The sequence below is a fragment of the Mastigoproctus giganteus genome, chromosome 3 (assembly GCF_048544385.1).
Source record: "Mastigoproctus giganteus isolate SK-2022 chromosome 3, ASM4854438v1, whole genome shotgun sequence".
NCBI classification, from domain to species: domain Eukaryota; kingdom Metazoa; phylum Arthropoda; class Arachnida; order Uropygi; family Thelyphonidae; genus Mastigoproctus; species Mastigoproctus giganteus.
Genome location: NC_143577.1, coordinates 238,945,545 through 239,089,723, shown reverse-complemented (window position 1 = coordinate 239,089,723; position 144,179 = coordinate 238,945,545). Strand labels below are relative to the sequence as shown.

Genomic DNA, 144,179 nt, shown 5'->3' with positions numbered 1-144,179 from the left:
ACTCATACTACCACATTTACACATCCTTTGTGTTTGTATTTCTCTCTCTCTCCTTTAAGTTAAGTTTACAGTTTCTTTGTCTGGACTGCCCCTTGAAAATTAAATGTAAATATAATTCTGGGAATGTGCACAGTCTTATGTATTTTTTTGTTGGTTCACTGAAAATTACATCTAAAAATGACTATTATGCAATTGGAAATTGTATAGGTTATGTATAATGATATATTTAACTTTGAATATATATATATATATATATATATTTTTTTTTTGTGTTTTCACCATTCATTCCATAGAATTTAAAGCAAAGATTTTACTTTCAGTAGAAATATATTAGCATTGTGTGGTTAGTCAATGATAGGAATTTGTGCTGTGAATTGTGTGCATTCTAAATCTTGTTAGTTTGTAAAATTTGAATTACTTATGAAAATTACCAGCATTCGTCATCACCTTAATACTTTAGATATTATGGAAATAAATTGTATTCAAACATAGCCATTTTTAACTACAATTTATTTCAACAATATCTGAAGTATTAAGATGATAATGACCACTGTTAATTTGCATAAGCACTAAGACGCATTTAGGGCTAAAGCACTTAAAAGCACGTAAAATATTGAAAACTAATGAGATCCAAAACTTTTTAATATTTTGAAATCATCATTAAATTTATGAATGTTTTTAATATAATTATGAATTCAAAATATTCAAAAATTCATCATAGAAACATTTAAAACAAAGATTTTATTTTAACTATGACACATTGATATTATGACACTATTTGCAGAGATCCCCTTGAATTATACTCTAAATTCAAACAAAACAAAAAAAAAGTGTTCTTTTTTAATGCTAAAGTGAGTACAGATATTTTTATAAATATCTGTAAATCAGTAAATTTGGAATTCTTTCAATAAGTTATCAAAAAAACTTTCTTATATTAAAAAAGTTAGTTTTTATCCTATTTAGAAAAAATCCTTCTAAAATTTTATAAAAAAAGGCAAATTTCAAAGAAATTAAAGTAATTTAAACACTGAAATTGTTTCTTCTAGAAACACTTTCATTGTTTAAACTTCTGCTGTTGTACATGTTCCTAGTGGCAAATCATGGAAAATTCTTTCATAGAATTATATAATGATAAATGATATGTAATATGAATTCACATTTCTCTGCATTCAAAATTGATATTGCAGTTAGCATTCTATGTGATTGTGATCCTTCTTTGAGAATATATTCCACTGTCAGAAAATAAAGCTATAATCCAGAGCTATAATAAGCTGTGAGGTAAAATATAAAATCCCTTGTCCTAAATGATATCCTCATTTAAATAAAAATCATCCATAGTTCCAAGTGATTATGCTGAATGAAGATCAACCAGCTTATTTTCTTAAAAAGAAGATATATTCTTGGATATTTTAATAACTTAAAATTTCAGAAGGAAAAAATACAAGCAAGCAAGCAAGTAACAAAACTAAATTTATTTTTAAAATTTGAACTTAAAATAGTCATTATGTGAACTTAAAATAGTCAACATTCACAGTGAAATGACAGCATTTCACTGTAAATGTTTAATAAAATTTGGAAAACCTACACTTAATAATTTGAAATACAATTTCTATATATTATGATTCCTCTCTTGGGATCTTTGTCAGAGACTAAGCAGCAGAATTAACTGTACTGGATGCACTTACATAGTTATAATCAAATCCTACAACTCCCTAACAAAGGAGAATAAAAAATGTTTTGTGCTAGATATGTACATTGATTGGATTCTGAATTTGATAAGCTGAAGTCTGGAACACATTGTTCTGCAGAAGGGAGAGATCGAATGTTTCTAGCCCTGGTGGGTGGGTGGTTGGTGCTGACATCATCATTACCCTGCTGCCACTTGTATGGGCAAGTCTCAAAGCTCTTCTGAGAATGGAATGCATCAGTCCTGCTGATGTCATTGGGTCTTTGGTGATTTCTTCTTGAACTTTTTTCCCCTGGACTAGTTCTTATAAGATCTGATCCCGTGTGGACTTAACTTTACCTACCTTGCTCTTGTAACTAACTTTATTTTGATTAGACTGGATGTCTTTCACCTCCTGTTTCTTTGGTGTGATTTTGTCTCTACCTGTGCTGGTGCCCTCAGCATATCTTTGCTGTGGGCACTGGATTTTTTGTTTCCTTAATCCCTTCATCTTCATAGGGCAGTTGGATTTTGCAGGTAGTGGATTTCTTTGGCTCCCATGCATGTCATTTTCCCCTTGTCCCTGGCTCTGGAGGTAAGGGGTCCCCCAAGAAGTTTTTTTACTTAGACAGTTGTGTAGTGGCTCATCTCCTCACGGCAGTGACAGAAACCAGGAATCGTCATTCTTTGCTGCTCTCCATGCAAAATGGTCAAACAACAGAACCGACATATATTTGCATCATCATACATGATTGGTTTCGCAGAGTTACTTCAATGCAAAGCTACAATGCGGCTGTGAGTTAGCACTCAGGAACCACTATAACAGAGACACATCGTCATCACATACATAAATACATCACATCATCGGGTAAGCTCTCTGTGGAACTTAGTCAGCATGATACATTGCCATCTTCCACTCAGTTGGAGAGATCTGAATTTGATTCTTGTCAGTGATTGGAGGTATTTCTAAAGCCCTCTTCAGCTGAGGTTGTCATTAGCCAGTCTGCAGAACATGTAAATTGGTGTGTGAGTATATGATACAGGTTTAAGTGGCAAGTGTAGTACCCATTGAAATTTGAATTTGATATCATTGGGCTGGTCTGTGTTAATGTTGCCAGATCTCATCCCTGTCTAGGTTAGTCTGTTAGGTTCAAAACCAGAATTGTAGAGCAAGGGTATGTAAGGTCTCCTAGAGATCCTATCCCACCCCTATTCCTGTTTATGTTGAAGTCTGGGCTATATTATATGTCCCTGGCATTTTATTCCATCAGAGAAAATCACCAATTTAATCATATACTGCCTTGCTATAGATCCAGAAGGAGAGATTTTAAAGCATGACCATAACTCAGTTTCCAATATATATAGGAATAGGGGAAGACCACTAACCTCCTCCAAAATCACCCATTCCCCAACGTCAAATGCAGGGTTGGACCTGCACTATTCAATCGCATTTCCAGACCAATAAGGTCACTAAGCATATTAAACTCATTAAGAAAATTTATCAGACATTTGCATCAGAATATTTATCAAACATTTTAAAAATTAATCTTTGCAACTAAAGTTTAGTTATGTACAACCTAGTGTTCCAAATATATGGTAGATAGACTGAATTATAACCTTAAAAAAATGCATTAGAATTCTCCACTCAAAAATTGAGTAATTGTCAAGAAACTGCCAATTGCTCCTATTTGTTTTGATCACAATGTTTTTGCACATCAAATTTCCAGGGACTTTTTGATCATTTTATTTCATTTGTGTTCATGTTTCTAAATGAAAATCTTTAATAAGTTGTAGTTTTCAGTCTTAATTGTACTTTTTTTTTCTTCTTATCCATACTATATAGAGACTTGCTTCATATAACTTGGGTTACTCTAACTGTGATGGATATTATATATATATATTTTTTTACATTTGCAAAATGCAAATTCAGAAGTTTATAGTAATTACATCTATATATCTTAAATTTGCCTTTGGCACATTTCTGTATCTTAATCAGTAGTATTGTGTGCCTCTGGATGAAAAATTTTATAAAGTGCAAATCATGTTGGTGATTTGCAGAAAGTTGTCTAATTGTTTTCACTCCCATTGGAATTCTCTGCATAATTTTTCCTAAGGAAATTCTTAGTTTTCATTCTACAAAACATCTTTCAAACACATCATTTGCAAGCATAATATACAAGACATATCATTGCATGAATAACCTTTGTGGAAACCTCAAGATCCCAAGTTACCCTTCAGCACAATAGCAGAAGAAACTATTTTGTTACATTTGAAGTAGTTGGTGGTACATAAAATATCAGAGAGAGAGTTTAATATAAAACTGTTTAATAAGGTATTGTATAATTTTACTACACTCAGGTAAAATCTGTTTAGTTTCTATTTAAATTTCAACTTAAAATGCAAATTTTTTATTATGTATCTTGTTTATAAATGCATCTAAATCAGTAAAAAAGGGAAAAAATAACAAAGTAATAGCCTTTCCTGTCTGTAGAAAAACAAGATTAATAAACAAATTAAATTAATCTCATATTCAAATATTAAACTTAAGAAAAAGAATATTTATCAGAGTTTAAAATTTTTATAATTTTTAATACATTGGATTGATGTAATATTTAACTCATATGCTATGACTTCATTAAATAATTTTCAACAAGCTCCTAATTTTTAACCTTAACTTAATAATTAAAATTTACAGCTTTAATGTGGTGGAAGGTATGTGGGCATTTCCACTGATGTGTTTGTGCAATAAAAGTTTCAACATTATAACGGTTTATCATGCAACCTCTTTTTATTACATTGGATTGGCATAATATTTAATGCATATACTGTGACTATTAAGTAATTTTTGACCAGATGCTTAATTTTACTAATTTCTGAATCAAATTAACCATTTAGCAAACAGCAGCATATTATGAACTGTAAAGTTCTTGTCGCATTTCATGTGATTTTGTTAAGTTTTGTGTATTGTTAAATTTGATATCAGATTTATCTGTTCTTTATTGATATATTTGAATATGGCACTATATGAATTTTCAGTTAAGTTTCAACTCATATGCTCCTTCAGGTTAGTTCTTCTTATTCCCCCCCCCCACTCATCCTCAATAAACATTCTTTTAAACCTAGATCATTGTTTTAATTTATACAAAACCATAATATTCTCGGTTTTAGATTACTAGTATGACACCACAGTGCTCAACTGTCAAATGATCTCTTTATATTGAATTTATGAGATTGTATGTATTTAAAACAAAAATTTATGGATATGAATAATTTTTGATGGCATGTATTTAATATGGAAGAAATCAATTTTTGCATGCTCATTGCAATGTAATTAAAAGTAATCCACATTCATCTCTCACATTAGATAGATATATTATTTATGTGAAAGCAGCTGTTTTGAAGTTTATATTTATTTCTTCGACTTGACAAAAACAGGTGCCAGATCTTTTATCTGAACACTGTTTGTGTATTTAAGCGATTCACATCATTTTTTATTTAAATTAAATTCACCTACCATTGAAATTCATATTTTTGTCAGCTCTTTATGAACACGAATGATATATAATATGATCTGTAAATTGTGCTGTTTATTTTTAAGCAGATATGTGAATATATATATTAAATGTTTATATATATATATATATATATATTGTCATCTATGAATAAAGTTTTTAATAAAGTTTTTAATATTCCAAAATGTTACATTATGTGGAGTCTTTATTTGAATTATATCTCAGCTCACACTTTTTTCCTGCTTGTGCAACTTGCTCTCTCTTTTTCTCTTGCTCATTCTTGCTTTCTTTCTCTATTTTCAATAAAAATAGACATTTATCACTAAAATATAAAAATAATCGATTATTACTTAGAAATAGGTTGTTTGTTGTTTTCTTATTGGGAATGAATTAAGATATGAAGATGAATTGCTTCCGGTAGATGAACATTTGCATTAGCCATTCCCTCAAAAATGTTATGGTGAAAGTTAGTTATTTTAAATATGGTTTATAATGAGCAATATGGAGATGGGGGAACCTCTGGTGCTGTCGGACAACTAACACTAGCTGTAGGGAAAATGTGTGGTAATAAATTTGAGATTTATTCTGTAAATTGGGCTCCAAATGTGTTAATTTAATTTTATCATTTTTACAAACTTGTTTAATTTTAATTACATATCTTGTATAATATACTATTTATTATTAAATTTTTGATATAGCTTATGTTTTTATAGTACTCATCTCTTAATCTGTATGGTTAAAGATGTGGAATTCAAGTAAAGGGAAATGAATTAAGATTTTTAATTAAAGTTAAAGAATGCCCTAAAGGAAAAAAAGAAGTGCACAACTCTTTTCCTAGGTTGTCATACACAAAGGGTCTTGACGTGAGACTTTTGAAAACATCATCAGTTGGTTATGTCGTGAACTTTTTTTTTATAGTGAACTCAACTCTCAGGGTGCATTGCTGAACCACGTGTGGGGATTTAATAGGTGTTAGATGTCATATTGGCGAAAGGTTTGTTGGTAATTTTGTATTCAGAATCTTGTGAATTTTTCCCTAACTATTCAGTAGATAAGGCTTCATTTGTATTAATATAACTAGAGCTTAGTTTAATTAAGGTTATTACTGAATCTATTTTAGGGGTATGGTTATGAGATTATGAATGTTGGCTGAGCTCTGTTGCAGAATAGTTTGACCGAAGGCTTTTACTATGATAATAAGCTCTGGTATTTGTTGTTCTGGTTGTAAGGGTTGTGTTCCACACCCCTCAAATAGATTCAACAATAACCTTAATTAAACTAAGCTCTAGTTGTAAATTAATACAATACAATAGACTTTGACTAGTATCTGTCGTTGGTCTCAGTTTGTTCTCATGACTTTTTTTTTTTACTTTTAACTGACTTTTTCTTTAAGAAACTAGTTTTTCGTTCTACCAAACGTACAAGCCAAGCATAGAATTGCACAATTTTCAGACATGTTTATACTCCAGCATGACCACCAGGTCACAATAAATCAATCAATACAAATGTTAATTGTATTTAGCAGTCATGAGCTTGAACCCCTGTCCACTCAAAGAGCAAGTGCTACTGCACTCTCGCCCCTGACCACCAGGCTATATCAGGCCATGATATATTTTATTTTAATTATTGTAATAGTCCCTTGGGCATGACCCACATCAACGTGTATTTTGTCTGTAGAAATCTGTGTTTACGAGCTGATTTGCATGTGGTGTTGGTTAAAAAACCCAGGATATCTCACTGTGGGGGGGGGGGTTTAACCCCTACTCCCTCTGCCTGAAATTAGCTAAATGCAACCTTGATTGAAGAGGATTTTAGAAATTCTCCAGTCAAGTGGAACTTGAACCTGGATCTCTGTAGACAAGTGCCAAAATTACTAAGTTATCACAGAGGACTCAGACATGGTATACTGTTGTCTCGAGCCCTTAGTTGCCTCAGCACATTCTAAGAACAAGCTACCCAACTTTCTGCTTTTGCAGATCGTTGTAAACATTTAGTTTTAATTATAGGCATGTTTATTGCAAGACGACTTGTATGCTTTGAAAAGTGCAGCATATGTTAAAGTCTCTTGAAGTTTCTTTCTGTGTAAGTACATTTTAGACAAAGTTTACTGGATTAGAAAGGAAATGAAAATGTGGACTTTAAAACAAAATTTGAAATTATAAATGCCTGTGAGAATGCAAGCAAAAATAAAATTGTAGTAAGTATGACTTACTACAATTTTTTGCCCGATTTTGCTCATCACTCATGGACGCGATTACGCCCAATTTTGCTCATCACTCATGGACGTTCGTGCCATGAGGGGACCTGATTGCGGATCTGATCACTACCTCATCCGATCTACAACTTACTACATTGGGGTAGCCGATGCGCCAGCACTGGGGACCCAGGGTACTGGTGTAAAGTGGACCACTGGCCATAGCAATAAGCTTACTACGCCGAAAAGGGCAATTAACATTGGCGAATGGAATGTTCAAACGGGGCACCACGTTGGACAAAAGGAAATCATTGCCCAAGAACTACTTAGGTGCTAGGTATCAATCACGGCATTATCCGAATTAAGGCTCACCAGGTCTGGAACGATGATCATCCAACCACCAGCACCTAACGAAGCGGTTATGCTATTCTACTCTGGTGGTGAGAAACGAGAGGCAGGAGTGGGCTGTATGGTCGATGTTCAGGCCACCACTAGTGTGATCGCTTTCCAACCAATATCGGACCGCCTGGCAGTCCTTACTGTCAAGGGCACCATCAAGACCCATATTATCTCCGCCTATGCACCAACTGAGACTAGCCTGGACCCGACCATGAATGACTTCTACAACCAGCTCCAACATACGCTGGATTCAATTCCACAGACAGAAGTGATCACCCTCGCAGGGGACTTTAATGCCCACATTGGCGTGGACAGATCTGGTTGGGAAACAACAATGGGCAAGTTTGGCCATGGGAAGATCAATGACAATGGACTACGTTTGTTGTCCTTTGCCGCATCTAACAACCTGATCATCGGAAACAGTCAGTTCCAGCACCCTCAAAAACATCAACTTACATGGCGAAATCCATCTGGCAAGGACTCGGCAATCCTGGACTACATTCTGATCAACGCCTGATTTCGCTCATCACTCATGGACGTTCGTGCCATGAGGGGACCTGATTGCGGATCTGATCACTACCTCATCCGGGCTAAGGTGCAGCTCAAATTACGGCATGCAAAAAGGTCATCTCGGTCAGCCAAGCTGGACTGGAGGCAGCTAATGAATACTGCCAACAAAGGGGCATATCAGATCGCCCTATCCAACCCCTTCGAGATGCTAGCCGTGCCCGAGGATATAAATAAAGAAGAAAAGCAGATCTCTGATGCCATCCTGGAATGTGCCAAGCCCCTATGTCCACCTGCCCGACGTCGAACGCAACCATGGATATCAGACGAGTGCCTCGACCTCGTGGACAAACGGAAACAGGCAAAGTTCGAAGACTTTGAACGGTACCGGCAGCTAAACCGAGAAGTCCGACAGAGGATGACAGCGGAAAGAGAAGCATACTGGAATCAAGTGGCGGCATCCAAGAACGAGTACCGCACTCTCTATCGCACCCTCAGATGTCTGAGTGGAAAGACCAAATTGACTAGTGACAACATCAAGAATGCTGATGGGACCTTCGTGCGATCACCGTCCGAACGCTTGCAACGGTGGAGTGAATTCTTCAAAGCATTGTATAATCACGACCCATCTCAGGGACCGCCAGAAGCCGCACTATCGATTGATCCCCTTGAAGTCTCCATGGTCGATGTTGAGCCTACAGTAGAAGAAGTGAAAGCAGCCATACAATCCCTAAAGAATGGCAGGGCACCAGGAGTGGACCAAGTCACCACAGAAGCGATCAAAGCTGGGGGAGATGTACTGCTTCGCCGACTACACTCACTGCTCAAAACCATCTGGTGCACTGAACAAATTCCGCTAACATGGAGGAAAGCCATTATCGTACCGATCCACAAGAAAGGTGATAACCGGGATTGCAAGAACTACCGTGGCATCAGCCTCCTTTCCATCATCAGAAAGGTCTTTATGAAGATCATCCAGTCAAGGCTGCAAAAACATCATGAGCAAACCAGTCGAGAAGAACAGGCGGGATTTAGACCCGGGCGCGGATGCTGTGATCAAATCTTTGCCATCCGTCAGCTGATGGAGGAGAGGATCCGGTGTGGACAGCAAACCATCATTGTTTTCATTGACTTTAAGTCTGCTTTCGACTTCGACTGTGTCCATCGGCCTGCCTTATGGAAACTACTAGAGGTCGAACATGTACCTCGAAAAGTCATCACACTCCTCCAAACTGCATACAACGGTTTAACCAGCCAGGTGCGCATCCAGAATGATTTATCTGAGGAATTTACCATCGAAACTGGAGTCCGCCAAGGGGATGTAGCCTCCCCGTTGCTTTCAACATCATGGTCGACGCCATTATGAGGCAAGCATTCAGAAACAGACGGGGCATACAATATGACAAGGATCACTATGTGACTGACCTGATGTTTGCCGATGATAGTGCTATCTTTGCTGGTAACAACTCTGAAGCCACGGACATCCTCTACGACATTGCCCGCATTGCCCGGCCATACGGTTTGAAGATCAATGCTGATAAGACAAAGACCCTGACAACAGATGGGTCGCAAGCCACCATCTATCTCGAAGGCGTCCAGATCGAGCAAGTGCAGGACTTTAAATACCTTGGGTCGCTGGTCCAGGAGAAGAAAGTTGCATCCACCATGGAAATCCACAGCAGAATTGGACAGGCAGCCACTGCGTTCGCCTCGCTCAAATGGTGTCTGTGGAAGAGGACCAACATTTCCTCAAAGACTAAAATCCGACTCTTCCGGACTTTGATCCTGCCCATTCTCCTTTACAGATCAGAAACATGGATTTGTCTCAAGCTAGATTTAAACAAACTTGAGGTATACCAAATGCGATGCCTGCGGCAGATTTTGGGCATCTCACTTCGTGACCGCATCACTAATGATACCATCCGTGCCAGATGCCAACAGCAACCAACCATTGCCGACCAAATCCAGAAGCGAAGGCTTAGACGTATGTAGAATGGCCACGTATGTAGAATGGGCACGAACAGAATACCATCCACACTCCTTTGGAGACAACGACCCACCCAATGGAGCATCCAACGGACCGCGCCTAGGAAAACGTGGGCCAAGCAAGTGGAAAATGACTTGAAGAGCCGACGTCTCGACTGACGCCATGGCTCGTAAAGTATGGAAGAACATCACAGAGCAAGTCCGAAACCCTGAGGCACCTACAGCAGCATACTGGTTGCGTGGCCAACCGCCTCCCCCAGCTGCCAGCTAAGGACCAAGAAGAAGAAGAAGTAGTAGTAGTGTGACTTAACTTTATCATCCCTCTTCGCTCTACCTTAAGTATATAATTAAAAATGTTATTTTCAGTAACAGTTTTCTAGGAAAGAGGAAGAAATTTACAGGGTGCCTAGTCTGTTTTGGCACAGCCATTTGTGTTGAATATTTGTATCTTGCATACAAATATTGGATAGTGTTTGACTATGCTTAAATGTTTTTTGAATGTTCAATTGCACTTTTTTTTTCAATTGTTTGTTTGCTATTAATATTGTTAATAAAGGATAGAGATTTCTGCATTTTCTTGTGATTTCTAAGAATTTCTGCATTTTATTAACAAGTACTTTTTTCTGTCTTTTTTTTTTTCCAGCTGTCATTATAAAGGACATTCACAAGGAAAATTTGTGTGTGCCAAGATCTCCGGAAGTTATTAGCATTAGCATTAGCATTAGTAGAGGCATTTGATGCAAGAAAGCAAGCTTATGCAGCATCAGCCAAAAAAAAAAAAAAAACCCACTTCCACTTCACCCCTCTGTTCGTTCAAAATACCTGTCCAGCTGAGCCTTAAACTTATTTAGGCTATCAACCTCCACCACAAGGGATGGAAGTCTGTTCCACCAACCAACCACCCGCTGGCTAAAGGCAAATTTCCGCACGTCTATCCTACATCTGTCTTTCCTCAATTTGAATTTATGCCCTCTCAGGTGATTTTTCTGAGCTAGAGGAAGAATCCCATCAGCATTGAGCATGCTTAAACCATTCAAGGCTTTATACACCTCTATCAGATCACCTCGCTGGTGCCTAGTCTCCAGACACTGTAATTTGCAAAACTTAAGCCTTTCTTCGTAAGAGCACCCCTTTGTTCCATTCACTAATCTTGTTGCCCTTCTCTGTACTCGTTCCAGCAGCTCTACATCCTTCTTGAAATGAGGCCTCCAGACCTGTATACAGTACTCTAGGTGTGGCCTGACCATCGCCTTATACAATGGAATAATCACCTCCTTATCCCTGCTGGAAAAATTCCTGTATATCATTGACAATACTCCATGAGCTACTCTTGCAGCCCGTCTGCACTGCTCAGAGAACTTCATATCTGCCTGCACAACCACCCCCAAGTCCCTTTCATTCTCTACCACTGTCAGTGTAGTACCACAGAGTTGATACGTTGCTCTGGGGTTGCTGTTTCCCACGTGTAGTACTTTACATTTGTCAATGTTAAACTTCATTTGCCACCTGCTCAACCTTTCCAGATCCTGTTGCAGCAGCATAGTGTCCTTGACAACCCTGCCAACCTTTGTATCGTCTGCAAACTTGGACATTAAGCCCGATATACCATCATCAATATCATTTATAAATACAGAAAACAATAATGGACCCAACACTGAGCCCTGAGGGACTCCACTAATAACATCAGTCCACGATGAGCAGTGTCCATTGATTACCACTCTCTGTCTTCTCCCCCTCAACCACCCCTTTATCCATAGCAGCAATTTGCCTCCAATGTCACACTGCTCCAATTTGTGTAGCAGTCTTCCATGTGCAACAGTATCAAAAGCCTTTCTAAGTTCCAAGTATATAATACCAAAGCTATTCCCTGCATCCAGTTCTTTTGTGACTGCATCATAGTATCCAATCAAGTTGGTCAGGCAAGACTTCCCCTTAACAAAACCATGCTGTGTCTGAGCTATAACTGAAGTCTTGTCTAAATGATCTTGTCTAAATTATTGACTTAAAAGAGCTATAGAAGCAACAGACCTTTGCAAAGGTTTATAAAGAAGAATCATCATGGAAGCACCTGTACTAAATAAAAGGTTTAAGTCTGGAAATATGGTCTTGAGGAGAATTTTCAAAAAAACTCCATAGCTTGGGCAAGCTTCTGCTTCCAGTTTAAGTAACTCCAGCCAGTGAAATGCACTTACTGAAGTTATGCAAAGACCATGGAATAGGTTTAACTGTGGGTGGTATGAAATCTGGTCATTCTACTGCAATCATATCTTACACCTTTATTGTTAGTAACCATGGGTTACTAACATATCTCCCTTATGGGAAACTATCACAGGTATGACAAATGCTTAGCATTAGAATTGATTGCCAGATATGAACTAATGTGTGCAGGGGTCAAATTTTGCCACCCAGACTTCACAATATTACTAGTGCTGTGGCACTAAGCAAAATATTGTGGAAGCCAAACTGGTCAATGCCATATTTTGACTATACAGCAAGTTTCTGGATTTACCAGCTGTTTTCCACTATGTATGAAAATTCAATTGCTTTAAATTTTTTCAATAAGGCCACAAGGAATCAGTATATTGTTTCTGAATTTCATTAATTCTGTGGATTTCATGTTTTCTGGCATGAAAAACCTAATTTGGGGAGGGAAGGAGAGGAACCATACAACTCTTGCTAGGAGCAGGGCTGGTCTTCTGTTTTAGGGGGTCTGGTTGCAATAATTAATGTTGAAGCTCACCAGGATTGATGGGATGATCTCTTTTGTTTTAATTTGGGAGACTTTTCAGTTTCAATTGGTGTGTTATGTGCATTGCACCCACTTCACTTCCCCTGGCTATCAAACAGACTAACTCACATTTAAAAAAAAAAAAAAAAAAAATCTTAGAAGTTCCATTGAGCAACAACTGAAACCAGAGCCTTTTTACAGTGGAAGGAGTGATTATAACTCCCCTTGTGGGTAGCACAGCTGGTATAATCACTATCTTCCCCACACTGGGTGGAAAAGACCTGAGTTTGAATCCCATTGATGATGATGAGGAATTTTTAGGACTTTTTCACAAAGTGGCTCAGGTAGTAAGTCTCAGGCACAGGTAGCATAGTTTTTCTCCCAGAAACTCTTTTCATCCAGAAAACAGCAAATCAGCCATACAACATGCAATTTAGACAGCACAATATGGCCTAAGTTGCTGATGCACCCACAACCAAGCAATTGATCATAGCTGCTGTGCTTGCCGTGAGGGGGGGGGGCTATGTCTTTTTAAGTCACAACAGGCTAATGGTGAGCCTGATCTTCCTTACATTTTAAGCATACAGCTTCAAAACAGGTTAATAAGAGAAAAAAAAAAAAAAAAGTCTATTCATACACCAAACTATTGGCAGTACTTGAGTGTCTGTTAAATAATCTTTCCCACAGTAACTGGAAGGAATCCAAATTGTGGTGTGGGATGGGAGATTGAGCTTCATAAAGGAGCTGGGTATAACTCTGCCATGTAGCCTATCCAATTTCTCTCTCCATATTTTATCTGAATGAATTTTGATTAGTTAATCTAATAAAAACTATCTTATTTGCAAAAGGGAAACCTTCAACTTCCTAATTTACTCGACAAATATTTATACTGTCATAACCTCTGGCATTTTTTTTTATGAACAACAACCCATCTTTTCACCTTTGGTGGGTCAATATTTAACTTTCAGAAATGTGTCTACGATTAAAGTTCATTTCTGTCTAAAATACTTGTTTTGTTAAGAGACTTAACTGTCACTTCTTGCCCACATCTCATCTGATGCATTCTAATTACTTCTCCTACAATCTCATTTTAACCTTTGACTCAAAACATCTGCCACATTCTATTAAATTTGTTTGCTCTTTTTATCAGTCTCACAATTATAGATTTGCAGTTGGTCCATGGGCCTGTGCGCTGTTAAGACTGATACATATAGCCACCCTTAGTATTAAGATGTCTCCCATTTCACTAAATGTACAAACATTTAGTGAAATTCATTCAGTTGCTGGTAAAAAAAGAAAAAAAAATCTGCAGATAGTCAGTTTCATTTGCCTGAAACTAGCATTCATTCACTACAATTTTTGAAAACCCTAAGCTATTGAAATGCAGTGGATGGGGAGAAGAGATTGGAATGGTAAACTTCTTTGCAGCATCTCCCAATATATTTTTGACAGGGTCTGTTGCATGTACACAATCAACACAAAGGAGTTTGATTCCCCTGAGAATTTACATGCTTATTCATAGTGTCTACTGAAACATTGTACTTTCTACACCCTTACAACCCAATAGTTATAATTTCTCTCTTTCTGCACTGTAAAAATGGCTTATGTTCAAATCCCATCAATTTATAGACACACAGTGTGGAAATTAAAAAAAAAACTATTAGGGTCATCTGGAAAGGTATTTCATCTACCCATGTGTATTGTCTGTAAATTGTATGCATTCCCTGGTCAATTTGCCTGCTTTGCTGGACGAAAAACCCCAGGTTCCGGGGGCAAAACCTTGCTATCCACGCCTGAGACTGCAGAAATTGGAAATGGTGTATAGTGTTAATTGTAATGCACTCTGGGGGTTTCCCTGTCAAGCAGTGTGATTAGTACAAACTCTGTAAATGCCAGATTTATGTAGATTGTAGGCTAGCGAATGTTTGTGTAGTGTTAGTGTGGACTTGTTGTCTTATGTACGGTGGCACCTAAACATTCAACTCCCCCATGGTAAACTGATGAGTACAGAACTGCAAAATGGCCAAATATGTCTGAAGTGTGTGTCTTGTTTTGTTGCATCTGACTGCTTAGCTACTAGGCAGCAGCGATCACCAGGATGGCTGCTCCTTAGGACCCATCCACATCACGAGGAGGTGGGCCACAACAATACATGTACTGTCAAATGAAAGTGGCAAGGTATCCCACATCCCCTGGAGATAAAAACAATTCCAGTGGATGCCAGCAGATCCCATACCACTGGGAGCCCAAATCAGTGGTACCAGCAAAAAAGGGGAAAAAATAAAAGTAATAAATACAAACAGTTAAAAAAAAATTAAGATCAAATTGGCAAAAAAGAGTAAATAATTAAAAGTAATAAAGTAAAGGTATACAAAAATTACGCCACCAGGAATAATGAATTCATCGGTCTTCATGTAGCCTAGTCAGGGGGTGGCAATTAGCAGTCTAGTTGTTGGAGAAATTAGAAGGAAAAGCCTGGTGGCCGTTGTTCTGTAATAAAAATTTCAGGTAAAGTTGGCCAGGACAACACCTGGCAAAACAGAAGACTCAGTCATTGATGCCAGAATCACATGAAGAAAAGAAAAACATATCAACGATGGAAGATTCTTTACTATGTAGGGTATAAACACGAACATTGATCAATAAGTTCTGTTTGGGATTGAGATTAAGTTGTAGGAACTTAGCATTCAATGATCTGTGACCTGATAGTAAGTATGGTGTGTAGAGATTGTGGAAGAACCATTTCTGTACGACATAACCCCTGGCTTAGTGTCGTGAAGGGTTTGTAAAGGTAAGGTACCTGCATGTACCTAGGAACCTTACAATAAAGATCATATTTATTAGAACAGATAAATGGAATGTCAGGTATAAACGACTTAGTAACAGTACCTTTAGTAGAACTGGATGGTGACTTGTCTACTACTTGGTGAAAACATTCCAGCATTTCTCTTTTTCTTTGGGTCAGTAGTTGAATAAACAGTAATATTTAGCAAGATAATAGGTATCCCTTTGCTAATATCATTGATGCCAGAATCACATGAAGAAAAGAAAAGAAAATCAACAAAATCAACAACAACAAAAGAAAAATCACATGAAGAAAAGAAAAGAAAATCAACAATGGAAGATTCTTTACTATGTAGGGTATAAACACGAACATTAGCAGCAGAGACCTTTATAAATAACATGGTCAGCAGGTAAAGTCTGCAATAGCTTGTAGTGGCGGTGTGGAGACTACTGCATGCTCATAGCAATGCCAAGAGAAAAGAACTTTGTAGACTTCCAGTTGGGATTTTACAGTAAGAAGTAGACGTAAAGTTATTCTTTTTAGAGAGATGCTGTAAGTGTGGCAAGAAGGCTAGATGGTCATCTAGGAGAACACTAAGGTATTTGTGTAAAGGAAGTGAATTTCTTTGATATATTACCACAAGGCCTAGCATAATTTAGTCTTCCCTTAAAGACCATTTTTGTTTTTGTTACTGAAACTGTGAGCTTGTTTTGAGTAGCCCACTCAGATGATTTGGAGAGAATATTGTTGGCAGAAGTTTCTAGATCCCTTCTGGGGACAAGAATGGATAACTCCTGAGTGTAACCTATTGTATTTATATTTGTCAGGCCATTGAGGAGAAGGCAATCATTTAGTACTAAGTTCCACACTAAGGGGGTACAAGAATAGACCCCTGGGGGCAGCCTCGAGTAATATGTCTGGATACAGATTGGTGTTTAGTTTGTATCAAGACAGAGCGATTACTAAAATAGTCCTTTATGTTAGTGTGGGTTGTATTGTCCATCTGGCCTCTTAGCCTAGAGGCCTGTGTTTTCACACAAAAACCTCTAATTTACCAGCCAGTGCCACAAGGAGGTGGGCCGAGCAGTAAAGAGTACAAGGGGTTTCCGAAAAGTAAGGCAACACATTTTTTTTTTCTTAATAATTGTGAAAGGGAATGAGATAAATTTGTAGTGGACAGATAGACCTGTTAATAACGTTCAAAAAGACTGCTAGTGCAGTGTTGCGGTACTGTCGCCTCACAGCAGATTCCAGTTGCAAAATGGCAGCCACCCTTGCGAGTGTAGTCCAAAACAGATGTTTGTGAAGTTATTCGGTGAATGTCACTTGAAATTCGCTTTTCAAGTGACATTCACCGTGAACTCATTGCTGTGCGTGTGTGACGAAAAGTTGTAAAAGAAACAGGTGTGTTTTTGTTGCAATGAATTTAAAACGGGCAGTGTTGACATTGAAGATCGACATCGGGCAGGCATTCATGGCCACGTTCTGGGATTGCCAAGGCGTTCTTTTGGTGGATTTATTGGCAAATGGAGGAACAATCAATGCACAGCTTTGCTGTGCAATGTTGGAAAAACAAAACCAGCATTCGATGCAAATGACCAGGACTCCTGACAAGTGGGGAGATTTTGCTGCACAACAACGCAACTCCACACACTGCCCACACCACTCGTGAGTGGTTGCACCGTAATCATTGGGAAACTGTCACACCCCTACAGCCCAGACTTATCGCCTACAGACTTCCATTTGTTTGGCCCTCTGAAAAAGCATCTTTCAGGAACATTTCACCACGGATGAGGAAGTTCGTCAGGCGGTGCGATGTTGGTTATTGTGTGTGGGCACGGACTTCTTCAGTACTGTTATTGATAAACTGATCCATCGTTGGGATAGGTGCATCGATAAAACTGGAGACTTTGTGGAGAAGTAGTGCATGTTCACTTATTTCTTGGTGTGTAATTTCATCTTCGTATTATTAATCATCATCAAGAGAAAATATATATACCATACTTTTTTGGAAACTCCTCGTATAAGCACCGGTGGGGCGAACCCTGTGGTAGCCAAGGCTGTAGACAGGAAATTGGAAATTGAGACAAGTGGTGGTACCACCATCTACCAGAAGTAAACATGAGATTAAAGAGTGATTGTTCCTCGAGTACTGCAGTCACGGTCGGTGGAAATTGCTGCCATTTCAGAATGTAATGTGAGGTGAACTACATGTCTGTGTTCTGGAGGGACCAATAAACAAAGAGCAAACATCAAGTTTTATGTTCTCGAGAGCCACGGAACAGCTTAAAACGATGGACAAATTTGTGTCTCGTGCATGCATGTCGAGTAGAATAACATTTCTCCGATGTAAGAGAATCACTGGAAGACGAACATCCAGTCCCAGCAAAAATGGTTCATATGCCAGAGTTGATTGAAAAGGTGCAAGAAATCATTACCTACTACCGATGTGCAAATGCTCTAAATAATTTCAGATCTATGCATTAATAAGGAAACATCCAACAAATAATAACAGGATTAGAAGAAAGCGAAAGTCTGTATGGCTTGTTCCACATTCATTAACAGATGGTTAATGACAGGCACATGAGTTTAACACTGCAGAGAAGTCATTTAAGCTGGTGAAATCAAACTCAGCTTTCTCATTTGGATTGTGCAGTTGACGAGAAGTGGTATTTTCAGTATGACTCCCAACGAAGCGACAAAGTACAGGGTGGAAATCGGCACACTCCCAAAGTCAAGAAAGGTCAAAAACCATGCTCATCACTTTTTATGATAGCAAGGGAATTTTTCATAGGGTTCGTACCCGCCCTCATGGGTAGTGCAGTTGGTAGAATCTCCATTCTCCCCACACCAGGTGGAAAAGACCCAAGTTCGAGTCTCGTCGATGTGACGAATTCTTACGGACCATTTTGACAACATGGTCAAAGTGGTCTCAGACGAGTGTAGCATGGTTTTTCTTCCTGGAAACGGGTTTTTTGTGTAGCAAACGGAAAATCGATCACAGAACACATGCAGTTGTTTGTTATTTGGTTTTTAGGAGCATTAGCAACTAAGGCCATATTGCTCCAGGAATATGCGGTGGTCATTCCCTGACCTTTCTGCATCCTCCGTATTTGGCGTTCATGGGCTCAAACCCCGGTCTAATCAAGAAGCGTGTGCGATGCACTGCTGCTCCTGCCCACCTGGCTATGGATGCGCCTCACACACAGTTTACAGACAACATACACAGCAATATGTCCTTAGTCGCTAATGTAACTGAAACGCTACTAAAACAAACAACAGTTCGTGCCCAATGGCCGAAGTTACTGAACCTACTGTCTGGACGTTTTGAAATATTCGTTGCAGAAATCTGTTGTGTGCAGCCTTGGTATGGAGAACACCACAGTTGGTTCCTCTTGCACACAAGCCACAAGGCTCTCAATAATAGCATAACTAGGGTTGGTGGCCCTTGAAAACTGTTCTTTTGGAATTTTTGCATTTTTAAACCATAAAAAGGTGTCCCCCAAATTTGGCGCCCAGGGTATGTGCCTCACCCTAGTTATGCAACTAGCTCTCATTGTTTGGAAGTTTTTGGCTAGCAAAAATTCTGCGCACCATCTCACCCACCATATTCACCAGACTTATCCTCGTGTGACTTCTTTTTGTTCCCTAAGCTCAAAGCACCACTGAACGGCTGTTATTTTGATGATGCCGACACCATTTAAAGAGTTGTGATGAGAACTTTGAACAGAATACTGGTCATGGCTTTCCACCAGTTATTCCAGTTGCTTCCTGATTGTTGGATTCAGTTTGTGGACATGAGAGAAAGTTACTTTGAATAAACCAAGGTTACTTTACTTATACATGGGGTCATTGTTTATTTATTTTTTCTGGCATCAGTATGGTTTTCAATTGCCGCACGTATATACGAATATCCAAATACTTGCAATTTTACAAGCATTTGTGAAAAAACAAATTCTTTATTTGCGAAATCTTCCCTGTGAAGTATAAATATTTTAGTTATTTAAAATCTTGCAGGCTAATGACTGATGACTGAAATCAATGGTAGGCATGCTAACGAGATTACCCTCACCTTATCGGTCAGTGATCGATGACTTAAAACCTCTCCGATATATGAATAAGTGTTTACGGTGAGTAAATTTATTGCAAAACATACAGGTAATGAATGTAGTACACGTTTTTGGTGTAGTAAATAAGAAATATACTACAAATAAAATATATCATAATTGTAATGTATACAGTTATCGAAATTTTCGTGCCAGTAAATGGAAGTGACATAGCCTAGTGGTCAGGCGCGCGGGTGCATAAGTACAGGTGCCTTGAGTGACCGGGATTCAAACCCGTGACTACTGAATACGGTGCTGTTTCTTGTATTCTGTCTATCTTGTGAACTCCTCTGACCGTTTGGTCGTCCCGGAGTATAAACAGAAAATTTATTATTTTATTTATTGTAGCCTAAATAATACGCTACAATCTGCTCATTATTATATGATTCTAAAATTATCTTCACATTATGTTGGTAAGCAAACTTTCCCATGATTCTAATCACAGGTGTATTGCTAAAAAAAAAAAAAAAAACATAGTACCGGAACGCTCGTTCTCCAGAAGATTATATGATCACGCTACAATGACTGTACAGTAACTGAATCAGACTCACGGTTCATAGAACAACCTGTTCTAGCGTTCAGCTCATGGCGAATCAAAATGCAGCGTTCGTACGCATCACAGTATATCTCATTCGCTGAATCTCTTTATCTAACACATTGTACTTTAGTAAGAAACGTTCAAGTTTCATTGCGAAATTTATATTTTTGTTCTTAAATAAAATTTTAAAGAAATCTATTAATTTTAACGATTGCTATTAATATATATTTTTAGTAGCAATGGGTAAAATAGATATTATTTCTCCCTCCCCTTTGATTATGCCATTGTTTCATAATATTAGGTGTATAAATTTAATGATTTTCTATTATGACGTTTAGAAAAAAATACTTTCTGGCCCGAATACACCACTGGTTCTACTCGTAATTATTGCAAATAGTATGACGTTGTACGATGTTATTTTATTTTTCTGATATATATATATATATATATATATATACAGTATATATATATATATACACAGGGTGTCTCAAAAATATACATGGCATAACTTCAGGAATGAGTTCCTCATATGTAGACAAAAATATTTTATATCAACATAGTTCCGGAAATGCATGGTTCCCGAGTTATTAACCGGAATGTCTTATCTCCCGCAGGTTATTTCCTTCATCACAAGGTACTAACAGAATCTGGTGGTTTTCCATTCTGATCATGTATTCAAATCAGGAGCAAGCGGATATGCACTTTATGTACGGTTTGGCGGACGGCAATGCTCTGGAGGCTCGTACTACGAAAGGTTCCCAGAACGAAGATGTCCAGACAGGAGAACGTTTGAAGGTATCCATCGCCGCCTTTGTGACCATGGGACCTTTACACCTCGTGCTGCCGACAGAGGATGACCAAGATCTACTACTCCTGAAGTAGAGGAGAAGATTTTGGATATTGTGCATACCACTTCTGCAATCAGCACACGCAGAATAGCAATGCAACTGGCTGTTCAACGTTCGACTATTTGGAGAGTGTTGCGAGAACACCAACTGTATCCTTTCCATCTGCAATGGGTACAGGTCTAGTGACCAGCAGATTACCCTGCGCGAGTAATGTACTACCAGTGGTTCTTGCAGCAGTGTGGTTCAACTCCTCACTTTCCTGCCTTAGTGATATTCACAAATGAAGCACAGTTCACACGAGACGGAATCCAATACTTTCACAATCAGCATGTATGGGCTGAGGAAAACCCACATGCAATTCTTCCATCACATCACCAACAGCGGTTCAGCCTCAACATCTGGGCTGGTGTTTTTGGTGATAAGTTATTTGGGCCCCATGTACTTCCAAACAAACTCACAGGGCAGGCGTACAAAACTTTATGGGAAACAACATGCATGATTTATTGGACGACACGCTACTGATCATTCGTCAAGAAGCACACTTCATGCACGATGACGCTCCCCCACATTTCAGCCACCTAGCCCGCAATTACCTGAATCGAAGGTTTCCTGGACGGTGCCTAGGTAGAGGTGGACCAACTGCCTGGCCTCCACACTCACTGATTTAAACCCACTAGATTTCTTCTTGTGGGCCATTTAATTCATTGGTGTATTCGACTCTGGTAGTTGATGTAGTCATTGGTGTATTCGACTCTGGTAGCTGATGTAGAAACTCTCCGCAACCGAATTGTGGCAGGTTGTGAGACAATACGAAACATACCAGGAATTTGGCATCGTCTTCGCGAGTCCATGAGACGTCGATGTGAGGCCTGTATTCAGGCAGAAGCTGGACATTTTGAACAATTACTATAAGGTGATGTGAACAGTTAAGTGTCAAAACTCGGAAACCACGCATTTCCGGAACTATGTTGTTATAAAATATTTTTATTGTCTAGTTATGAGGAACTCATTCCTGAAGTTATGCCGTGTATTTTTGAGACACCTTGTATATATATAGTACCGAGACCGACTAAATCTGCCCCAGGGGGCTTGATCTGGTGAGTATGGACTTGGCACATCCAAGGTCTTGAGCTGGATATCATCATTCTTCTTTTTCTTGTTGATTACCTTCTACTTCTCTCTCTCTCTCTCGGGGTAATTCAGAATTTTTTTTTTTTTTTAACTGGTGCAGTATTAGCCTCAGGCTTCCTTGCACCCTATAGCTAATAATAATAATAATAACTCAGCCACGTTGTGAAAAAAGGCCCATGAAAATTTTCGTTATAGGCGGGGCTCGAACCCACGTCCTTTCGCCCCACTGTGAGGACAACAGGGATCCTACCAACAGTACTACTTTAAAGTTAAATAATAAAATCCGACCAAAAATCTTTAAAACCATATCGGAAAATAGATTAAATTGGAACAGATTAATTAGTTTTGATCAGGAATTACTAAAAAGTATAACCTTTTTTTTTTTATGGGAATTGAGACACTTTTTGCTTGTAGTTCGAATATCAACCAGCTTTCTTCAGCAGAAAATGCATACACAGTTTTCTGGCCAAAAAAAAATAATAATAATAATTAATTTGCGCAATAAAAGTTTGTATTGGTTTATGCTCTTGACTTGGTATAAGAAAAATATCCATTGAGTTTAATCCATTTGTTTAGACAGTAATTCAACTGCTTGAAATGCTTTAATGTTTCATCTTGTGGCTGCTGATCATATTTTTTCCAAATACAATATAGTCGAATGCAGTGGCGAAACTACCATCCCGCTCACGAGGGGGGGGGGGGGATCATGTATATATTAAAAAAAAAAAACCTGTCACATTAGTGCCACTTAAGAACTAACACTGTTTATGCCCATGTGCATTATATGACCAGAAATTGTATGTGTTCTCGGGTAGATTTGTCTGTTTTGCTGGACCATTAACCCGAGTTTCCGGGCCGAAAAAATCTTGCTGTTTACACCTGAGACCGACTAAGTCAGCCATGAAGTGAAAAAAGAGAGTCCATAAAAGTTTTTATGTCATTGATGGAATGCAAGGATGGTGATTATAACCATTTATGCCACCGCGCAGACACTGTATTCTCTACATATGGTTTGGATTGATTGTTAAAGAGATCCGTTATACATGTATGCCTCCTTTATGTATTTCTATTTCCTTATCCATGGATTTTATCATAACATCCATGGCATTCTGGTTGTTTTATCTTTGGCCTTGTAAAGATGATGTTTAATTAACCATAAGTTGACAGGAGATAAACCATGCCACTCTCCTCTGAGACCGGCTAACTCAGCCACGTTGTGAAAATTGCTCTCGTCATCGACGGGACTCGAACTCACTTCTTAGAAGAAATGTTGGAAAACTAGAGAGTCTGCTGAGATAGTACTAGCAAGAGCACTTCAGTTGAATGGAATCATAGTGGTAGTAATGATTGAGTGGAGAATATAAAAGAATGTATCCCCAGAAAAAATTCTTCACACTGATGCTAAGTTATTTGGTGTTTGGCGATCATGACTTAGTCTTTGTTCCCCCCAGAAATTTGGGTTATTATGAAAAGAAAAATATAAAAATATGTCTTCTAACTTCTCAGCCAATGATGGAGTACTTCAGGGTTCTGTTGTTTCATGATACGAAGGACAATGGAATAGCTATTTCCTGAAATCTGCAACCTTTCTAATACTAGTAACAAAGATTCTTCATATTTTTCAGCCTTTAATCTATTCGATATTTCATTGTGATCAGCACTGAAAACATCATGTGACTATGAGATATATATTTTTTTAATTCATTGAAACAAATATTAATTCTTGGACTTTTTACAAGACGGAAATATCAAAGAAAAGTAGAACTCTGCATCAGTGCACTAGATGGCATTTTCTATTTAATAACTTCCATATGTGCAGTACGATCCCAACATCCAAGTTAATGACATGAGAAGATCACACATGTACAAACTGGCCAGATGTTGCTAGGACATGAAAAACATTTTATAAGAGGGGCCCCCGTTACTACAGCTCTGGCAAGATATTTTTTTGTGATTTAGAAACTGCAAATCTCATTCACTGTTTTTTCATCCAACAAAAAAAAAAAAAATTGTCGAAGAAGTCACCATAAAAATACTGTGATAGTTATTCTTGGTATAATAACTAAAGACCACAGTAGTTTCTTCATTTTTGTTAGGTAACCAGACTAAAAGATCTTCAAAAAACTGAATATCTTATTTACAAAGGTCATTTTTAGAAGTATCCTGCATCTGATCAGTACACGCTATAGAAAGTGAATAGAAATGACTTACCAACAACTTTCATCTACTCCTCCGTGCTGAGTTTAATTTCCACAATGGTAGACTCACTTCTCCCATCGGTGAGGAAGACAATCAATCACAGTGATGTAATCGACCATACTCAGAACACGTAACGATGCTCTGGTTCCCAAAGTACTTCCTTTATTTAGTATACCTGAACAAAAAAATAATCATATGGGGATATTTGGGAAGTGGGCAACATTTTCCACACCCACGGGGGGAGATTTGAGAAGAAGAACGTGTTCACAAGAAAGACTAAAACTATAACAAAAGTAAATCGCATTACTAGAAGGGTATAGCCGAAGACTACGCGCACAAGGCGGACCCTTGTGGGTACCACAGTTAGTATAATCATCATCTTCCCCACATTGGGTGGAAAAGACCTAAGTTAGAATCACACCAATGACGCGAGGAACTTTTATGGGTAGTTTTCACAATCTGGCTGAGTTAGTCAGTCTGAAGCGAGGGTATAAAGGTTTTTTCTCCCGGGTTTTTCTTCCAGTAAACCACAGAATACATGCAATTTACAGACATTATATAGGAGTAAAAGGGCCTAAGTTTCTGATGCATCCCTGCAACACTGAACCAATCAACTAGTTCCAGGCCAATAAACGCGTATTGGCCTTGAACTACACCAATAATTGAAAATAACTGAAATAATTTAATACAAATATTGTTTAAATTATTTCAAGTTTCTTTCGAAGTTTTAACTGCTTAATTTTTTCTTCTAAATATTTGAATTAGATTTCTGACACAGAAAGCCCTCACAGGTAGCAAAATTGAAATAATCATTGCCCTCTCCACATCGCGTGGAAGAAACTGGAATAAAAAAACTTCAATGACACGAGGAATTTTTATGGACTTTTTCGCAATGTGGCCGAGTTAATCGGTCTCAGGAAAAGACTGACTATTTTTGATCTCAAAATTTGTAGTTTTTTTGTTTAGTGAATAAGCATGTGCAATTTATCGCGCAAACTGGACTGAGTCCCTGATGTGACTTATATGAGGGTGTTAAAATATAAATGAAATATTTTTTATAATGTTCATTTAATGATAAATATATACACTGTGCTGCCACTTTATTAGGTACACCCCTGCTGTGCACCCAAATGGTTTGTCCTAGAACGTTGCAAGTCACATAACCACAATTGTAGATATAAATGCAGCAGAACAACCTTTCTAGTATCAGTTAAGCGTGTAAACCTTACCAAGAATGGGGAAAAGGAGTAATCTAACGGACTTCGAACGTGGCATGGTAGTAGGTGCAAGACGTGCTGGACAAAGCATCTCTGAAACGGCACTTCTCCTGAACTTTTCACGCACAAGAGTTTCAAGGGTGTATTGAAAATGGTGCAACGAACAGAAAACGTCCTCTCAACGGCACTCCTGTGGAAGAAAATGGCTTGTTCATGAGAGAGGTCAGAGGAGGATTGCTAGAATTGTGCGAGCAAACAGACGGGCCACAATGTCGCACATCACGTCAGAATACAACCTTGGTGCGCAGAACAAAATATCGCAACGGACCACTAGTCGCATTTTGTCGCGAATGGGCTACAACAGCCGACGGCTACATCGCACATCGCGTACCTTTGTTATCAATGAAGAACAAGAGAGCACGCCTCCTGTGGGCACAGCAACACCAGCACTGGACTATCGAGGATTGGAAAACAGTTGCTTGGTCTGACGAGTCGAAGTTCCTGGTGCATCATGTTGATGGAAGGCTCAGAATTTGGCGAAAACAACATGAATCCATGGACCCCCTCATGTCTGACGACTACTGTGCAAGGTGGTGGGGGTAGTGTTATGGTGTGAAGAATGTTTTTTGGCACACGTTGGATCCATTGATACCCATAGACTCATGTCTGAATGCCAAATCGTACCTAAACATCATTGCTGACCAAGTGCATCCGTTCATGTTGACAGTTTATTCTCAGTCAGATGGTTACTTCCAGCAGGATAATGCGCTGGTGCACAAAGCCCGAATCACTATGGAATGGTTCCAGGAACATGACAATAACTTTTCTTTGCTGCAGTGGCCCGCTCAGTCCCCTGGATCTCAATCATATTGAACATCTTTGGGATGAGCTAGAGAGGGGTGTTCGCTGCAGACCTACACCTTCGTCGAATCTCAAGGAACTGCGTGACACACTCATGTCTTCATGGTACTCCATTCCTGCACAGCGTTTTCAGCATCTTGCTCAACCCATGCCTAGACGAATTCAGGCTGTTTTGAAAGCTGAAGGAGGCTCAACACAACTAGGTAGGTGTACCTAATAAAGTGCCAGCACAGTGTATATGAATAATACAATAATACACATTGTTACGAACAGCATGGAAAAAAGTGGACAAAATCAGTTTCAGGGAGAAAAAACTACACTGAGACCACTCAGCCAAGTTGCGGTAAAAAAAAAAAAAAAAACATCCATAAAAAAATTACTCGCATCATTTATCAGATTCGAACTTACGCCTTTTCTGCCTGATGAAGGAGGAACTTGATTACCACCACTGTGTTACCCCACGAGGGTTATATATATAATGGAAGTTCATAATAGCGCCACATACAACGGGAGTTCAATCGCGCAAATTACAAGTTGGCGCTACCATGAAGGAAACCTCTAAAATTCTTTACGTATTTATTCCTCTACTTATTATTATTGATATTTAATAAACGAACATTGTTCGCGATAAATATTAGGCTACTGAATATGTCTTAAAATTTCCCAGAAGAAATATAAAAGTATATTCTACAGCTAAAAATCAGAAAAATCAGTCCTTATTTTATACCAGCAAGGCATTCGTGAATGGTACAATTGGAAAATACTCCTTGAAAATCGATTTTTAAAAGACCGCCACGATCACCAGACCTCACGAAATCTTTGCTTCTACTCGTTACTACGCAAACCGTACTGAAAAACTGAGAAATTTCATTTTTGGAAGCTGCTGAAACTAAAACCTAACTTAACTGTACTTAATTTAAGTTATGCGTGTGTTAAACGCCAAAGAAACTAAGGCTAAGAGGCGTCGGTATATTGTATCTGTAACTGCGTGTATTCTTCAGTCGGTTTGCTGGATGAAAAATCCGATTTTTTTCCCCGGGAAACCTCACATCCCTTGCCTGAGACTGACAAACTCAGCCACGGTTTAAAAAAAGAAAACCTTGCGTCATTGACTGGCTTCCAACTAGATTTCTTGGAAATAAGAACTTTTGAGATATGTTTATACTATAGGAGAATGGTTAATTAGTTTGTTCTGTACAATTAAAACCAACTGTATTTTTTTTATTTTCTTTTTGGTTATTTCTTCTGAAGGCTGTTTCTAAAATGGATCCAATCTAAGGGACGTTCAGGGGTTATCCTATAAACCCCAGCTTAAGCTGCTAGACCTCCTATTATTCAGCAATTACACCCGGGAGCATTCAACAGAAAGATGAAGCTATCTCCTGATGACAACCTTAAATTAACGGGCCTGTTCTTTGAAGGAAAAAAACGAGAGTTCCCAGAGATAACTCTACTGTCCTTGACCAAGACCAACAAACCTGGACTCGAACTGTCCCCGTTGCCCAAAGAGATAGCTCATTAATCCGTCCATGATTGATCATCACTAGAATGACATATCATTTCGCAACCAGAGTCAAAGTCCTTCCCGCCTACTCTTTATCACCACATGACACCCACGTCTAAAGAAGAGAATATATTGATTAATAAGTAAAGAAGACTCAAGAAGTTACATAAATATCATCGTGTTTATGCAATAGGTCTGATTTTAAGTCTGAAATAGGCATAATCTTTCATTCTACTTACTGAAAACAATTATGGAAGATACGACAAATATCTTCTTAATCTCTCTTTCTCTCTCTCTCCTAAGCATCTACATAATATTTATGTCTGCTTCGTTTTAATCAACAATTAGGAGTTTCATATCCGAGGCAAGAACCTTGTCTCGTCCAAAGATTCGGCCTCTTACCAGTAGCATCTGTTGCTAACACCCAAGTGATGTAGTTACAGCGTGAGAGTTTACATCCCTTGTCACTTGGGCTACAAAACGTGTAGCTTCTCGAATGTACAACTGTCACCAGCTTCAGACACCGGATACCACCCGCTAGTGGCATGATTGAGGGGACTGACTTTTGACCTTCACACATGTGTGCCGTGCTTGTCGGCTGCCATGCTAGTTAGAAAGATGGGAAGCGTATAAACAACACTTCTGCTTATATTCCTCATCCCTTTTTTACTGTTTCAACTGGTACTTGATTTTTTAATGGTCTTTCTGAGAAATAAATGATTTCTTTAAGCCTGAGGTGGGTAATGGTGCATGAAATAGGGGTGAACCCTTAGAAACCGTCCTGCATTACCATCCTAACGTCTGCAGTTAAGAGTACTGAACTCGCTAAGTTAGTCTTTTATGAGTTCTGTGGCTATTCAACCCGCGGTCATTGGCTTTTTGAACAAATGTGACTGCAGTGACGTCACTATTTATTCATACACGATTGCATAAGAAGAGGAATGCAGATAGAGTATTTCGAAAGTTATTGGCAAACTACAGAAGTGTGATTCATCATACTGCTTTTTCTACACTCACCGGCCAAAAAAATTATAAACTTTTATTCGATATCTAGTATACTAGAAAACGTTCGATAAATCATTGATAGACACCATGGGCCTTCTTTTCAACCTGTCTACGATGCTCAGAGAACTTCATGTCTGACCGTATCGTAACTCTCAAGTCCCTTTCTTCCACTACTGACTTTAGTTCAACTCCACCAAGTGTATAAGTTATTTAGGGGTTGCTGTTCTGCAGGTTTAAGACCTTGCATTTTGCTGCATTAAAGCATAGCTGCCACTTTTCTGACCATCCCTGAAGTCTATCTAGGTCACTCTGAAGAAGCTCTGCTTGGCGGTGATCATTAACTACTGTACCAATCCTACCAATCTTTACATCATCTGCAAATTGATACATCACGCCCTCTATCCCTTAATCGGTGTCATTTAAGAAAATCAAAAACAACAGTGGTCCCAATACTGATCCTTGAGGAATCCCACATCTTACATTAACCCAATCTCAGGAATAACCATCTATCAAAACCTTCTGCCTCCTGCCCTGAAGCCATCCTAATGCTATCCGTCTAAGGATTTTTCCTGTGATTCCAACCTGTTTCAGCTTATGTGGGACTGAGTCAAATGGTTTGCTGAAATCCATACAAACAATGTCAAAATTATTCCCTAAATCCAGCTCTTCAGTGATCCTGTCAAAATAGCTAGCCAGATTAGTTAAACATGATTTTCCCTTTACAAAACCACGCTGTGTATCCTCAGAATTCCATTTCTATCTAAATGATCCTGAATTTCACCCTTGATCATTTCCTCGATGATTTTCCCTACTACTGAAGTTAGACTGACCGGTCGGTAATTTCCCGCTACACTCTTAAAACCACCCTTATGTATTGGACATACATTGGCCCTTTTCCAATCCAATCACTCCTGAGATTAGTGATGCTCTCATAATTAACCTTAATTGTTCAATCGCACTGCTACCACTATGGCTTTCTTTGCCTGTCACTCTTTTACTTTTCTTGGCACCCCATTCTTCCCTTCTTCAGCACTCCCACCTACTTTAGGCCCACTCTCTGCAATCGCCTTCTCTGTCATCATCTTACCTGTTCTTCTTTATCCTATGTGTCTTACTCCTCTTTTTACGCCGTTTGTGCTCTTGTCCTGGCCAGCTTCATAAATGTCCCCCTTCTGTCCTGGTCCGGTTCATCGTGTCACGGTCAGACGCTGAGAGGTACCTTTCTCAGTGATCGCGCCTCCCAGCAACTTAGTGACCTGTTAAATAACACAAAACAACGTACCAACACATAACTTGCGATATCCAACACAACTCACGCTCATCTGGCTTTGCAGTCTTGATTTCACAGCGCCACTAAATCCAGTTTTGTGGCAAATCACTTCCACCGCATTACAAACACACTATGTCCACTAAATCTCTCCTTTTCACATACCATAAGCATCTTGCCTAGATTCATTCTTCTTGACTGCGTCTGTTCTGAGGTGCATTTTCTGTTTGTGGATGAGACCGACTAACTCAGCCACATTGTAAAAAAGGGCTATAAAATATCCTCACGTCATCTACAGAACTCAAACTCAGGTCTTTTTCCACCCGGTGTGGGGAGAACGGCGATTCTACCAACTTTGCTACCCAACAGGGCTGTGAAATTTGTGAATCTTCCCACCGTTTACCGCATTGAGAAGGGTGTCTCATACTTTTGATAGGTTGTATAGTTCCCAATGGTAACGGAAAAATTCGACAGGTTTTTGAAGCAAAAATAAATTCTCCGAGTTGAAACTATTGAGTCCTATACCTCAATGGTGTATGCTTTGGTCTCAGGCATCAAACTCAGAGTAAGGGGGATGGGAAAGGCTTAAAAAAAATTCAAATACAGCTCGAGCCTTCGAAATGCACCTTTGATAGGAAAGGTGTTTTTCGCAATTCAATCACAACGGTTGTTTCGTGTTGTCAAGGTTACGTAGGTACTCGTCCATACCACTTTGTGCGAGACACACACACACACACACACTCTTGACGGACCACTATAAAATGGGACACGATTTCCCTCGTTACGTCACGCTCCACTGCGTCCGATAGTTCACTGGCGTTTATGCCCAAGTACACGACGGGGTTTTCAGCTTCCGCTGAGGGAAGCTATACGCGCGTCAAGGTTAGGGAGAGTGCGTTATTTGGGGGCCGGAACACCTGTACCCAGATTATTTTGCTCGCTGGAAATCCTGTCCAGTCCGTTTCTTGAAAAATGACTTAATTCGGGAGAGTCTTCTTGGTATTAGTTCGCTATAAAGCCATTTTTCTCGTCTCTCTCTCCCTCTCTCTTTCCAAGCATTAGAATCCTTTCCTTGTCCTTATCCACTCCTTTGTGTTCAGCTTACCGAGTTCCGTGACTCAAAAGAAAGCTATGGAGTTCCATTGAGAGAGAGAGAGAGAGAGAGAGAGAGAGAAAGAGAAAAAAAATCTTCTTGGCTGTAGTTAAGTTTCTGTCCACGACACCCTGAATGAGTTGTCCAAGGACGCCTGGTTGGAGCATCCTGTAGGGCAGGTGTCATTACGGTGTTTCTTACATTTTACGCGTTGGGAGGGGAAGTAGCCGCCGAGAGCGAGGCCTTCAAAAGCTTATTAAAGACGAACGTGAAGTGTTCTCTCTTTCTCTCTCTCTTCACACGATCCTTCGTTCGTAAATTATAACTCTTTCCAAGTTGTTTTTAGCTTGTCTGTTTGTACGCTGTTTATTGCTTCCTTGAAGTCTTCTGTTTGTCTCTACCCGAAGCTTCCCGGTAGATCTGTTCTAACTGTTAATTCTCTCTCTCTCTCTCACTCACTTTATCCTTTTCTCTCTTAGGTTTCTCTTTCCTTCACACTCATTTTTCTTCATTTCACTCGCAGCCTTTTCATCCTATGAAGAGTACCGATTCCACCAGAAACATGTCAAAGGCTTCTCCCAAATGAATGTGATGCTATCGAAGTATGAGGGACGTTAGAAAACTTTGTGGCCCAGTAAGAACGGGTTTTTTTAGGAGTCTGATAACATGTTACTTTAATACAGTTCCCTTTGGAGTCAATGCACTTCTGCCACCGATGCTGCGATGCATTGATTCCAGTTGCGAAGAAAAATTTCTCTTGAGTCTCCAGGAATTCATCCACTCCTCTTGGAACTCAACCACTGCAGTACTGATGTCACTAATGGATGCTGTCCAGGTTTTTTTTTTTTTTTTTTCAAATTAGGAAATGAAAGTCAGATGGTGCTAAATCTGATGAACATGGGATGGTCCAAGATTTCAAATGCCCATTCATGCAGGGCAGCCAAAACAATGACAGACTTGTGGGCAGGCTCGATGTCTTGGTGAAACAAAACTCCTTTGCTGAATTTTCATCGACATTTGTCTTTGATGTTTTCACGCAAACGCCTCACAAGGTCTGCGTAATATGCCCTAGGTCTGTCTGGCTTTTCTGAATGTAATCCACTAACAAGACTCCATCAGCATTCCTAAAATCCGATGCCATCACCTTGCCAGCAGGAGTCGACTTGGCTTTCTTTGAAGGGGAGACAAGTTGTGTTTCCATTGTTTGGGATTGATCCTTTGTTTCTGGTTGAAAATGATGAATCCATGTTTCATCCAATGTCACAAACATTGTAAGGAAATTTGCTGGATCTACTTGAAAACCATGCAAATGTTCACATGACTTGGCAATTCTTCCGTGTATAAGATCTGCTGTCAACAGCTTCGGAACCCATCATCCTGACATTTTTTTCATAGCGAGAGCTTTTATTAGGTGGCACCAGCATTCAAATGAGATGCTCAAGATGCTGGCAATGTACCTAACTGTCACTTGTCAATCAATCACTCAACGTTTGAAAGTTGCAGGTCTTCCACAGCATGGTTCATCTTACAGGCTCTCCCTCCCTCGTTTAAATTCTGCTGCCCACTTCTTAACCATGGAACAGGAAGAGCATCCTCCTCCTCCAATGTCAAAACCATAATCCCATGAATTGCCTTTGGCGTTAGTCCTGTTTTACCAAATATTAGATGACTGTACGGTGACTGATTTTGTCCATCTTTCTCCATTCACGCCTTGACAGAATGAAACAGGACTTTAAAATTATAAATTACACAAAACGCTTGCCAATATCTTCATCCTTGAAAACGAGATCAAGTCTGATTGTAGTTAAACGTGCAAAATCCGAACTGAAGATGGATCTAAACTCTTAAAGGACAAATTTGGTAGTGTTCCAGTTTTTGTTTATTGTCTCCCAAGTTGAATTTGACTGATGGTCTTTTTAAGATGACGAATAAATCATGATTCTTGGATAAACAGTTCTTTTAATCATGCCATGCACTAATTGGTAGATATATTGGAAACTTTCCACGGAAAATTCGGTTAAAGTCATTAAACGCTCCAGAGATTCAACTGAATCTATACATGGAGTAAAATGATTTTACAATACATTCTTTGAAACTAATTCGGCACGTTCTCCCTTAAAATTCAGGGCCCTTTGACTGGAAAGAAAAAACAATGCAAATTCGTAAAAGATAATGTGGTCTTCGAATTATCAGGAAAGTTATTAGTTGATAACCGTAAGTTACCAGCTGCATTTTAAGTGCTGTTGACCTTCAGATGGATTTATTTCACTGATTTGAATAAGTAAGACTGAAAAGGGTCATCACGTAATTGAGTCTAAAATCTTCTATGCATCTGGCGTGCGAAAATAAATATAGAATATGTCTGCCATTTTAATACATCCGGGATATACTCATTAATATTCTTTGGCTATTGTAATAATCCAACTAACAAATATTCTGCCCACAATTCAGGTGACGGCCATCGAAAGAGGGAAGCAACTTGCCCTCGCTGAGATTTCAAATATTGCAGAGTGCAGAACGTATTATTACAGCATTGATAATATGAAAGCAAACTATTAACAGATACAGTATATACTGAGTAGTCACTTTAGTAGGTACACCTAACTAATAGAGAATAGGTCTCCCTCCCTTTAATGCTCAAAACAGCCTGAATTCTTTATGGATGGACTCAATGAGGTGTCGAAAAGATGCTAGATGGTCCTCGCTGACTCAACTGTTTCTCGCAGATATGGCAAATTTGATTTCTGCTGATCTCTAATCCAAAGAGCTCCTTCCGCATCATTCAAGGAGGCCACCAGAGCAGGCTGAATTCATTCTCGTTTTCCTGGAACCAGTCAGTACATTCTAGCAGTGTGACATGGCGTATTTTCCTATTGGAAGAATCCATTCACAGACGGAAACACTGCACTTATGAAGGGATGCATCTGGTTAGAAACAATTTCCAAATACCTTGTGGCATCCAAATGTAGCTCCACTGGTATCGAAGGGACAAATGTGTACCACGAAGCACTACCCACTAATGCCCACCGCCACTATCAGCATGCACTGTTGGCACTTGGTAGGATGGATCCATGGACACGTGCTGTTTTCGCAATTTTCTGACCTCTCCTCAGCGTGAAACAAGAATCAGGATTCGTCAGACTAGATAACGTACATCCAATCCACTGTCCGGTGCTGGTGTTCCTGAGCCCACTTAACGGTACCCTCTTGTTTTGTGCTGAGAAGTGGAACTTGAATCAGTCGTCGGCTGTAATATCCCATCCATGACAAGGTACAATGAGTTGTGCTTTCTGAACTACCTCTTTGATTACCACATGGACTGCAGGGTTTCTATTACCTTGTTGATCTCCGTTGACCTCTCACATCAACGATCTGTTCATGATCCACAGTTAGCTGGATGTAATTGGACAACTTTCATGGATTTAAATTATAGTAGTTTTATTGACTTATACTTTGGAGGTACAAATCCTTCTAGTACTGTTAGTTACTAAAAAAATTTAAGGTTACGTTTCGGTTACACTATGGAGCCCTTCTTCTGGCCAATAGGAGCGAAGAGATTCTCAGCTAATATATACCACAATCATGGTTCGAAGTGGACCGGAGCATATCGAAACGCCATACCATAGCTTCAAAATTTTCCATTCCGTCCTCTGACCACAAGACATCTCTGGTTATTTCTTCACAGTGTGTTGCCTCGGTATTGCACTGCTTCAAACAGCAATTTTCTGTTCCGATAAAAAGTGGGTTTTTTTAATTTAAGTAGTGCAATGCTAGGGCGACTCGTGAAGTTGGTATCACAAATATGAGCGAACTATTTCGTTTCTAGAAACACTTTTTCCCTAATAAAAGTATTGTTTTGTATTTGAATAAGTTAAGCCTAGGAGACGGACACTATAACTCTGTTTACGCTTTACCAAGGATGAATCTTTTTAATCGAGTTCTCTTCCTTCTTTCCCAAAACATTTCAAAAACATACTAATGTCATTTTAAATTCATAATTCCTTTCCCTCTCCAATTTCTGGCAACGTCTATACATTCAACGGATATCTTTTGATCCGATTACAAAACAATATATTAAAAAAAAATCTTTTTTTTCTAGTACAACAACAAAATTGGCCTTTGGTTTCTTGCCAAGTTGAATTCCTTTCATTTTGCTTTATAAACAGGTTTCCGTTATGGTGTGACTTACTTTCAGTAGATATGGCCCCATGACAAAATACTTGAAAGTAACGGCCTTCGACTAGTCCCAGTTGTGTGAAAAATATCTGGTGGACAATAGATCTAACATTGCCATCTGATTGACCTTTACATGCTGGTTTACTCTTTACAATGAGGGCTTTGTGGTTTTTCAGTGTCCCTCTGTATAAGAAAGTGATTATGAAAGACGCGAAAGTAATTATTAAAATTTCTGGGGGGTGGATAAAAGGAGGAAATCGTCACACTTAAAAGAAAAGTTGAAAGATTATATCACTGACAGCTGGAATTTTCTAAGTTATCGAAGAATTCATCTTCTGCGTACCTTTATTCTAAGAAATGAAAGTTTACTCCTTTCATTTATTCTTACTGGATGATCCCACTCTCCGATGTGGTAAATATTTTTGTGTTTATATTTCAGTTCAATAATTTCGAGTTAAATGGTTGTAACTGAATGAGTAAGTCAAAATACTAGAGTATTTTCTGTATTATTTTTATAAGAAATTAAACTTAAGTTAATTATCAATATCAATGAGTACTGTTTACTCAATGTGTGGTTAGTACCGTTGGTAGAATCGCCGTCCACCCCACACTGGGTTGAAAAGACTTGAGTTTGAGTCCCATCTATGACGTGAGGAATTTTTATGGGCCTTTTTCATAACGTGGCTGAATTATTCGGTCTCAGGCGAGGGCAGCATGGTTTTTTCCTCCCGGAAACGGGGGTTTTTCAATCCATGAAACTTGAAACATCTTTCTTGGTTTTTAAAGTTTAAAGAGGGCTGTTTGTCTGTTGAATCGCCCTAGACCAATGCGTCAATCGCTCGTGGTCGTGATTTGATCTGGAATGATTGACGTTTAATTGTCCTCGCAGTTGTGAAATTGTTATTTCTTATGGGCATGTCATTTAATTTTTTAATTCATGATTTCTTCCATTATCACTGGTAACGAATCGCGGGTGTATGGCTAAGGCCCAAAAACAAAGGCCCAGTCCTTTCTCAGTGGAAGACTCCGTTTTCAACAAGGTCTCAAAAAAAGATACTATCTCGTCCAAATTGTGAAAGGGTCCACCTCAATTCGTTTGCTACACAATGCGCTGTATGTACAACAGTTCAGTGCATAACAGTACGCTGCATGGGACAATTTGGTGAAAAACAATTGGTGGCTACGACCATTTGGTGTATGCGCGGCAATTCGGTGATCAACCAGGTAAAAAGTTCAGGAAACAAGAGAAATTTTGGCGATTTAGAAAGGAGGAATGCACAAATTTAGAAAAAAAAAGAAAAGAAAAGAAAAGAAAAGAAAAAAATATATTTGTATAAAAGGATTCAAGCCGATCCTTCTCATAGGCAGGTTGGAAAGTAAGTTAGTGCCTATTTCAGCATGACTTTGTTCGTATTGTAGCACCTCTAAGCCAGATAAGATTATTTATTATTTTTTAACGTATATTTTCAGTTGAATCCTATGCTTTTTACAGGAGCATTTAAGTGAATCCAGGTGAAAGGAATAGAGATGAAGATTAATACTTTGAAAGTTGTCCAGGGCGCTTTTCCATATAGGGGTCTTGGACTCCAATTCTGACCTTTGTACAATCTCCAAGCTTACCCGTCTACCCTTAACCCATCCATGGTACTAGCCAACCACTAACCTCTTTCAATAAAAAGTATAAGGCGGGTTGCAAACCCATCAGCAGAAGATGCATTTTACCCAATTAATGATCTTTACTTTTGGTCTCTGAAACAATTACCCCTTCCTCTCCAAGTGTGTTTCCTAAAAAATGAAACTTACAGAAATGAAAGTAAATTTGAATAAGGTTTATCTCAATCTTTAGATTGTCCGTGATGCACGCCCCATCAAAAATATAAAACATTAAGAAAGAGTATCGTGACTACTAAATTTGCCATTTACAGCGCGGCATGTTAAAAGTTGCATTTTCTGTCTTGCTTTGCCATACACCAAATTCTCTCAAAGTATTCATCAATTGTCGTAGCTACCAAATTGCCTCGTACACAGATCTTTTATGGCCGGATTGTCTTGCAACGAATTCCATTAGCAATTTCAAAGGACGCATTCCAAAATTTCAGATAGTTTGGAATCAGGGTAAAGAATGCCAAAGATTAATTCGAAGACGATCCATCTGAGTAGCCGGTATGCTGCATCATTTCCTAAATATTATCCCCCAGACTTCTTAATCGCACCATGTATTATATATGGTTGATGTCCTATCTAGCAACATCTAAAGTTTTTGGTGTTCCACAGCTTGATGATATCTCGAGTCTGGATTTCCCTAAATCTAGAGAAATAACATAAGCTTTAAAATTTCCAATCTTTCGCTTCAAAAACAGATCAAAATCGACATAGGACAGTCCGCAACGTGACAAAAAATCCAAGTTGGTAAAAGAAAAATGTCATTGGAATTTCTGGCATCTTTTCTTTATATAGTTTTAGCTCTTCCGGTTTTATCGTGTAAATTTGAGTTGATATCCTGTCCATTAAGTCATTATACACGGAATTTATCTAGAGTGGCATTCTGTTTATTCTGTGCTTCTTTGTCTGTCTTTCTGGCTTCATATCCTAAGAACTTTACACTTTATTTTCCACAAAGAGATACGCAGTGTGTGAATATGAGACTCCCAGATAAAACTTAAGTGCACATACATGATTTCCTTCTTTCTTCAGCTACTAGCTTATCACCTCTTCAGCCTAGAAACTGCTTCGTATTCCGTTATCTAGAACTTAGTATACAAATATACAAAGACTTAGAGTGAATGCTACAATAAAGATTTTATCATGAGCTGGTTCTGTGACGTCACAGAGGCAGGTGGTCCTGTTTAAAGCCACGGGCCATGTGGAGTAGTTTGGATGTAAAACAATCACCTAATTCATAGGTTTTTCCCTTCTACTTTTAAACTATGAATCTCTACTACAAACCATGGAAAAATTTGCCATGTTTCGGTGGGGGGAGTATATTTAGCACGTAGTACGCAGTTTTTCTCTCTATGAAATATTAATATCACTCCTCAACTGTCACCTCTATTATTTCTCTGTTCTCAAGGCCTAGCTCCACTGGACAAGCGACGCTATGCATTCTTATCTGGGACTACTTCATAAGCTAAAATAATTCGTGTTTTTTCTTGTTTCTTATCTATCCAATGTTTAACAAAACGAAAATCATAACTCTTTACTGACAGTGGTTTGTCGGGTATGATGGCATACTTCGGATAGTAATGATAACGTAATTGCTGGCAATCCCCTTTGTGTTGCGGTCGACGGAAACAAGGGGTTAAGCGGAGAGTGAGGCGCACAAAGAGATCAAAAAGAAATTTCCCTTTATTTTTTTGCAGTTGACTCCCACGTTACATGGAGAAGAGGATGGAGTCTGTCAGCAATAATCAGAACTCCACTTTATTGCCGGTTGTCCTTTGAAACACCAGCTATAAATTATCGGGATAAATAGCATCTAGCACTTGAAACTTGTATTCGATATAAACAGCAAATAAAAAAAAGTAACTTTTAGTTGCTGTTTTCGACCAGGCAATATTGATAACGGTTTTTTGATTTATTGGAGTGAAGGAATCTTGTTTTCCTTCTTTGTTTTCCAAGGATTAAGACTTGGGAAGCATTACGACTGTTAGAGCAATGGGATGGATGGAAAGAATATTGGGATGAAAAACAGCATAGGGGTAAGACGTGGATGTCGCAGACTCTATTGTAATCTTCTCATGAAAGTGAATGGGAATTGTGCAGAAATAGGCTGCGTGGCCACTTTACTGAGTACACTGACCCTTATAAATATTTTGGAAAAACAAAAACATACGTAGTGTAATCAATTAAATACGAACAATTTTAGCTAATTCTCAGACATGGCCTGCAGGAGAGAGGGTGAGGGAGTCGACCATGGAAGCCCTATACGACTATACAAAGGCCAGCAGACGAAAACCATACGCTGAAGTGCGGACGATACCTTAAAACCTGAAACAACTCAGAGAGAGAGAGAGAGAGAGAGAGAGAGAGAGAGAGAGAGATTGTTTCACCCAAAACCAAATGGAGGAGCCGACTGAAAAGCAAGACAAGTAAAGAATAAAATTTCAATATATTACTTTATATTTTTCTCTCCTTAGCATTTTCCTTTTCAGTTCAGGCTGTTTAATTACAACAAGATTGCAGGCAGAAGAAGCACCTTACAAGCATAATTCCTTTGCAATTTGCATCAAAATTTCATGATAGTTGAAATTATTACAAGTGAATCCAGCCCATTCCAGTGGCCTCCCTGATCATCAGACCTCAATCCAATTAAGCATCTGTGGGATGAGATGGAACAAGCTCTTCCGAGTAGAGACCTGCAATCATTCAATTTGCCACAACTGTGGAGCAGCATAACCTTGTTGACTCCATGCTACGAAGAATCCAAAGTGTCTCTGAGGAATAAAGGGGATCTAACTCGTTATTAGGTGGTATATCTAATAAGGTGACCACTCAGTGTAGAAATGCCGATTACGCAGTATATTATGCACTTAGACATATAATACACCAATGCCTCGTGGCTTTAATTGCCTTGGAGCAAATTTTAAACAATCTCGGCGCTCTCAGTAATATTTAGACATTAATGATCGTGAATAAAAAAAATAATTGAGAAAGTAACTGTTGGCCAGGCATGGAGCGGAGATGGGGGAAACCCCTGGTGCCGTTTGACACTAAACACACACAAAACACACTGGCCAGGCATGGCGCCTTCCACAAAACACTATGTTGGACAGGTATTAGTCTAAGTGACGAACAGCATTGATTACTGGCATTAAGCAAAAAACCTGAATGACGTAACAACATATTTACTTAAATAAATATTGCTACAGACATGTCTAGAATTTGATTAGTACACTCTGGAAAGTTACTTTTGGTTTTCGTCCAAGTTTAAGAAAACCTTTAGGGTAATTAAAATTTTCAGTACTTAAACTGGCTTTCCGTTTTCTTAAAATAGCGAAATAGGTCTTATTACTGGCATGGGATTTAAAATAAGGTCCAGGGTGTTTTTAGATAAAATTCTAGGTCTTCCAATTTAATTGAAATTGGAAGACCTATGAATGATCATAATTGAACAATTATATTGAGAAAATATCCCAAAAACAAATCTTTTCAAAAGAGAGCATGTATCAATACCTGGGCCTTATAAGATCTTCTTGGTTTATACTCTAGCTGCACTGTCACATAATTATTTTTAATAATATATTTAAAACCAGTAGTTTCCGGTTTGTTTATGTCAAAAATATGTTTATAGTAAAGAGATGAAACATTACTGTAGACTTTTGTATGTTATTATGCTGCATAATAACACACAAAACATTTACAATGCTTATCTGTTACTACGAATATTAACAGAAAACGTACTAGCTTAAAACACTTCCCACATTCATATAAACCAAAGAATACACTGCTACATTTAAAAAAGTGGAAGCCCACAACATACTCTCTAAACTACATACTAAGAAGAAGAAACCAATCAAAAGAAGAAGACGATCAAAACGCTCCTGACACTTATCGATCAATATACGTACTTCTTACAGGATCAATGGTGACCTCCATTAAAAAATCATAACGAGAAACCAACAAAGGTCAGTTCGTAAAATTTGGACGCTCTCCCATCAACATGATTTATCCGAATCCACTACCTTCGAAGACGCTGATAAACTCGAGGGAGGTGAAGCACGTGTCAGACCACAAGTTTGGACCAAGTGATATTGGCACGTCTGGAATCGATTATAAGAGACTGCAACGGTTGGAAGAAACCAATCTTGCAAAAAATTAATCAATATTTGTTGGCTTGCTCATCATATTAAATGGCTGAATGTTACACAACTGCCACTTTTCTGTTGTCTTTGAAGACCCAAATTACCTTCGCCAAGATGACTTTATTCATGTTGACAATAGTTTGAATTCTATTGACCGTATGTCATCACACCAGCTTATCACAAGAACATCGAAGTTGATTTTCTGAATCCAAATAATGTGATTCTTGATGAATCCTTGACGAGAAAGTAACATCTCAATAATCCTTGCATTGTGCAGGAGCGGCGCATCAATTAGATGATCTGAGCTGTTACTCTAAAACTTTTATAGTAACATCAGCAGCTGTTACTATAAAACTTTTCACAATTGGAAATGGATCATTCGCAGGTTAAAGTATAAATATGATATACTGAATTCAGTATATCATACCACAGTATATTATACAAGTAATTCCAGTAATTATACCATATATACAGTATCAGTAATTATACCAGTATAAGTATCAGTAATTCCAGTAATTATACCAGTATATACAGTATCAGTAATTCCAGTAATTATACCAGTATATACAGTATCAGTAATTCAGTATATCATACCTTTATACCAAACAGCAATTGTAAAAAGATTGTTTTCATGGACGATAATGCCCTGATGATAAAATGGATCCAGCAAATCTTAACCTCCTGACACCGGCCGGATTGAGGTATTCTTGGGCAGACTTATTGTTGCAGCTTACACACTTCCTCTAAAGTTTAAACAGTTGAAAGAATCCTTCAATGGAACACCCCAGGATCCTGAACATCCCGATGGTTTGATGAGGTGCGAATTTTTTCTAATAGTGGTAGTAGGTAATTTTCATTATTAATTCATTGTTTTGCTGCCAGTTGATTCTGCAGTAAATTGTAAACGAGCCTGTTGTAATGTGTGATAAATATATTTTGATACAGAACTGGGTCAAAACATTCCCCAATTATTTTCAATAATGAACTATATAAAGAAGAAATCGTAACATTAATTACAATGTAAAAAGTGAAAACTTAAAAGACGGATGCGTTCTCTGCAGCCCTCGTGGGTAGCACAGTTGATAAGATCGCTATCCTCCCGAACACTGGGTGGGAAAGACCTGAGTTCGATGATGCGAGGAATTTTTATGGATTTTTTTCACAACGTGGTTGAGTTAATCGTTGTCAGGCGAGATAACAAGGTTTTTCTCCCAGAAATTCGGGTTTTTTGTTCAGCAAGCAAAAATCAACCACAGAACACACGCAATTTATAGACAGTATATACGGAACAATATGGCTTTAGTCGCTGATGTTCCTAAAACCCAACTACAACAAAAATATTTTCTACAAGTATTCTATATTGTGTTTTGGGGGAAGAAAACTGAAACATTGTGTTTGTGAACAGGTCAAAAAGTTCCAATTGAAACTGTTGTTGTAGAAGACTGTCAATGCCCTCGTCCCAAATAATGAACTTTAGGTGTCGGTAAGTTTTCCTGTTTTGATCGCTATAAAAATAATAATAAATAAATAATGATTTACATTTGTTAAAAAATTTGAACACTAAAATAACTTCACTGATTATGTGTGCGCGCTCTTGAGAGAGTAAGAGACTTCCCTTAATATTCCCCAAATATAATAAATTTATTTGCAGGTCTCTTGCGTATCTGTACCAGTTCTCGCTAACGTGCACCTTTAACACTGACATCATTCATTATCTATCGCAGGAAAAGTCCTGCTCTAATTCTGTTATTAGATTGACAATACTAGGCTATTTCCTGCTCTCCTGATCACGTAACTTCAACAAGAAACGTAAAAGATGTATTAGGTCAGCTTACCATCTGACAGATACGTGTTCATTTACATAACATCATTCTGAACTCCATGCAAAAATGGATCAAGTTCAAAAATTTCCTGCATTTATTTTCAGCAACTTTTAAGATTTCATATATAAATTATGTCTTATTTTTTATTTTATTTGTTCATTTATTTATGTCAAATACGCCAACTTCCTTAAATTAAATTAAAAAAGACGTTTACAATTAAATTATCCAAGAAAATAAATTACTTTGAATTTATCCAAAAAAATAAATTGCTTAAATTGGGCGAAAATTTCTAAAACTTTGTGTACTTCCTCCAATGAACACATGTTGCATAGGCGGAGCTATAAAACTTGCGCTTTAACTCATTGCGCAAGTGCGTGACGTAACATGCAGGTAGTTGGCTCTCTGAACGCGACTAGCAGACGATGAGTTCACCACTTCGGTGCCAGTGATTTTAAAGCTTGAAGTCCATCGAAATTTTCACTTCGGATTGGAACCAAATTAACAGATTCATGTTTGGGAAAATAATCTTTATTGATTTAGGTTAATAATCGAGAAATAAGATAAGAAGCTCGCTAAAGAGATTGTTCAAAAATAGTGAAGTGATAAATTTTGGAAACTTATGAGTTGTGAAAGCATCTGAAGTTCGTTGTCCAAAGTAGAAATGATTTGCGTGATGAAAGTCTTAAGTTTTGTATTTACAATTGTAGTTGTATTAATACTGGAAAATGAAGGTAAGCGGTTAATTATTAATTAATTTTTAATTTTATTTGTGTGCTGATAGTTTTATTTATTATTTATATCCTCCGTTAGTGAGTATTATGAAGGAAAAATTCATACAGCATTTTTATTGATAATTATTTTAATGTTAATTTAGTTAATTAATTTTGATTCGATGCCATATTAATTAATAATAATTAAATATTTATACATATGTATATCTTCTTTGATCACTTTTACGAAGTAATTATGCATTTTAGTGACTTTAACGTATATAGTATTGGTAATAATAATAATGCCATCAAGATCTAGAAACAATTTGTAGTTTATTTATTTATTTATTATATTATTATTTTATTTTTTTCCAAAAGCAGCTACGGTTAAATTTTGGCAATCGAGCGACCAAAGAATTAATTGATATGTTACGGGCAGGGTTCGGAATCCAGGGCATTGTATAGAATGCCTAGAAAAGTATAAAATAAACATTTGTAAATGCCCTATGATGATTGTATGTAATTGAATCAAAGTTCCCCGATATAAAGTCATATAGGGGAAATATTATCCCCCCCCCTTATCTTGCTGTAAGTAAATCGGAAGGGATATGAAGTGACAACTGAATTGAATCAATTTTCGATTTTTATAGAGGAGAATATGAGGGAAATACTATCCCCTATCGCTGTTAAAGTAAATATAGGTTAGAGGGGGGTCACAATATGGATAGAATATGAGAATTATACCATATGTAGTAGTAACGAGGGATCGAACCACCGTTACTCAAAGTAGGTGTACTTTTATACCCTCGCGACTGACCACTTGGCTACCGAGGCCTTATGGGGAGCGAGGTATCAGCATCCCCCCCCCTGGTATGCCCACGTATAAAATAAATTTTCTGTTTTTATACTCGGGGACGACCAAAGGAATTCACATCAAAGGAAATACGGTCAAAGGAATTCACAAAATCGAAAGAATACAAGAAACCGTATTTAGCAGTCACGAGCTTGAACCCCTGTCACTCAAAGCCCATGTACTTATGTACCCCCCCTCGCGCCTGACCCTACGGATCCCTAAAAGTCGTGAACTGTGATTCACTTAGATAATAGTATCAGTTATGTACGTGAATCAGTTCTTTTATACATACAAGGTTCCCGATATTTTCATATAAGTGAATTTTATACAAGATGTGGGGAGGGGGAAAAGTGTTTGGAGTCTAACGGCACCAGGGGTTCCCCATTCTCCGTATTGTGTACTCTGAGAGGTAATATTTTCTCCGTATTCCCTTGGGAACTATCGGGAACTGTGATTCACTTAATAGTACCAGTTATGTACGTGAATCAGTTCCTTACTTTTATACAAGGTTCCCGATTCTTTTTAATATATAAGTTCCCGACTTTTATACAAGATTTGGGGAGGAGTAATATTTCCTCCTTATGCCCTTGGGAACTATCGGGAACTATATAAAAAAACTTTATTTCATTCTTCCGGGTATTTTATACAATGCCTGGATTCTACAAGTTGTCTGTAATAGATACGTCATATAATAAATTTATTTGCAGTTATATCACAATATATTAAGCAAATACTTAAAATTAAAAATTAACTTAAGTATTAATTATTTAATGATTATTGATTATTATTAAATAATTTTTATTTATCGAGTAATTAATAACCATTAGCTAATTATCGAGCAACCTCGCCAGTCAGTTACTTCGCAGCATATAAAACAGTATTTATTAGCTTGGCGGCCATATCAAATAACTTTAGGACTGGATTTGGCCGGAAGTTTAAGAAAAAGCCATTTTTCACTGACGTCAATTACCTTCATTAGCGTAGTGCTGGTCCTTAGTATTATACATAAGTAATAAGAAATGATATGCAAGATCTTGGAATGTGGCAGCCACAACAGCCCATTAGTTTTTCTAATAACGGCAATTCCATGTCGGTGTATTATTATAATTATAATTATGGCCTGCCACAAATTCTTTAAAATACGTTTCATGGCGATTTTGCATTCTGAAAGCGAAAAAATTCGTTATTATGCGCTAATCGGAAAACTTGAAAAGGGTAATAAGCAAAATTATGCATTTTATTTTTTTAGAAGGTTTGCGCGAATGTTTGTATGCTTGTAGATGCGGCGAAGAGATTAGTAAGAAGGGAGAGTATTTCCCGAGAAAGTCCTGCGTATAATTTTACGTAGTTGATGGTCGGTGACCCTCATTTGATTTTGTAAACAGTTCTAAAGCTTGGGATGGTTTCGCTGGCAGCTTCTGTAATTTGAGACCGTAAGCGAGAAACTTTTTAAGAGGACGCGTCTCCAGTCGACTTAGAGAATTAGTGGGCATTGTTCCTAACAGTGATACACATAGGGGCTTTGTGGTGCTCCCCCCCCCCTCTCATATAATATAAATATGAAAAAATCACTCTTAATATCGTTTTTTATTTCCTCTGTACGATTGGTCGATTCGTATTACAAGTTAAGCTTAAATAAATCTTTTCCTAAAACGTGATTTCTTTTTAAGTTTTGGAAACCCCCTAGTTAAAATGATCAGAATTAGTTTTTCTAATATAATTTTTAGCCCTTTCAAAAATCGAAAACTGGCTTCTGAGACCAGTGTGTGTCTCTTAATTACGTTAATGTTTAAGCCTTCGCGGTGGCACAGTGGTTAGGGTGCTTTTCTCCCACCCTGCGAAAAGACTAGGGTTCGATCTGCTAGTGTAGTTGAGAAATACCCGTCGGAATGGAAGGAACCTTTCTGTAGTCATATGATGACATCCAGCACTACTATAGCACACTCCCAATGTACTCAACCTCTTAGACGTGCTGTTACACTGTTGGTGTAACCGTCCATCAGTGATCCTTTTCTTCTTTTCCAGTGCTTCAGGTCAGATAAAAAGGAAAAGGGGAAGGATTCTATATCTGGTCCATAACCCCACTAAATGCCCAATGGTGCTGGGTCCGGTGACTGAACTGGACTGCGTACCCTAACCACCGACCTGGAAAGTGGAAATCAAAAAATCCTCTAACGTCCTTCGTACCTCCTCATATTCTATGGAAGAAGAGTGGGTACGCCATCTTGTTGGAAGCGCATATTGTTACGGGGTAATCCTGAGCTGTTTTGGGGTCAGATAATTCTCTAGCGTGTTTCGATGCAGGGGAACGGTAATGTTCTTTCTACGAAGACGAGCATTAGCACAAAACCCATTAACTTTGTGACTGTTTGGGATTATTTCATATTCGCTTCTTCCATGCACGTCTAGTAAACATGTCTCCATAACGAATGTCGAACGTCTGGTGTTGTCGTCAGATCTCGTTGTAACGACTTCTACCATGTGCACCTTATATGGTGCGATGGCACAAGTCATTACAACAAGATGTGGGGGAGGGGGAAAAGTGGACTGTGGATGAAACTCCTCAGTTCCTCAACTGTTTCCTCACTGACCGTAATTCTGTCGATCTTCTTACCATGGTGCAAAGAACATTCGATAGCCTCAGAAATCTTATCCAATCATAGACCAAATATCTCCTCGGTGGAATTTTGCCCAACTCTGTTAGAAATTTTCGCGTGACCCTAGACTTCTTTTTTCGATCTTAAAAATACTTGTGCTCTTTCTGCACCAGTGTATGTCGCCATTTTTGTTTATGCTACAGCAGCTTCGCAGGTGGTTACTTTTTTTTTTTTTGCTATTGTTTGCCACAATAGCAATAACAAAAAAAAAAAAAAAAAATAGTCCAAACTGCCCCATTTTAAACCTTGCTGATATACTCAGCATTCGCCTCTCCATGTTCTTCGAACGCGCCCTTTTCGTATTCAGTTTCACGGAAGCTGCCATAATTCTCAGTTCTGGTGATGTCACGGTTAGGCTTTCCTCCACCTTCTCCAGAGGATTTACCTGTCCGTTATCACGTCCATCTGAACCTACGCCCACCCTTTTCCGGTTATCCTTTCTTTTCTTATAACTGCCTTAAGTACTAACGTTTGAGAAATTTATTCCACCCATGCCGCATTCACACTTTGAACCCCGTGTTTGCTGGAGTCAGCTCTTCCGTATTTTTTAATCTTTCACGCGTTCACGAAAATTGAAAAATTCGTTGATTTACACGAGGTGACATTTTGTGGGATTGCCTTCACAAGAAAGCCATCTTTTGTGTTTAAGTCGAGGCACACCCATCGCAGTTGCGGCCGAAACAGAATTCCCGTTTTTCAAGTGTGGTGATGTAAAAGATTAGCAAGTGTTATCTTCGGTGTTTTGTAAGAGTACAATGGCTGATTTGCAACGAATCATTCAGGCTTTTTTTTTTTTTTTTTTGTAATAAAATGTATCTCCGTATGAACTTTCCTGAAGATATGTATATATTGGAAAAACTGATAGCATGTAACTATTCTGTTCCAACTGAGTGGATCTTGTTGAAATTTGGTACGGAAGTTCGTCATGAAATTCATAGACTGCGTTCAATTTGGACAACGTCTTTGCGAAAGGTATTTGGATACGTAGTTCAATCTTAATGATGTCCATTTCCCTATAATCTGCCAAGCTCCACTTAGCTTTCTGACAGAATCCCGATTATCGGGATTCTGTCAGAAAATGATTTGTGGTTGCCTCAGCCACAAATCATTTCAGTTGCCCTAATTATGCGCTTTATGATTCCTTTCGCTTCAAACGCGGTACTTGTGCATATGTCCGCTCTGATATTCCTTTTCAGAGATTTCCAATTTGGAATCTCCTGTTTTCGATCTTCTCTAGCTTAAAATCTCTCTCTCTCTCTCTCTCTCTCTCTCTCTCTCTCTCTCTCTCTCTCTCTCTCTCTCTCTCTCTCTCTGTCCCATTCTGTAAAATTCACCTGTTGCCGCTATCGTTCTCCCAACTCCACTAATCATTTGGAACTCCTCGAATTTCTTTGATAATGGGTTAATTTTGATAATTTTTCTTGATAATTTTAATGTTCACAACTCTGGACCCAGCTAACAGAAATGTCAAGGCTTTTGCAGTTGTAAATGACTTCGCACAACTCGTTGATTTATCTACCAGAATACCAGACAGTCCTAACTACACATCCAATACTATTTATCTTTTTCCAACAACAACCCTTCAAAGTACCCGGTAAATGTTAATGGTCTTCCAGGCACCTCCGATCACAACTTGGTGATATGTTCTTCTGTAATGGAAACTTGCTCTCTCTAATGCATATTCTCTGCCTCCTGTTGTTTGGAATTACAGGAATGCGAAATGGGATAATCTGTCTGATTTCTATTGATTTTTTCCTTCGTTTAATTTTCCTTTTATGTGATCCCAGTGTTTTGCTCAGATCTTGTAAGTGAAATTATTCTTGTAGGAATGAAATCCTTTATTCCGTTGTCCACTCTGTCCTAATCCGGTCCTTTATCTGAATCATGGTTTTCCAATAAATGTGTTAAGGCTGTTCAAGATAAGAATGTGACATATCGCAATTTGCTTTTGCTAAAATTCCTAACTTCATTTTCTATCTACACTAAAGCTTGTAACAATTATAAAACAATTATTAATCAGTCCAAACTCGATTTTGAACAGACTAAGAGTAGAAAACCCCCTTCTTGTTCATCGAGCGTTCAGGTTTCTTGCCAAAACTATCGGCCGTAACTTCTAGAAATGTATACTCCCATCTCTGTTAATAATCTGATGGCTATATTGCATCTTCAGCCAAAGATAAAGCTGACTTACTAGAATCGTACTTTCCTTTTAACTCTTGTATCGATGACCTTGGTAAATTAACTCCTACCATATCAATGCACTCTTAGTGCCTCCTTGGTCTTCAAACAGAAGGATGATAGGAGAATTTTGAACAATCGTGATGCCAAGAAAGCTCCAGATCCTGATGGAAGTTCTCCGCTTGTTTTCAAATTCCTTGTTCCAAAGCTTGTTCCTGTTCTGTTCGCCTTTTACACGTTTTATTCCACTGGTGCTTTCCTTCTGTTTGGAAATTTGCTCATATTCATTGAGTTCCCAAGAAGGGTGATAAATCTCTCCCTTACAGTTATCGCTCCATTACACTTATTTCTTCTCTTTCCAAAGTAATGGAGAAATCTATTAACCGCCAGTTCTTAAATTATCTCGAAACCTTCCATCTGATCAATAGTCGGCAATATGGATTCCGTAGGAGTCGATATACTGATGATATAATGGCTTATATTACTCATCTTTGGACGAATTCGATGGAAAAGTTTGGTGAAACTCAAGTAGTTGCTCTTGACATTTCTGGTAGAAAGGCCTTCCAGGTTAGGCCGTATGGCGACATATATATTATATCTGTAAATTGCGCATGTTCTGTGGTTAATTTTCTACTTGCTGGACGAAAAACCCGAGTTCCTGAGAGATAACACCATTCTACCTTCGTCTGAAACCGACTAATTCAGCCACGTTGTGAAAAAGGCCTATAAAAATTCCTCGCGTCATTTACTGGAATCGAACTCAGGTCTTTTACACCCGGTGTGGGGAGGACAGTAATTATACCAATTGTGATGGTACGTGACACTCTGTCTTATAAACTAATGCTTTTCCACAAATGCTGATGTTCCCAAGGTTCAGTTCTTTCTTCCATTCTTTTGCTCTTGTATATTAATGACTTTCCTATAGTTTTGCTGATGAAAGCACACTACATTATATCTTTGAGAAACCTTGCCCTGCACAAACAGCTTCATCATCTCGGATATCTACCCACCAGTTCCTTAAATGCTGGTAGGATTCTCAAAAGGGATTCTTCGGGTTCTTTGCTTATCATCGATGAAAATCAGATTTCTTGACACGATCACATATCTCTATTAGGGATTACCCTGACTTCTGTTCTCTCTTGGCTTGAGCACATCCATCACAAATATTGCTTATTATGCATCCAAAAAACTGGGTTTACTTTTCGCCCTCCTTGTTACTTTTCTTCCAAATAACTGCTCACTCTGTACAAATCTCAAATTTGCCCTCACATGGAATATTGTTCCCACATCTGGGATGGTGCCCACAAACCTCTCTCAAGCTTATAGGCTCCGTTCAAAATCGAGTAGTCAAGTTAATTAGTGACCCATCTCTTCCAAAGATTCTCTATCCACTCCCTCATAGACGTGCAGTATCTCCTGCTTGATTCTATAGATACTTCCACTGTTCTTCTGAATTGGCATCTCTAATTCCTCTACTCTCTTCAAACAAGGCCAAACACGTGCTGCGTCCATTCACTCTCCAATTCCAAACAGAACAGAACCAACTTTTTCTCTTCTCATTTATCCCTTCTACTTCTGTTTTCTGAAACAAACTTCCTCCACATGTGTTTCCTGAAAATTAAATCTTCTGATTTTTTAGCCTTCAACCCTTGCACAGTACTGAGTATTGTAGATTCTAATACCTTTCGAGTTCGGGGGTTTCATTAAAAAAAAAAACATTTTTTTTCCTTTTGTTTAAAAACAGATATATTACAGTAATCCAAAAAAGTGTTTATTAACGTAATAAAAAGTGCTGTTACATTTGCTAAGTAGTATACGTGCGCGGAACAGCAGGGGCCAACAGAGGATGGCCGGATGTATTTATCTCTTCCACAGAGCGTACTTCCCTTTTTAAAGGTTCGCTTGATTGTCATAAAAGGTTCGCGATTTTGAACTGAATCCACTCCATACCCGACTGGGATTCAAGTTTAAAAGCTACTAAAAGAAATAATAATAATAAATACCCTCATAACAATCCTCTCTTTAAGTTTATGGGAAGGAAGGAACTGAACTCGATACACAAATTCAATTTCAGCGTCACAAGTCACACTGCTCTACACAGCGAACCCCCCCCCCCCCAAGTAGTAAATCTGTACTCCACTCAAATACAAACCAGTCCACATCATAATGTGATTCATAATAGTTACTCATATCTACAGATCGGCAATTGCATTATTTATAGTCTCCACTATCAGCTCTGCGGTTTCAACCCACTCTGTTTACATCTTAGTTCCGGAACTGTGCGCTGGGTGGAGCTACCGGTATTGGTCTTCCCTGGAGTCCGTCTGTCTTAGGTGACTTACACTTCCTATCAATGAGAAGTTTTCCATTCACTTACGACTTTATTCGGAAACTCCATACCTTTAAGTAAGTGCTCCAACCTCCCACATCTTCCGCCCCCCCTGCAAAAAAAACTGATTGTATTACGTAATTAAACAGATTGTAAAAATTGAACAGCTTAATTTCATGGTAGGGAACCATCATGAAAAGTTTTTGATTTCATTTGTGATAATAATACTAAATTATATCTATTTTTATTCCCGAAAACAACTAATCAAGTTGAGTCATTAGATTCACTTGATAAAAAACATCTAAATATAGGATTATGGCGAACCAAACAAACCGATTGTCGATAATGAAATATTTCCCAAGAAACATACAAATGTCAGGAATGATTACATAAAACTACCAAATTACAAAGTCAGTTATTTACAGAAATTATATATCATCCAGGAATAAAGTTACGTAAATAAGCTTTCTGCATAAAAATACTTTAATTCCAATACGCGCTAAAAAATCATCGTAATGTTGTGCGCATGACTAAAAATTGAAAAATTATTTCACGCTGTTCGTAGCTTTATTTAGATTGAGACAAGCATTTTCAGGTTGTCCGATTCCAAATAAATCGACAGTATGCATCTCATAAGTTAATTTTATTTTGTAGATTGGATTTATCATCCGAGTACACTGCTCGACAAAATTAACAGAACACGTAGAAAACGTGTTGTAACTCTTGCAGCTCGTGATGAAGCGGGACTAAATTTGGTATGGTGGTGTATCATAGAATAACGATGAAATGAGAAGACAGCGAAAAACTTCGGACAGGTCTAAGGGACATTTATAGGTGTTGTATAAGAATTACCAAAAAGGTCATATTACAGAAGTCGACACAAGATGCTCGAAACTATGGTAACATGACATGAGTACAGCGTATGATCCCCTCCAACAGCTAAACAGGCCTGCTAGCGGTGAACGATGCTCCATATAAGGGTGTCTATAAGATTCTGTAGCAACAAATCCAATTCTTTCACCAGCGCAGACCTTAGCTCACGAAGTGACCGAAGAGTTGGTTATAGGCATGCAATGCGACACCCAAGGGCGTCCCACATATGACCATATTCGACCAGATTTAAGAGTTTTCCACCACTTGAGCCATATGTGCAGTGGCGTTGTCGTTCATGAAAAGAAAATTCTGGGCCACCACTAAAAAGTCACACATAGGGTTCGAGGATCTGTTCTCGGTACCTCTGCGCGATTACGATACACCTATCAAAAACATGAAAGGTGGTGCGGCAGTTGATCATTATTCGGCCCCACACCGCGTATATCTTAAGTGTCCCTTTCTCTGACGTTGGAGGGATGGTACCGTATTCCTTGTCTCCAGATGAAATAACGTCTAGAATCTGGTTGTAGGCTAAAACGGGACTCATCAGAGAACAGAACTGTACCCCATTTGTCAAGGCTTCAAGTCACATGTTCATGGCACCAGTTTCATCGTTCTCTATGGTGGTTTGAGGTTAATTGGATACAAACCACTGACTTCCTTACGCAGAGTCCACTTGAACTGAGCCTTCTTACAGCTCGATTAGAAATGTTTTCACCTGTGGCCGCAGCAACCTCAAGAGACAGTTGATGACACCACGTCGTAGGGTTCCGTCTTGTTGTTAGAGCCAGATAGCGGTCTGTTCTGGTTGATGTAGCCCTCTGGCGACCTTGGACAGCTCTTCTTGTAATGATTCTTGTCTGTTGAAACTGCTTCCATAGTGCTGAGACGACACTGCGTGACACATTAAGCCAAGGTGTCACCTCCACCTGTGATTCAAGTCGTCCAACGGCCCGCTATCTGAAACAATCGTCTAAACGACATTGACTTGCCACCCGAGTACTGGAGATGTGACTATTCCACTGAGCAAGTTTTTATAGGTATGAATAATGTGCTGTTCTGTATGTGGTAGGTCGATTTCTATTGGATACCCAAGATTTGCATTGCAGGATGCCCATTATATCAAATATTCACCTTCGGCGACACTGTTCACAATAAAATATTCATGGAAAACATTTTATTCTGTTAATTTTGTCGAGCAGTGTAGTTACAGTAATTCCTCTATAACGGTGCAGGACTTGACAAGGAATGTAAAAAGCCTGGCACTCCCGATAAGAATATTTTCCGCATATGTTTTGGCTATTTGCGGAAAAAAGGTTCACTAAGCTGGCGCCAGAACTAGTGAGATCAGCCCTCGCAAGTCTCCAACGTCTTTCACAACTTCAGTTGAACACTCAAAGGATATTTGTCACCCGATTTGACTGTAACCAACTGCAAAATTTCACATCCGGGAGTGCTTATTCCCTTTTAGATTATCAATGCTTTTTTCACGAAGGAAAACATCAGACATTCTAATGGACGTCGTATGAGTGCTGTTTGACACGAATAATTAAGCGAACATCTTATGTCAAAATAATTTTACTATTAAGGTAACCCATAGTTTAGCGGTGACGGAATCGTACTAAAAAACCTGTTATTAGATGACATTAATCTTTTTACTGCATTTCTACTTAGCCGCCTTTATGAGGTAGCGCCTTCCTATCGGACTTATTTGAAGAAAGAACCACGCTAATTATTAAACACAGCTGCGTTCATTTTTACTTCAAGGTTTTTTGTTCCAGGACCCGCTCAAAGAATAATTAGCTCGAGAGAATCTGCTAAATGTAGGTTAACGGTAACAAAACCTCCGGATCTAAGTTGATTCAGTAACGCTGATATAGTTTTAATATCATACCGGCAATTTAATGATTCTGGGAGTAAGGGGTGTTGCCCACCTATTTAACCTTTCCTTGGAATGAAAATTTCGAGCTCTTTTAATTATTTATAGACCTTCCACAAGTCAAGTGACACTTAAAATAATAAGAAAGTTGGAGAAACAGTTGATGTTAGTCCAGTGATGAGTCAGAATCTTAAATAAGAGAAAAATTCCGCTTTCCAGGGGGAAGAGAAGATGGGATAATAAAGACAGCGGAACTCAACTCAAATAGTACTCGTAAACATTTGGAAGATTGCGGCACCGAGCACAATACCTGTACTTAAGGTCGGAGAGGCTCTTGTGGAGGTTACGAAAATAAGAAACTGCAGCTACTACACCGATTTAAAAAGCTTTTAGTAATCCGCACGCATTTGCATCGTACTAAGAGCTGGCAGCCTCTTCTTTCTCCTGGATGACCTCATCAATACATCTCTTCATCCAGCAATACGTTTAACTTTACAACCCAAAATCAATAACCATCACAAGCTGGACAAAATATTGTTAGTCACTAGGATTTTACAAGCTTCTCGACGTCCCACTGTACCTAAAAATTTTGAATCTTGTCTGAACTCTGGTGGCAAATTCGTTTCTGCGAGTTGCCATCTCATACGTGAATCTGGGCTGGGATGTTGTCGCTTTGCATTGCCAGTATCCTCCTAAGCTTTTGGACTTGGGTCATCAAATTCCCTTGTTGGTTTCATAGTCAATTGGTATACAGCATTAAACAGAAAGGAGAAACAAGTCTCCCAATGATTGCATCGTTTTAATAACTATTAGAAGAGAAATGGAAAAAAGATAGTTCCTTTCAACGTCAGCTCTACATATCTACCATTAAAGCAAATATATAACAGAACGAGGATGAACTTCGCTGCTTCTAGCACGTGAACAATTCCTCTTTCAGTGAAAACTAAGAATTTTATCGTCATAAATCTGTCACCGATATGGCCAAGACATGGCAAATTCTTTCTTTAGATAGTGCGCAGTAAAATACCGCCTCGTGATCTAAGTTTCCGTGTCACGTAGATAAATGTTGGTAATGCTGTTGATACATAAAATGATCTTCAAATATGTTTTTTCTGAGACATTTTCAGACGCATTGGCAGAAATTGGCAACCAAAACTTTTATACAAAATCAATCATTGAAAGGATAGTCTTCATGAAATAAAAAGTCATATAATGGCCATCAATTTAATGGAGCGCTGAAAAATAAAAAATAAAAAATAAATATATTATATTAACAACTGTACCATGATGATGATCCAGGGTAGAGGTAGTAAACGTGCAGGTAGTTTCATTCATCTTTCACGCAACAATCTCTACCATAAAGCCACAGTCTAAACTTGTGGGAAAAGGAATAGACAGAAGGCATTCGTAGTTAGTCACGCGTCTCCCGATGTGCGGTTGAATTTGAGGACGATGGGTCTATTACCGCATCAAAGGGAACATGTACGCATCTTCGCGACCTTGAAAGGAGGCTGCATCAAGCCCGCATCTCATTCCGACATCGAGATGTCTGATTAATTGCATCAACTCAGTGGCTCCATCCTTGATACTTATCTCTGTCGTGGTTTAAGACATCATCATTTATTTTACTTGATGAAATGACGAGTGCTGCTTACGCAACGTTTCTTCAGATGCGAACCCGCGATATTGATATAAAAAATGGATGTATACTCAAATGATAACTCTACACAGAAGGTGGACAGTTAATGTTCCTAATCAGTTTCCCATGCAGTGTATAGGTATACGGTCGACTTATGAGGTCCCACATCTAGTACAGATAGTGCATTTTAACTTGGTGGAGCAACTGGTTTCAACAATCAAAATATTTGGGGTTTATTTTAACACGATGACCAATTCCTTACCACTGACTCATAAGCCAGAGGAATTTTCTGGGCATGTCTTACACTGAGCGGGTCTAATTGCTAAAGACAGAAAAGCTGTAGCAACGTGTATTGATAGAAAGAATGGAGCAGGAAGTCAGCTTTGCAAAAATATCAAAACAGGATACGAGAACTATTAAACATCGTCAAACTTGGAGTGTTGGAAGGCTGTCCTGTCGTGAGAAATGAAAACTATTCGGGCCATTGTATACATGCGGCCTTCATTGACCGCATTTCGTGCAACCAGTTAAAAAAAGGGCCCAACTTTAATGGTCGGCACGCGGTATGTGTCGTAAGTTAAGCTACGATCAAATGCGAATATTTACGACTGTTTACTTCCGTCATTTGGCTTCCAGAAAGGAACATTTATGTTTGATGAAGGCAAAATGGTTTGGTAACCCTTCAGGAAAAGAGAGAAATGTAGAGCAACACGTGCAGACGGCGGAAGTAGGAAAACCAAGGTCACCCGGAACGAAATTATAATTTAAACTACCGCTAAACCAGCGAGCCAGTGTCTAATTATCAACGCGTAATTATGTGCCACCCGAAGGGTACAATTAAAACCAAAATATAAAAATGGTGAATAAAATTTGGAGGATTTCGTCAGACTGGCGTTAAGTGCAGTAATTTCCTCTCGAAAGCTGCACCTTGAACTAGTCAAGATATCCCACAGTAACCTGCTTATCGTCCCGCTAGTACGTTGACAAGGTTTCAATGAATGGAACTGTGTGACTCACCAGGAGTGATGTAACGGATCTTAATAGAAACTTCCTCGTCATCCGATACTTAAATGGGCTGGCCAGCATCTCGCGTGCATACAACTAGCACCACGCACAATTAGTACAGTTACCAGTCTAATTAGCAGCAGTGTTGTACATAGGGTCATTGTTATTGTACTTGCATCCCCCCTCGAAAAACGATGGTGTAATCTTTTGTTGTCGCTTTGTGGATCGTATCTAATGCACCTACACACATTATGAGGCCACGTTACATTTCCGATTTGAAATTCAAGCCGCATGTGGTTTCAGAGTGAGTCAAGTAGCGGAGCTGGTTCAAATTGCATGGATCTGAAGTCACACACAGATTCATGTCTGCTAAAGTTATACAGCTTTAAGTGTTCAACTGCTTTTAAATTACCCTGCATATTTTTCTACTTCCCCTTCGTGTTAACCAAATGTTAACCTTACCATTAATATCCGAACACATGCATATCTACAAATTTACCTTTGGTTACAGGAAAATTAATAACGTGTGCTGAAACCTTTAGCCTTTGTGACAGCCACTAGTCTCCTTGAAACACTCTGCCCAGTTCATCCCACAGGTTGTCTACGGGATTGAGGTCAGGTACTGAGTTGGCCAGTCCAACTTTTCATGATCATGTCCTCACACTAGTCACAACCTGAGCTGTATGACATGGAGCATTGTCCTGCTGATACGGTTATGGGCGTATCACGGCGTGCTGCCACAATGTGGGTGACGTCTAGATGGACCTCAACGTTCATGGTTATGTATAAAACAACCAATGATTCCAAACTTCATTTTCGGGACGATACAGTCCGGCTGGTAGCTTTCTCTGGGCATCTGCCACACCCAGGCACTACCGTCAGACTGGTAGACCATTTACCGTGACTCGTCTATCCAAAGCACAGCATTCCATTGGTCTACGTACCAAGAAAGGCTGGCATCTTGCATTCACAATTGCATTACTCACTCCTCGAAAGCCAACGAGCAAATTTATAGTTGTGTCGGACAAGTGGCGCTTGTACAGGATATGACCAACTACCAACGGAGTGCTGTCCGGATATTAATTGTAGTGCAGCGTAGTATGTGGATACTTATTCGCTTTTACTGTTTGATATCGTCGTGCCATTATAAGTTTAAATACTGTATTTACTCGCAGCAATTTTCAGAAATAATTTCTTTTTCAAGTTGAAAAATCGCCTGGTATTTTTCCTGCCATATCTTTTAAAAATTCTGGAGAGGAAAAGAACAGAACTTCTGTAACGGAACAAAGTGTCTCGTTTATCACGTGTATACATTGTTTGTGACAGCTTTAAATCCAAAATCCAAAAGAAGTATGCCTACATTTAACTCTCTCTCTCTTATTAGCATTAGTAGTTGTTATTTGGTTTTTAGGAGCATTAGCAACTAAGGCCATATTGCTCCGGGATATGCGGTGGTCATTCCTTGACCTTTCGGCATCCTCCGTATTTGGTGGTGACGGGCTCGAACCCCGGTCTAATCAAGAAGCGTGTGCTACGCACTGCTGCTCCTTCCCACCTGGCTACGGAGGCGCCAGCATTAGTAGTGGAAAATGATGCAACAACAACCTTATATAGTGTGGGGGGTGGTTAGTTTTGTGGTGTTAGTTATTCTAGGGGATAATACTTTTTTCTTTTATTATTATTTATTTATTTATTAATAAATCCGTTAACCTTCCAGACCCACCTCTTTTAACTTTGTATTTCTCAATTAAATTTCCCCCTTAATTTACCTCCCCTCCACGTTAACACCTGACTTGTATACTGCACAGAAGATCACAGATTCTGGGGGAATAATAGTTCGTGTATGTCTCCTCTGGACTGGCTGAGTATTCAGAATGACTCAATACTACACATGATAACCATATACAAATTTGTTTATTTCACAGTATATACATTAAAGAATTGTATCATACAACATCAATTGGTATAATGTTAATAACTGGCATTATATGTGTGTTAAGATGTAAGATTAATAGCAAATGATATAATATGTCTCTTCGTGTCTTTCTGCTTTTTCTCCTTCTGGTTTAGGTTACATCTCATAACATTATTTTTACTTTCTAACAGTTAAACTTCCCAACTGGAATTACCTCAGTGGGCTTAACACCTCTATGGATATTGTCCTAGATTTATAAATCCCCGCTATAATCTTTCATTAATTTATCCCTTCCAAAATAATTCAATCTTAATATCTTGTAACGTTTCTAGTACATAGAACACCTTTACATCTTAACTTAGAACATACCAGTCTCAAGTACATGTATCTAATTCTTCCTTGCTTTAACTTATCCTTGAGATGAAGTACATACATCTATGAACCCTTTTCTTCCTTTTATACTAATCAATACCAAATCTACTATCAACTAAATAAACATTTTTCTAAAGTCCTTCTCTTCAAATCTACTATCAACTAAATAAACATTTTTCTAAAGTCCTTCTCTTCAAATCTAGTTTAAAATTATTATCTCGTACTTACATATTAACTTAGGGAATCACTCCTTACACTACCTTTTCTCAGTTCAGGGGCGACTCATCATCGACAGCATAGGCCATCATCAGGCTCCAACTGGAATTATTCATCTGCAAAGTACTGCTGCTCTTCTACAGGGATTCTCCTACGTTCAGGAACTCGCTCTTCTTTCCATACGGCTATTAAATAAGTTGCTCCGGCCTGCTTTTTGGGCGTCTGATCAGTTCGACGAAACTGGGAAGCATAATAGGATTATCAGGACTCTTCTTACTGCTTTATTAAGAAGCCTGGCTATGTAGCTCTTCCTTATCGTTCTATGGTGAGGCTTTTCGATCCTTTTTTACTCAGCTCCAGCATAGGTGTTTCCATCTTTCAAGGATTATCTCCTTCCTATTTCAACAACTCTTAAACAGCATCTCCCACAACTCATTACTCTGGCGATTCTCCCGGCACTTCTCGGGATTTCTTTCCAGCCGCACATCACTCAGGCATCTCCACGGGAACTCTCCAAACTTCCACACTGCCAAAACTCACAACTCTCCCACAAACTCCTAACTCTCCCAATAAAACTCCTCACTTCCCTCTTGCATCTGCCTTTTGTTTCAGCCGCTCATTCTATTTTAATCCAATCGTCGTTCGTTCTCCTTCATCTCATTATTCTCATTCGCTCTCTCCCACTTCTTCCGTTTTTTCTTGGCCCTCCCTCTCCTGGGGTAACTTCCTGTTTACGAAATTTTCATCAACTTCGATGAACTACAGGGCGTCTAGAAATTTCTAGATATTTCCTTGTGATCATTCCCGATTCACTTACCGCCATTAGTCCACTCTGTTTCTTCTCTACCGCTCCTTGAAATTAGTAAGTGCTCAAGGAGTCGGTCTGTTTCAAATAGCGGCAGCCATTTCTACATAGTGTATATCGCATCCAGGGTTTTCTTCACCCTCCTAGTTCTTAAAATCTTCCTCTCCACAAGGGGGAGTCGGTTCCCTTGTTCTTTCCTTCCAAAGAGCTGCTCACTTTCTGTTTATGCGACCATGAACTGGCCTTGCGGTGCTCCCTTTGTACTAGTGTTCCAGTGCTCCCATTGTCTTGTGTACCGTCCTGCTACCTCCCGTTGTTACGTTAATCCTCCCCTACTTGACTCTATGGTACAGAGCGATCGAAATCGGGTTGAAAATCATCCTATGTAAATAATATTATTTACTATTTACATCTTTTTTTTCTTGTTATGTTATAATATTTATAACATAACATTCGCTAGGATAAGTGTAAGAATTTTGTTCTTACATTCCTTCCGCCTCCCTTTAAAATTTATAGCCCTATTATAAATTTTCTACAGGTTCCCTGCTTGTGCGTCTACTTCCATGGCCTACTTATTAACAACAACTCTATATTCCCTCTTGATCTGTCTTTAAGCACCCTGCAACTCCTTTATTAGCCCTTCTTAATATTATATTTACAATGCACACGTACATTAATTAAATGTATATTTTGGGCTTCACTAAACTATTCCCATCCCATGTTCTCATTAAATGCTGCTCCTAGACACATTTGTTGTAGCCTGTTTGTCTCTTTCAACTTGAGGGCCCTTTTCCCATAGGAAGTTTCAGTTATGTGGTTCCATGGCCATTCGATTCTTTTCTGCTCTGTTGATTCATTTACCAAGTTGTCATTCTTTTCACCTCCACTTTCTTCCACTTTATTTAACATTTCGCTATCTTCATGTTTCTCTTTATCTTTCTCCTTTACTTCTAATGTTCCTACGTGTAGTGTTTTGGTTCTATTCCGCCGTCTGGGTCCCTTCTTTCGCCCTTTCACATCAATTTTTTCAGTCTCTTTCCACTTCTTTTCTTTCTTTTCAATTTCCGAGCTTGATCTCTTATCGTTTCTCTCACCTACCGGACTTCCATAATTCATCTCTCTCATTTCTGGCCTATCCTTGCACTCTATTGGACCAAATATGAAGTTTCTTGAGCGCCAAGGATAAAATCGACCTGTCTTGATCTTCCATGACTTTCTGGGATCAGTATTCCCATACTTGACTCCCTGATCCACCATCTGAGTCCAGCAGAATCTGGCTATATGCCCATATCTGCTACACCTATAACACTTCACTTGCCTTGGATGATTCCATTTATGTTCTAGGGTGGCCAAAACTATTGGTTCTTTATTCATAAACTTACTTCTAAGTGTGTGTGGCATCGTCCTTGTGCTGCCTGATTTATTCCCCCCTTTTCCACAGGAATTATTTTTCCAGCGTCTAAGATGCAGAGCATTCATGCTTATATGCTGCCCTTGATTTGTGCCCCTGTCTTGGCAGTGTTTATTTCTGTCCCCGTGATATCTATCCCTGTACCAGCAGTTCTTAGTCCAGTGATTGCTTCGCCCGCATATATAGCATTTCTTTCCATATCTTTCTCGCCTAACTTCTTTGACTTCTCCTATACACCCCCTGCTGTATCCACCTCTTGTGATCTGCCCCGTTTGAGTGTTTTCGCCCCACTGTCTATTATCTTGATCTTGAGCGTTCTTTTTTGTGTTCAATTCTCCTAATAATCTATTTAATTTAACTTCCATCCCAGCTATCTGTCTCTCTAGTCCCTCTAGCTTATTTTCGCCCCCTTTTTCTTTAGTACTGCTTGGTTTTGTCTCTTCTCCCGTTGATACTATATTTATGTCCCTTCTAATTGCCCCCCGACTTTGGAAATCTAATTTTTGCTCCTCTACGGCTAGTTCCAGGGCCTCTGCTAATGAATTTGGTTTTCTCCTCAAAATATCTTTTTTATATTTATCCCTGACCCCCATCAAAAACTGCCCCATCAGGATTTTGTCAAAAGCGCTACTTTCTTTTTCCGATACTTCTGTATTTAATTTTACATTTATAAATCTTTTATGATACTCTTCTACTGTTTCCCGACTTGTTTGAGAGTAGTTATTTAATATACCTATTCCTTCTAGAAAAGAGTTTTTCGGGGAAAATAGCTTTCTTAATATCTTTTCAAATTCATCTAGGGTTTCCACCTCCATCGCTTGGGTCTCCTCTAAATATTTAGTCTGGGCCCTGCCTTCTAGCTTGAATTCCGCCATCATGACTATTTCCAGTTCAGACAGGCCTTCCTTTTCTTTAATCAGTTTTAGTCTCCGTAGAAAATAGTCTATGCTTTCTGATGGCTCGCCCCTAAATGTTTTTAAAAACTTACTTAGTTTGAGTGTCCCCCTATTATCGTTCCCTACACTGGAAATAATAGTTTCTACTGATGTCTCCCGTCCATTATTATTTTCCATTTCTCTATCCCTACTGCTGTTCGCTCTCCTGGTAGCCATGACTTATCTTTGGGGGTTTAACTTAACTAACAATCTAATTCCTCTTTAATTCCAAAATTATATATATCTTAATCAATTCACAACTATATGCACATTACCTCAAATTAATCAACCTATTATACTTACTATTCTTTTTTCTGGCTCGCCAGCTGAATTTTTTCCTCAGTTTCAGCAACTGAATTACTTTTTAATCTGTCGTTCTGAACACCAGCCTTCCGTCGTGAGGATATATCCTGGCTGGCTCGCCAATTGTGGGGGGTGGTTAGTTTTGTGGTGTTAGTTATTCTAGGGGATAATACTTTTTTCTTTTATTATTATTTATTTATTTATTAATAAATCCGTTAACCTTCCAGACCCACCTCTTTTAACTTTGTATTTCTCAATTAAATTTCCCCCTTAATTTACCTCCCCTCCACGTTAACACCTGACTTGTATACTGCACAGAAGATCACAGATTCTGGGGGAATAATAGTTCGTGTATGTCTCCTCTGGACTGGCTGAGTATTCAGAATGACTCAATACTACACATGATAACCATATACAAATTTGTTTATTTCACAGTATATACATTAAAGAATTGTATCATACAACATCAATTGGTATAATGTTAATAACTGGCATTATATGTGTGTTAAGATGTAAGATTAATAGCAAATGATATAATATGTCTCTTCGTGTCTTTCTGCTTTTTCTCCTTCTGGTTTAGGTTACATCTCATAACATTATTTTTACTTTCTAACAGTTAAACTTCCCAACTGGAATTACCTCAGTGGGCTTAACACCTCTATGGATATTGTCCTAGATTTATAAATCCCCGCTATAATCTTTCATTAATTTATCCCTTCCAAAATAATTCAATCTTAATATCTTGTAACGTTTCTAGTACATAGAACACCTTTACATCTTAACTTAGAACATACCAGTCTCAAGTACATGTATCTAATTCTTCCTTGCTTTAACTTATCCTTGAGATGAAGTACATACATCTATGAACCCTTTTCTTCCTTTTATACTAATCAATACCAAATCTACTATCAACTAAATAAACATTTTTCTAAAGTCCTTCTCTTCAAATCTACTATCAACTAAATAAACATTTTTCTAAAGTCCTTCTCTTCAAATCTAGTTTAAAATTATTATCTCGTACTTACATATTAACTTAGGGAATCACTCCTTACACTACCTTTTCTCAGTTCAGGGGCGACTCATCATCGACAGCATAGGCCATCATCAGGCTCCAACTGGAATTATTCATCTGCAAAGTACTGCTGCTCTTCTACAGGGATTCTCCTACGTTCAGGAACTCGCTCTTCTTTCCATACGGCTATTAAATAAGTTGCTCCGGCCTGCTTTTTGGGCGTCTGATCAGTTCGACGAAACTGGGAAGCATAATAGGATTATCAGGACTCTTCTTACTGCTTTATTAAGAAGCCTGGCTATGTAGCTCTTCCTTATCGTTCTATGGTGAGGCTTTTCGATCCTTTTTTACTCAGCTCCAGCATAGGTGTTTCCATCTTTCAAGGATTATCTCCTTCCTATTTCAACAACTCTTAAACAGCATCTCCCACAACTCATTACTCTGGCGATTCTCCCGGCACTTCTCGGGATTTCTTTCCAGCCGCACATCACTCAGGCATCTCCACGGGAACTCTCCAAACTTCCACACTGCCAAAACTCACAACTCTCCCACAAACTCCTAACTCTCCCAATAAAACTCCTCACTTCCCTCTTGCATCTGCCTTTTGTTTCAGCCGCTCATTCTATTTTAATCCAATCGTCGTTCGTTCTCCTTCATCTCATTATTCTCATTCGCTCTCTCCCACTTCTTCCGTTTTTTCTTGGCCCTCCCTCTCCTGGGGTAACTTCCTGTTTACGAAATTTTCATCAACTTCGATGAACTACAGGGCGTCTAGAAATTTCTAGATATTTCCTTGTGATCATTCCCGATTCACTTACCGCCATTAGTCCACTCTGTTTCTTCTCTACCGCTCCTTGAAATTAGTAAGTGCTCAAGGAGTCGGTCTGTTTCAAATAGCGGCAGCCATTTCTACATAGTGTATATCGCATCCAGGGTTTTCTTCACCCTCCTAGTTCTTAAAATCTTCCTCTCCACAAGGGGGAGTCGGTTCCCTTGTTCTTTCCTTCCAAAGAGCTGCTCACTTTCTGTTTATGCGACCATGAACTGGCCTTGCGGTGCTCCCTTTGTACTAGTGTTCCAGTGCTCCCATTGTCTTGTGTACCGTCCTGCTACCTCCCGTTGTTACGTTAATCCTCCCCTACTTGACTCTATGGTACAGAGCGATCGAAATCGGGTTGAAAATCATCCTATGTAAATAATATTATTTACTATTTACATCTTTTTTTTCTTGTTATGTTATAATATTTATAACATAACATTCGCTAGGATAAGTGTAAGAATTTTGTTCTTACAATAGCATCAGCCAAAAAGAAAAAGAAAAAAAAAGACACCTCCCATTTCACCAGTTCACTCCCTCCAAGGCAAACTTGCGCACATTTATTCTGCAACCATCTTTCCTCAATTTCAGTTTGTGTCCCCTCATGTATGTGGTCTGAGCAAGAGGAAGAATCTCATCAGCATTGAGAATGCTCAATCCATTCAAAGCCGTAAACACTTCAATCAGATCACCTCGCAAGTGCCTAGTCTCCAGACGCTGCAACTTGTAGAACTGTAGCCTTCCTTGGTAAGAGCACCCCTTTGTTCCGTTCACCAATCTCGTTTGCCCTTCTCTGTCTCTTTCCAGCAGCTCTACGTCCTTCCTAAAATGAGACCTTCAGACTTGTATACAGTGCTCAACGTGTGGCCTGACCATTGTCTTGTACAACGGGATGATCACTCCCCCCTTATCCCTGCTAGCAAAATTCCACTATATCATTGAGAAAACCCCATGAGTTGTCCCAGCAGCCTGGCTGCCTTGAATGGATGTTGACTGTTTGAGGCGTGTGCTTGGACTGGTTAGGAGGGGAAGGGGGAATTACAGATGCCAGTTCAGAAGAACAGTACCAATGGAAGTATCTATAGAAAAGGAAATCAACAGCAGCTGAAACAGAATGTCTGTGAGACAGAGGGTGGAGCGACTTATTAAGAGATAGGCGGTTAATTAACCTGACGGCCCTCTTTTGAATGGAGTCAAGCAGTTTCAGAGAGAGGGATTTGGGGCACCGCCCCAGATTGGGAACAATATTCCATGGTAGGGTGGATTTGAGATTTGTACAGAGTGAGTAGCTGTTTATAAGAAAAGTAACGTCAAGAGTGAATAAGAAACTCGGTGTTTTTAGATGCAGAGGAAACAATATTTCTGCCCTCGTGGGTAGCACAGTTGGTATTATCACCATCCTCGTTACACTGGGTGGAAAAGACCTGAGTTCAATTCTCTAGAGTGGATTCGAACTCAGATATTTTGAAAAAACATGCTAGCCTCGCCTGAGACCGACATTTAGTCGGTCTCAGATGAGGGTAGCATGTTTTTTCTCTGCCGGAAACTGGGGTTTTTCGTCCTGCAAACAGCAAATCGACCACAGAACACACACAATTTATAGACATCATATACGGCTCAAATATGGCCTAAGTTGCTGATGCTAAAATTCTACAGCAATCAGCCAGCAATATTTGTGATGTGCTTATGCCAAGAGAGATTTGAAGTTAGGGTAATTCCCAATAGAGATGTGTGATCTTGATGTGTAATCGAAGATAAGCACAGGAGCAGAAGAATCCTTTTTGTGAGATATGTGACAGGACTGAGTTTTAGAAGGATTGAAATCAAGTTATCTTTGCTCCAGTTGAGGAACCTGGAGATCAGCATTTAAGGAATTGGTAGTGGATAGTCGAGAAATTGAAGGTGATTGAGCAAGGCAAGGTTTCTCAAACTGGAAGGTGGAATGCAATGTGCTATCATCAGCAAAACTATGGATAGGATTACTGGTTAATTGAAAAAGGTCAGTAATATTCAAGGGGAAAAGAGTGGGAGAAAGAACTGAAACGGGTTCGAATCCAGTCAATAACGCGAGGAGCTTTTTTAGGCTTTTTTTTTTCGCTGCGTGGCTGAGTTAGTCAGTCTCAGGCAAAGGGAGTGTGGTTTTTTTTTCCTCCCGTAAACTCCAATTTTTTGCCCAGAAAAACAGGCAAACCGACCAGAGAACACAAGCAATGCATACATTTATACACATGAATATATGAGGTAATTTTCGGATGGCCCTAATATGACAGTGAGATGCGTTACTTAGTTGAAGGGGGTAACTTGGCCTTGACTTGAGTGATACGTTCCATTAGAAACGGCACATCTGTGACCATATGCTTTGATCACAAAAATCAAATAAAAAAATCAAGAAATTCGAGAACACCTTCGATTGGACCTGACCTAGACATTTTGTCATCCAATGAGGGACATGTACATATTATTAATAATTAAACACTGCGTGACTTTCACAAATAGCGCCTCCAGAGAAGGGATTCGCTTTCTCGTGCTGCCTATCGATCCGATCTTGAACTTAAACATTTTAAATCATTGACATTTACATTTCAGCACAGAAATGTTCTTAGGAGCTATCTGTCTACAATTCCCAAATCATTTCTTCGTATTTGGATACATTAATATTGTCCTTATTTGCTTCTCCGACCCATAATTGATCAACACAATTAGAACACTGAGTTGTACTGTGCTAATAAAGAGAACCACTTTCTTTCTTTGTTTTCGTTTAGTTTTTTCACGGCGATTGGATTTCTTCCTCGGTTCATGTTGCCCCTTAGAATCTTCACTGCTTATTAAGCAATAGTATCTACTTACAACTTTCTGTAAGCAATGCCCGCTCATTAATAGTCATCCTTGAAGACTTGAGCTAATTTAAAACGAATCTCGTATTCTGCACACCAAACACTGGGAGCCAGTACTGAGAAATGGATGGCGTTGAATGACATGCCAATTTGCAAGGACACGCTGGCCACGAAATTACATGGAGCAGATTTCAGAACAGATACTGCATTCCTTCAACGTGTATTTTGTTATATTTACTCTCAACGACCTTACTCGAACACAAAGACTGGAAATATCAGCTGAGAAAACTTGTCGAGTGGCAACTCGTATATTCAAAGAACATAGGATAGAAGTAGCCGTAGAACTTGAATTTTTGATCCAATAAATGGGGAGGGGGAAGGGTAATGGAAGAGCAAAAAATTAAAATGGAAAAAATAAGGTCCTCAAACAAGGGCAAACAAAATTATCCTTCAGAACAGGTTTCCTTCTCATCCATAAGAAGCCAACGGGATCCTTTTTCCTGCTGTGATCACTTACGAAGGAAAAAAAGACGTAACCAGAAAATGAATAAAAAAGAGAAATCTGCCGATTGCTTCTTTCCTTCCAGCAGCATTTGTATCATTCTGGCCCAATTACCTGTTTGACATCCTCTATTCACCTTTCAAGGAACTAGCTGTGATCTCATTACCATCCAGTTGAATCAGAAGTCAATGATCCCAGTTGGACTGGCCAAAGGTTTTTATCTTCTGCCAGAAATAAACGAAACGAGCAGTCTCAACTAGAACAAATATTGCTTATTCTCCCCCACAAACGTGAGTGATCTCATAAGCGCGGTTTCCAGTTTTACGAAGTAGGCTATAAATAGAATAACCAGCCTACACTCATTCTCTTGTCCAAAGGATGAGGTAATCCAGCGGGAATGTTTAATTTTAAGTGATAAATGCACTCCGGATTTTGAAATGGCTGATAACGTCTACTGCTGGAGTGGTTATCTGTAGAATTTCGTTTTGCACAGGTGCTTGGGCCAAGGACAAGGTTACTCCTCGATAGGCAAAAAATGCCTTAATACCTGTTTTAAAATGGGTATCACGTTCTGACTGAACTAGAAATAAATGTCAGCTTTAATTCTTACAAAAAATACCGTCTTTCTCAACAAAATTCTTAAATATGGCATCTTCTTAAGTAATACAGTTCTTAGATATGTACCTTCCCTTCCCGGTGAAGTCAATACCTGTATTTTCAAATGCTTATAAATATTGTAATATTTCATATCATATTTTATTTTTTCCATATTTTTAATTAAAATCTGTCAATGATAGAAAATTTAACAATATTTTATGCCAATAATTTCAAATCTCCATATCCCTCTAAAAATAGAATTATTCACTTCCTCAATCAAACTGGTCTCCCAGTTCATCGACTTTTCTTGGTTTTTGTACGATATATTTCTTGCTTTTCTCTGTAGGAAAAGGTCACACTGGGTTCAGTCAGTACTACATGGGAAGGAAAAGGATAGGCCCCCATACGTAGTCGAGTGGTCAGTAGAGAGAGTGTTGCATACTTAACACCTCGAGGTATATTCAATATTTCCTCAACATATCAAGGTATTTTTGCAGCATTCGTGTCTGGAAAGATAAAAGATTAAACGAAGCAAAAAAAAAATTATGGTTGCGTGTTATGTCACATTTGGTTACTGGCCTTTTGGACATTCATTTTTTTTCTTGGGAAGCTGGTGGCGTCTGCAGTCATGGCTGTATTATTGCTATGATGATTTGAGGATTGTAGGGTACACATCATTGAGTTAGTTTCTATAAGTGCGGTCAGTCCCGTGTTTGTCAAGGTTAAACCTGATGAAAACCATACATTGGATTACCGGTAAACCTGAAAACTATAAAAGACACACGGATTTTCCAGAAGAAAGTTGACTGGTTTGGATAGGACTGCTGAGAGTTAAAAAATCTCTCGGCAGTCCACGTTAGTGGTCCTGATCTCTTGTCTGTAACAGTACCTGCTTCATTAACTTTTGGTGGCAGTTTATTGTTCGTCCATTTGGCATAGCATTAACCCTGTTTTGAGTCCCCCCCACTCCATCATCGTCTCATTTTGGGTAGGATCCTCAAACTTCATAACGAGCAGAACTTTTGGTCCAGTCGTACAATTAGGATTGCTGAACCCATCAGCCGGCCGAAGTGAAAGAAAAAGGAACGCGCAAGAAAATCTAATTAAATACTCTACCGTTGACAATTCAAATTCTTTAAAAAATGAAAGATTTATTTATAAGCATTTTAAAATAGGCATTAACTGTACCTCATGCTTGTGAACAGAATTGCTAGCTTACTTAATTCCCAGTAATCCTCAGTTAACCATTCCATTTTATCTAGTCTGTATATGTGGATATCATATCCACATATACAGACTAGTGTGGTATATGTGGATATGATATATGGTATATGTGGTATATGTGGATATGATATCCACATATGATATATGTGGATATCATATCCACATATATACACCAAATAAAATGGACATAAAGTATTGCATATACTGTTTAATCAAGAAAACACAACACTTTATACTCATTTTATGTTCATTTTCCTTTAGTGTATTTTAGTCTGTAGAGAGTTTTCAAAATTACACGGAACAAATGTAGGAGCATGTTGTACAGCTAAAAGCGAGAAAAATAGTTGCTATAAACACGTCTCAAAAGCCTTCATTTCCTAGATACTAACCATTAATAAATTATAAAACCATGTAAAATGGAAAAACATTTTTATTTCAGATTTACGTCAAAAAAACATGACTGTGTGAAACGGGCTTTAACCATTACTAAAACATACTTATCAACACGGTCATGAATAGTGCTGTTCTGCTACATGAATCATACTAATTACTCAGTTATGAGTAACTAGTGTGGCCGAATTCGTCCTAGCCGTGTCAGTGTATCTTTTACTCCAGTTTCAGCTTCCACAACGACTGCCTCGTTGTTAACAGAATACTTTTTAAACTGTCATGGCAGACAAAAAAAGTATGAGTTAACTGGTTTGATTTTAACTTATAATGAGGTTCATAAGAATTCCGTAAGTGCTGCTCGCAGATACGTTGAGAGAGTTCCAATTCAACCAGTAACAAATCGTAAAACATTTGCTGCCATGGGGAAACAGGTACGCTGAATCTATTACGAGTAAACGTTGGTAGAAGGGCATTTCGTGGAGCTAAAAACGTTGAAGAGCAAATACTTCGTGCTGTACAGTTATATCCTTACCAGAAGGTTGTCAGATTGCTTAAATGTTTCATCTGCAAGCTTATGGAAGACATTATATGAACAGAAATTGTATCTACTTCGCATTATGCCCGTATACGAATTGTTGCCAAAATGATAACAGACGCAGAAACTGTTATCGGCGCTAATTTGGCAATATACTTGTAAATATGAACCTCAGTTTCTCAGCCAGGATGAGTCAGGTTTTACAAGAAGTAAAATCGTTAATTTTCGGCTGAAGAAAACCCACACAATTGTCAGTGCTCATTATTGACATACCTTTTACCTCTTTGGTGCGTGTTCCCAAGAACACGCACCAAAGAGGTAAAATCTTTTTACTTCTTATTTTTTTACTTCTTATTTTTTACCAGCAAGACATTCAAGAATGGAACTATTGGAAGATGTAGTGGATTTGTTGGAATGGTCCTGTGCAGTGGCCACCACGATTACCTGACCTCACACCCTTAGATTACTTTGTATGGTGGTTAGTTGAAGTTCGCGATTTATTACCACGAAAGCCGAATTGAGAAATTGAAAGCTGCTAAAAAACTGTTAAAAATAGTCCAGAAACGATAATACATGCCAAGGAATCGTGAATTTTGTTGCCCTGCACTGACCAAAATTGAAGTCAATTTAAATATCTGCTTTATTTTCAGTTTATATTCTGTAATCTATGATTAATCTTTAATATTTGGATTTATTTAAGATCACTGAGTGATCACAAAATTATGACCACCCCTATGAAAACTGAATGCGACCCGTTGACCACGTGAGGTACGAGAGTGCGGAGTTAGTCGACCTATGTACCATAGATAAGGTATCAGTGGTTCAGTAGGTAGTAAAATTCCCAGCGTGATGGGTAAAAGGAAGGATTTATCGAGCTTTGATAAAGGACGGATTGTGGGTACTCGACGAGCTGGTGCCTCAATTTTCCAAACGGCTGAACTGGTGGGGTGTTCGAGAGCCTCCTCAGTTAAAGTTTACCAGGACTGGCGTCAAAATGGTCAAACAACGACCCGACTGCAAAACTGCAAAGGTCAGCGAAAGGTTTATGCTAGAGGTGAGCGTCGGGTCCGACGACTCGTACAGACGAACAGGCGCAGCACTGTTGAAGAGTTGACTACCCAATACAACATGGGCCAATCCAGAACAATATCTGGCATGACCATGCGTCGCACGCTAGCACGTACGGCTATACTAGCTGACGACCCCTACGGCATCCTCTCCTAACTAAGTTTCATCGGCGAAAAAGACTCGCCTGGTGCAAAGAGCATGCAAGTTGGACGTTAGAAGACTGGAAGAAGGTGTGCTGGTCGGATGAGTCACGTTATTTACTCCACACTGTGCATGGTCGTGTACGGAGGCTCTTGATCCATCATGCATTGTATCAGAAGTGCAGGCCGGTGGAGGCATGGTGTGGGGCATGTTTCACTGGCAGAAACTTTCACCCCTGGTGCATGTGGAACAAAGTATCAGTGGTCTCCGCTATCGTCAACTGCTTGCTGACTGTGTACACCCCGCTATGTTACACTTTTTTCCTGAATGGCGATGGTATCTTCCAAGCTGACAATGCGCCGAGCTATCGGGCACTTGTTGTGCAAGAATGGCTTGAGGAACACAGTTCTGACTTCCAGCATATCGATTGGTCTCCGAACTCTACCGATATCAATTTCATAGAGCACTTGTTGTGCAAGAATGGCTTGAGGAACACAGTTCTGACTTCCAGCATATACGATTGGTCTCCGAACTCTACCGATATCAATTCCATAGAGCACTAGTGGGATATTATGGAAAGGCATATCAGGCGTCTGGATAACCTCCATACCTGCATTGCTGACCCCATTACACACAGCTTGGTTGGTCATACCTTCCGAACCCTTCGTACATCTTGTTGAATCAATGCCACGTCGAATAGCTGCTGTACTGAGGGCAAAAGGAGGACCTACGAAGTATTAGGTAGGTGGTCATAATTCAGTGATCACTCAGTGTATATGTTTATAGGAACTTTTTTCTTATTTTTAACTGTAGATTGTGTTACTTCATTTGTTTCGTGCAGTTAGAAACACTCTGTATTTTTTTTTTTTTTTTTTATTACTCCAAAACAGCCGAAGCCTTACAGAGGAGGAATTTGACCGTAGAAATATAGAATCCTTCTATTTACAATCTATACACAATGTCAGGTATCAATATACAATTTCAAATATACAAAGTCAATTTACAACATATACAATGCATATCATGCGTTACAGACCATTTGCATTTTAGCAAAGCTGTGGTAACAGAGAAATTAGTATTTCTAAGCATTATGTTGTTTTCTTTTCTTGATTGTTCACATTAATTAGTTGAATTAATTGCTTTGTGTTATTAATCTTAATTGTTATACCAAAATTTTTTTTTTTTCTTTTTTATACAATTGTTATTACTTAACTTAGTTCCTTGAAGAAAAAGTAAACAAAAAAAAAAAAAAAAGGAATTTTTTTTTTTTTTTTACTTTTTTCCTTTTCTTTTTTTTTTCTTTTTTTTTTTTTTTTTGTTAAGGCTAAGTATACCTATCTTTATAGTATTATTATTGTTGTTATTATTAAATTAATCATTTATTTTTATTCTCTATTAGTTTGATTGAAAAACCTTTGTAGTTCTTTTTTGATATTAATGTTTTCATATAGTATATCAATGTTGGAGTCGTTCAGCAGTTTTAGAGTTCTGTTGAAGTAGTGGATCTGAGTTGATCAGTTCTGAATGGCTCTTGTGCCAGCATATTTTGTCTTCTCAAGACTCTTGGAGGACAGCTGAAGTTGATGAGGTAGAGCAGCTCGGGGGCATCGAGCTTGCCAGCCACTAGATGCATTAGAAATTTGCAGTCTGCCGCAGCTCTCCTTTGGTAGAGTGGTACAATCCCAAAGTGAATGCACCATTCATTGTAGGATTTTGTGTTCAATTCCAACCTAGATTTGTACACCAGGAATCTGACTATGGATTTCTGAATACGTTCCAGTTGTTTTATAAGAATTTTGGTGTGAGGATTCCAGATTTGAGAGGCATATTCTAGAATTGGGTTGATGATCATTATGCAAGCTGTTTTTATGAGCTGTACATTAGTGAAATCAAAGCAGATTCTTTTAACCAGTCCAAGGGATTTGGAGGCCTTAGCTGTAGTTTTATTTACATGTGTGTTGAAGTTTCCCTTCTCAGAAAACCATACTCCCAAATCTGAGACCTCATGTATTCTCGATAGCTCATGATTATTAGCTTTATAGGGATAAATAATCTTGTGTTTTTTATGATAGTCTGTGACAGACATGGTGCAGCATTTGTTTAAGTTTAGTGTTAGACCATTGTTTGTGATCCATCGGGTGATGGTGTCTAGTCCAATTTCCAGTGATTCACAGTCTTGAGTTGTTTTGATGGTTTTGTATATTTTCAAGTCGTCTGCATAGGAGAGCACTTTGATGTCAACATGTTGCATACAATCCTGTATGTCATTAATATATACAGCAAAGAGTAGTGGCCCCAGAGGAGAACCCTGAGGGACTCCCCTTTGTATATGGAAAGTGGAGGAGTATCTTCCTTCAAAATTAACTCTGCTTTTCCTGTTTTCAAGAAAGTTAGACATAAGTGATAAGGCATTACTTAACAGACCTGTGTTCTTTAATTTGAGGCAAAGCAACTTATGTGGTACTGAATCAAAGGCTTTCTGTAGATCAAGGTATATAATGTCTACCTGATTGTTATTGTCAAGGCTAAGTTTTATGTCATGTTCAATGGAGAGAAGGTTAGTCACAGTTGATCTGCCCATTAGGAAGCCATGATGAATGTGGCTGAATTTATTTTTCATGAAGGAGCAGAGTTGAGAGTAAAGCAGGTTCTCAATGATCTTGCTTAGTAAATGAATATCATAACCATATAATATACACACTCTCATCTAAAAGTTTGGAATCATAGCGTACAACAACAATTTTTTTTGAAAGGCGATTGGAATGACCACGCCATAATTTGCAATACACCTCCTGTTGTTTAGTTGCTAGAAAGTCCCTGCACAGCTTAGAGCTGTGCTTTGGGGTATTAGCATTAGTAGAGGCATATGATGCAAGAAAGCAAGCTTATTGCAGCATCAGCCAAAAAAAAAAAACCACTTCACTCCTCCGTTCGTCCGAAATACCTGTCCAGCTGAGCCTTAAATTTATTTAGGCTATCAACTTCCACGACAAGGGATAGAAGTCTGTTCCACCAACCAACTACCCGCTGGCTAAAGGCAAATTTCCGCACGTCTGTCCTACATCTGTCTTTCCTCAATTTGAATTTATGCCCTCTCAGGTGATTATTCTGAGCAAGAGGAAGAATCCCATCAGCATTGAGCATGCTCACACCATTTAAGGCTTTATACACCTCTATCAGATCACCTCGCTTGTGCCTAGTCTCCAGATACTGTAATTTGCAAAACTTAAGCCTTTCTTCTTAAGAGTACCCCTTTGTTCCATTCACTAATCTTGTTGCCCTTCTCTGTACTCGTTCCAGCAGCTCTACATCCTTCTTGAAATGAGGCCTCTCCAGACCTGTATACAGTACTGAAGGTGCGGCCTGACCATTGCCTTATACAAGGGAATAATCACCTTCTTATCCCTGCTAGAAAAATTCCTGTATATCATTGACAAGACACCATGAGCTACTCTTGCCGCCCGTCTGCACTGCTCAGAGAACTTCATATCTGCCTGCACAATTTACCCCCAGTTCCTTTTCATTCTGTACCACTGTCAGTGTAGTACCACAGAGTTGATACGTTGCTCTGGGATTGCTGTTTCCCATATGTAGTACTTTACATTTGTCAATGTTAAACTTCATTTGCCACCTCTCAGCCCATCTGCTCAAACTTTCCAGATCCTGTTGCAGCAGCATAGTGTCAGTAGTGTCCTTGACAACCGTGCTAACCTTTGTATCGTCTGCATACCTGGACATTAACGACATTAAGTTTGATATACCATCATCAATATCACTTATAAATACAGAAAACAATAATGGACCCAACACTGAGCCCTGAGGGACTCCACTAATAATATTAGTCCACGATGAGCAGTGTCAATTGAGTACAACTATCTGTCTTCTCCCCCTCAACCCCCTTTTCCATAGCAGCAATTTGCCTCCAATGCCACACTGCTCCAATCTGTGCAGCAGTCTTCCATGTGCAACAGTATCAAAAGCCTTTCTAAGATCCAAGTATATAATATCAAAGTTATTCCCTGCATCCAGTTCTTTTGTGACTGCATCATAGAATCCAATCAAATTGGTCAGGAAAGACTTCCCCTTAACAAAACCATGCTGTGTCCGAGCTATAACTGAACTCTTGTCTAGATGATCCTGCAGTGCTTCTTTAACCAGTGCCTCCATTAATTTTCCTGGAACAGAAGTTAAACTCACAGGTCTATAATTACTTGTGTCAACCTTTAATCCTCCTTTGTGAATTGGGGTCACATTTGCACATTTCCAGTCTATGGGTAATTCCCCTGAGTCCAAGGAAGCTCTCATAATTATGGCTAAGGGTTTGCTTACTTCCTTTGCTGCCTCCTTTAATATAACTGGATAGATCCTATCCACCCCAGGTGCCTTTCTTGTGTTTATCTTCAACAATTTCTCCTCCACTTTACTCTCAGTTATTACAAGATTATCTAGCTTACTGCCAGAGTTGAATACACCTCTGGCATTCCCCTCGCCGAATAACTCCTCATGTGTGTGAGGAGTTATTCGATGCAAAATATTCATTTAGTTTGTTAGCTACCTGAGCAGGATCATCAACAGTTGAACCATCGATATCAAGTGGACCAATCTGATTCATTCCCTTCCTTCTAGAGTTTACATAAGTAAAGAACTCTTTGCTGTTTTTCTTTGCATCCCTTGCCAAGGATTTCTCGTAATCTGCCTTTGCCTGCCTAACCTCCTTTGTAACTTGGTTACATATCAACTTGTATCTATCATAGGCTTCTGTGTCACGTGTTAATTTATATGTATCCCATGCATTTTTCTTCTCTGTCATATGTGTCATTAGTTCATCTGACATCCATTTAGGCCTGAACCTTGAACAATATTTCTTAGTTGGTATGTAAAGCCTAGTAGCTTCCAAGATAAGTTCTTTGAATGCTTCCCATTTTGAATTTGCTCTTGGTAACATCATCAGTTGGTCCCACTGTATAGAATTTAAACACTGTCTCGGACCATCGTAGTCGCCTTTGCGAAAGCAATAACCCTTCCCTTTATCCCTGATGGTAGTTACCTCTTTGAGTAAATCCCATTTCAGCACACTGTGATCACTGCCACCTAGTGGTTCCTTTATCTGCAGATTCTTAATGCATGAAGAATCACTACTGATAATCAAATCAAGAGTATTCCTCCCTCTAGTTGCCTCCCGAACATGCTGATGTAGAAAACAATCATCCAATAAATCCACAAAAGCCTTGCTACTGTGTGAATGACCAACCCACAAATTCCAGTCAATATCTGGGAAATTAAAATCCCCCATTATAAGACTCTCTGATGTACTGGCCCACTTTATTTCGCTGTACAGTTTCTTATTATACTCATCAGAGTCATTAGGCCTATAACACACTCCTACTCTCAATTTTGATCGTCCAGTGCTTATGTCACACCAAACTGACTCAACACTGCACTGTCCAGTGATGTCGACTGGCTTCACTTCCTTGGATTTTATGTGTTTCTTAACTAATAGCATAACCCCTCCTCCCTTGCTATACTGTTTATCCTTTCTGTAGACGTTGTACTCCCCAAATTCCAGTTCTGCATTCCTTATATCTGTATGACACCACGTCTCTGATATCCCAACAATATCTGCCTTTGATGTTTTGAGCAATACCTCAAATTCATCAAATTTATTTACCAAACTCCTAGCATTGGTGTACACGCAAGTATACATGCATCTATTTCTATTCTTAGCTACCCTAACACAACAGTCCCAGCAGTCTCTGAAATATCCTGCATCTTGTTTTTCAGGCTTCTGCTCATTCCAATAGAAGCAGTGCAAGAATTTCTTCCACCTCTGCCAGTGGCTACTGTTAATCTATTAGTCTTTGTATCCCTCCAAGCTAGCAGTTTTCCGACCCACCTAACACTGCCTCGATAGCATCAGCAAATATTCTTGCACCCTTTCTATTTAAGTGTATCCCATCCCTGTAGAAGCAATCTCTCCTGTTAACAAGTACAGTCCAGGCTGAAAAAAATTCTACCCCTTGAGCCTTGCACAATCTTTCCAGGGCCGAATTGATCGACAAGGCTCTCATCATATACTCCCTCCTATCGTGTCTGGGCAGAATTGCAGACACTTTCAAATTCAACCCTAATTCACGGCTTTTTTTCAACAGTGACCTGTACTTGTTAAGTAATTCTGCCGGTCTCCTACTCTTGATATCATTAGTGCCAACGTGTACAACTATATCACCTTTTGTGCTCTTAAAAGATGATAACCGCTCTACAACGTCATCAACCTTTGCCCCTGGCAGACATACCCTGGTCCTGTTCCACCTATCCTTTTTACAAAGCATGTTTCCCGTTTCCCTGACAATAGAGTCACCAACAACTACTAGTTCCTGTGGGACCAGCGCATTCTGCCTTGGGGGTTGCCGTGTCGTCTTGTTGTAATATAAAATTTCTTCTACAAAGTCGAAGTGCAGAGGATATTACTTTATGTTCAAGAATGTTTTTTATAGCCATCTTTTCTTAAAATTCCTTCATTTCTGACGATGTCACCCACGCCAAGTAAACAGAAGCAACTCCAGATCATTATAGAACCACCACCGTGCTTGACTGTACACAATAAACAATGTGGCACTATATTTAATTTACTTGATCATCTCACATAAATTCTACGCTTGAATCCAAAATTTTCAAATTTGAATTCATCCGTCCACAGTACATTTTTCTACGCTTCTATTGTCGAATGTTGATGACTCTTAGCCCAAGCCAACCGTTTCTTTCGATCTTCCTGTTTTAATAAGGGTTTTCGGACCGCTACACGTCCTTGAAGTTCTGCTTGTGTAAGACGAAGTTTTACAGTGGATATTGAAACAGGAATTTCTCTCTTCCTATTGAGCTCAGCTAGGATTTAAGGCGCAGTAAGTAGTCAATTGCGTTTAGAAATCAGTATTATGGTCTTATCTTGTGCTTCCATTACTCGCGGTCGTCCTGATCGTGGTTTGTCCTGTAAACTGCCAATCTCCTTGAATCGCCGAATGGTAGTTTGTACTCCTTTAAATTAAAAACTTAGTTTTTTTGCCAATACTTCTCATGGAATAACTTTCTTTATGCATTGTTTTAATAAGACTTCTTTTTACAGCACTCAGTTCCTTAGTTCTTGCCATATTTATCTCAAACTTGCACCTAACACTGTTTGAATGACGGGAGTTCGAACCTATAAGTTACAACTCTTACTCCTCAATCAATAATTGATGCCGCCAACTCTGACCAATTATAACTTTATAAAAATAAAATTACAAATAAAATACATAAAATCGACTGTAAAATATAATATAATTTAAAATACAATAAATCATATGAATATATTAAAAATATAAATAATAAAAATATTATACATTAAAAGCGTTAAACCTGTACTACTGTAAAACTGAAGCTTTCGGCAGCATCTGCTGCCTTCCTCAACATAAGTAGTGCTGCATCAACAATTCATTATAAAGTAATAAGCCTTCCCAGAAGACCCTCAGTTTATATCTTACTCCTCAATTTATATTATTGCAAGACACTCTAAAATCATTTACAGTCCTCCACAATGTTTTACCACTGAGGTTGACAAGACAAAGGACCCAAAAATATAAATATAAATGAACATTGAAACTAAAGCAAAGACCATAGAAGTAGTATATCGTTGCAAGTAGGCAATAGCTAATGATAGAAATAGTTATAAGCGATTGTATAGCGATTTAGCTAACCTGAGGCGAAATTATATAAGTAATTCGAATAGAATAAGATACTCCTGCCGTCGTATCCAGAGTATGGAAAATTTTAGTTTTAGGAAAGTGAACAATATATGACTGAAGAATATAAAGTTAGTGTTCGGGTTATCCGGGAGCGCGATTTACCATCCGTGCTAGTAACGGCCCTGGACATATATACTGTATATGTATAAGAGTATTACGCAGAAAGTGGCGGGAAAATTAAAAATAAAAAATAAAGATGATATTAACATTATGTACAACACAAAGGTAATAAGAAGAATGCGATAGTAAAGCGTCATCGTCGTTTAGATGATTCTTTAAGATGGCGTGCTGTTGGACGACTTGAAGCCAGGCAGTCGCAGGCGGAGGTGGCACGTTGGCTTAATGTGTCACGCAGTGTCGTCTCGGCACTATGGAAGCAGTTTTAGGAGACAGGAACCGTTAGAAGAAGAGTTGGCCAAGGTCGCCCGAGGGCTACGTCAAACAGAACCGACCGCTATCTAGCTCTAACAACAAAAAGGAACCCTACGATGTCCTGTCATCAACTGTCTCTTGAGGTTGCTGCGGCCAGCAACCTCAAGAGACAGTTGAAATCAAGAGACTTGAATTGAAAGCTCAATTCAAGTGGACTTTACGCAAAAGAAGCGAGTGGTTTGTATCTCGTTACTATAAGCTCTGTGTTCCTCCTATGCTGCTGGCGCTTGGTTCCACAGGGTGAGGACAGTAAAATTTCAATAAAAATTGATATCAATCCAGCGTACAATGTTACTTTGCATCTTAAAGATCTGTCGAACGGTTTCAACACCTGCTTTACAGGTTTTAGCTTGGACGTAATTTTCAGAGGTTTATGTTATCGCCTGAAACGTTAGATCTCCACTCAAGTCCTTGAAATTCTATTAACACTCAAGTCGATGTTAAAGATGAACGACGAAGAATTTGGCAAGAGTCGATCAATTCGTGGCAGAGTAGGTGGGATAGCGCATTACTGGGTTGTGTAACACGTAAGTTTTTTCCTGAAGTTGACACTTTTATGGATAAAAAAGCTACAGCCTGCTTTAGTCTTGACTTGTTTACCTCTTATTTGTTATCAGGACATAGATCATTAAATCAGAAACTGTTTGCAATTCCCAACTTTTCATCAGGATTGGAACCTAATTTTGTATCAAATGCCACCAGTTATCACGTCTTCAGGATTTTGTTAAGGCAGCCTCACTAAAAGACTTGCAATTCTTTCTGCAATCACTGCATCTTCTAATGCTTCAAATTCAGCTTAAGACTTAATTCACCTTCACTACAATGACATCCATTTTCTATGATTTACTTATCTTCTAACCAACAGAATTAATTGACCTCATAGTGGTTTACATTGTCTTAAACAAGATGTTCGACATCTTCGCACTGAATTCTGCCCAAGACTTATCATTTTTTGTTATCACAACGTCTTTTCCTCCAGTCAACTATTGTTTAAATTAAATATCAAAAAGATCTAAAATTTTAGGTCTTGTGCTGTATTTTTTAATGTTCTTCGTTTTTTTTTTTTTTTAATTCTACAAGTGTTCGACCTACAGCTCAATTTTACGAAGAAAATTCCTGTGTCCCTGATACTGCTCGGCTGGCTGGGACTTTGTTACTAATGGTTGCAGGACTTCTGGATGTCACATTTAACCTAATCGGTTTATAAGGTTTGTGCCTGCTTCTGGGCTAAAATGCTTTTGTAAAGTTTGTATATCAGTTAAATGGTACTGGCCTAGGCCTTTTGGCCTTTTTTTTTTTTTTTTTTTTTTTTACGTTGGGGATTGTTATCGTTGATTATTTCATTTGATCTTGTGTATAACATTTAATTTTTGATATTTATGTTAATTTTTAAAAATTTAATGAGATTACTTGCTTTACTTTGATAACCTCAAAGTATTGTTTGATTACCTCAATATGTTGAGGTTAATCTTGTGTACAGTTTAATTTTTGTATATTTAAGATACCCTCTCTCTCTCAATTTTTGTAGTAGTAGTAGTAGTAAGTAGTAGTAGTGGCATGTGATGCAAGAAAGCAAATGTATGAGCTTATGCAGCATCAGCCAAAAAAAATCACACCATTCCCTCCAAATGCCTGTCCAGTTCCTCCTTAAATTTATTCAACCTATCAACTTCCACAACGACAGATGGAAGTTTGTTCCAGCAATTAACCACCCGCTGGCTAAAGGCAAATTTCCGCACATCTATTCTACATCTGTCCTTTCTTAATTTGAATTTATGCCCCCTTAGGTTCGTAATCTGAACAAGTGGAAGGATCCCATCAGAATTCAGCGTGCTCAACCCATTCAACAATACCTCAATCAGATCACCGCGCAGGTGCCTAGTCTCCAGCCACTGCAATTTGCAGAACTTAAGCCTCTCTTGGTAAGAGGATCCCTTCATTCCCCTCACCAATCTTGTTGCCCTTCTCTGTACACGCTCAAGTAAATCTACATCCTTCCTAAAATGAGGCCTCCAGACCTGTACGCAGTACTCAAGGCATTGCCTTATAAAGAGGGATAATCACCTCCTTTTCCCTGCTAGCAAAATTCCTATATATCATTGACAAAACTCCATGACCTGCCCTGGGTTTTGTCAAGATTCTTTGACTAGAACTTTGTTTGGCTCTTGGCGTTCCTTTCTTTTGCTGCTTCTGCTGGTTGGTAGCCCTGGTCTACCTTCCCGTGGTGGTGTGGACGTGTTTCCGGCTTGCCTGATTCCAGGTAGTTAAACGGCCAGTTCATATCTGGCCATTTATACAAAGTCCTGTATCTTAACAGTGAAACGAGACGGAGATGAACTAACGTTCCAGGTGCCGCTACACAAATACAATAGACCCTGGCAATCATATACCGTGCAATGTTCCTACCTGTTATCGCCTATGGAGCCGGTGCGTGGCTCACCCGCTCGGCCATAGTAAGAAATAGGAATAAATTAGAATCAATACAAAGGACAATACTACTCACTATTACCAGAGCATATCGCACAGTAAGCACACCTGCGCTACAGTTGCTGGCCGGAGCTCTCCCACTTTACCTGGAAGTACCCAAAAGAGGCTTATATTATAGATTTAAAAAGGACATACCCACAGAATTTCTGGGGATAGCCCTTGATACAACCAATACCTTCAATGGTGAAAAAAAAGGTGCACACATTCTATATGAATGTATAATATATGACATCCCCAGAACAGAGCTAATAGCACAGATTGGGCCCCTTCCCAGGGGAGAAGAACATCTGTTCATCATAGATGAGTCAAATTATAAAGCCTTTACATCTTTCACACAGAAAGTATTCGAAATGCGCAAAGCAATCCAAAGAATGGCAATTCAGCCCCCCCCCCCAGAAATTAAACAATAATCAAAAGTTAAAATTGCCCAAGTTTCCTACCACGCCCAGACGATGACTTAAAAACTGTTAGGATAGCAGTATTCTGCACCCTGACAGAAACCTGACATGACAAACCTCCCAAGGACTACCCTGCCTGGGGCCCCATGCCAAATAAGTAACCACGTAGGGAGGGAGATGTACAGGCAGCCAGGGAAGCAGATTAGCTGAAAAATATCAGTGAGCTAGTAGCAAAGAGATGAGAGATGCAATGTAGAATGGAAGAAGAATGAATGAATGAGAATAAAAGATAGAATGAATAGGCTGGGCACTGAGTGAACTATGAATTATGGTAAAAGGGAATAAATGGCAGTTTTGGTGAAAGAAAGAGTGACCTAGCATGAGGGAAAGAGAGAGTGAATGGGAATGAGTGGAAGAGCAAATGTAATTGGCCGAAAAAATACAGAGTTAAAAATAACTTACGTTACTTTATATATACTAACAAACATTTACTAACAACACAAACACTATCACTGCATTCTCCTCTGGCCTGCAAAAAACTTGCGGCTAGGCCTGCACAGCAACTGAAGAATAACAGTAAGTTGAGGTGCCCAGAGAGGGCAGTGCAGAAAGCAAGAGTGGGATAAATGAAATGAAAACCAGAAGAATGAATGAAAGTGTGTGTGTGAGAAAAAGAACACAAACCATAAATGCTACAGTTTTAATTATTATTTAAATTTTTTAATTAGTTTAATTTATTTAATTATATTTAATTAGTATTTAAATGTACATTACACATCATTGCATCCCCCCTGGTGTGTGAGAAAAAGATGAATGCGTGTGAGTGAAAAAAAAAATACTGTATATATATATATATATATATATACTGTATATGAAACTTGAAAGTAAAGGGGAAAAATAGAATGCAAGTAGAGTGAGAATGCAGATTATGAATGAAGTAAATGTGTGTCTCTCCTACCCCTTGGCCTGGTGGGTTAGCCACTGCCAACAAACATATCCCACCCCCAGAGCGGGATGGGCAGCTTGACCTTCCTACCGGATTTGTCACTACTTAGACATGACACCGACAAAGATATTCTGTGGCGTTGATACCAACACGCCATTGGCGATCTGAACTGGGTACTCTAACCCGGTTCTCTTTAAAAAACCCATCCCCGGGCAGGGGAGGGAGGAGACAGGTCTCTGTCTCCTCTCCTCCCTGCCTACCCCTCATACTTCGCCTGGTGGGACTCGTCTCCACTGACATCTTTGGGGATGTCTACTCTATCGTCCCTACTCTTCTATCTGTTTTCCCCCAGTCTTCAGTTTCCCACCCTTATCTCACTAAACAGACCGAGTACACCCCTTAACAATGCCGCCAAATTCTAATCAACGTCTAAATTCTACCGTTTTCTTGTAAATCTCTTTTGGCCACATTCTAGTGTACACCCTTTTTTTTTAGGCTTGCCACTGAAATCCTTGGAAATTAGGGGTAGAGCCTGCCAGAGTACTTAAATAATCTACTCGTGGCAAAGTGTTGGCAACGGCGGGTCCAAATAGGGGCCCAACGGCTAAATGGTCAGAGAAACAACCGAACATAACGCTACACAACAGACCACTCCCCACACACTTTTAAATCTCTGGCCTCCACAGAATTCTGTGTCACTCACAAGGAATACAACGCGGAGATGGGGGAAACCCCTGGTGCCGTCAGACAACTAACACACTTTACACTTTACACAAATACATACATACATCCCGTTAACCCAAAGCCATCGCAGAGCTCTTCGAAACTGGTGCCATGAACATGTGACTTGGAGCCCTGACAAATGGGGTACAGCTTTGTTCTCTGAGTCCCATTTTAGCCTACAGATTCTAGACGTTACTTCATCAGGAGAAGCGAGGAATGCGTTACCATCCCTCCAACATCACAGAAAGGGACACTTACAGTGGAGGCGGTATTCTCGTGTGAGGTCGAATAATGATCAACGGCTGCGCTCCTCTTCATGTTTTTGATAGGAGTACTGCAACTGCGCAGAGGTACCGAAAATAGATCCTTAAACCTTTCCCCTTTTAAACCTCTTTCCCCTTTTTTAGGTGTGTGGTTGTCGCAGATTTTCTTTTCATGCACGACAACGCAATTGCACATAGAGCTCAGGTGGTGGAGAAACATCTTGAAACTGAAGGTATTCAACGACTGCCATGTCCAGCACAAAAGCCAGACTTAAATCTGATCGAACATATGTGCGACGTCTTTGGGTTTCGCATTGCACGCCGACAACCAACTCCTAGGTCACTTGGTGAGCTTATAGACAGTCGTATATGGAGCATGGTTCACCTTTCTCAGACGTGTTTAGCCGGTGGAGGGGATCGTACGCTGTACTGATGTCATGTGACCATATTCGAGCAACTCTAATTGACTTCTGTAGTGTGACCATTTTGGTAAAGTGTAAAGTGTGTTATTGTCATACGGCACCAGGGGTTTTCTCCATCTCCGCGTTGCTTTCATTGTGGGTGAACCAGTTCGCTGGGAAATGCCAGAGATTTAAAAGTGTGAGGGACTTATTCATGTGTAGTGTCGTGTACCGTTGTTCATCTGGTCATTTAGCCGTAGACCCCTGCTGAGGCCCAACGTTGCCCCACTTACGCCCCGTGGAGGCAGACCAGGAACCCAGTAGACTCAGTTTTACTCTGGCAGGTCGTGCCGCTTACTTTCTTGAGATTTCAGCGGCTAGGACCTAAAAAAAAAAAAAATATCCATTAGGTTAGTGACGATGCACACACATGTACAATTACATTTTGGTAATTCTTATATAACCCCTATAAATATCCTTTATACCTGCCCAAAGTTTTTTCCGGCACCTCATTTCATCTTTATTCTATGGTACGCCCCCATACCAAATTTTGTCCCGCTTCATCGCAAGCTGCGCGAGTTACACCACGTTTTCTATGTGTTCTGTTAATTTTGTTGAGCAGTGTATACTTCCTCCTTTTATCTTCCTCCTTTTTTTCCCTCCCCTCTGTCTTTTTTTTTTTCTTTTCTTTTCTGATTATGTGCTTGTATTTCGGGACGTTTCCTTCTCTTTAATTCTTTCCCCTTTTCTTCCATTCTTTTCTCTCTCTCTCTCTCTCTCTCTCTCTCTCTCTCTCTCTCTCTCTCTCTCTCTCTCTCTCTCTCTCTCTCTCTCTCTCAGTTACTAGTGGAGATTAATACAAACTGCCAACAGCTGCTCGTTACCCGACACATGTTTTTCATCCCTAACTCCCGGATGTTGATGATGACTGCATGTTTTCTACTGGAAAGGGTCCCTTTCCCCTAACTATTTTTTTTTCATTTCGTTTTTTTTTTTTTTTTTTGTTATGCCTTCCTGGCGTGTATATCATTTCACCCAGTCTTTTTCCTGTAGCAACAGTTTCCGTCGGTATCTTGTCTTATAACCGTGTAAGAAATAGAAAAGCGGGAGAATGAATGCTGACATTTATTAAACAAACGCAGTGGTTCCCCTCTTCCCTTCCCTTTTTAACTTACAGCAAGCTGTTGATACTGAGCTTCCACATATAAATGGGGGTGTCTCCCAGTTGGATTTCTTCAAGTAAAACCATATGCAACTTGTAGGATGGCAAATCTCATTCTTTTTATATATATGTTGTGTTTATACCAGAAAAAGTATCTTCTTTACTCTCTTTTTTTTTTTTCTTTTTTTTTAATGTTTGTCTAGCGAAAGGGTAGAAGCGATCACTTACACTTTACTGTCATAGTTCCAAGTTAAATATGGAACTGGTGGAACTGATTCATTCTGTCCCACGCATATTTCACGAAGTTGATTAATCAACTCATTCATTTGTAATCAATTAACGTTTTCATCTTGGAAGTGTAAATCAGCGTTAGGTTTAAAGTTCTTTTTTGATTGTTAGACAGTCCAGTCTCTATTTTAGGCTTACAACCCAGTGGATGTATTAGAAAGGAAACAACAAAAAAAGTATTCTCTGTAGTCGCATAGATTTCGAAGTGGTTGTCATCCTCCCAATTGGTACTTCAAATGTATTCAATAAGATATAGCTGTATCTTATTGAATACGTAACACTCGTGGCATTCAGAACAAGTTGCCTCGGTATTGCACTACTTTAAATAACACTTGGAGAGAGGTGCTGTTTGAAATAGTGCAAAATCGAGCTAACTGATTGTGAATGTGGATAATGTTCTGGGTTAGGAATTTATGCCATTTAAAGAAAAAAAGCTTTTGTGTCAACTCTAAGTGTATTTTTTCAACGTGGCTAGTAGTTGAATCGTACAAAGAAATCCAAACAGTTATTACAGCGATTGGAATTCACTTCGAAGCTTACAATTCCTGTTTGGTTGAATTTATTCTCACCCTCTTAAGATGGTTTCCTTCTTAAAAAGTCCATATATTGTTACCATTAAAAACGTCTTAAGCGGTTTCGCTACATTTTCTTTCTATGCTGATTACTATCAATATAAGCGATGTCAATCAAACTGCCTGGTTAATTTCTGCAATTAAACCCTTAGGGTACTCTTGGGCAACGTTTTATATCCACTACAAAAACTTCTTTTTGTAAATCCACTATTCTCTCTCTCTCTCTCTCTCTCTCTCTCTCTCTCTCTCTCTCTCTCTCTCTCTCTCTCTCTCAGATACACATCATACACACTCATGCATCTCCCCACTGACCTTGCTCAAGTAATTTTGCAGACACTCAAAATGTGCACTGTTTCCGCTCCGATAGTGAAGGTCATCACCCTGTTCCTTGAGTTATCATATGTCGCTTATACAAGAAGCTTTTCTATGCCTTTCCCCACCATATGCATCAGTTACTTACATTAATAAACAAAAGAACGTATTATTAATTTGCGAACTGAAAAATAGGTCACGCAATTCTCAGCGTTTCTATTTCCAAATTTAGAACCCAAAGTTCCATATAAACATGATAAATATGATGATGTTTGTTGATCATTTGTTCATCTTTGTGTATTAAGAAAATATCTTATTCTCCTAAGAAGGCATTGGTCTTTGAAAGCGTTCGCCTGTATATTTATACAGTGGCCACAACCCTCAAGATGACTCACGTTATCTGTGTATTCCGTTATCATATATCAAGCCCAAAAAGTTTGAGTTAGTTGGTCTGAAGTAGATCTCACATGCTTTTCTTCCGGAAACTCGGGTTTTTTGTTCAGCAAACCTACCGAAGAAGATATACAAGTACAAACAATATACCCCCTCGTGGCCTTAGTTTCTTTGGCGCTTAATATACACCTCAAAAAGTCATTTACATCTTAGTTTCTATTGTTTATCTTTTAGTTTTTGACTGCTTTGTGTGAGGCAGATTTTGAGCCACTAACCGCAGTCCAAATGTACTACATCTTTTGGACCTTCTTAGATCCTCAAATACCTACTTTTTAGGGGCCCTAAACGAGGATATGGTTTTGGAGAACATTTGTTGTAATTCGATGTCCATTACCGACTCCTAAATGCTTCCGGTGATGTCTGCTTCCTGTTGTATTGATTTCTCGTTAGTTCTGACTCAATTTCATTTGAACTCAGTTATGTTTGTGCCTGTTTTCTTCTGCGAATTGACGACTTTCTTATCTTTTAGCTAAACTGGTGTTTCGGCCACCATTTCACGAACCTAGGATCTACGAGACCGCTCCTCCTGGAGTTCATGTAACAACTGTACACGCTTACGACCCCGATGCTCCCCGGAAACAGGTGGTTTATAATTTGTTGGACGTACCTGATCGCACCTACTTCGCTTTGGATCGAGCTTCTGGCAACCTCACCACAGCTCAGACTATCGATAGGGATGTCGGACAAACTTATCAGGTAATGGATTTCATTTGGTGTCTGCGTGTATGCGCGTGCACTTGCGCTAGCAGTTTCTTATCTAAATAGCGTTAACACACGCATGCTTAACTTCACACTTATGACAGGCCAAAAATACCGTTGATTTTATGCAGAAGCATCAGTTGCTGTTAGTCTGAACCTGTTGTACCTCTCAGCAGTACTGAGAATACCGAGATGAATTTGGTCCAAAGACCAAATTCATCTCGGTATTCTCAGTACTGCTAAATTTCATTGATTATTAGAATATAGTTTCTGTGTCAATCAAAAGCTCAAGTAATGTTATTTTCCATTCAAGCGCCCTCTTCCGGGTGAGTTTTAAAGCATTATTTTTCTCCCTATTTGCCTACCCTGCAGGTGATTGTAGTAGCTGTCAGCCAAGGGGAGAAAGAAATCAACCATCTTCAAATAGTTGTCACCGAGTTCAATCAGATTCCACCCCAGTTCGAACAAGACGTATACCGGGCCGAATTCCACTACAATGTGTCCGTGGGGACTCCTATACTCCATGTCCGAGCGCATGATGGTGATCTTGTTGCCCACAATGCAGAAATTTACTATCGGATGGACCAGAACGTGTCTAGCAAATATTTCTTATTGGATCCCAGATCTGGAGAGATGACCTTAGCACTTCCTCTGAATATTTCGGAAGCGCACCTTGTGTTTGGGGTGTTTGCTGAAGATGGAGGATCCCCGAAGCGTTGGGCCCACGCTAGGGTGGAAGTAACAGTCAAGTCAATATCAGGTACGTACAACTTTTTTACCTTCTTAAAATCATCTTGTTTCTTCGTTGCTTTATTCTAATATTATATCTGAGCGCAGTTCACCACATTTGAGTGATACCACTGTTTCAGAACCTGAAGACATCGTGTCTGTAAATGTTACCGATTCTGCCGCTGACATCTGTTGGACCCGTCCGCAGTTCGGAGATGTCATCGGATACACAATTAAATATCGAGTAGTTGGTTCTGGTGATCAGTCCACAGAAATCTCCAACGTCACCTCTTACGCTACCATCACTTGCATTGCCCTGAATGGTCTCAAGGCTGGCACACAGTATGAATTTCGAATATACGGATGGAACGATGACGAAATCGGACACGGAAGCAACCTTCATTGGTTCAATACCAGACCTAACTGTAAGTATAATGACCAGCAATTAAAATGAATTTGAGTGATATTTAATTATATTCTACTTAAATTTTTTAATGTGACAATTTTTACAAAATATAAATTAGAAGACCCTGTAGGCCAATGAAACGTTATTGTTGTAAGGTTTTAGACGTATCAACAATTTAGGCCATATTGCGTAGTGTATAACACTCGTATTTCTGTAAATTGTTTAAGTTCTGTGGTCGATTTGCTGTTTGCTGGGCGAAAAATCCGAGTTTCCGGAAAGAAAACCATGCTGCCTCGCATGAGACCGACTAACTCAGCCACGTTGTGAAAAAGACCAATAAAAATTCCTCAGTTCTTACGATCAACAGTATCTGCAGTTGGGCAGCCAGTTTTATCTTGACCGTTCCCTGATGGTAGTCCTTTTGTTCCAATTTCTCAAGTGATACTTGAGTTCCCAAAAGTTCTGTTGGTACGCCGCTTCCCTGCATTTTAACTGGAAACTTTAACCTGAGTTTTATCGATGATACTACGTTACGTAATGTTCCTCTCCCCACCACCCAGTTGAAAAAAAGCCTGGGTTTGAATTCCCATAGGAACGGCAGGAATTTTTTTATGGGCTTTTTTCACATGGTAGCTAAATTAGTCGGTCTGGGGTGAGGGTCGCATGGTTTTGTCTCAAATTTTTCATCCAGCAAAACAAAAATCGACCAAAGAACAAATGCAATTTATAGACCTCATTACTGGCCTCCTTATAACTTTAGCAACTTCACAATACGACCTTGAATTATTCCTCTTAAGTTTAAAATGATTCAGCTAAAACCCAGTCCTCTCTTTCCTATTTCTCGCAAAATAACCCTTCTACTTCCATGCTCATCTCCAGCAACACATACATTTCTATGCAAGATTGCATATCTTAATTGGGAATAACTCCGATTTCGATTCTTTCTCGTTTAGTATGCTGCACTGTTTGGTTTTTAGTTTTTCTTTTTTTTAGGAATATGCGCATCTGTGTATGCTAAGCGCTAATTGTCCTCATCGTATCCGTTCGTCCGTCCGCATGTAACGACTCGATCCCTAGTGATCGGATTTTCATTAAATTTTACATTTGATTCTCATAAAAATACAGTTTGTATCTAAAAAATAAATTCATAGATTAAATGTAGTTTTAATGCAGTATTGTTAGCTTTAAGCAGTCCGTGCATGCGAAGCCAAAAAATGCGAACCTTTGTATTAAGACAGCTACAGAAAGAAGAAAAAATGCAAATACAAGGTGGCCACGAAGTCCCAATTACCCTTATTTGAAATTGGTAAATACAAATCAGTTGTTACGCTTACGACATAAGATTTATTATTTATAGTAATGCAAACAAACAAATTTAATAATCCAATGGATCAGCATGTTCATCATTTTCATAACAGAGGATATTTCGCTGCCAAGTTCTGTGGGGCAGCCTTCGTATCATTGCCGACCGGGCTAGCCGGGTGGGTAAAGTGCCTGCCTGGCAACCCAAAGGTCGCGGGTTCGATTCCCGCCTCGGGCTTGGATCAAAGTACTGCAAAAACCTTGAGAAGTGCATTATGGCCACAGAAGCCTATGCGCCAACAACTACAAAAAAAAAAAAAAAAAAAAAAAAAAACTTCGTATCATCTGGAGAGTGCTGCGTTTGAAAGCGAATCTTACAGCTTTGAGCTCATCGATGGTATTATAATGTTGTTGTGCAACAATATCCTTTATGAATTCCCATAATGAATTGTCCCAATGTCGATAGGGGTCAGGCTTCCAGATGGCCATTCGGCAACACAGCTGACCCACAGCCAATCTAGCACCCTGGTAACACCTCATTGAGATATTCGCTACTGTATTGGCATAATGTGCTGGCGCCCCATCGTATTCAAAGCAGCATTCCTCTTTGATGCCGATGTTATTCGAGAGACCAGTTCCTTAACATGTCCAGGTATCAGTAATGATTAACCATACCATCAAAAGAGTAAGGTCCGAACAACTGTTTGCAGTTCACGCCGCCTCATATCATGACGTGAGGGCGGGATCCAGTTCTAATCCCTCGTAAAAGTGAGGATTTTCCTTCGACCAAAACACCACATTCCGTGACGGACAACTCCGATATGTGGCACATTCATCGCTAAAAATGACTTTACCACGCTTTGGAACTGTGTTGAAAGTTTGAAGCTGGAACATGCCTACTTCGTCCCAATTAAGTCACTGTCAAATAATTCTTGAACAAACATAGGACGATATGGATGCACTTTTAAGCCAATTTTCATGTTTTTGCATTTTCGACCGGGGATTCTAGCCCTTTTACGCATTGATTTCATTAGTGATCTCAACAGACTCCTAAACTTGTCTACATTGTTCCCCTTTTGTTGAAGGCCTTCCACTTCTTGTGACTGCAAAAGAAAATAATATCTAATCATAAAATAAATAAATAAATCTTATTTGTGAAGTACAGATAACAATATTTATTTATATAAAATAAATATATAAATAAATATTTAATAAATACTGGAGTTAAACAATATTTAACCATAAAATAAACATATTTTATCTTAGGTGAATACGTATATTTTATATTGGCTAATTATATATAAGGGATAACGGAACTTTGTGGCCCTGTAGATGTAAGGCACTCTGTGACTGGTGATGACATGTTGCCTCGTTGAGTATAAAGACTGCGCAGGCTGTACGACTACAGTAATCTGAAGCCAGAATGGGAAAAAGGCTTGGTCTATAAGACTTTGAAAAAGGTCTTATCGTGGATGCACGTTTAGTAAAAGCGACGATTCAAGAAACGAAACACATAACTGGTTTCTCAAAAGTATCAATCTCAAAGCTTTTTAATTACTGGAAAGCAAGTGGTTCTTCCACATTTCAGATGGGTAAATGTGGAAGAAAAACAATACTTCAAGAGCAAAGCCCTCGTACTGTAAGGAGGACTGCACGGGAAAACAGGACATCCAGTGTGCAGAACTGCCCTGTTTCAATCTGCACCATGCGCAGAGAATTGAAAAAAGAAAAAAAAATTGGGTGCAGGCAGTCGCCTGCCTATTTGGAAGCCACTTGTTTCAGAGAAAAATAGAAAAATCCGCTTGTAGGGGTGTCGTGATTAGACATGGTATGCATAGTCGGGTGCCACATGTGGTTTCCCACTTCTATGCCGTATGTACACTATGAAGCAATACAGAGCACTGTAAATGCCAGAAAAGTGTTGTGTGTTGAATGCGTAGTATTATGTTGGGTTCTGTTGTGTGTCCTGGAATTTGGCCGCAGAGACCCTGATGGAACCCGACGTTGCCCGCACACACCACTAGGAGTTAGCCAGGCTGCCCATTATTCTCTAGCAGGTTTCCGTCAGGGTCGCCTGAGTTTCCTGAACGGAGACCAATTTAAAAAAAATAATAAATAAATAAAAATTAAAAATAAATAAAAAATAAGGTAGATTGCGACAGTACAGGGTGTACGGAAGAAGAAGATGGGGGGTGAAAGTAAGAGTAAGGGGATGTAGGTGAAGGCATCCCCTAAGTTGATAGTGAAACGAATGCCCCACCAGCCGAAAAGGGGGAGGGGATAACCCCAGAAGGATAGAAAAGCCACGCAGCGAGAGTGCTGAGTGTGGCCTATATTTGCCGGTGAAGTGGTCAAGAGCACTGGAGTTAGCAGGAAATCCTACCCTGGTTGTTCCAGGGTTAGCAAGTCGATGTTGGTAAAACGGTCAAGTAGAGATTTTTTATTTCCGATAAGAGCAAGTCCCTCACGGGTTCGTATCCCTAGCTTGAGTTGGTTGTAGAGTTCTGCGCCTAGCAAAGAGGTTCTGTGCTTACTCCGTTAGTAATTTGTAGTGTTGTTCGTCAGAAATGAACAGGTACTGCTGTCCTTGAGGTATGTGTTGGAGTCCGGCGTATACTGTTCCTCGAAGATCGTCATAAATGGGGCAGTTATAAAGAAGATGGTCTCAATCTTCAATTTCTCCACATATACAATAGGGGTTATTGATGATTCCCAAGGTAGTCAACTTATTATTATTTATAGAGCCTTGTCTAGTCTTGACTTCAAGGTATGAGAGGTGCGGGAAGAAGGAGAGCTTCGAATCCAGGATAATACCCAGGTGTTTTAGGGAAGTTACCAGCTTGATGGTTTTTCCTTGTATCTTGATCTGAGGAGGCCTTGATATTTGCAGGGTGCCTTTGAGAAGTATGGATTGTGTCTTCTGAGGAGAAATCCGGAGCTTGTCTAGAGTCGCCCAGTCCTGTAAGATCTGTAGTTCTTGATTGCCAGTGGCCTCGAGAGCTGCTCTGGTGTCCGCTGCGATGGAGATGGTAATGTCATCCGCGAATGCTTGGATAGTAACAGGGCCCAGATCCAAACCAAGTAAGTCATCGAGGACGATGTTCCAGAGGAACGGGCCGAGGACCGAGCCTTGTGGACGGCCTCTGTAGATAGACATGGTGAGCTTCTGGTATGATGAGGAGATGGTGATCTTCCTGTTAGAAAGGTAACTCTGTATACACTTGTATAAGTTGGCTGGTAAACATGCCAGTCTTAGCCTGCGAAAAATGCTTGGCCACCAGAGCATGTCAAAGGCTCCGGCAAAGTCAACGTCGTGATTGGACAATGGAAGAAAGTCATGTGATCAAACGAATCACGATACATTTTGTTTTGCATTCATGGTAAGGAGAGCAAGGGTTCTCGCACAAACCCAATGAAGCGATGGACCCTGCTTTCCTTGTTAAGACAACCCAAACATCTGGAGATGGTATCAATATGGGAAATGTTATGTTGGCACGGACTGTGCCTGTTGATACCAGTGGAATGTCGAATGTTATCCAGGAAGTACCTAAATTTTGTACCAAATCTACTGCATCCTGCAGTGTTACACTTTTATCTCGAAGGTGATACCACTTTATGGATGACAATGCAACAGTGCACCACGTCAGAATCGTGCAAGAATGGTTCAGAGAATGTGACACGGATTCCCACTATTTTTCCTAACCTCCACTTTCATCTGAGCTCAAACCTATTGAGAATATATGGGATATGCTGGAGGGACTTTTCAGACGAAGTCCTCTTCCTTCAGCTTTGTTAGAGCTCCGCGATGTTTTGCTCAAAGAATAGATACAACAAGACCCAATCGCACTAAAACAACTTTTAAAATCCATGCCGCGCCGCACACTTGCTGTTATTCCAAACAAACAAAACAACTAAAAAAAAAAAAAAGAATAGAAACCTTTATACTGTCTAAAGGTTCGTATTTTTTTGCCAGTGTGTGTAAATGCGCCCATTGTGCATTACTGCTGGGGGTCTGTTTCTCGATCCAGACACGAAATAGAATAGGCAGTTAACATTCGTCATTTAGTCTTGCAAACTAATTCAGTGGGAAAAACACATTTATGATATAAATATGTTGTCAAAATAGAATTTCTCTACAATTTTGTCTTGTACATATCAGGACAAGGGACTCTGTTGTGTTTCCAAGCAGCACACTTAAGTCTGCTCTGTCGTCCCTGAGTCTAATACAAACCACATGCTTCCTTCTGATGTGTGATGCTAGCCATGTTTCCTCCTCATCTTCCGTCATTGAAACATTAGCCTCCTCTCATTAATTTTCAGACCCAAATGAGCGCGCTGATTTTACTTTTTTTTCACTTTTTCTGGCTTCAATCCATCTCGTCTGTTCTAGCTGCATGAAAGAAAATTAAAATATAGACCGGTCGTAGACACAAAAGCAGTAATCCGCCGAGGCAAATGCCATCGTACTTCAGACTGGCAAAGTCAGCGTTAGCCTCGTCAAAACGTGAAGCTATGAACTTCCGCACGTCACAGGTTAGAGTCTGTACACAGCTCCATAAAATACACACGCTGAACAAAGAAATACGAACCTTTATTCAATATCGAATCCAGTCCCGTTTGTTTCGAATGTGCGGCGCGACGTGGATTCTATAAGGTGTTTTAATGCGTTTTGGTCTAATTATAACCATTCTTCCAGAAAAATATCGCAGAGCGCTAGAAAGTTGAAGGAAGAGGACTTCATTGCCGAATACCTCTCTATAGCATATCCCACACATGTCCAATAGGATCGAAATTAGTTGAATATGGGGTGCCAGGGAAGATGGTGGAAATCCGTGTCATGTTCTACGAACCATTCTGGCACGGTGCGCTGTTACACTGTCATCCAAAAAGTGGCCATCACCATCGGGATAAAAGCGTACCATTGCAGGGTGCTCTAAATCTGATAGAAAATTCAGGTACGCGCTGGATAACATTCGCCCTCGACCGATATTAACGGATCCAGTCCGTGCCAACAAAACATTCCCCTAACATGATACCATCATCAAATGCTTGTGTATCGCTTTGTGAGGTTCTCGCCACACTCTCTTCCTACCATCAATGCAAAACGAAGTATATCGTGATTTGTCTGATCACATGACTTTCTGTGTGACTGTGCTACCCACGAGGGCTCACATAGCATCCAGGAATATCCTTGTTCTTTCTCAGATGCTTACTGGTGTGATTGCCGCCTCCATTCTTCAAGGATTTATCTTTATTCCGCTTGCTGGACGCAGTAATGGCAATCCCTACCTACCGTTACTTTTAATGCTCTCCAACCTCTCCTGTCTAAAGAATTTCTTTCCAAACAACGCCCCAGTCGACTTTTTTATTTCATTGGTAATAGACCCTATAAATACTCTGAAAGCGCGCAATACAGAGTGAAGAGCCTCTGAAGCCCACAACTTACTTCAACTATAGAACGAGAGCATCCCTGATGAAACTGCTTGGATAAAGAAGACGGAAATAGATGTAATACTATAATTAAGAAATAACTTCCTGTAAAAAGTGAAAATGCAACATAAAATTACGGTTGAACATTTACTTCTAAGATACTGTAAATAATTGCCTCGTAATATTTCAACAAATATTGTCAACAATTCACTTTTGTAAATAATTGCTATTCTTACCTTTTTGTACACCTACTAGCCGGTCGGCTGTGTAAAAGGGGTGAGAGCAAATATATTCTACGACAATAAACGGATTTAATAATAACAATAAAGGTTGGCAGGATGGTTAACGCCAGTAAACAGGGTGAGCTACAGCAACAAGATCTGGGAAAATTGGGTCGATGGGCTAAGAAATGGCAGTTGAAGTTCAACATTGACAAACGCAAAGTACTTCTTATGGGTAGCAGTAACCCCAGAGTAACTTATCAACTATGTGGTACTACACTGAGGGTAGTGTAAAAGGAAAAAGACTCGAGGGTAATTGTGTAGTCAGACATGAAGTTCTCTGAGTAGTTCATACATGCTGCCAGGAAAGCTCATGGGGTTTTCTCATTGATATACAGAAACTTTGCTAGCAGGGATAAGGAGATGATTATCCCTTTAATGTATATGGCCGTGGTTAGGCCGCATCTTGAGAACTGCATACAGGCCTGGAGGCTTCACTTTAGGAAGGATGTAGAACTGCTGGAACAGGTGAACAGTAGGGCAACGAGACTGGGAGCAGAACAAAGGATGCTCTTAACAAGAAAGGCTTCAGTTCTGCAAATTGCAGCGTCTGAAAATTAGGCACCTGTGAGGTGATCACATTGATGTGTTTAAGGCTTTGAATGGATTGAGTAAGCTGAATGTTAATGGCATTCTTCCCCTCACTGAGACTACACATATGAGGGGACATAAATTTAAGTTGAGGAAAGATGGTTGTCTTCAGCCAGCGGGTGGTTGATTGTTGGAACAGGCTTCCATCTGTTGTTGTGGAAGTGGATGGGTTGAATAAATTCAAGGGAGAACTAAAATTCTTGGAGGATATAGATGGGTGAAGTATGTAGGTTTTTTTTTTTTTTTTGGCTGATACCATATAAGATTTCTTTCTTGCATCATTTGCCACTATTACTACTACGATAAGACCTTTTTCTAAATTCCAAGTCTGATAGATCACGTTTTCCCCATTCAAATTACTGCAGTCGAACAGCCTGTGTCTTTATACTCACCGAAGGAACAATCACCCCACGTAACAGTTTTATTTGCATTTATGCGCAGTAATTTTGTTTGTCTTAATACAAAGGTTCGTATTTTTTTTGGCCAGTGTGTATGCTGAACCGGCACTCTCAGCATGTGGGATCACTTAGGTGAGCGATTGCTCGACCCCGATATTTGGGATCGAGCAGAGTTCACTGGATAAAAACGGTGACTGAATATGCGATAGTACTTTTTCGAAATACGCTGTGTTTAAACAGCTGCTCTCTCTCTCTCAGTGTGGCACATTTTCCCTGCACGCTAATACAGCTGTTCACACTGAATTGAACCTTCTGATTCAATAGGGGTTTTTTTTCGCAGTGAGTCGTATAGAATTTAATAAAACGACAAATGAGCGGGAAGAGTTGGACCACCATGGCAAACATTTTTGTGTTCTTCCACCCACTTCCGTTGGCTTTCATCGATTGGTGAGATAGATGCTACTTGATGCAGTTTTTACGTCACAAATCTATTCGTCCATTGAATCATTGTTTCTTCAGAAGTTATGAAACTTGAAATATTTGTACAGTTTCCTTCCACAAACATCCGTCTCCGGATATTTATGAATGGAAACTATAAAGCATTAATAAAACAGAGTTCATAAATTAAAATTATTGCAAATTTATATTTTGAATGCTTAATGAGATTGAAGTGCCATCTTTCTTTATCTCTCTTTAGTCTGCCAGTCGGGAGTGTGTCGGAAGGGCGTCTGCCACTCCATGCGCAATGATCCTGGCTTCTGGTGTGTCTGCCATCCGGGATACTATGGAGAAACCTGCGATCGGTTCGACCCCTGCTCTCTGAATCCTTGCAACAACTTCGGCAAGTGCCGTAATACCACACAGAACGGGTACAATTGCGAATGCCTGCCTGGGTTCTCGGGACTCAACTGCACGGTCTTCGATCCCTGCGCAGCTCACCCGGCCCCATGCCTCAACGGAGCCACCTGCGAGAGTTCTGAAACCAACGCCTACCACTGCCGCTGCACCCGCGGATATTACGGCAAGACCTGCCAGTTCTTCGATCCCTGCTCTTCGAATCCTTGTCTCAATGGCGGCTTCTGCGAAAACGTGTCCGACACAGTGTATTTCTGCAAATGTCCCGCTGGTTATTCCGGTAAATATTACTTTCTTCTGTTTCAGTGTTAGACCAGTTCTGCGCATGCTCAGTTAAACGATTTTGGTCATATATAACTGAAACAAAGTTTACCTGTTCCGACGCATTTGCTCAGAAAACTCTTATTATTATTCTTTTATTCATCCATCATTTTTTTCTTCTGTACTACATGACTCAAATACCATCCATCGCTACGATATTCGCGTATCCATTTTGTTTTGGATTATGGCCTTGATGGGTTTGCATACCTCATCTTGTAGATAACTGGTATATCAACAAAGATGACTTATTCATTAAACAGGCTTAGACGCTTCCACCTTCAAATCCAACTTTGTTTGGTTGCGTATTATTAATGTAATACGAAGTTAAAGTGATCTTTCATAGAGGGAATTTCTTAACAATTCTCCATGATGCTGCCGTGAACGTCGTTGCTTTCGCCCGCAAGAGAGGAGGGGGATCTTGAGGTTTGGTTTTTACGAGCATTATCAACTAAGGCCATATTGCTCCGGGGGGGATATGCGGTGGTCATTATCTGACCTTTCCGCATCCTCCGTATTTGGTGATCACGGGCTGGAACCCCGGTCTAATCAAGAAGCGTGTGTTACGCACTGCCGCTCCTGCCTACCTGGCTACGGAGGCGCCGGGGGATCTTGTAGGTCTGTGTTCATCCAAAATGCTTCCCATTGAAAATAGATTGCGTTCCCAACGTAGAGTGCTCTTTTTGATGGTTTTTTGGTTTTTTTTTGGTTTGGTAGTTGTTGGCGCATCGGCTTCTGTGGCCATAGTGCACCTCCCAAGGTTTTTGCAGTACTTTGATCCAAGCCCGAGGCGGGAATCGAACCCGCGACCTTTGGGTTGCCCGGCAGGCACTTTACCCACCTGGCTAGCCCGGTCGGCCTTTTTGATGGAGTGTCTGTGGCAAATCTTTCAAAGAAATATTGGACATGTTACTGTTAGTACACGGACTTTCGTGAGTTGCCGTGCTGACAACAACCCACTGTTTTGAAACAAACAGAAACAAATATATATATATATATATATATTTATTTATTTATTTTTTTTTGTTTGTTTGTTTTAGCTGTGACACTCTGTACTTATACCATTAATCCTATTATCCTCTAGTTTTGGTTGATTAATGCAACACCCAAATTTATATTTTTCTGGCAAATACAGCAAAAAAAATAAAAAAGGAAAATAAAATTAAAGAAAGCTGCTCTAGTTTGAATTGCACTGTTCATTGAAATTACTCCTCCTACAAAGAACGGACTGATTTACTTGAAATTTAAAAATATAACTGTGACGTATATGGACGTAAACGATGAGGAAGTCTAGCTGATCGACATAGTAGAACATCCAGTAACCTGTGTGTAATCGCTCTGACGTCTAATATCCGTGAGAGTTCAGCATCACTTCTTGCAGTCGTCTGCTAATCATGCTCGCATACACAGGAACAGGGTGGGATGGTGTTTCGATGGATTGGGACAAACTTGTTTCCTGTTGCTATTCAAAGGATCCACGAACCTACCGTTACCATCCTGACGAGACCAAGAGAATTTATTTATTTATTGGACGTTGTACTGTGTCGATCAGCTTGAAATGCGAATCGTTTACGTCCATATAAGTCACAGTTATGCGCGCAGATTTTCTGGAAAATCCGTACATTCTTAATAGGCGGGACAATTTCAGTGACGGGCTGTGTATTTATCGAAGCAGCATTTCACTTTCAGTACTTTGTTTCCGACTACTAAGTGAATCTTCTGCTAGAGGGCACTGCAGTCCAGGAATAGGCAACCAAGTTTTTTTTTTTTTTTCCTTCAAGTGTAAATCAAATACTTAAAAGAAACATAGGCCGTTAAAATTAGCGCGCTATTTTTGATGACTCGGCAGACGTGTTACAAACTTTTATTTGAAACAAGGAATCTTGTTTCATTTGAATTTTTTTTTTTTTTTTTTTTATTTCTCAACACGTGAGCAATGGCTTTGACCCCGAGCTTAATTAACAACAAGCATTACAAATAATGTTCAGCATCAGTGCCACTGCCGTGGTGGTGATTCTTTGAACTATTTTCTGCATAATTCTCGATTGCATCGTCCCCATTGCGTGCATACTAAACACGAATGGCTGCAATCAATTAGTTTTCTGTTCAGATGAGCCGAAACAGGTGAGCTCCAATTATATTCACCCAGTGTCCCAAGACGAAAGATATTATTTTATTTTATTTATTTATTATTATTATTTTGTTGTTGTTGTTGCAGGTAAGCACTGCGATCAGGATGTGGACGAATGCAGCTCCTCTCCATGCAGACACGGTGGCACGTGCAAGAACGGGGTGAATTCGTTCAAGTGCGTGTGTCCCCCAGGATACTCCGGCCGTCGGTGCCACATGCCACGTGAGTGCCTTTTTCTCTTTAACGATATGGCGACGCAATAAATTATTCCTCTTTCGATGTTTTACTCGACAACCCACTGCGATTTTAAAGTCGCCGAAATGCTGTCCCCGAGTATTACGAAGCAGCATTTTCGTTCAGGCGGCTGCGGGTCGAGTCGCGTTTCTCTTGCGGCCGCACATAAAGCACTTCATTGATCTGATTGTAAACGTTCGTTCTGATGTATCAGCACATCGGCTGCAAGTGGCTATCGGCCTGCGATCGCATCGCATCGCATCAAATATTTCATTACTCAGCAAGCAGAATGGATTTGGGCCCCCACCCGCGTTCCGGAGGATGCAAATAAATCCGAACGATGCGGCAATTATTAGCGTTTTGTGGAAAATAATTCCCAGAAGAACGCTGTCGTCATTAGTAGCTCACCTGGCGCACTAAAGTCAGTCGGTCTGTTGTCAAAGAAAAATAATCTAAGCGCTATTCTTGCTCACATACACTGATCAGAAAATTTATCAGGTTCAGCCGGAACTACTTTTACTTACGGATTGCGCGATTATTCGGTTGAAAAGGAAATATTTTCGCATAAAAAGAAACTAATTTATTACGTTTAAAAGGAAATATCTCGCGTGTACTACGTTATCAAAAGTATTGGGATACTAACGATTCGATTATTCGTTTTGGTAAGGCAGCTTTGGACATGGAGACAGCGGTGTATTGTATTTGCAAATTGACAGGGTTCTCTGACCAGTCTGCTTGCTTTCGGTTTTCCTGGAGTTAAAACCATGGAGCCATCTCCTGAGTTCTGCATACGTTATCCTGACGAGCCTTCCATTTCATAAAATTTTTAATTTCGAGCTCTAGTGGAAAGTTCTCGACAAACATTTTGTGTTCCGATAATTTTGGTGGCTTAGTATATATGGAATGGTCAATTTATAATATTAAAAGGAATCCAATAAATTGGCCAGTTTAAATTGATATTATTCAAACGAAATAAAATACTTTCACATACGGCTGGGTAGCGTATTGAGTTGAACGGAAATAGATTCACGTATTATAATGGTCCACATTATTAGACTCAAATTAATAACTTGGGTCCAGTAGACATTGACAACCAAAAGTTTATTTATAACCACGTTCTTTAACATAGTTGTGTAAATTTTCTTCGAATGGAGTGGCCAGCCAGAGCTCTGGACCTAAATCCCATTATCGGGTATTTATGACCTCGTAACTTAATTTTGAAATGATCCTCTTCCAGAGATTTTTAGAATTTCATCAACCGCATATTTTGCTGATTTTCTCAGATATTATGATTCCAACTTGTGAACATACGTTGTGTAACGTAACTGCCTGCAGAAGAATGCTGACCAGAATTCTTATCTCTTTTCAGCTACCTTTCTTTTATGTTTCCTTACCACTAAAGAATTTTTGTTTACTATTTTCCTGCTCTGAAGAAAAATTAACGAAACTAACGAAGTTTTGACCAAAAACGATTGATTGTATTCGTTTCTTTCACAGTGCAATGCCCCACGGACATCATGAAGACCGAGAAAGGGATATTCTATTGGAACGCCACCAAGCACGGCATAATGGTGATGCTGAGGTGTCCGTACGGGGCGCTGGAGACGGAGAAAGATGGATTTGGAAAAAGAAGTTGTCTGTTGCTAGGCAACGGTAGTGTGGCTTGGGGAGAAATGGAGATTGACGCTTGCAAAGAAAAGGTAATGCCATTCAACGTGCTGAATGTGGTTCGAGAACAGTTTTATTAAAATAACTTGCGCGTGAGAATATTACCTTCATAGTGAAATTCATAAAAATATGAGGCTAATTACTGTCGATTGCTTTGCAGGGTTTTGTACAAGCCGAGCAGCTCACAGGGGAGTTACAGACCCTGACCAGGTACCCCAGCAAGGTGAATGTGGAGAATCTGCAACGGGCCACGGACAAGATAGAAACCATCGTCAATTATGCGGTTTACGATCGAAAGGTGAGGAAAGTGTCATTTAAAAATAGTCGTTATTAATTTACGATTCCTCCAGGCATACCTCAAGGACAATCGGGTTTAGTTTTGTATTAATTAAGCGAGAATTTAATGAGTCCCCGCGTTCATTTCTGGTTTTCACAACGAATTTCTCTTTAAAAACAATGCGTTTATTAGTGTGATATCTTACGTGAAGTAGAATGGAGGCAATTTTGTATGCAAGTGATTTCGCTATGAACTTCGTCGCCCTTGGAAGGAGAAAAATCACGATTGGCCATTCTTGTACGAATAGTGCAAGATCACCAGTTACCCTTTTTGTCCATCACTGAAAGAAAGATACCTCGAATTATCCTTTGGACTCGACAAAAACTAAATAGCGGATCTTTTACTCTCAGTGCCAAGGCAATTTGGCACTGATTCTGAATTGAACTGAGTACTGAATTCGCAATTAGCATCGAAGATTTATTTGGATTAATGGATTACTTATTAATTTTAGCTTATAGGAAATAAACAGTGTCACGTGTTTGAGTATTTATAATCTGTTTTAAACAGAAATTACTTGCAGTTTTATATTCATTTTGGAGTTTATTTAGAATTCGGAATGTTTATTTAGGGATATTAATGAAATGGTTTTGTGGTTTCAGCTGGCTCGAGGGATGCTTTCGGTCATCAGTAACGTGTTGGCAGTGAATGACAGCGTTATGGAAGCTGGAGATATGAACGGGACTACGAGCACAAGGTGAGGTGGCGTAGTTTTTAGGATTTAGGTTCTGCGGATTAGCGCAATTCAATTGTGTATTCATTTCGCTTTTTGTTTCTTTTCTGATTTTTACGTGTCGTGTTTTCTTTCTTGCAGACTGCTTCAAGTGATCGACAGGTTTGCTACAAAAGTGAGACTGTCCGGAGGAGAAACTCTCGCATTGAACACCGACAATATCGCCTTTAAGGTATCCTCGGTCAGTATGGGGAAAAGTCCACCCGAGGCAGCCAGTCCGATCAGTTTCGCAGCACCCAAAGACTGGCAAGAAGACAGCAAAAATCACGCCCAGACGACACCATTTCGACAAGAAGGTAGATTTACGGTGAGTTCACCTCTTCTATGGTTTCAGACGGAGAAAGTTTCGTCTCGGACTTGACCAATCCTCTTACAATTTCGATTGCGTAAAACCTCGGTTGATAGTATTAGTATTGATGGTGGCAAATGATGCAATAAAGGAAGCATATACATATACGTCAGCCAAAAAGAAATCCCATTTCATCTATCCACGCCCTTCTAATAGTCTCTAGTTTTGCCTTGAATTTACTCAACCCATCCACTTCCACAAGAACGGATGGAAGTTTGTTCCAGAAATCAAACACCCGTTGGCTGAAGGCAAACTTCCGCACATCAATCTTGCACCCATCCCTCCTCAGTTTGAATTTATGCCCCCTCACGTGAGTAGTCTGAGCAAGAGAAAGAATTCCACCAGCATTGACTCGCTAAATCCATTCAAGGCCTTATGCTCCTCGGTCAGATCACCTCGCAGATGCCTACTCTCCAGACGCTGCAATTTGCAGAACTGAAGCCGTTCATGTAAGAGCTCCCCTTTGTTACGCTCACCAATCTCGTTGCACTTCTCTGTCCTCGTTCCAGCAGCTCCACATTTTTCTTAAAATGAGCTCCCCACGCTCCTATTCAGTAAAGAAGTGTTTGCTGTTCCTCTTTGCATCCTTTGCCAAAGATTTCTCATAATCTGTAGTAACTTGCCTAACCTCCTTTGTGCGTTGATTGCAGACTACTTTTTTGTCTACCTCTCGAACGTGCTGCTGAAGAAAACAGGCATCCAATAAATCCGCAGAAGTGTTGCTAGTGTGCGAATGACCAATCCACAAGTTCCCGTCAATATCTGGAAAACTAAAATACCCCATTTTAAGACATTCATTTGGCCTATCAGAGCTCATTGAAAGTCGTTTCTCTTTCTTTCTTTCGCAGATGACCTACATTGAACTGCCGTCGTCAATCTTCATGAAGCGGTCATTCCTGATTAAATCGGGGCTCGATTTTTACCGAGTGAAGTTCGTGGCGTTCAGCAACGACAAGTTCTTTCGGTCTCCGAAGCAGACGTGTCGGAAAGGCGAAACGGACTACCAAACGGACGCAAGCACTTTGGAAGGTAATTTCAGCTTCGGTGTCTACTACGCATGCGCGATACACTTAAAAAATTATCGATTCTAAGTCTTCTTCGGAACTTTCAGGATTGAAAACTTCGCAATAGTTACGATTAATCTATTTGTTTTATTTCTTTCCTTCCAGATCGACCTGTCGTTCAGGCTAGAATCGATGACCTCTCCGTCACTAATCTCACCGATCCCGTTGTGTACGCATTCCGCACTCCGACCGACAGGAAAGTTTTGTGCGTATTTTGGAAGGAAGATGGTGAGTAGCGCACTTCAATTGCACATTTCTAGATGAATCTATAAAAGACCCCCCCCCGTACCTTCATTTTCTAAGGAAATGGCGACGAATAAACGCCTAGGCATGTAAGGCCATGAGTCGCTAGAGTATCGTGTCTGCAGAACTGTTTCGTGTGTACTTTGCCTCAAGCGCATGCTCCGTTTATGTTAATTTGAAGAGCGTGCGAACTACTTTTTTGCTTGTGCATCACTTGGTAATGCGTTTATTCCGCGTTAATGTGGCGATGAAAGACCCCACGGCTCGCCAAACAGGTTTCCGTGTCTTGTGGGCGTTCTTTGGCAAGGTGGTTTTTGTCGGCTGTATTTCACAAAGTAACGTAACTTCTGACGACTGTTTCGGCGCCAACATCGAGAGGTTATTTTGGCGACCGCGGAAACACTTCGGAGTTTACCGAAAAGCGCATATCGTTTGTGTATGCGTTCTATAATTAGGGGTTCGGTGCCAAGTGACGATAACCAAGCACACCCCCTGTTATTTTCATGAAAACTTCAATAATAATTATCTTCAAAGAATGTTTTTGAAACTGCGACCTCGCTTGACCTGTATGCATTCGTTAAGACGAAATGGGGATGGAAGAGTCATTGTAATATGTGACCCAGTAGCAGAAGATGCTTCACACCGTTAAGGTTTCCGTGATACCCCCCTTTTTGAAGGCGTAGAGCAACTCGTTATTAAAAACTGGTGGATCGCGTGCAATTTTTATAAAAGGTGCACGCCTCATAAAGGTGTTCCAATAATAATTATAAGTTGTGTATGTGGTTTCATCGTCTAAGGACAACTAAGTTTCTAACTTGTAGTAATTACTTTGTCGTACGAAGACGTAAAGCGTGAGTTTCCTGGCCCATGGGCTCCCCCTAGTGGAAAATTCTGTAAATAGCGGTGAAAAAGACAGGTCAAGATAGCATTAAAACAGGACTACAACAAATACTTGGGATTTGTCGAAAGAAGTCTTCGAGGCAAAAGATATGAAGCCTGCATTCAGCTATTTCAAGGCAAAAAATCAAAATGTGGCTGTAAAATCGCTAGATATTTCCAATGATTTGTCATCTTTGTCTGAGGCCGACTACCTTGCTAGCAGCTTTGAAGAAAGTTACAAAACAGATACAGCAGACGCAGCATGGAAGGTAACGAAATTTTTCCTCTCAACTACATTAATACACTAACAGTATTTGAAATAAACCAAGCCGAATTGTTGAGCACAATCCACAGTATGAAAAAGGACCTCACAAGAGGTCCGGATGGTATCCCTACTGTTTTATGGAAAAAATGTGGAACCACACTGGTAAAGCCATTACTTTACTTTGTAAAATTGTTCTTTGAGAGTAGAATCTATCCATCTCAACTAAAAAACGCTTTTGTTACCGCTGTTTACAAAAAAGGAGACCCATCCTCACCCAACAATTACAGACCAGCTTGTCAATTGAATACACTCTCAAAGATAATTGAATCCACTGTAATGAAGCAGCTTTTCAAATTTACGAAACTTAATCCGTCGGATTATTCTCACAGATTTATCAAAGGTCGTTCCACCTGCACAGATATCATTTCGTTTGTCTCGAATATATCCAGGCGCTTGACGAACGAGAAGTCGACGCCATATTCCTTGACTTAAGCAAAGCCTTCGACAAGGTAGTTCGTCAGAGACTAATTAATAAACTGCATCGCTATGGTCTCAGAGGACAGGCACTGAACTGGATCGCAAACTACTTGGAAGGTAGAGAAATGTCGGTGATATTTAAAGGTAAAATCTCATATCCTTTTAACCCTGAAATTGGTGTCCCACATGGTTCATCCTTAGGCCCGCTATTATTTCTTATCTACATCAACGACCTGCAAAGTACCCTTGGAGACTATCAAATCAAAATTAACATATTTGCAGCCGACATAAAAAATTTATGAAGTAATTCGCAATACCAATGACTGCATCATCCTAAACGAAGCTCTTCAACGAGTTATTCAGTCGCTGAAGAAGAACAAAATGGCAGTCAATGAAAATAAGTGTGAGCTGATGAGTTTTGCCAATGCACACAAAAAAAAAAAAAAAAAACCAAACTTCATTTTTCTTATTCTATCAACAACAAAGCAATCAAAAAAGCTAGTACAGCCAAAATTTTACGTATCTTTATTAAAGAATCGCTTTCCTTTGATGTTCATGTCTCAAACATTGTGAAGGCAGCTAGCAAAAAACTAGGGTTCCTTAAAAGAATTAACCGAAACGTCAATCAATTGGCACTTTTTTGAAAATATTCAAAAAAGAGCAATACAGTGCGTTTGCTTTAAAAGTGACCTTGAATACAATGAGAAATCCTACCAAGAGTGGTGTGTATTCTTTGGACTTCAAATGCTGGAAGAAAGAAGAGATGAAGCCGACTTACTCCTTTTTAACCAGCTGGTAAATGGTACCACGAATTGCCCTCATCTCGTCTTACAAATAAACTTCAACGCACCAACAAGAGCTTTAAGAAACCATCCACTGCTGAAACCATCCTATGCAAGAACAAATTATGGATACTACAACTTCTATAACAGGACTGCAAGATCAATGAACAAAGCAAATGTGGAGCTATTTGACACACCTGGACACTTCAAGAGGCAACTGAAATTGCTAACCTCATCCGTTACCTGAACCTTAAAATTGACTCTTGCAAGTTCTAAGGCTCTGATTGTGTAATGTGTGCGAAGAAATACCAGTGATCAACCTTTCTCCTCCTGTCTGTTCACTTAAACCTGACTGATCCCTCCTCTTTTTATTTATTTAGTTTATTTTTATCGGTAGATTTCAATTTACTGTTTTGTGTTCTCTTTATGTACATTTACTCTTCTCTCTACTTTGGAAATTTATACTCCATGCTCCTGCTTTGGAGCTATGTAATGATGCTTTGTAGCTGCACCCTCGGGCATGTTTGATTGCTGTTTTTATAGCTGTTAATAATAATAATAACCGAGAAGCAACTACTCCGGATCACCGAAGAATTCAGCAATGATATTAGGATGGAATTTAGTCCAGACAAATGCAAGACCCACGGATTGCACCAGGGAAAATTAGTCAGCCAAAACTACCAGCTGCAGAATGGTAAAGAGATCGAAGCCACGACAGAGGGACAGGCCTACAAATACTTGGGGATGATGCAGGCTCAGCAGTAACAGCACAGGGAAATCAAGGCCTGCCTGACCGAAATATAACATCGGAGACTCATAAGCCTGTTGAATAGAGGGAACACAGTTAAAGCCATAAACACCTATGCAGTCCCAGTGCTAACATACTTCTTCGGGGTCATAGATTGGACTAACACCGAGCTGGAGGATATCATACGAAAGACAAGGACGATGATGACCAAGAGTTGCAAATATCACCCCCCAAGTCAGCCGTGGATAGACTGACAATAACTCGGAAAGAGGGAGGAAGGGGCCTGATAGACCTCATCGAGCAACAGAAAACAGCGATTGCTAACCTGAAGGATTACTTCCAGAAACATACAGCAGCACTCCACCAGGCCATAAGAAAGATAGACAAGCGGTATACCCATTCAGCCTAAGCGAGGAGTCCCCTCCCATTCAGAAGGCACAAACGAAACTAGAAAGATGGGCACAGACACTCCATGGCAGACACTACAATGACCTCCATCAAGATCACATAGATAAAATTGCTTCCGATGCGTGGCTCACGAGCGGGACGCTCTTCCCCAAGACTGAAGGATTCATGCTCGCTATCCAAGACCAGGTAATCAACACCAGGAACTATAGAAAATACATCGCCAAGGAGCCCGGAGTGTTCGATGACACATGTCGACGATGCCACCTGGCCTCAGAAACTATCTAACACATCACCGCGGGATGCAAGGTGATCACCCAGACTCAGTACACTCATAGACATGACCAGGTAGCCAAGATAATATATTAGAAGCTAGCAAGGAATTACCGTTGATCAAAGAAAGTGTACTGTACTACAAGTACGAACCCCAGGCAGTACTAGAGACCCCGACCCACATGCTGTACTGGGACCGCGCCATAATGATGGATAAGACAATCCCGCACAACAGACCGGACATAACTCTTGTGGACAAGAAGGCAAACACTGGACAAGTACCCAACACTGGCAACCTACAGAAAACCCATGGGGAAAAAAATCAGGAAGTACACGAACCAAAGACAGGAGATCAAAGAGATGTGGCATATGCAACAAGTTACGACCATCCCGATCATCGAGTCAACCACCGATATGGTGCCAAAGACCCTACATAACAGCCTAGCAGCAATAAGTCTCCCAGCGAACACCTGCAGGATAGTCAGAGTTCCTCGACCAACAGTAACACCAGACATTACAACCACCCTGTGTACTTGGTAGCAATACCTGTCACGAGGTGGAACCCCCAATCAGGGAGAAATAATAATAAATGGCATACATTACTGAGTATCTTGTGTTTTGTATGGAATTTTTTTTATCAAAATGGTAGTGTTATTGAGACACAGCACGAGTTCGAGCAGGTCAACAGGCCAGCCCTCGCGGTAGCACAGTAGGATTCGAATCCCGTTAATGATGCGAGGAACTTTTATGGGCTTTATTCACCCCGTGGCTGAGTTAGTCGGTCTCAGATAAGAACAGCAAGGTTTCAAGAAAAGCGAGTTTTTTCGTGCAGGAAAAACAGACAAACCGACCGGAGAATGCATGCAATTTATGGACAAAATACATATGGGTGGATGGGATTGTTCTAGGGTACTCCTAATGTGACAAAAAAGAGTTATATTTTGGGCTACTGCTGTTAAATTAAAATTATTACTGTTATTTTATATTTAAGTTACAGAAGGCCATAAAGATTTATCAAGTCTACCATCCAGTGGCCGGGAGTGTGGATGCCCCTAGCCAAGATGGACGAGCCCGAAAGGACAGTACGGAGTAGAACAAAAAAGGAAATCGTATATTTGCATGCTCTTCCTCTGGGTTAGGGCAAAAGGATATTTGTTTAACTTAGGTTCCTAATTGGTAGTTTCGATTTTTTTTTTTTTTTTCCACTTGAAATTGCAAACAGTTAGGGTGTGGTCCACGATTTGTAAAAAGGACGCAGGAAAGTAATTTGGTTGATTTAGCTGGAGATGATACAGACCGGCAGGAACTGAGAAATGTTGCATCTTGGGTATCAGCTGCAGAACGAGGGAAATTATCAAGAGCATATTGAATTCTAGAGAGCTCAATATTAGGTTCTAAAGAACCTTTTTACAGGGGTAGTAAACCTAGGACTATTCCTAAAGGTTCAGCAAAGGTACGGCGCCTCCGTAGCCAGGTGGGAAGGAGCAGCAGTGCGTAGCACAAGCTTCTTGATTAGACCGGGGTTCGAGCCCGTCACCACCAAATACAGAGGATGCGGAAAGGTCAGGGAATGACAACCGCATATCCCGGAGCAATATGGCCTTAGTTGATAATGCTCCTAAAAACCAAACAAGCAAGCAAGCAGCAAAGGTACTTGGTCCCATTACAAAAGAGGGTGAAAGAGTGTTAAAAAGGAGAGTTGGTAGAAACTTCTGATGATAAGGTTGAGTTGAATTTTGGATATTTTAAAGGTAATTAACCAATCGACCGCTATATAGATAGTGTGGAGAAGACTGTATGGACCTTAGGATGTTAGAGATTAATAATTCCAGTAGATTTTAATGCCTCTCTGTCCCCTTTTGTGCTCTCGTAGATAGCACAGTTGGTAGAATCTGCCTTCCCCATACGTGGTGGAAAAGACCTGCGTTCAAGTCCCGGGAGGAATTTTTATGGACCTTTTTCACAGCGTGGCTGAGTTAATCGGTCTCAAGCGAGGATAGCATGAGTTTTTCTCCCTGAAACCCGGTTTTTCGTCACGCAAACAGAAAATCGGCCTTAGAACACACGCAATTTACAGACAGTATATACGGAGCAATATGAACTTAGTCGCTGATTCTCCCAAAATCCTACTACAACAACCCCCTTTTAGAACAGTGAGGTATTAGATGATGAAGGAGAAAAGAGAGAGGAATTCCTATGTTTATCTAGGTTGCAGTTGATGAATATGAGCGGATAGTAACATACAGTAGTAGTATGTGAGGAGTCAAATATTGACTTCACTTTGGCAAGCGCAGATAAGACAATCGACTTTTCCAACTTTGGTAAGCAAGGTGGAAAGTGGACTGTGCAGGAAGAATGGGAATTTAAAGTGGGTGAAGAATTGAAAAAGTGCAAAAGGCGATAAAGAAAACCATGAGGGCAAAAAAGCGTTTTGAAAAGACAGTACTTGATGCAATGGCGAATGGATAAAACGAGGAAGGAATTAACATCAGTTAGAAAGGAATGCCAGCATTACAGGTTTAATGGTACCGATAATACTTTATGGTACTACCAATGGAACTTTAAATGTTTGAATTTCACCGATGGTGAAATTCAAGGATTAAAAGAAGCTTGTAAGAAATGTAAAAAGAGAATATTTAAGAAAATTGCGAACGGTAAGATTGAGAAACAAGGTAAAAGCAACCCATGAAATATACGAGTTTAAAAACTATGATTTACGAGATTTAATTTGAGCAGATTTTCTATTCAGTTGTAAATGATCAGATAGAGTTTCTCTTGGATTGAATGAATCGATATTTTCTATTTTAAATAGAATTATGCCAATGAATGGAGTTCAGAATGAGGGTGAAGAACACTGAGAGGTAAGGCAATTTATCGGTTTTTATGTCCCTGAGGTTAAGGAATCAAAGTTTGAAATCGGGCACTTGAAAAATGCTGTAGCCAAAATGAAATTGCGAAAAGACTCTGGAATAGATTGAGCCTGCTGTGGCAGAAAGGTTTTGACAGATAACACCCAAAATCAAAATTATGCATAATAGTAGTTTATAAAGTGGGATATCCCCTATAGATTGGAAAAGGGCAAAAATTAAGATGTTAACGACTCCAGAAAAACTGATGAGATACATGCGATCGTTTAAGCCAAGAGTGAAAATATTCGACAATTACGGTGGCCTGCTATTATGAAAAGGGTTGTGCTACCAGGATGTTACAGATAGATTTTTCCAGTTGTAAAATAACAATTACTTTAACAAAGGGAAGTAGTTATGCAACGTATGAAAAGATTGTTAGTAAGGTAACTAACGGATATTCACAGGGTTCCGTTATGGGACTTGTGGTATGGTGCATTGTTATGGACGAATTGCTTAATCTCTATGATGCTGTGTATTTTGTCATAGCTTATACTGATGGCTGGCATTGATGGATGGATAATTTTAGAATGGAAATTGAAGAAAAGAATCAAGAAGTTGTGACTATTATTGAGAGTCACGTATGAAGAATAAACTTCAGATAGTAAATTAGCTATTTGCTGGTAAAGGGGAAATCATTCACAAAAATGACACGCGATTGTCAGAGCTTGTGGAATGCCTTCATGTAATGCGGAGAAGCACTCAGTAGTGTATTTAGATGAGAAGTTGGCATTTCTCCATCATGTTAAATACTTAAAAGAGAAAATGATAAGATCTCCAAGTTGAGAAGAATTGTCAGATAAATAAATCTGCAGCTATTGTCAATTCACTGCAGGATGGAGGTCTCAACAAGTCATATTGAGCGAAATGGACGATAATCTGCCACGCTGGTCCAGTTTAGATTAGAAGATCGACCGTATTAGCAGTCACAGGCTTGAACCCCGGTCTACTCAAAGAGCGTGTGTTATTGCACTCCCTCTCCTGACCACTCGGCTACCGAGGCCCTATCAGAATGCTGTATAATAGAGTTTTTGGCTTCATAGTAAGATATGCAGCGGTTGCCTGGGAAATCTAGTGCAAAATGTGGTTTTTGCCAAACATCTAGTAACGACACAGATATGCGTTATTATCAATCATATGAGCACGTGATTAGAACCGTGTCTAACAGTTCCCTTCAGATGTTAGCAGGAAGAATGTCTACAAGTTTGTTCGTGAGGATGAGGTCGCTAATTTATTGAAGGGAAAATTCAGAGAAAACATAGGATGTTGGGTGTTTTATCACTGATAGAAGGACATCAGAAAGGTACTGGAGTTGTAAGACAAGCTTTCCAGTTTCTACCTCAGTTGACTTTATGAACTATAGAATTAGATCATGGTTGTGTTTGGGCTAAAACATGACATCGTGACATTTTGTTACTGGACATGGACATGGTCCATTTCGAGCCAGGTTGTTGACGTTTGGCTTTTTGAGAATGGTAATTGTGGGTGTAGTAAAGAAGAAACAGGAATTCATTTCCTATTATACCGATGTTCGTATGACCTTAGAGGTTGGTTTGGGAGGAGTAGGAGTCGGTGTGTTGAGGAACTCTCTATTGGATCCAGTAAGTTATCTTGATCTCAGCATATATTTGTAAAGTATTGAAAAGAAGGAATATAACTCTTGGCCAATTTGCTAGGTTGTAGGGCTGACCACTTAGTGGTTAGGGACGGAAACCCCACAGCTGCGGGTGGTAGGGTGGGAGCTAATAGGCCAGACCTCAAGTGAAACCTAATTATATTTATATTTTAGGGTTTCTGTTTGATTGTTTTAAAATTCGATAATATGGAATATAAAATTTGAAGTGGATGAAATTTGTTACCACAGATGAAGATAGTTGCCTTTCTGTTGTACTACAACCTGCTCTTTTCCAGAGAATAACCAACGGTGTGTAGTCAGAACTATATTTTTGCTTTCATTACGTTCAAAAATCACTTTAACACTATATTCTGTAGCTACAAATAACGTTTGATTGCCATGACAACGATTTTCTCTTTCCAGAACGTGTATGGTCAACAGAGGGCGTTTCTACAAACCAAACCGATGATGTCACTGTGTGCATGTCGTCCCATCTCACAGCCTTCTCCGTTCTTCTAGTAAGTACGGCCATTTCCCCTCTTAATTACTTATTGTTGGAAATGAAAGTTTACCAGTTGTACACTGGTGTCCAAAAGTTAAGTCGTAGCCACGTTTTTCTTGTTTTTTTAATATAGTAATCCAGCTAGCATATTTTTCTTGACGTCCCAGATTTTATGATGGCATATTAACTTTGGACAGTGTAATTGTGTTCCTGAAATACGGAAATCTGATCAAATATTCTGGATCAGCAAATCTTTTGAAGCGATACAGTTGATCTTTCTTATGATTTGGGAGGGGGTGTTCGTGTTTCTGTGATAGATGAAGCCATGTGATTAATATATTTACGTTCTGACTGGCTTCGTTTTTTGTTTTTTTTAACCGACAGGATCCTACTCCGTATGAAGATGTTTCTGAGGAACATCAGCAGACGCTGTCTATCATTTCGTACGTGGGATGCGTGTTGTCCATTGTAGGATTGTCTCTCACCATCATCACCTACTCGCTCTTCAGGTATTCAACAGTTAATTTACAGGGCGATAATTTTAAATTAGAACCAATGAAGATGCCAATAACTTCCAATAAAAGAGTGCTAAAGGAATGAAATTGCAAATAGCATTCTTTATTCTGCGCTTGCGTCGCTATCTGTCGACAACCTGAACAATTAGCAATGTTCATGCGCATTCGTAATTGTTCACGTTGTCGTCATATGGCGACACCAAACGCAGAATAAAGAATGCGATTTGAAAATTTCATGTCTCTAGCACTCTTTTACTTGAAGTTATTCAGATTTTCACGTGTTCCCATTTAAAATTATCATCCCAGACTATTAAAAGTATTTTAAAATGTGTCTTTCCCATTTTGTGAGGGACAATAGACATAAACGTGTGTTTGTTTTTCTTTTCTTTCGTTGTAGATGTTTGAATCGCGACCACTCGGGGAAGATCCTTCTGAACTTGTGCATCTCCCTGATGCTGATGAACGTTTCTTTTCTTCTGGGGTCGCTCCGGCGGCCTGGTCCAGAGGGCGGAAGAGTATGTTTGGCAGCGGCCATCCTCATCCACTACTTCCTGCTGACCTCACTTTCTTGGATGTGCGTGGAGGCGGTCAACATGTACCAGCTGCTCATTCACGTGTTTGCTTCTTCAGAAACGCACTTCCTGCTTAAACGCTGTCTTCTGGCTTGGGGTGAGTAACGGCCCTATTCGAAACTCCTTCGATCGTTCATTCATTCCAGACGCATCGCATTTTATTCAATAAATAAATAAATAAAATAATATATATTTTTTTTTTCTTTGAAGGTGGACCGTCCATTGTGGTGTTTATTACCATGGCTATTGGATTTTCCCAGTACGATAACCAGGACAATTAGTACGTATCGCCATCTACTGAGCACATTTGAAACTATAACCTATGGTTAGATTAAATGTCTTGCTTAAACTCAGTAATTTTCCCTTCTAAACTTAATATTTCCTTGTTTTAATAGAGGTGAAAATTTAAACGTATTTAACTAAAATTTCTCTACATTAAAAATGCGATATTTTAGTTGGAAAATTTTCGAAAATTCGTGGAAAATTTTCGAAAATTCGTGTTCAACGTGTTACGCAAAAAATGTACCGCAAACAGGTGATGTTGTAAAAAACACCTGCCCACGGATATAGATAACGCACGCGGCTTCGTAGATAACGCGACGCTGAAGTAGAAACATGCAAATCATGTGTCAGGTGTCTGCAGATTCTGTAAATACGTCTAACCCCGACATAATGACCTCGGTAACTTCGAATGAGGTTTAATTGTTGGAGCGCATTTTTTAGGAGAAACTGAATGCGCAGCTGCATTTTGTGCAGTCTCCAACGCTGGCCCTTTTTTTATTTATTTATTTCTCTTAAAAGTTGTTACTAAATAAATAAATTTTCTGTTTATACTCCGGGACGACCACACCATCAGAGGAGTTCACAAGATAGAAAGAATACAAGAAACAGTGCCGTATTTAACAGTCACGGACTTAAATCATTTGAAAAGTCTGAAACACGAATCCACTTTATGATATTAATCAGAATTTAATGAGTTAATTTTTAAGTACGAAATTAAGTAATTGATGTGTTTCTACTAATGACTGACATAAATCAGTATATTATAAGCAGCCTGATAACAGTTGAACCATTAGTGTAATGAATAAAAGAGTTTTTAATAGTCTGGGTATACGTGATCAAATCCGGATGTAGTTTTTTTTTTCTTTTTATACTAACTATTCTATGATTATTTTGATAGAAAAAAATTAACGAAGTGATATAAATTTAAAAAAAAAAAACATATTACAGTACTCTGAAGGGAATTTCCGTACGTAACAAGTTGACCTTATTTGGCGTTACACAGGATAAAGTCAACTTGTTACATACGCTCTAACTTATTTATAATTTTTTTCGAATCTTGGTTGTTATTTTTTTTTTATTTATTTATTTTTGTTGTTGTTGTTTCAGTTGTATGCTGTCTCCGAGGAACCCATACATCTACTACATTTCCTTCCTTGGTCCATCGTGCCTCATCCTGGCCATCAACCTGACTGTTTTCATTATGGTCAGCCGAGTCCTGTTCGCCCCCCGCATGACCTCCAAGGCAGGGTGTCTGCGAGAAGGAGGTTCCCAACAGATGGTCACTGCCGCTCAAGTAAGAGGAGCGTTTACTGTCATGGTGCTTCTAGGCGTCACATGGGTCTTCGGTGCTTTCGCTGTGGGGGAGGCCAAGCTGGTGTTCCAGTACATATTCTGCATCGCCAACTCCTTGCAAGGTTTTCTCATCTTCCTGGTGCGTTGTCTGCATTACCCGGAGGCTCGCAGTGCTTGGCTGCATCTGCTCAGGACGGGCACTCTGAAGAAGTACCGAGGAGTAATGCCTCCGGGAGGATCCTGGTGCAACTCGAATTCGAGCAACAAGCAGAACGGACACACGGCCACGACGCGACTGAGAAGCGACAGTAGCGACGTCACAGGAACGGTCGTCTTTAACAGCAACTTCTGGGGGAAAGGGGATCGCAGAGACTCGTCCACTTCGTACAGCTCCCAACAACCTCTCGCTGCCAGAAGATCCTCCTCCGTTGCCATGGGAAATTCTCTCAAGACTACAAATATCCAGAAGGAGAAGCAGAGTTCGAAGGAGAAAAAAACAGCTCACGACGATCCGCATTCGGACTACATCAAGAGGCAAAAGTCAGAGGACCCCGGAGCGATTCCGTTTGCAGATGAACCCGAATCTCAGGGCAACCAACGCACGCGTCCATCCATGTAAGGAAAGGGACGCGTAGAACTTCTCACACGACTAGTCCTGCACTCATGTAGCAGCTGTTAACCATAGCTATGTGCCAAAGCTTCAGGTCCAGCTCGAGCAGCAACGCGTGGCAGCCCATTTGCTTTTTTATTTTCTTTTTTAGATGTGAAACGAGCGTATTTTTCAACTGCCTCCAAATTAATGTTCTGAGGCTGGATTTAAATCCTGAAGGAGCAGCACGCGTCCAGCGATTAACAAGACGATGCAGCCAATCGATAAGTTGAAAGACCTTCCATACGAAAAGAACTAGTTCCATTTGGCGGATAACGAGCCTAGCCCATCTCATTGTAAAAACGGGGCCAAATAGGTTTTGCGAATTCCAAAGAGAAAGAACATCCGCAAAATGAGCCTGTTTGAGCAAGATTGCTAATGTCGAAGGGGGAATGCGAATCAACGTAACCAAGAAAATCCTCGTTACAACTTTCCAGTATTCTCGATGCCATCAAGCTATAACTATCTTACTAAGGTAGTGATGAGTCCATTGTGTACATAAATCACTTTCATCAGTGTGTGCTCCTAATATTCGTGGTTTTAATGTCCTCATCTGCAGTATTAATTTGTGTGTTTACTGTCCCAAAGTTGCACAGTCTGAGCTCTATCATGGTCACCATTCAGAGAGTATTCGATGTTTTTAGATGTTTTACTTTTATGTGGCGTCTTGGTGTCAATAAATACATTTCGTACTCTGTATCAAGCAGTTGTAGAAATAATCGCTACCACAATGCATTATGCAACCCATTGAGATAAGATTTCAGTTCTCGTCCGCCCTTTAGAATATACACTATCTCCGGGCATGCGCAAATTACAGGAACAAATTTGATTCTTCTCGAAGGAGCATGCCTAGCTGTAACATAACAGAGCGGAAAATTTGGAAAAAAAAACACTTCACTGCAGATTAACTAATTTATGAAACATTTCTACCACAAGAATAATTCAAAGTTGGTGTAATAAGTACGTTTCAAGGCACTTGCCGGATCTTATCATCAGATCAATATATGGCTGAAAAATGTTACCACCCCATTGCCGTTAAAAATACTACTGCATCAGAAATCGAATTTAGTGTAATGTTATAAGTGTTTAAAAAACTGATTTTGAATTATTCACGTGGTAGAAGTGTTTTATTAGATAATTAATCTATGGATAATCACAATTAATCTATGGATTAAGCAAATAAATATACAAATACAAAAAAAAAATTCTTTACTTTTAAAATAAACACCGAAAATTTCGCTCTTTTGTATCGATACTATAAATAAAAATGGTTTATTTAAATAAAAATGAATAAAAATAAATGGTTTACAGATACAGATATTGGGAATAAATTCACTATAATGTGAGAACACCTACGTATTTCAAATAACGTGTCCTCCCACCGGAATTGATTATCATTTGGCTTCTCCAAATTGCGTCTTCATTGATAGACTTTGAACCAGTTTTTGATAACAGGAAGGCTGCATTTTGATTCAAGTTCGAACAAGTTCACTGTCGCGTTGAGACTGAGATTTTGAAGGCTCTGAAGTTCCCTTTGACTACTGGATGGAACATATATGAAAATGGAAGACTAGAATAGATACTAAATTCGACTCTCAAAGCGGCCAACTACATATTTTGACTGACTTCAGAATTGCTAAAAGTGTCAGATTCACCACTAGACCTGTAGCAGATGTTATTGGGTTTTAGGAGCATCAGCAACTAAGGCCATATTACTCCGTGTATACTGTCTGTAAATTGCGTGTGTTCTGGGGATGAAAAACCATGTACCCTCGCCTGAGACCGACTAACTCAGCCACGTTATGAAAAAGCATATTAAAATTCCTCACATCATCGATGGGACTCGAACTCAGGTCTTTTCCATCCTATGTGGAGAGGACGGCGATTCTACCAACTATATTATCCACGAGGGCACACCTGTAACAAAATCAGAGAGTCAAGGAGTGCACAAGAGAGACTTAGCAGCTGCGGAGCATCCGGACTCCGGATGTCTTCTTTGTGGGAAGAAAAGTCAGATTCCTTCAGGAGAAAAAAAAAGTATGCGCCTCGCCCAATATCATCTAACACAGTGAAAAAGTCCATAAAAGTTCTACTTCGATCAGCGGATCCAATGCAGTCGATCGGGCCCCCTCTCGAAACACAGGCCCTCCGAGTTAAGAGTTAACAGAATAATTCGGTTGAGGAAGTAAATATTTTACACTTCTTATTACTATAAAAAGTTAAGGATATAAGTCACCCGGTGGTATTCGGGACAAAGTCATTATTAATAGAAAAATATGTGTTTCTCATATTGACTTGAAACAGGAAGTACCAATTTCCACAGACCACTCTACCGAAGACGATGAGAATCCGTAAATATAACAGTAATACTGTAGCTCAAACTAGATTAGAAGAGCCGTTCGTGTAAATTGAATTTCAGTAGCCGGGCTTTTTTAGGCGTATTCATATGTGCCTATTGACTTCACCATGTCCGTCCGTCCGCATGTAACAACTCGATTCCCATTGAACGGAGATTCATGAAATTTTATATTTGGGGCTTTTAAAAATATTTGTCAAACTATTCCAAATTTCATTAAAATCGGGCTAATAGAAACCCAGCAATTATTTCATTTTTCTATACAATTGTATGGAAAAAGAAGAAATTCATAGATTAAACTTTTAATGCAGTATCATTAGTCCGTGCACGCTTCGCGTGTATTATTATGTAAGATTCGCGAACATAGGGTCCCTTCTACATATACATAGAAAAGAGATTTAAAAAAAAAAAAAAAAGTATACGGAAGAAGAGTAATAAATATTACAAAATTGTAATTGAACTGAACGGCTAAGTTTAGACAATGTAAAACTTAAAAGATAACTATATTTACTTTTCACTTCTATTAATCACAAAAAATGAAAAAAAAAATTTAATTTTAAGAAAATATCAAAAGCCCCTGAAATGTAATGCACTTTGTACATTGACTTGTTTATTTAACTATTTTTATGTTACTAGATAAATAGATATAGCAATATGTTCATCTCTTGTTCATCATAACACTTTTAACAAACTTGTTATATAATACATGCAGTGGCGAAACTACCACTAGCACGCCAGGTCGCCACCCTGAAGAGCTCGTAACATGAAGAGAATATGACAATGGATATCGTATGATTGTTATGATCATATGGGACCCCTTCGTGAATCTCATGGCCTCCCTACAATTTATACTTTTTCCTCTGAATACATGTTATTTTTCGTTACTATTTTTGAAAAAAGGTAAAACTGTTTTGGAATATAAATTAGTAGTCTTTGATGTGTTGACAATTTCATCCATTATCGTCTACCCTAACGGAAACTACCGGCTTAATATTTTGTAGGGAACATGGGCTGCTCCTATTTTGATTTTCAGACTCTCCATTTCTTAGATCGCCAACTGTTTCAACTGGATTCGAACCGAGGTTTTCCCCTCACAGCGTGGAAGAACAATGACTGTAACCACTCTATTAGCTACAACGGTCATAGAAGAATGAAGTATTTAATGTATGCCACTGACAGCTTACACCCTCGTTTTTGAATAGCCAGTTCAGATCCATTTCGAATACGGAATACTCTCCAAACAGTTGGAGTAAATCATCAGAAGTCCGAATTGACACCCTAATAATGCATACCACCGACAATTGCGACTTTGTACAGAAGCATCAATGTCTCGATTGGGCAACCAATGAATAAAAAGGGTTGATCAGATGAATCATGTTTCATTGCGTGCAAACCAAAAATGAAATAAGAATGTCAGTAGTCATTGAGCAAATAACCTCAAAATACACCTCAGATTCTCTACTTCTGATTTTCAAAACCAAACCAAAGTTGGTCTCTGGGCAACAGCTGCATGACTTTGGCTTTTTCTTCCGGAAACTCGATTTTTTTTTATGCAACTAACAGTAAACTGAAGTGAATAGAATACATGTCTCATGGCGTTAAGTGCCTTGGCACAAAATAAATAAACGACATCAAGTGAAGCCAATGCTAGCTGCCATTCATCACAGTAAAGAATTTCATTAGGGAAACAGCAAATAATACAATTTGCAGCTAAAAAGAAACGAGGAATATTTTTTAAATCATTTATTATTTTAAATACAACAATTTTAATATTTATCCCCTTCAAAGTACTCTCCAGCCCTCCATTCGCGATTTCCAGGATCTGAAATAGTACCAGGAGTCCTCGGAAAAGCAACATAAAGGCGGAATCCTCCGCCTTTATGTTTGCTAAGTTCTCAAATCATTTTCCTTTCAGGTCGATTTTAATTTTCGGGATCAGAAAGAAGCTGCACGGTGCTAGATCTGAATAATAAGGGTGCTCCAATGTTGTGATCTTGTTTTTCGTTAAAAACTCTCTCACTACGACAGACGAATGACACGGCGCATTGTCGTCTTTATCATGGGTTTGATAAAAGCGTCATTATTTCATTATGAACAAGTAATGTCTACTGCTTTAACCTTTTTAATGTAGCCCTGAACATCATCCTTCATAATGAAAATCAATTTTAGGTTTGAAAGAACAAAGGGAACGAACAAATAATTCATGGTTTACAAATTTACAAAAACAGAATAAGCAGTATTGCAATCTTTGTTGTAAATCCCTTTGTTCTTTCAAACCTAAAATTGATTTTCATTATGAAGGATAAAGTTCAGGGCTACATAGTGGTTACACTAAACACTATGTAGCCCTGAACTTTATCCTTCATAATGAAAATCAATTTATTCTGTTTATGTAAATTTATAAACCATAAATTATTCATTATAAATTAGTTATTAGTTGTCCTAAATAACTTAACCAGCTTTCTTGAAAGATTTATAGTTAAAAATTACATTTTTCAATCTATAAAACTGTGAGGACATTGGGACTTTCCCCTACGCCCACCACTGATCATGGTGGGCGTAGGGGAAGATGCAACTTCAGGGACACCACTTCTTGTAGGAGCATCAGCGACTAAGGCTATATTATTCAATGTATCTCACCAGTGCATTGGTCCTATTTCTGTCATAAGTGCACATCTGTGGGGATGGTAATTGGAGCAGTCATATAAGACATGAGCCCAATCCTCGTCAACACCACAGGTACATTTTGGGTCCTGTATGAGGCCCAGTTGACATTTTAAGGTTGACATTTAGAGAGCCATGCCCTGTCAATAAAAAGGTAGCAAAAAGTCCTGGTGCAAACTAGGGTGGCGGTTTAGGAGCAACTAGGATAACTTGTAGGAGGTACCTCGTAGTGATCTCTCCTTTGGATGTCGCACTCCACCTATCTTGCCAAATCTGGTATAGGCATGTAAGAATCCTTTTCTTTTTTTTCAAATCATTTTGAAAGTCAATATTAACCCCCAGGATGTCTGTTGGGATCTGCCTGTTTAATCTGTAATTGAGGACTCTTTTCATATCTTCTAAATCTAGTGACAGCGCACCAGCCAGTACCTGCAATGCAGGGGTAAGTGTAAGTGTGTGTTGTTGTCATACGGCACCAGGGGTTTCCCCCATCTCCGCGTTGCTTTCATTGTGGTGAACCAGTTCACTGGGAAATGCCAGAGATTTAAGTGTGTGGGAATTGTTCATGTGTTATGTTCTGTACCATTGTTCATCGGGTCATTTAGCCGTTGGACCCCTACTGAGGCCCACCGTTGTCCCACTTACGCCCCGTGGAGGCAGACCAGAAACCCAGTAGCTGTAGATTCACTCTGGCAGGTCCTGCTGCTTAATTTGCTGGGATTTCGGAGGCTAGGACCTTAAAAAATAATAATAAATAATAATAAAAAAATAAATAAATAAAATAAAAAAATATAAAAAAAAATAAATAAAAAATAAAAAATATATAAAAATAAATAAAGAAAAAAATATAAATAAAAAATCTGCGCTATCGTAGGGGTAATATCGCTTTGGTTTGCTAGGTCGAGTTTTGGGCGTAAGGTAATTTTATCATGTTAAGTTTTCGACGTTATGAAGAAGATAGAGAGAGGGAGACCGAAGATTGGGGGGGGGGGAAAGACAGAAATATGAGGCCAATAGAGTAGATAGCCCCAGTTTTCAGTGGGGCATGCCCATGCCCACCAGAGTAGAAGTTTGGGGGTGGAGGAGAGCGAACATTAAACGTCACCCCCGCAAGGAAGTGGGAATAATAGGTGAAGATGGCTAGGGTGCCCTTTTCAGATCGCCATCAGGCTGTTTGCAGCTGTGCTGCATTTAGTCTGTTCTCTACTTTCTGTGCTGCATTGTGTTCTGTTTTGTCACACATGGGGCGAGCCCCGTCCTTGATTTTCTTTTCCGTGTGATCAGCACCTTTCTTGTCCAAGTACTGGTCCCCTGAGGGGTTTCAGTTTTCTGTCACATTTGGCGACGATTTTTGTCAATCTCTGTGTACGTTGCTGTAGATAGCTATTAGTGTTTTTCTCCTGGTGAATAGGTCTTGCCCATACTGGGAGAGCGCCCTATATTCATCCTCAGTGTCCAGGAAGTGGTGCTCCAGTCCTTTTGGGATCTATCTCAACCTTGTTATTAGTAGCCCTCTGAGGTCTTCATAGTGTTGACAATCATAGACTATGTGGCTCCAGCTTTCGCTTTCCCCACATATACAGTTTGAGTCCGAATCCGAACAGCTTCTCCTTGTAGGGTCCGTGTCCGGTTTATAGTGTTGTCATATGGTACCCTGGGAATTACGCAATGCAGGGCTACTGACTGTGCGACATGCCCTCGTTATTGTTAATAAAATAACCCACTGGATGGATCCTAACTTGTCTCCGTTTTTAACAAGAAGCGCTCTAGTGAACCAAACGCTCAAACGCCCATCCTCCTTTCCCCCAAATTTCGTCTGGTGGACTCTACCTAGGTTAGGTTAGGTACCAAACGCTCAAACACTCATCCTCCTTTCCCCCAAATTTCGTCTGGTGGACTCTACCACCACAAACTTTTCACTCTTTGACAGCCCACCCCACCGTGGAGGATGGGCTCCTTCCGCTGGGGTGCCCTTCTATCCATTTAATAACCTATTTCTAGGCAGAGTACCCTCATATTGCCCACCCTAAACTTCTTGCTCTCTTCCTTCCCCCTTCACTGCCATTCCCCTGTTCATATCTTCCACCTCTAGCTTGTTTTTTTTTGTTTTCACTGGAGCTTCCCTGGCAAGCTCAGGCACAACTATTTCCTCTCTATCCGAATGCTTCCCCGAGGCAATGAACGGAAACGCGGGGTTCGCTAGGGGCCCTAGCGGCCAAATGCTGGAGGAACAACAGACCAACGAGCCGAACTACGCAAACGCAAACTTACACTAAAGTGTATACTGTCTGTAAATTGCATGTGTTCTGAGGTCGATTTTCTGTTTGCTGGATCAAAAACCCGAGTTTCCGGGAGAAAAAAAACCACGTTGCCTTCGCCTGAGACCGACTAACTCAGCCACGTTGTGAAAGAAGGCCCATAAAAGTTCCTCACGTTATTAACGGGACTCGAACTCAGTTCTTTTCCACGAGGTGTGGGGAGGACAGCGATTCTACCAACTGTGCTGTCTACCAGGGCTGGGACACCACAAATTTAATCCATTGAATTTCTGATGTTTATCGATCGTTATCCAAATTAAGAAAATTACGTTTTTCTTAAGAATACAAAATCTTACAACGCCCTCTGTCTTTTACAGCCGAAGAGTTAAAAGATGTCAGAAATAAAAGCGAATTGAGCAAATGTTTATGCCGATTAAAATCGATTAAAACTCAAAGAAATTTATACGATCTTCACTCACCCAGCAAATCTTTCTCGTTCTATCTTTAACGTTCACTCACAGATCCTAATTATGGGTCAGTCATTGTGTGCGCGGGAGTGGGCGGGTGGAGGGGGTCCAAGCGATGCTGTTTGTTCTTAATTGTTCGTTAGATGGCTTTTGAACTCTGTAACCCGGAGTAAAGTATCACCATATTCGAATACCCGCTTTGTAGCTTAAATTGAGTTTCTAATATCATTCTTCGAACTAATGCTCCGATGATGAGTCCCATTAAAAGGGGGCCCGGTGTTTGTTAATGAAGGAAATTTCTCGATACCAACCAACTTCTTTATGGCGTTTTAAAGAACTCTCCAAAGATAAATGGAAACATTAACAGGTTAAGAAATAAATTATTTAGAATTGCTCAGATAATATCAAATATGATCGATAGAATTACTCCTTTGTTTGTGGTGGCAAAAGTGGCGAGGAGGAACGCTGATTTCCAACTTAAAATTCATTAAAACTTCCGGCTTAATTTCATCTACAAAAGCGCAACTGCTATCGATTCGATCAAAATGCGTCAGGAGACCGTGTGTGTGTGTGCGTGCAATCACACACGAAATGGTAATTATCATTTCCAAGTTAATATGTAACAATATTTTCGGCGAGCTGTAATATTGATTACTTCATTTTCATGCTGCTTATTTGCTCTGCAAAAGAAGGCGAATTCATCTCGAGCTCGTAATCATCTGCTCGTTATCGTTTCATTATCGTTTCCTTGGGCGGTAGGGCCGGGTAAGAAGCTATCCACATTCCATTTCGTATTGTGTGAGCATAATTACCTGAGTGAAAATGCAGACATATGCGGTCAGGGCGCCGAGACACACACAGGGAAAAAAAAAAAGACAATCATCATCTACAAAGACAGTCTTCCCACAAAGTCTACAACTACAAGAAATCTCATTTAAGCACGCGCTGTCCCCTCACTCGCGTCAAGACAAGGTTCGGTTCGGTTTAGACAGTAAAGTTTGTTTAATTGGCGAATTTTCTTAATAATGAAATGTCACCTTAAAGCAAAGAAATTCCAGTCATTAGGAGATTCGTGTTCGTACTTTATTGCTACAAGAAAACTTATCAGAAGCCCTCACGAATAACACAGCGGATAGTGCTACTGTTCTCTCTCTCTCTCTCTCTCTCTCTCTCTCTCTCTCTCTCTCTCTCTCTTAGTGAGAAAATGACTGTGGACTGTCATAATTTTCGTTGGAGAGGAACTTTTTTGTGCACTACTTTCACAGTCATTGTGATGGCTGCTCTTTCACACGTTGTGTAGAAGGAGGAGGAGTTAGTCGTTTTACGGGAAGGTAGCATTTTTTTCACCAGAAGACCAGGGTTTTTCATCCTTGAAAAGAAACAAACTAACCACAGAACTCACACAGTTACAGACAATATACTGACCCTTCATATCCTTAGACGTATGGAGAGGCTAAAATTTACCACATCAGAATGGTGCGCCTGTCTCTGGTGAATTGTGGAAAGTCAGTAATCAGGCATTGTACTCCAGAGTGTATCTAGAGGGGTAGGAAGTTGATATGATGATTTTTTTTGCATTATGGGAAGAACACAAAGGCGGCATAAAAGGTGAGTAAGAGCAGGACCAGTCCAATGATAGTAAAGGAGGACAACGGTAGTGTTGGCCTCCTGTGCTACTCCTGGACCTGCCTTGCCCTTACCCACCTTTGCAAACACTGGTGTTGGCTCCTTACCAAGATTTCAATGAAATTATATATCAATTTCTATTATATATACAGGATCCTCCTTAAGTTGTTGGCTCGAGTGCTACTGCATTCCACTAAGGACCTACCTGGGGAAGGAATTCTCTCTTTACAAAACCTCCAGCCATTTTTGGATCCATTTCTAATTTAGGATTTTAATTTTCGTTACTTGGATAAATTTTTACATTGAAGTAAATTGCAAGTAAGAAAGTGTGGCCCACCTGTGGTAGCCAAAATTAGTTAGCTACCAGCATATGACCATGCAACCAATGAAACTACTTGTTTTCGCTGCACCTGCGTCTTTGATTTATATCCAATAGTTAAGTCTATGGTAAAAGATTCAACCTATAAAAGATATAAAAATTCATTGTAATATCTGACATGGCCTCTTTCTGCACACAGCTATGGACAAACTGGGTTTTCTACTTAGTGTATCGATCTCATATTGTGGAGGCATTTCGCCAAGGGTTACCTTGGTATTGCAGTACTCTAAATAAAAGGCACTGATCCAATGGAGAAGTATATTACTTTTTGTTAGGGTCGAAAAGTCAACTCTAATAAAAATCATTTCCACCCGGAAAAGTCAACCCAGACGAATCATATCTTGTCACCAGGTCGTTCAAGACTTCATAATGCCTACCTGTTCACCAATGGGACTCCACTCAAAGTGGAAACCGGGGTCTGGAATATGTCATACACTTTAAATAAATCAGTATACTCTCCACTGGATCAGTGCCTTCACAAGATGAGATCGATGCACTAAGTTACAAACACAATTTACTCATAGCTGCGTACAGAAAGGTAGTAAAGGAGGACAATGGGAAATGGGACAATGCAAAAATAGCACTTATATCAAAACTTGTTCCAAAATTCATATTAAAACATAAAACACAGTTATAGTGACTATAACAAATTTTAATTGACAATAACAAATTTTCTGCCCTCGTGGGTAGCACAGTGGATAGAATCGCCGTCCGTCCCACGCTGGATGGAAAAGACTTGAATTCGAGTCCCTTTGATGACGTGAGGAATTTTTATGGGCCTTTTTCACAAAGTGGCTGAGGATAACATGGTTTTTTCTCCCGGAAACTAGTGTTTTTCTTCCAGCAAACAGAAAATCGACCACAGAATACGCAATTTACAGACAGTATATACAGAGCAATATGGCCTTATTCGCTGATGCTCCTAAAATAAAAAAATAAATAAAAACCTGCTACTACAATTTTTCAACTTCTGGATAGACAAACGTAGCATCATCCGCGGGCTTTGTGGTCTATAAAGTGTAGAATTGTGATGGCTACCTGAATCACTTACAAAATTTAATCATCGGAAATTTAATCAGAATTTTTCCCTTAATTTTATACCTCCTCCTCCGTACCACGTAAGATTACCATTTTAAAAGCGGTTTATCATCTTATCAAGGTGATACTGTTGTGAACTCAACAGTAACTACTCAAAAAAGAAAGCTGAAGAGAAAGGAGGGTGCGTCTTCCTCTTGATATTGTTGTAGTAGGATTTTAGGAGCATCGGCGACTAAGGCCATATTGCTCCGTGTATATTGTTTGCAAATTGTGTGTGTGTGTGTGTTCTGAGGTCGATTTTCTGTTTGCTAGACGAAAAATTTGAGTGTCTTGGAGAAAAAACCATGCTACCTTCGCCCGAGACCGACTAACTCAGGGCTTTTCCACCCGGTGTATGGGTGGAAAAGACCTGAGTTAGTCAAAATTAGCCACCAACTTCTTGGATCTCATTATCCTTACGTAAACGCCACACACTCCAAAAATACATGATTGGTGCCATCAATACAAAGAAATTACCATCTTCGTATGTGAAAAGGGTTTTCAAAATAATGAACCGCTTCTTCAAAACCCAAAGAGAAAAAAGAATGAAAGACCTCCTTTGTATATTTGACTAACTGGCGCAAAGAAACCTTGAGGAAATTGTACCATTATCTTTGTCGTGATTTACCCAGAAGGAATTTTATTTATCAACACGTAAGTGCATTACCTTTTGTGTATTTTTCGTCCACTTAAAATCCTCCCTTTTTTTAAATATTGACAAAACAGGCGGCCGGGAATTGTATTTCTTCCTGGTGTTATTAATTTTTATCTGTGTACACTTGGCGTTTGTAGGTGTAGCTGCATTTCTTCGTTCTTTCAAAAGTAAATATCCACTTCCCTGTGCAATAGTCGATTTAAAGTGGAAATTTTCCTTAATAAATTAAAAAATGAATTTCTTTCTGTCTCGCCGCTAGATGTCACTGAAAGCTTTTATAAATGGCAGAAATTTTAAATTCTTTATTGGACCTTTATAAGTTCGTGTAAATCTTAAGTTTAATACAGTATAAAAATAAATTGGCGTCGTGTTCCAAAAAAAAACAGATAACTATTTGTGGCGCCATCTAGTGAACTAATTTGAAACTGTATTATGAAAAGTGTGTAGTTAAATCACTAGGTTGGAAACTGTATTTGTTTTTCGTTTCTATTTAAATTATTAATTTTAATTAATTTTAATTATTAATAAAGGAACTCATTTATACAAAAGAAACATAAAAATAATGTTTGTAAGCCGATTATCTTCCCCAATTCCCTAATTGATAAAACTAACAACTTTAATATTTCGCCATTAGATTTTTTTTAATTTAATAATTCTGCCACTAGATGTCACTGAAGGATAGAAGACTTTTTATGGAAGATAATGGTACTAGGTAGGTCGGGGAATGGAAGGTACAGGGAGGTACAATGTAGCCTGCCACCGGACTGGAAAAAAGGCCTAAAATCTCAAGCATTAATTCTCATACTCGGTTTTCTTTTATGTAGATTCATAATGTAATGAATACTACACTCATTGCCAAAAAAGTTAGAATCCTTTTACAATTGGCATCAACAGTTCATTGGCATCACGAGTTCCTTGGTATTAGATGAATATTGTACGCTTTCCTGGGGCTTCTTAGTCAATGGGGAAGACAGGTACTCTTTCCGGTTTTCACACAAGATTGTTGGAGAACGATTCTCGATTTACAGCTTTTTTTTTTTTTTTTACACCAATCGTAGGGTGAAAGTGTGGAGAGAATCTTATGTATTCATGAGGTTCTCTCCAACTGTCTCGTGTCCACCACAAAAGCGACGAAAGGTGTCATCATGGTTTGGGATAAGTTCTGTTGGTATGGACTGGGTCCGCTCCTACCATTAAAAGGTTGTTTTACTCCAGTCAATACCTTCTGTGGTATTGGCCCAATTTTGTTTTGCAATGCTTCATTTTTACCTGGGTTGTGATGGAACTGTCTACCGCGAAAAAGTTGTAACCGAATAGTTCCAGGAACATTATTATTATTATTATTATTATTATTATTATTATTATTATTATTATTATTATTAGCTATATGGTGCAAGGAAGCCTGTGGCGTATGCTGCACCAGCCAAAAAAAAAAAATTCCCGAATTACCCTAAGAGAGAGAGACATAAGTAGAAGGAAATCACCAAGAAAGAGAAGAATGATGATATATTCTCAATATCTTCCTTAGTTGTCTAATTCTTCGGATCTGAATCCAATTAAGAATGTTTAGGATGTGCTGGAAAGGGCAGTTTGGCTTAATAGTTTTCTACCGACCAGCAGCTGACAAATATTTTGATGGAAGAATGGTCAAACCTGGTTGTTGTTGTAGGGTTTTAGGAGCATCGGCGACTGAGGCCATATTGCTCCACGTATACTGTCTGTAAATTGAGTGTGTTCTCAGGTCAATTTTTTGTTTTCTGTACGAAAAACCCGAGGTTGGTTACGGGAGGAAAAATCATGATACCCTCGTCTGAGACCGACTAACCTGGCCACTTTGTGAAAAATTCTCCCCTTTATTGACGGGACTCGAACTCAGGTCTTTTCCACTCGGTGTGAGGAGGACACTGATCCTACCAACTGTGATACCCACGAGGGCTTCAAATCTGGAGATAGATTGCCTCAGACATTTAGTGGAATCCATGCCATGAAGTTTACGGGCTGTAATTCGGGCAAAAGGTGGCCATCGAGTCCCTTCGATGAAGAGAGGAATTTTTATGGCCGTTTTTCACAATGTGGTGAGTTGATTGGTCTTAGGCGAGAGTAGAATGGTTTTTTTCTTTTCCGGAAACTCAGGTTTTTCATCCAGCAAAACAGAAAATCGACCACAGAACACCATTTTTCAGACAATATACTCGGGGCAATACGGCCTTAGTTGCTGATGCTCCTAAAACCAACTACATCAACAATGTAGTCATTAATGAATCTACAGGACGTTTCTAAAGGGGGAGAACCCCATATCCCTCCCCCAGAAAACTCGTTAGTCCTATACATTCTCCACTGATACCCCTTCTAGTTCACGATATACTGAAATCGGGCCCAAATGTTCTGTATTGATTTTTCCAATGCGGGCAAAAATAATTTTGCAACTACCTCATTAGAAATTGAAATGAAATCGATGTGAATTAAGAACCACAGTAATGATGGGACATTCTGGGTACACAAACAGACCGAGGTGGTAAAAAAGCGATCGTCCAATAATCAGACACAAATATTTTGGTACCAACCAAATGCTCAATGTACACGTTGTGTCCTGTTAATGTTCACGTGCACTTATTTGGTAAAATCCCTTAAATATGCAGCGTTTACCGTGTGTGCGCATATTGTGGCACACATCAAACGCGATGAACCCTTCACACACATACGTTGTGTTGCCGGGACATGATTCTTTCTGAACTAGATTAGATTTTTAATCAAAAGCCCTCCAATAATGATTTTCAATAATTAATTTCGGTTTTTCTGGACTGTTTATTTGTAGTTAACGAACGTTTCTCTATCTACCAACGCATTTTTTCCCCCTAACCCGCTACAACAAATATTAAAATCCAATATCCATTCACGGCTTTAATCACAGGGGGCTGTACCAAGAGCAGACGACTGCTGGGCTTAATCCGTAATGCGAATCACGGCTCCAATGAGGGACTTCCTTGTAGTGAGAGCTTACTTTACATCGTCCGCGGATCAAAGGGAACTTTCTTCAAATACAGCGGTACATCTGGGAGGACGCGTGTAATAAGGGGGAACGATTGACGCTAGGGAGACTTTTCTCCACAGATGGCAACATAATGGGGGGCTTAAAGTTAAGTCTATCGTTTGGAGTAATCTACTGAGGACACGTTTTAATTAAAGTTAAAAATTCGGATGCGCACTGCGCCTAAGACAGCGTTTAAAACTTATCAGATTACCTTAACTAACATTCGACCATGACTAATAGGTGAACCTACAGACCTTGGTGACCATGGACCATCCCCACTGATGGCTAAATTCTCTTTATTACCTCCCTCCCCCCTAACTTAGAGATTTTGGGTTGGTTTTTAGTTTTCTTGATTAATAGTTAATAAGTTACTGTTTAAACTATTGTTGACAATATCTATAGACTAATAAATAATAGTTTTTGCATAATAGATTTTTTTATATCGTGTTTTTGTTCAGATTCTATTGATCGGATGAAATTTTAAAAGTTTCGAAAGGTGACAAAAATTAAAATAGAAACTTAAACGTTTCTAGTTATTTACACTAGATGGCGCCACTAGTCACCTAGAAAATATTTTCCCCTCTGAGACAGAGACGAGGATTTTAAATTAAATTTGTAAAATACTAATTAGAAATAATAATAATAATTATTATTATTATTACTAGTAGTAGTAGTAGTAGTAGGCTAATTAATCCAAAAAATATATATTTTTAAGTATTATTTCCTATTGCATGCTTATACGGGGGCTGTGAAGAAAGTAGTGGCCACAAGATGAGGGCGTATGGTGGATGCTTTAGTGTGTCCTAGTTCCAGCGGTTTACATGTTGCCTGACGGGTTCCCAACTCCACAACAAAGTTCCTAACATACTCCCCTTTTGACAGAAGATGCAAACGATGTTGGAGGAATGGTGTTGAAGAGACTTACCACGATGCATGCGCAACCACTGTTTCTCCGAAAGCATGATGTTCGTTCTTAGAATTCCTCTAGCTGATGGCGCAGACAGACAGTCTGATGTGCTTCAAAGTATAACTGAAATCCACCCTTTAGTGCCTGCTTTAGAGATTGGAAAATGTGAAAATCGTAGAGAAGGTAAAAAAGAAAAAGCGGACTGACCTCTGCACTCAAAACTGTACAGACTGTTCGCGTTTGAAGTTTTAAAATGTGATACACTAATTAATCACTTCCTGTAGGTCCCGAAACAGGTCACCTAGTACATCACATTATGAATGCTAACGTCACATCAGCTAAGCACAGTTATTTACTAGTATAAACGTTCTGACTGTTATATACATTTAAGTAGCAAAATATTAGAAGATAATAGCAACCTGGTCCTTTTTTCGCAGCAACAATTACCTCCTGATATTGTCTGCACCGATACACATGTCACCTCCTCTGTTGCTTTTATGCTTGGACGCCAATACTCAAACATCACATGAATTCGCTGTTATCGTTTGCTTTTCTCCAAAATAAATTAATAGCGCATCCGAGACTGCGCATTCTATCAGATGCGTCTAATATTCTGGTAGCGCAATGTAGAATACCATCGATATGACACATGAAAAGCTATGATATCGCTCATGCTCCATGAAAATCAAATCAAAGCGCACTAACTTCAGCGCATGCGTATTAAACAACGGAAACCGGTTGTTTAAAAAGAAAGAATAGATTATTCCTCCTATCCATTTTAGATGTTTTCGACTTATATGGCGCCGATACATTTTATCTTTCCTCTTTCTTTTTTTTTTAGGTTGTTTAAGCGACAGGAAACATTAGACGACAGATGGCGCCACTACCCAACTGGATGTGACCCTTTAAATCGAAGCAGGAAGAAATGTTTCACAGCTAACGGAAGCCAAAGAGATATAATCTCTCCGTTGGCTTTGTTGTTAGAGGAACTCAATGTCTAGCCGCTAAATCCGTGCAAGATTAACGTTCTTAACAAATGTACTAGAGGGGACAAAAAAAAAAGGAACATAATCTGATTATAACGGTGGGTAAGAGAGACGCAGTCAATATATTGAAGTGTGAATTCTCTTTAGAAAAATTAATCTAGCGCAATAAAAATGTGGTCCATAGACCAGTTGCTGTTTTTTTGGTAATAAAACACGATGGTATAAGGGAAGGACTGAAGAGTCGAGGTTGTACTGCCCTCTATAGTCAGGAAGCGACTTTAACTGCTGCATTTGAAGCGTATTATAGCGCGCATAGCGTGATTGGCTAATAAAAATCTAGTGGTATTCACTATACAGTCCTGATCTTGCCACTTCTGACTTTCGCGTGTTTAGTTCATCAATGAAAACATGTAAATGGACAACAAAAGAATTATTCGATAGATCCTACTTTGTCCCAATAGACTTTATTAATCATCTGATTTGTTTGTAGACAGATGGTAATACAAGATCAAACATGTCAGAACATGTTTCCAGAATCGCAACTGGTTATGGATTATTTTTTTTCTCCATAGACTTGGTTAATCATTCGAATCATCCGGTGTCTGATCATTGCTACACGATGAAACACGTTTTCACAACTATATTTCCAGTAATCGTGGAATAAAAGTCTCAATTGATAATTGCATCGTCTGCGCAACCTACACTTCCACTTAAAAGTTTGGAATCACAGCATATGACAACAATTTAGTTAATTTTTTTGATATTAGCTATGACAATGTAAGGGTTAATACAAAAAACAACACAACAACTTCATGGTCTAGACTCTAGATGATCCCATCAAAGCTCAATTTGGTTTAAATCACGCGATTGGGGTGGCCACAGCATAATTTGCAATACCCCTCCTGTTGTTTATTTGCTAGATAGTCCCTACACAGCTTTGGGTCATTGTCTTGCTGTAATGTAAAATTTCTTCCACAAAGTCAAGAGGAAGTTGCTTTATGTTCAAGAATCTTTTTATAGCCTTCTTTTCTTAAAATTCCTTCAATTCTGACGATGTCACCCAATCTAGAAAAAGAGAAGCAACACCAGATCATCATGGAACCACCACCGTGCTTAGACACTAAACTATGTGGCACCATTTTTTTCTTTACTTGATCGTCTCATATAAACTCTACGCTTGGATCTAAACATTTCAAATTTTGTTTCATGAGTCCACAGTACGTTTTACCACCCTTCCATTGTCCAATGTAGATGGCTCTTCACCAAAACCAACCGTTTCTTTCGATTTTCCGGTTGTTAATAAGGCTTTTTCTGACAGCTACACGACCATGAAGTCCTTCCTGTTTAAGACGAAGTCTTACAGTGGATGGAGACGTGGGAGTTTCTCTGTTCCCATTGAACTCAGATGGGATTCAGGTGCAGTAACTCGTCCATTGCGTTTAGAAATCAGTATTATGGTCTTATCTTGTGCCTCAGTTGTTACGCGCGCGGTCTTCCTGATCGTGGTTTGTCCTTTAAACTGTCAGTATCCTTGAATCTTCGGATGGTAGTTTGTACTCCTTGAAATGAAACACCTATTTTCCTCATTTCTTGCCATATTTATCACGAAACACACCACTCTTTCTGAATGGTCCTCATGGGTAGCCAGTTGGTAGAATCACCGTCCTCCCCACACCGTTGGAAAAGACGAGTTAGAGTGCTGTCGATGACGTGAGGAATCGACCACAGATACACAGAGCAATGTGGCCATAGTCGCCAATGATCCTAAAACACAACAACAACAACTTTCTGAATGATGGTTGTTCGAACTTACAAGTTACAGCTCTTGCTCCTCAATTTATATTATTGTAGAACACTCCAGAATCATCTACAATGTTCCACAATATTCAAACACTACTTCCATTTTCTCGAATATTCTAGAATCATTTACAAGGTTCTATCACATTCAGGAGTTTTTTTGGAATATTCTAGAAATTTCTTAAATATTATTTGATTTTTATACATAATAGAACATTTTTTTAAAAAAAATATTGGTGAACAAGTTGGTCCGATTTTAATAAAAAAATAATTGAAAATTAAGAAAATTGAAAGGTGATTCCAAACTTTTGGGGAGGAAGTGTATATGGTTAAATTAAATTCGGTTATTTCGCAAGAACGCTGGGTACATGATATAAATTGACATATTACAGCGTTTATATAATGATTCTTAACCTCCCCAATGTACCACAAGGTAAATTCAACTAGAAATACCACTAGATGAACCTGTGGTATTTCTAGTTGAATTTACCTTTATATATACAGTAATGTAAAAATAAATTAGCTTTAACATTAATATTTGTACCATCATGTGACAAACTTATAAAAACTATCATTGTGGAACATATGACCCCAGAATACACCACTGGTTCGTACACTACTTTACACTGTCTTTATTGCTTATGTCTGCTGTTTGATTTTGCGCCAGTGTAATAAAGGACATGAGGCATCGTGTATTCCTTGATATTCTGTTTGTTGAAAGAAAAACTGGAATTTTTATGTAATCCTCATCGGAGAACTGACTAACTCCGCCACTGTGTGAAGATCCCATAAACGTTTGTCCTTTTGAGAAGGGATTCGAACCACGAATTTTCTGTAACAACCCAACCAGAGATTTCAGGTTCCGTGTACTGATAATTTCTACGTTTTCTCCCTGAAGTAGATGTTGCAATTCGTGTACACTGTTGTCCAAAAATCTTAGGAATAACCATAAAACGCGAATACATTTTTAAATAAAATTTTAGGAAGATATCCATTGGTGCAGTTTGGAGGACAGTGGTAGGACAAAATCAAACCGAAGTTTCCAGAGAGATGAATGTGAATCGCAAATCGAACAGAGCATGCCTAGGATGCTCTATGTAGGCACTTCCTAGAAACCTCGCTGAGCCTGCGAGACTCCTTGTATAATAGGGTGGCGATGATGTCATTAAAGAGAACTTGAAAACAAGTCTCGGATTCGTGGATTCTTTTGTGGGACCTCACAGATATAATTAGTCCACTCGCTATGCCGGAGTTCCAGAGGAGGCAAAACTGTGGACCCTTCTCCTGAGAGATTCCTCCAGATGGATTGATTAGGACACGCTGTTAATTCTTTAACAGGATAAAAGAAATGTGAATTAGAGAAAAATAGATAGAACAGAAAGAGATAATGTTCGAAGGGAAAGAGGGGAAGAAAGGGAACGAAAGGAAGAGAAGAGATAAGAAGAAAAAGATAAAATTACAGAAAGAAAAAAAAACACAAAAGGAGGAAAGAAAGAAAGAGAAATGCAATGACAAGATGAGAGAGAAAGAAAGAGAAGGAGACAGTTACAGAGAGATGTCAAGAAAGAGAGATGGGAAGAAAAGGAAACAGCGAGAGAATGAAAGAAAGAAAGACATATGAGAAGAGAATAGAATGAAAAAAAAGAAGAAGAACGCAAAAGAAAGAAAAAAAAGAGAGAAGAAATAAAAGAAAGAAAGAGAAAACGCAAAATATAGAGAGAAGAAGATGTGTAGAAAAAGAGGAGAGTTTGAAAGAAATATAAAGAAAATACAGAGAGAGAAAATGAAAACTCTTGTTTTCATTCTCTGTCTATAAAGAGAATAAAGAGAAAACTGAGGGAAAAACAAAAGATGGATAGAGAGAGCCAATGAAAACAATAACGAGACTACAGAAAATAATAAAGACAGAGAGAGAATGAAAACAATAAAGAAAAAAAAAAAATAGAGTGAGTGAGTGAGTGAAAAAGACCGAGAAAAAAATAAAAGGTAGACAGCTAGAGAAAGGGGGAATGAAAACAATAAAGAGAAGACAGAAAAATATAGAGAAAGAGAGAATAAAAAAGTGCGAGAACAGATAGGATAAGGGGAAAACAGAGCGAGAGAGAGAGTATGACAACAATAAAGTGACGACTAAAAGTAAACAAACAAAGATAGATAGGTAGAGAGAGAGAGTGAGAGAGAGAAAGACTGAAAAATAAAGAGAAGACAGAAAAAATAAGCTAGATAGGGAAAGAAAGAAAGAAAGATTTTCATTCTCTCTCTCTCTCTCTCTCTCTCTCTCTAGAGAGAGAGAGAGAGAGAGAGAGAGAATGAAATAGAGAGAGAGAGAGAGAGAGAGAGAGAGAGAGAGAGAGAGACAGAGAGAATGAAAAAAAAAAAAAAAATATATATATATATATAGAGAGAGAGAGAGAGAGAGAAAATAAAAACAATAAAGAGAAGACAAAAAGAAATATAAGATAGACAGAGGGAGAGAAACAAAAGAGACAATGAAAGTAATAAAAAAAAGTAGCTTGAGAGAAAAACAAAAGATAGATAGAGAGAGGGAGGGAAAGAGGGAGAGAGAAAAAAAAAGAGAAAGAATGAAAACGACAAAAAGAAGCGTGAGAGAAAGAGATCCAATGATCGTCAAGAAAGAATACGTTGTGAAAAACGAATAATGAAGGGATCGAATGAAAATAAGAGTACATCACCGTCAAAAACACGTTCAAAATATCGTCTGCTCACTCCTCCCCCCCCCTCCCCCGACTTCATACCCATTCCGGTTTGGTCCTAATTCATTCCACCAATGCGAACACACTCACCGATTGCAAACTTGCACGGACTTCAAACGGATTCGTCAATTCTCACACAACAGCCCAATCAAAATTCAAAAAATCCAACAATCAAAATTCAAAAATCCAACAATCAAAATTCAAAAATCCACCAACCAAATTTTCGCAAAACTGTCTTTTTGTCCAGCCCGTTTCGTACCAGCGAAAATATTCTTTGCACGTGATAAATTCCGTTTGAAAACAGGAGCGCATCCTTCCAAATTATACTACATCATCAAAAAGTTACAGTCGCCCATTAGTCTCTCTCGAAATATCTTTCTGACTTCCATCTGTTCTAACCCGCTCCTAAACTTCCATCCATTGTGGCGCTGACTGAAGTGTCACGTGCACATTAATGACATCAGAAAACCATTTCAAAATAGTTATAATCTATAAATAGACAGGACACGTCTGTTATTTGAATAAGTATTTGATTCTTGGGGATTTCTAAGACTCCATTATCACACATCCCTTGAAATCTTCTACGTAATCCACGCGCATGCTCCGAACAGAACCTATCATCTGATCAACCGACACTCGATACGGTTCCTGTTTTATGCCCAATTTATTGGATTGGACAATATCCCAATCGCCAAGAATGATACTGGAATAAGTGAATAGTTGAGGGTGACATCTTGAGGAATTGAAAGATCGACACCTACGAAAAAAGAAAAAAAAAAGTGTTTTTAACTTAACCCGATAAATCTTAAATGGCATAAAATAATAATTTATTTATTTTTATGTTTAGATAATTTAGAATAAAATTTTGGTTATGATGGACGACCTCTAGTGTCTGCTCTGACAAAGAACATAAGAGTACGTATTTTAATACAAATTAGGCTTATCTATATGAAGGTATTACAACCAGTTAATCCGGGTTTAGATAATTTAGAATAATATTCTCTTTGTGATGGGCGACCTCTAGTGTCTGCTCTGACAGAGAACATTCGTTGACCCTAATACAAATTAGGCTTACATATATGAAGAGGGAGGATGCATAAATTTTTTTTTTTTTTTTTGGAATCCAGTTGATCACGTGACTTGCTTGGAAGAACTTGGAAAAGGTGTCGCTTCTGCTAAAGTTAAAACGAAACCGATGGAGTGGAAGACTGTCATAAGTTACGTAACAAAACAGACCCCCCCTTGGGTTCTCCCTTAGAAGTGTGGTATTTGTGTAGTGGGGTGTGGGGCGCAGACAACGAACAAATGAGGTCAACGAACTTAAACTTACCGCCAAGTTGAGACAAAAATGGGAAACTGAGCTATCGCGAAACTATCTTAGATAAAGGTCATAAAAATATGGGGGAACGTTTTGTCCCCTCATTGGTCGAAATATTTTGAATTTCGAAACATTTTGACCAATGAGAGAGAACGCGTGTGCTTAGAATTTTAATGGTATTATGGAAAGCAATAATTATTAAACAAATTGTCCCTTATCGAAAAGGGGGTTAATCCCCCTTGGATATAACCCCCTCGTAAACAAACGCACGATTGTTTAGAGTCGGTGGCGCCGTCTATAAATTCACTTCGATGTTCCTTGGCGTTTCTTTCTTCTGCCTGTCCTTGCCAAACGACGTGACAGGCGTCGGGTCATTTGCATGCATCTACATAATAAGGGACAGTTGGAGCGCACCCCCTAGTGCCGCGAGCTGCCTTCTGGGCCCAGTCGGTGTTGGTGTTAAGCACGTGGTTTGGTGGCGTCCATGAGCGAGGCGAGTCGTGTGTACGCCAGGCGTTGTGTGTACTGGCAGTCGCTACTGGCGGAAGGTTTTGTTATGTAAGACAAGCGATGCGAACAGGCAGGGCTACATTACGGCAAGGGGTTAAAGGTTATCAAATCGCGTTCTTGTCGCCACGCTTGCACTCGCAAGCTGACCCAAATTCATCGCTCACTAGTTTACTCACAGGTGACGATGACGTCATCAACGTGCTGCTCACCGCCTTCCGAAAACACGCCGTCCTCCGCGAAGACAAGTAGTCCGTCCAAGAACCGCTTCGGTTTCGCTCCCCGATGCTTAGGGGGTCCGGACGTCCGTGCCGATCGCGTGGAGAACACTTTCGACGGATTATCTGCTGCCGCCGAGCAGTGGCGGATGAACGGACGTGCGGAGGGATATATTTGTGTTTACACGAGTCGCGTATTATACATCGACTAGTGTAGCGTTTCAAGGCCGATTCGTCAACGCCGAGCGAAGTGCTGTGAGCGGTGGAGTTCCGCCGCTGGTGCAGTGTGACTACTTCTAACCTTGAATTCGCTTCGAGACTGAACTTTGGAGGATTTTTTATGACCTTCGTCGCCCGTGTCGGACCTACGCTACGGAAAGGTAAGTGTTCGACCTCTCTTTCGCACTTGTCCGTACAAATGGTGTCTCGCAGCGGCTGGTGAAAGGTTGGCGAAAACTTCGTCACTCCGGCGAACACGCACGGAGTTTCGGAGGTAAAAAATGTGCGGAGAGTCCCGCTTCGGACGAATATTGCACGCGCGCCGTCGAGATGGCGAGAAGGTGGCTGCGGGTGTCGGTGTAGGTGTGTGCGCGTGGGGAACACTTTACGGCAGCACTCGCCGCCTCTCGGACATCTGACGGGCAGCTCGGGGATGTTGCGGGGTGCGACAAAGAGACCGCGGACGGACGGCTGTCTCGTGTCGGGAGGGGGGTTTCGGGAGTGGGCCATACGGACGCAAGGTTGCTGACCTCGCCTATTGGATTGCGTCAATGAATCCGCCGGTCCCTAACCTAAGCCTCGCCTGAAGAAGGGGGGGGAAACCCACGTGCAACAATGGAGCGCTCCCTGCGCATCTTTCGAGGACACCGCGGTCCCTTTGTCAGGGGTTTGCTTTGCTGAGGGCAACGTTGTTACGTCACCGTTCTGTTCTTCGGCCTCGTGTGGTCGACGACCAAATAAACGTCTCCTCCCCCCCCCTCGGTCGGTTGTATTCCCCGTCTCCCCAGACGCGGTTGTTTTTGAGGGGGGGAAGAGGCCTCTTCACTGTACGCGTTGCAAGGAAAGCCGGAAGAGGTGGATCGCACGAGCTGAGATTTCACACTCGTATATCCCCTCTTCTTCCTCCCCCCTCTCATCCCTCCCAGCAGGGTCTTCGTCCTCCCACTTAGGCATCCCTTAAAAAATTCTAAAATACCTTTTAAAAACCTGCTTATTTGAAAAAAATGTTCATTTTAGAAGAACAAACGATTGGTTCTGTTCTCCCATCAAGCATCTGCTGCCTACGCTTTCTCTCTCTGTCTATTTGGTAGACTTTATCAGAATAGAGAGAGAGAGAGAAGCAAACGCTATATACATATAAGAAATAAGAAGATAGATAGAGAAAAACAGAAAAGATAGAAACAAAAATATATTTAAAGAGAGAGAGAGAGAGCATAAATGGAAACATAATCATGAATATAATTAGTGAGATAGAGAGACAAAGAAAAGATGGAAAACAGAGAGAAAAACAGAACGGGAGAGAGAGATTAAATGTTGGAACAAAGAACAAGATAGACAAGTAGAGATAGAAATATTAAGTGACAAAGAGCAAGATGAAAGACAGATGGAGAGAGAGAGAGAGAGAAACAAGAAGACAGAAACAAAAAGTGGTGGATGACAAATTTTAAGACAAAAAGAAAGAAAGTAGTCAAAGATTCAGAGAAAGTACTTTTTTAAGAGAGAGGGAGAGAGAAAGATGGAAGAGGGACAAATATTAATACATACAAAGAGAGACATAAACAGGAGAGAGAGAGAGAGAGAGAAAACAACAGATTGAAACAAAGAACAAAACACAGGGGAATAGATAGAAAGGCAGAGAGAGAGAGGCAAAATGGAGAGCGAAAAACAGAAACAGAAATATAGGGAGAGACAAATTAAGAGAAGGAAAAGACAGTAGATAGTTAGATAGATAGAGAAAGATTAAGTACGTGATATAGAGACAGAATGAGAAAGATGGAAGGCAGAGAGGCAAATATTGAGAGAGAGAGAGACAAATAAAAAGATGGAAGAGAGAGAGAGGCAAATTTAATACACAAAGTGACAGAAACAGAAAGACAGTTAGGGAAAAATAACAGATAGAGAGAGAGAAAGATTAAGACAGAGAACAAAATGGAGACAGATGAAAGGAATAGATAGACAGTTAGACAGCACACAGGCAGACTGGGAGAGACAGTTTGAGACAAGTAAAAGAAGGAAGATAGAAAAAGAGAAAGAAAGATTGAGAGACGTGTGAGAAAGATGGAAGACGGACAGACAAGTATTAAAACACACATGAAGATGGGCTGGGAGAGCGAGAGAAAAAACGAGTGATGTGGTTCAAGCACAGTACTTTCAACTGACCTTTCATCGAGGCACGTAACTGCTAAATATGGTAATGTTCTTGTATATGTCCCGGCATATACACGGAAAAATTATTTATTTATTGCGTTAAGGCGGGAGGAAAGGTAGATGGAAGAGAGGAATGATATCCTGTAAAGAGAGAGAGAGAGAA

At 39.4% G+C, this 144,179-nt stretch overlaps 2 protein-coding genes across 2 annotated transcripts in view; both read left to right on the top strand.

Moving 5' to 3' along the window:
- The first annotated feature begins 43,967 nt into the window (after nucleotides 1–43,967).
- Nucleotides 43,968–119,388, top strand: LOC150088922 (uncharacterized). The gene is made up of 17 exons (XM_090370956.1): nucleotides 43,968–44,077; nucleotides 89,231–89,457; nucleotides 89,833–90,220; nucleotides 90,330–90,614; nucleotides 99,295–99,732; nucleotides 101,989–102,123; nucleotides 103,633–103,835; nucleotides 103,964–104,101; nucleotides 104,740–104,834; nucleotides 104,952–105,177; nucleotides 106,068–106,248; nucleotides 106,389–106,511; nucleotides 115,300–115,394; nucleotides 115,763–115,887; nucleotides 116,291–116,562; nucleotides 116,676–116,745; nucleotides 117,855–119,388. The coding sequence occupies exons 1-17, from the start codon at nucleotides 44,008–44,010 to the stop codon at nucleotides 118,657–118,659; spliced, it is 3,876 nt and encodes a 1,291-aa protein (XP_090227082.1). The 5' UTR covers nucleotides 43,968–44,007; the 3' UTR covers nucleotides 118,660–119,388.
- Nucleotides 119,389–141,913: 22,525 nt separating this feature from the next.
- The window catches only part of LOC150088921 (forkhead box protein P1-like), a 405,171-nt gene continuing 402,905 nt past the window's right edge, over nucleotides 141,914–144,179 (top strand). The window contains exon 1 of the mRNA XM_090370955.1: nucleotides 141,914–142,029. The gene's annotated coding sequence lies outside the window, so the exon portion shown is untranslated. The remainder of the gene's footprint in view (nucleotides 142,030–144,179) is intronic.

Bases quoted from the DNA above. Each gene is read 5' to 3' on its own strand.
- LOC150088922 (XM_090370956.1), top strand. From the start codon at position 44,008: ATGATTTGCGTGATGAAAGTCTTAAGTTTTGTATTTACAATTGTAGTT. The intron at 90,221-90,329 runs GTACGTACAACT...CCACTGTTTCAG, and splicing joins AACAGTCAAGTCAATATCAG to AACCTGAAGACATCGTGTCT. The intron at 106,249-106,388 runs GTAATTTCAGCT...CTTTCCTTCCAG, and splicing joins GGACGCAAGCACTTTGGAAG to ATCGACCTGTCGTTCAGGCT.